The sequence below is a fragment of the Prionailurus bengalensis genome, chromosome C2 (assembly GCF_016509475.1).
Source record: "Prionailurus bengalensis isolate Pbe53 chromosome C2, Fcat_Pben_1.1_paternal_pri, whole genome shotgun sequence".
In the NCBI taxonomy this organism is placed as follows: Eukaryota; Metazoa; Chordata; class Mammalia; order Carnivora; family Felidae; genus Prionailurus; species Prionailurus bengalensis.
This window is the reverse complement of record NC_057350.1, coordinates 77,291,237-77,400,009: the sequence shown is the minus strand read 5'-3', so window position 1 is coordinate 77,400,009 and position 108,773 is coordinate 77,291,237. Positions and strand designations below refer to the sequence as shown.

The 108,773-nt window shown below is 37.7% G+C and overlaps 1 protein-coding gene across 2 annotated transcripts; it reads left to right on the top strand.

The window, feature by feature from the left end:
- The first annotated feature begins 25,417 nt into the window (after nucleotides 1-25,417).
- CCDC50 (coiled-coil domain containing 50) lies at nucleotides 25,418-98,010 on the top strand. Of its 2 annotated transcripts, XM_043594582.1 has the most exons (12): nucleotides 25,418-26,160; nucleotides 52,646-52,708; nucleotides 53,520-53,646; nucleotides 57,897-57,987; nucleotides 70,281-70,398; nucleotides 75,030-75,557; nucleotides 82,601-82,716; nucleotides 83,099-83,143; nucleotides 83,253-83,357; nucleotides 85,440-85,519; nucleotides 90,211-90,317; nucleotides 91,682-98,010. In XM_043594582.1, the coding sequence occupies exons 1-12, from the start codon at nucleotides 26,112-26,114 to the stop codon at nucleotides 91,699-91,701; spliced, it is 1,449 nt and encodes a 482-aa protein (XP_043450517.1). In that variant the 5' UTR covers nucleotides 25,418-26,111; the 3' UTR covers nucleotides 91,702-98,010. The 2 variants fall into 2 exon arrangements, with proteins under 2 accessions (XP_043450517.1, XP_043450518.1); XM_043594583.1 differs by lacking the exon at nucleotides 75,030-75,557.
- The last annotated feature ends 10,763 nt before the right edge of the window (nucleotides 98,011-108,773 follow it).

The window sequence follows — 108,773 nt, the reverse complement described above, 5'->3', positions numbered from 1 at the left end:
ATTAGTCTGTATTTCAGTTATAGCTTCTAAATAACATTTCAATTCTGTCAGTGAAGACATTGTCGAAATATATTATAATTTATAGATAACTCTAAGAATCATTTACATCTTAACTATTTCTCATAATGAGTGACAGGAAAAGCACAGATAATCAAGGTCCATATGGTGACTCAAACACATTTGAATAATTACTTTCTGACTCTATTAAACAATTGGGCTTTTTTTCCAGTAAGTAAAAAATTTAAGCAGTTTTATTTGGACTTCCCTCTGACCCTGTGATTTCTTAGTAGAATTTTTTTAATGTTTTCTTTTTTTTTTTTTAACTTTTATTTATTTTTGAGAAACAGAGAGAGACAGAGCTCAAACAAGGGAGGGGCAGAGAATGAGGGAGACACAGAATCTGAAGAAGGCTCCAGGCTCCGAGCTGTCAGCACAGAGACTGACACAGAACTCGAACCCATGAACTGTAGATCATGACCTGAGCCAAAGTCATATGCTTAACCGACTATGCCACCCAGGAGCCCCTCTTAGTAGAATTTTTAACACGAAGTTAAATGAGTGGAAAAAAAGCAGCAGACAAAAAGAAGGCAAAAGTAGAGGCTCTGGCATTCTGGCAAGAATGTGCATGGATATTTTTTTCATTTAAAAGAGTTCAGAAAGTCTTTATTTTTTCAGAATAAAGTAGAAATGTTTATTCAAATACCTTGGCAACTTTTAAAATTGGGTTGTCTTTTTATTACAATATTATTATTAACTTATTACCATTATTAATTTATTATTCTTATTATAATAAATTATTTAGGATTATATATTAAGAGTTCTTTATGTTGTGGATGTCAGTCCCTTATCCAATATATAATTTGCAAATATATTTCCTCTTTCTGTGGATTGTTTTTTCACATTCTTGATAATGTCCTTTGAAGCACAGTTTTTATTTGAATAAAGCCCAGTTTGTTTATTTTTTCTGTGTGTATGTGTGTGTGTGTGTGTGTGTGCGTGTGTGTGTATTTTTAGTATATTTAAGAAAATGTGGCCTAATCCAAAGTCATGAAGACTCATGCCCATGTTTTCTTTTAGAGTTTTATGGTTTTAGCTCTAAATGTAGGCCTTTGACCCCATTTTGCTTTAAATTTTGTATATGGTATGAGGTAGGGGTTCAACTTTATTCTTTTATATATAGATACCTAGTTGTCCCAGCACCATTTGTTGATATGTGGTTTTATTTATCGTCTCTCAATTCTATTCTATTGATCGGTTTTTCTAACCTTAAATCACCACCATACTATCTTTTTTTTTTTGGTTAGATTTTATTTTTAAATAATCTCTACACCCAACGTGGGGCTCAAACTTACAACCCTGAGATCAAGAGTTGCATGCTTTAACCAACTGAGTCAGCCAGGTGCCCCCACATATTAGCTTATTTAATGTAGCTTTGTAGTAAGTTTCAAAATGAAGAAGTGTGAGATTTCCAACTGTGTCCTTTTTCTGGATCTCTTTCATTTTCACATAAATTTTAGAATTAGCTTGCCAATTTCTGTAAAAAGGGCAATTGGGATTTTGATAAGAATTACATTGAATTGGTGGATCAATTTGAGAAATTTCACCATTTTTAAAATATTAAGTCTTCCATATGGTCTCTCTGACTGTTGAGGTCTTTCATGTCTTTCAAAGCTGTCCTGTAGTTTTCAGGGAACACGTCTTACACTAATTTTGTTCAATTTACTCCTAAATGTTTTCTCTTCTTGATGGTATAATAAATGGAATTGTTTTCTTAATTTAACTTTCACATTGTTCATTGCCAGGGTATGAAAATACAATTGATTTTTGTACGTTGATCTTGTTTCTTGAAACCTTCCTGACTTCATTTATTAGCTCTAACCTTTTGTTGGTTTTTGGTTTTTTTAAGATTCCTTAGCATTTTCTATATAGAAGATCATGTCATCCATAAACATAGTTTTATTCTCTCCTGTCCACTCTAGGTTTCTTTTATTTCTTTTCTGTGTCAATCGTTCTGGCTACAGCCTCCAGAGCAATGTTTAGTAGAAATGGTGAGAGTAGACCTACTTACCTTGTTCCTGATCTGAGGGAGGATGGATTTCAAACTTTTACCTTAAGTACAATATTATTTCTAGATGTTTTTTGCAGATGCCCTTTACAAGATTAAGGAAATTCCTTCAATTCCTAGCTTGTTGAATATTTTTATTATAAAAGGGTATTGGATTATGTCAATTTTTTTTCCTCCTTTATTGAGCTGATCATGTGATTTTGTCCTTTATGCATGATGTATTGCACGGATTGACTTATAAGTTAAATAAACCTTGTATTTCTGGGATAAATCCCATTTCGTGTATGACCCTTAGTAAATGTTACTAGATTCAGTTTGCTAGTATTTTGTTGAAAGCTTTTGCATCTGTATTTATAAGGGATATTGTTCTGTAATTTTCTTATTATTTCATTGTCTAGCTTTGGTATCAGGATAATACTGGCATCATAGAATGAACTGATTCTCTCCTCTTTTATTTTTTGAAGAGTTTGTAAGGATTGGTATTTATTCTCCTTTAAATGTTTTGTGGAATTTAACAGTGAAATCATTTGGTTTTTGCCTTTTATTTGTGGGAAGTTATTGAAGTACTAATTCAATCTTATTTGTATAGATCTATTCTACCTCTTGATTTTATTTTGGTAGTTTGTGTCTTCCTAGGAATTTGTCCATTTCATGTAGATAATCTAATTTTTGGCATATAATTGTTCATAGTATTCCTTTGTACACCTTTAAAAATTTTTTTTAATGTTTATTATTTATTTTTGAGAGAGATAGAGAGACAGAGTACAAGCAGGAGAGCGGCAGAGAGAGAGGGAGACACAGAATCTAAAGCAGGTTCCAGGCTCCGAGCTGCCAGCACAGAGCCCAACGTGGGGCTCAAACCCATGAGCCATGAGATCATGATCTGAGCCAAAGTCAGACGTCCAACTGACTGAACCCCTCAGGCGCCCCATATACACCATTTTATTTCCTTAGGTTTGCAGTAATATCCCCAAGCTGTTAAATGTGATTATTTATCTTTTAATATAGAAATAAAACATTGAGATTTTGTCACTTCTTTATTAAGAAGAACCATGAGATATAGAGACATCTCTGGCAGAATCCAGGGGAAAGTAATAGTAATAAAACATACACACTTAACATTGAACACCAGCAAGAAGTAACATCCATAAAGGGCTTTAAACCAATAGACAGGCAAGGCAGCAGAAATTTCCAGACATAGATACACTGTGATATGGGAGCTTACTGTTTTTAAGTAGCACTTTTGATAACTGTTGAAAAGCATGGAAGGTGTCTGAGTAGAAGTAAATAGGGGACTAGATTCTGGTCAGACTGAGGACTTAAAATCAAGGGTCAAATATATGGTTCTTTCCTTGTAGCACATGATGCAAAACAAAACATCATTCAAAAATGTAAGTGAGATAAATCACTGGGCAAGAAATCATATAAAACACAGTCTATGGAAATAGAAAGAGAAAAAAATGGATTAAAAAATCCAGTGTAAGAAAAAAGATTCTCTAAGCCTATAAATGAAAGCAGTAGGAAACCAGACTCTTAGAATTGAGACCAGAGGAAGCAACCGTCAAGAAAAGGGTTTGGGCCTCAGTTTAAAAGGTAGACTCCTTGGCCATCAGGGGTCCTGGGCTATGACAAATGTCTCTAACCTCACCTTCTTCCTTCAGCTACCATGGAGATGGTAGTTGTAAAGATGGTTTATCAGTTGTAAAGTGGTCCATTGGCCACTATCATTTAAACAAACCTTTCTCTCTCTTATCTTAACAACAAATAAACTTTACTAGACTATTCATAACTTCCAACTCCTTCCCTAGTAATCCCTAGTGTCTCTCTCCATCAAGGCCAAACTTCTGGAAATAATTTCCTTCCTCTGGTTCTTTCCCACATATTTACTTCAGCCTGTTTCAATCTTGCTTCTACCTTCCTGTTCCCAGCTCCACGAAATCGCCCTTTCCAAGAACGTCATTGCTGCCAAACCCAAGAGCCGTTTCTGGATCTCCTCTCCCTGTGTATCTTTTTCAGAATCTTCTTGGTTGACCACAGCCTTCTCATTGAAAAACTCCCTGGTTTTCTCCTACTTTGCTAGTCATTCCTTTTCAGTTTCTTTTAACATTTCCTCCTCCTGTGACTTTTGAAAGATGAACTTTGTCAGGGTTTTGTTCTAGATTCTCTTTCCTTATCATGCTTCAATCTCTTCTCTGAAATGCATAACTTTAATCACTACCTACATGCCCGTGACTCCAAAATGTATACCTCTCTCCTTACCTCTCTTTTGAGTACCATACCTGGATTTTTTACAAGGTTCTCAACCATGTCCAAAAGCAAACCCCTCATTTTCACTCCAATGTTTCATGTCTCTTCTAATGTTCACTAACTAAGCAGCATGGCGTTTACCCAGTTATTCATTCAAGAACCCCATTGCTCTCCCTTCCTCCCCATCTTTTTCAGCAAATTGCAAACTTCTGTCATTAAACCACTTAAGTATTTTTCATATCTTTCCATATCTGTCTTTGTTGGCACCTCCCTAGACTAGGAAGCTATCATCTCATTCCTACACTACTAAAATACCATTAATACTAAGTCTCCTTGTACACTCTTGCTCCCCTTTAATCCATTTCCCACAAAGCTTTTAATCTTTGGAAAATGCAAATACCAGTCTGTAATATTCATACTTAAAACCTTTCAACCCTTTTTTGTTACACTTAGGATAAAAATTGAATGTCATGACATAGTCTATAAAGTCCTGCATTATCTGCCTTTACTTACACCTTCAATTTGTCCAGACTCATCTTTCCCTTACCATAGTTCAGCCACTATGATCTTTTAGTTCTTCAGAAATGTCAAGCTACTTTTGCTACAAGGACTTTGTACCTTCAGGGAGGCACACTTCCTTCTCCCCACTTACATACACACACACACACACACACACACACACACACTCCATTTTAAGCCTCAGTTAAAATTGTCACTTCCTCAGAAAAATCTCTCTGATTTTTCCCCACTAGGTAGTTCTGCCTGTCATAGCCTTTCACTGTATGTTTCCTGACTAACCCATGTTTCAACTCTAAAAAAATTACTATGTATGTTTTTGTGCAGTCTGTCCTTATTGCCATGTTCGTATCCTCAGCAACCACAAGAGGTCTGGGTACATAAAAATCCCCAGAAAAATATCTAATGATTAAACAAATGAATAAGTAAGTAGAATAAGAGTCCGTTTGTAGTTCTGTTTGTGCTTGGGTGCCTCCCATTAGTTTGACTACTTCAAATCAGCCTACTAAAGGAAAGAAGGCTCCTGACTATTCTAGACACAGAATATTTCAAGGAAGATGGAAGGACAAAATGTTTCCAAAACAAGGCAGGGCTGAGATTTCCAAAATCAGAGTCTCAGTGCTCAGAGGAAAAGAGGGCAAAAGAGGGCAAAGACTGTCATACTTTTGTTGTTGTTGTTTTTCTCCCAAATAGAGGAAGTAGGTGGCATTGAGCAAGTGAGGTGAAGGGGAACCAAACATGACTTTGATTTAATAGGCAAGTTAACTCATATGTGAACACCTCAATGTTTGTATAGGTCATGGAATGAAGTAATGATGCTTGCTATGCTTGAGAAAGAAAGTCAATATCTATGAGAAAGAACAGTGTTGAAGCCAAGAGATGTCAGAAAAGGAAATTGTCAGGCATCCTGAAGATTCATTTAAGATCTGAATCAAGGCTCTTCCAGAGGAGGATGGGAGAAAAGAACATTTTTCTAGGAGAATCTCTTCAAATGTAACTTCTGTGCCTTTTCTCCTTGTGTGTGACTCTTGGATTTGAACTGCAGATTGAAGGTTTGTCCCTTAGTGGCATCTAACTCATAAAGGTATACATCTGTGTTTGGCCACGTTCCTGACTTTACTCTTGTTAGGAACTAATCTTGGGTTTCCTGTTCGCTCCTCGCTGTCCCTGATTTCAGCTTTCTCCTTTCTCACACTCTGAGAGCTGGTTAGAGCTTGCCTCACTATGTAGTGGAGATAGGAGAATACTTTCAAGAGACCATTCTTTTGTTCACACAATTCCCATTGTCTAGAAGATACTTATCCTTCATTATTCTACTTGGGAAACTCATTAAAAAAGAAAAAGTCTGAGGCCCAAGATTATATTTTCCAATTAAGAATTCCTCCATCTTCTTAGGGCAGAATTAATTGCTTCTTCTTCTGTATACTGAAAGCATAATATAACTTGCATTATGTCACTTATTGCATTCTGTTTGTTACTAAGTAGGTCTGTGTGTCTAGAGTCTCTCTCTAAATCTGAGTTGCTTGAGCACCTGGATAATAATTCCTTTATTGCTCCTTGTAACATATACCTTCTAGCTTGTGGTAGGGGTTAAATGAAAAAAATAGATGGAAATATTTAGCATGGGTCCTGGAACACAGTTTGCAATTGCAAATGCAAATGCATTGCAAATGCTGATTAAAAGGAATAGTAATTCCACCATTGATTATCCTAATTTAAATAGTCTCTACCAAGAAAACTAATTTTAAGAAAGCATTATCATAATAATGCACATAAGGAAACATTTACATTGACATCTAGCCAGGCAAAATGTTCTTTGGTCACCTAGTTAAAAAAAAAAAGTTGACACCTTCTGCCTCTCAATGTAACATTGGTACTTCCAAGTTCTGGGCTTCAGGCTCTCATGTAAAATGTTGAGGTTAATTACATCCGTGATCTCTTCCCCTTGAATATTCTGTGGCAATATTCTGCTGAACACTTCCTCATAACCTATAGTTCTCTATTTATAGCATGTATAACCATCATTATTTTTTTAAGAAAAAAGAAAGGTAATTCAAGATGATTTTTGTATATTTGCACACCCAACATAGTATCTAGCATGATAATAGATCTCACAAAAAATCCATTGATGAATTATGAAAAAAGTCACTGCTTTAACTCAGAATGACTACTCTTTTTCCTCAGTAAATCTATTTTTTGTGTGCATTCGAGTGTATCACTTCCTTTTCTTTCATTTATAGTAGTGACTTCCTGCTTACCCACAATATATAACCTTTCTCTCCTGGATTGAGCCATCTCCTCTTTTTTTAGGTGAATTCCAGCAAGTCATTTTGGGTGGCCAAACATATTTATGAATTTACATAAGCCTTAGTGAAACCAGCAGGAGAATTTGTCTCATTCTAGATGATGGCCTGAACATTTGAATGGAAAACAACAAAGTAATTCAAACATCCTTGGCTTTGCATAATCCATTTTGTTCAGTCCTGGATGATTCACAATGCTACCTTACCCTCCACAAATTTCCTTTCATTTCTCACCACAATATATTTCAAGATTTCACTCTGAGAAAACTTCAATGTTATTAATACATTAAATAATGAATGAAGATAGATATTGAACTATTCAGTTTTATTAACTAAATTCTTGGTGATATTAATACATTTACAGAACTTCAGTCCATAGAGCAGTGCTTTAGGGAGAAGATGCTATTATCATAATGAGATTTCTTCCTCTGACACAAACCATTAGGTGGAGTCAATATTTATGAAGCTTTTATCCTGACTTGTGTAATTTGTAACTCCTGCCTGGGTATGACTTTTCAGCTCAGTTGTTCTTAAGTCCATTAACTACTATAACAGGATGAGCTGAGATTTATTGCCACTACTAGGAGCTTTGCGAAGAGGTGTGGGTTGAGAGGAAAAAAGAGTCCTTGGAAATCAGAGGACACAGAAACAATCAATTTGTTGGCTGCTGAGATTCAGCTCCATAGATAGTTTTAGTATAAGATAACTCCACCAGGCACAACTTACATCCCTTCAACAGATATCCATTCCCTGGAATTTAAGAGGGAAGAATTTAAGACAAGAATTGGATAGTAGTATCTAGGAACACATTCCTTAAAAATAAACCAGCAAACAAACAAACCTCACAGTTAATAACCAAGTACCTGTTTATCCCAAATATTATTACTGTCAGTGAGCTAAGTGATATGAGGGATACAGTCATTCAAGAAGTTGTGTTCCATAATGGAAAGGGCCCATCAATAAGATTCATAATACCTAAATTCAATCTGTGATGCACTACTCATGAATGTCATGACAATTGGCGAGTCCCAATTTCTTTTTCTTTTTCCACATCCAGCATTCTTTTTAGTACTTCAGGCTGATGATACCTCTCAGTACTTCAGTGAGCAGTTGCCTATGGAGTATTATGTACATGACCTAGACTCACATCCAAGCCATTATAGTTCTAATTTTCACTGTAGCAAGACATAGACTAGGATGCACACACTTGTTTAGATGCAGGTTGGTACCAGATCCTTCACTGGAAAAGGATGTATTGAAGAAGAAAGACATGACTGATGGCTTTAAAAGGAAATCTAGGGGTGCCTGGGTGGCTCAGTTGGTTAAACATCCAACTTCAGCTCACATCATGATCTCACGGCTCATGGGTTTGAGCCCCATGTTGGGCTCTGTGCTGACAGTTCAGAACCTGGAGCCTGCTTTGGATTCTGTGTCTCCCTCTCTCTCTGCCCTTCTCCCATTATTATTCTCTAGTTGCCCACAGTGGTAACTTGTTTGATACCATACTGTTTTGGTTTTCTTTCTTTCCCAGCCTCACTGGGTATGGTATCCTCACCAGATATCTTCTGATAAATCTGCCCCAATAAACTACTTGCATTTGAAACCTTGTCTCAAGGTATACCTCAGCAGAAATAAAGTTAAGAAAACCACTGACACAATGTGAATATATTATTTCACACTTCATTTTAACCTCAATATAGAAATTTGCCAAACATAAGGTATGTTTATCTCATTTGTCTTTTCCCTCACTTACCTTGTAAGAAAAAGAACTACAATGCTTTCCAAACATAAAGAGTACAAGTTAACTTCAGAGATAAAATTAACCTACTCACTGATTTCACTGTTTGTAAATTAGACGTAATGATGATGGAACCCTAGCACATTTTACATTTTGCAAACCATCTATTTGTCATGTATTTTGTTAGTTTATATCTATTCTTGTTTTACCCCCCAAAAACTTAAGTCAGAAATATCAACAGCAACCAGTTTCCATATTAGCTTCAGAAATTGCCCAAAGCATCATAGAGATATTGATAATAATACAGAAGGTGTGCCTGGGGGTTCTTCAGCTGCTTGAGCACTGGTCTCCTCTGGTAAGGAGGGGAAATTTCCATGCTTGAGGTTGCTGCAGATTTCCTATTAACTAATTCCCTAAAGAAGCTCTGGTTCACCTCTGGAAGACCTTTCCTCCTCAGCACATGAGGGATGGGCTGCTGACAGGAAGCAGAGTGCACCCCACATAATTAAACGAAGGAGAGATTCCTAGGAATTACGTGACTAGAAAGAATCAGCTATCTCTGCTCCTCAGTTTAATTAGCTAATGAATGCCTGGACAGGCACTAAGTCACTTTACTGATGCAGAATTCTGTTCCTACCACTCTGTGTGAATACAGAATTAAATTCTTGGAACCTGAGCTTCCTTTGAATCCTTCGCTTGACTTTGAAGGTGCTCCATGGACTGGCCTCAACCTACTTCTACAGTCCCCTCACTGACTACAGTTCCATATGCCCTCCATGCTTTTTTTTTTAAGTTTATTTCTTTATTTGAAGAGAGAGTGAGTGAGCATGAGCAGGGGAGGGGCAGAGAGAGAGGGAGAGAGAGAATCACAACCAGGCTCCATGCTTAGCACAGAGCTGGATTCAGGCTTGATCTCATGAACTGTGAGATCATGACCTGAGCTGAGATCAAAGGTCAAACGCTCAAAAGACAAAGCCACCCAAGTACCACATGCCATCCATATTTCTAATACACTGTGTTTTAGCTCAAGTTTTCAAAAAGAAACCCTGAGACAAAATTACATGCTGATGCTTTACTGGAGGTTACTAAAGGGTGGCAGAATATGCCACTTCATGATATTCCATTTTGACATAAGGATTATTTAGAGCTAAAAGACACTTGAAAAACAACAGGTGCAAGAGGGATGCTGTGACTCTTCCTCCTACCTGAAAGCAGGAGATAAAATCCTGAATGGAAGATATCCTTTGGATATCAGGAAAAAACAAACATTCTTATCACTGAGATAAATCTATAAAAACAAACCTTGTTAAACTAACACTTATCTTTCTAATCACTTCTCTACCCAATTAACTACCCTAAGCCCAAACCCATCTGTGTTGTCATATTTTCACAATTTACCACTCTTTGCCCAATTCAGTGTAGATAAGCACTCAAATCTAACTGGTTCTTTGAGTCTTCATTTACTTATGAGGGCTGTCTGTCATGCAAAACTTATGTCAAATACATTTTTTGCTTTTCTCCTATTAATCTGTCTATGCTGATTACATCTCAGTCACAGTCAAAAACCCTGAGAGGGTTAGAGGTACCATTTTGCCTCCCCTACAGCACAAAGAATCACAAGATGAAAAAGAAAAGCAAGGCATGGAAAGAAGGAAACCAAACACAGGGTGATGTGTTTCTGTGCTTGCTATAGTTTCACCTGAAAACATGTGTTTAATTGCTGAGCCCTGCTGGATAAATCTAGACAGACATCGGGGAGTCACTGCACCTTAAAACAGTCTATAGTGAATTGGAAGGGCAAGGAGATTCTCTGTTGCCTCCATCTCATCTCTTGCATCTTTGGTCTACCCCATAGAGGGCTAACGCCCCTGCACTCACTCGCAGTTTCTGTTATTTCCCTCTCTGCCCCAAGGCATCCAGTCGGGATGCTAGAACCTCCTCAACTTCATTGCACCAATAAGCCATTGCACTAGTCTATCCTTGCCCATCAGTATATTATGTAGGTTCTTCTTTTGTTTGTGTTGTGGTTGGATGAACAGAAAGAGTTGGGGCCTCATCACCATGGTAATATCAAGAGCTATTGCTAAAATGTCTATGGCTTAGAAGGAAAGCAAGTGCTAGGCCAGGGATAGAAGCAGAGCTGAGCCACGTGGGTGTGTTCCAAGTGGCAGGGCAGCTGGCAATACAATACAGACCTAACCGTGGAACCCCCTCTTGTACAGGGCTACACTAAAAATGTGAAGCCTCTAAGTCACTTAATTAAAGGGTCTCAATAGTATTCCCAGTTGCTGTAAATGTTGGCTCTAAAATTTGGGGGGACCAACATGTACAATATTGTTTTCTCTTATGTAGAAGTTGCAAAGGGCAATATCAGATTTATTACTTTAAACCAGAGTTTCTCAATCTTGGTATTACTAAGATTTGGGGTTAGAGAATTCCCTGATTGTAAGGGGGCTTTCCTGTGCTTGGTAGGATGTTTAGTTGCTTCCTTTGCCTCTACCCATATCTGTTGTAACCCTGGCTTCAACCCTGGTTTATGGCCCATTTAATGCAACCCTCTCCCACCGATTTTTGAATACCAAAAAATGTCTCCAGACATTGCCAAATGTCTTTTGAAGGCAAAATCATTCCCAGTTAATACTCATTGCTTTTAGGCATGACTTAGTATGCCCCAGATCACCAGACCCTAAGAATATTACCCCTAAATGTTTGTGGGTTTTCTTTACATTCTCTGACATATATGTCTTACCAGAGTATTGAGCACACTCATCACCTCTTGCTTATCAAACCAATCAGAATGATGCCATCTATAGACTTGACCACCGGGATATTCTGCAGAATGTGAGAATGATCACCATGGTCAGGATACCTGAGAATTGAGGTACAGCCGAGGGCAATATTGCAAAAAAAAAGTAGGACAGTAAACATAGCCATGAAAAGGCAAGCTGTATTTGATCCTCTCTGGTAAATGGATCACTAATGTTTAATAACACACCAAATGTCAGAGGCTGGTTAATGTGCTTCAATAAAGATAATGCATCTGCTATTGAGAGTCAATTCTCAGTGGGCATCCCACATTTTTGCATATTGTGTGAGCAGAGGCACTGATTTTCTTCATTCTAGACTACCTTTCAAGGTATGTTTTATACCAAATAGCTTTGGAGGAGGAGGACAGAAAAAGCATCTCCTTTCAGAGCAAATGGTAGGTTCTAGAATAAGAAAAATAATATTTTCCATCAAGGTAAATAAAGGATAGTCTCACTTCCCACTATAAAAGATTCAAGATTACTAGGGTGCCTGGGTGGCTCAGTCTGTTAGGCGTCGGACTTCGGCTCAGGTCATGATCTCAGAGTTTGTGAGTTCAAGCCCTGCACTGGGCTCTGTGCTGGAAGCTTAGAGCCTGGAGCCTGCTTCAAATTCTATGTCTCCCTCTCTGCTCCTCCCCTGCTCATGCTCTCCTTCAAAAATAAGTAAAAACATTAATAAAAAAAATTTTTTTAAAAAAATAAAAGATTCAAGATCAGAAAGCTTGAGATTCCTCTCTTGTAACACACCCCACTGAGTGTGAAAAAACCACCCGGCCCTCTGTGCACCACCCTATGTGAGTTAGGGCCTAAGGAACTGATGTTAAGTGCTGATGTTCAGCCTACTGCTATTTCTGTGAGTAATAAACTTCATTTGTCTCCAACTCAGGAATCTCATGTTTTCTGCCACAATCCATGAAACTGTGGCAGGCTAACTTATTAGCTTGCTAGTGGAGTAAAATCTCAGACTTTTTCCCAGTTCTTGACATCCAATAAAAGTAGTGTTTGGAGTTATAGTTTGGTTAAGGTTACAGGAGTCTCCGTCATCCACTATGATCCAAGTGGGTTTTACAGAGGTTAGAGATAAACTGATGAGGAACATTCTGGTAACTAACTTTGTGGCTTAAGTCTTTGATGGTGGCTCCAATCCCTTCAATTACTTTTGAATGTTCTATTGCTTCTTATTTTCCATTTTGAGGTAGGGGGAGGGCAGTTGCAAACTGCTTCCAGTTGGCACCTCCAGTTGGCTCTTATTCCAAAGGTCAGAGAATCAATGTAAGGGTTCTGTCACCTGTGAAGTGTATCCATCCTTAGTATACATTTGTTGACTCTGGAAATAACCATAGGGTTAGCCTATAGACCCAGTTGGTCAGCTGAGAGACAGACTTGTATCAGAACTATACTTAAAATTAAATATGTTTAAGTAAAGTTAAAAAAACAAAAAGCTGCACTTAACACCTGTCCTCTAGAATATCCCTCTCTCATTAGGGGTCTAATATGGCATTTCAGGCTTCCTACCAGTCAGTTCAAATTGCATATATGTCTTTTAAAAATCACCCAGGACAAAGTGCCTGGGTGGCTCAGTCAGGGAAGCATCGGACCCTTGATTTCCATTCAGGTCATGATCTCATGGTTTGTGAGATCGAGCTCTGCATTGGGCTCTGTGCTGACAGTGTGGAGCTTGCTTGGAATTCTCTCTCTCCCTCTCTCTGCTTCTCTCTCTCTCTCTCTCTCTCTCTGTCTCTAAAAATAAATAAATAAACATTAAAAAAAATCACCCATGACAAGTTGTCTTGTCAAATAGCTGCAAGTCCCTATGGAGAAGATTGGAGGACATTTACCACGTATGGTTACAGGGTTCCAGCCTTCCACTCGATAGGACCTAGCTCTGTGAGTAGACTTAGATATGGAAACTGAAAGAAGGACTGTAATTTTCCAATGTGGCACTGGATGTCAGACATCCCCCACCCACTTTATATCTCTCCATTATGTATACAAAACAACTGTCCATCTTTGTTAACCCTAGGAAAACCATAAACTATTAGTCATCACCATCCTTCTTTGATGGTCCAGCTCCTCTTACCACCACTCCAGAATTTCTGCATATTTACTTTGCATTTGGCCATTCCAGAATCCCATTCTCTTCATGTGTATTTAATTAGACTAATTTCATAGCATCCTCTCCTACTGACAAAGGAAGTTACCACTGACCTTTTCAAAGATGCCAATACCTTTCTCAACTATACATTTAATATTACCTTAGCAAAGGTAGCATTCTTTGGGCTTTAGGTGGTAATTTTCAAGTGTTGTCATTCCAACATCTCCACTTCCCTGAGCTTTCTGAGAAATTCCTCAGTAATAAAGCATGGACGTTTTGGCATCTTGACTTCATTTAACATAGGCATTATCATTGGCAGGCTTCAAGAAACCACACCAGCAAACTCTCATGCTTTTACTTCCCTACTCAGGTTGTACTAAAGGCTGATTCTGGGTTTCATTCCTGGAGACCATGAGGAATGAATTCTGAGGACACCAGTGGTCATATTACCCAGTCACTGTTTTGCATAGTTTATTACATGGTCTTTAGGTAATGCTGTTTTCCTCTGGCAAGTAGAAAGGACTGATTCTGCTAGCCCTGAGAGATCAGAGAATTTAGGAGGTTCAGAGTCCCAAATATCCTAATTTCTGGCCTCAGGGATCCCCATTTCTTACATTTGTCTTAAGACACCTATCAAGTCTGCATTTACTTCTTTTTTGCAGCTCTTGCAACTTTATAATTAGAAATGCTTCTGTACCAATGAAGTGTAACAGCCACTTGACCTCTTAATGCCTTTTCTTATAACTACACTTCACTCCACTTAACCAAAGGTGAAAGCTTGAATAATTGTAATTCCATTGTAGGCCAGAAAGTTTTGCCACTCCACTTAACAATAGCAAGGGAATAAGTTGCTTTGGTTCCAGAACATGAGTTATCTGACCCCAAAATCTCATCTTGAGGATTGGCTTTTCTTTTATTGTTTGTTTGTTTGTTTATTTAGAAAGAGAAAGGGAGAGAGAGAATCCGAAGCAGGTTCAATGCTGTCATCATAGAGCCTGATGCCGGGCCTGATCTCAGGAACGGTGAGATCATGACCTGAGCTGAAATCAAGTCTGATGCTCAACTGACTGAGCCACTGAGGTATCCCAGAGGATTGGCTTTTGAAGGCCACTTTTTGTATCCATTATGTTTGCCTGGGGCCATTAGGAAACAGAACTTTTGACAAAACTTACTATACAACACTTTTTCAGGAAGTGTGAGGGCATCAAGAGTAAAGAGAAAAGGAAAATGAAGCAGAAATAAGATAAAACAAATACGAGGTGTTTTCTTTGCATGTCACATTTTAACAGAAAGTGAAGGGTCATAGGTTACCTGTGTATTTAACATTAAAAACTGTCAGTATTCTAAAATGCTTATAAAATTTCATACAGAGCTAATGTATGAGTTCCAGATCCTTCAGTTGTTGAGAAGACTGAACTATTTTTATAGAAAAATCAATTAATTGCATATACAGTATATATGTTTCTTCCTGTAGTCTCTATTCCATTGAATTATTTCCTTATGCCAATACTACACTGTCTTGATTACTGTAGTTTTATACTAAGAGTTTGAAAGTGTGAGTCCACAAATGTTGCTCAGTTTCAAAACTGTTTTGACTAGTGTAACCATTTTCATTTCTATAATGAGATTTAGGAACACAGCTTGTCAATTTCTACGAAAAAAATGTTGGGATTTCAGATAGAGTTTCATGACATCTGTACATCAATTTTGAGAAAAGTGGCCTCTTAATATATTAATTCTTCTAATCCATGAACACAGAACCATTCTCTACTATAGATCATCCTCAATTTCTATGAGCAATGGTTTCTGCTATTCAGACTGGAAGTCTCACATATAGTTGTTAAACTCATTTCTAAGAATTTTATATATCTTGATGCTATAGTAAATGGATTTTAAAAATTTGTATTCTCCAATTGTTGCTAATATATAGAAATGCAATAGATTTTTATGTATTGACCTTATACTCTGTACCTTTGTTAATTTTATAATTTCAAATAGTTGCTTTGAATATCTTAGGGTTTTCTATTTAGACAATCATATAACATATTAAATTACTTCTTTTCCAGCCTAAGTGTACTTTATTTTCTTTCCTTCTTATTGCCTTGTGGAATATTGCACAGTAAGATGTTGAATAAAAGTAAAGAGAGCTCATATCCTATCATTGTTCCCAATCTTGGAAGGAAACAGTACAATATTTCACCAATCTGCGTGTTTTTTGTGATACATTTTATGATATTGAGGAATATTCCTTCAATTTCTGGTCTTCTGAGAGTTTTTTTTATTATAAATCAATGCTGCATTTTGTCAAAACTCTTTTTGATATCTATTGAGATGATTAAGATGTTGAATCCATTGACTGATTGTTGAATGCTAAATTGATTTTGCATTCACAGTCCTAGGAATAACTTCAATTGGTGTTCATGTGTTATTCCTTTTGTATATTTCTGATTTTGATTTACTAATATCTTGTGGAGGATTTTTGCATCCATTTTCATAAGGGATGTTGGTCTATACTGTTCTTTTCATATCCCTGTCAGGTTTTGTATTTGGGGCTTTACTGTACACATAAATAAATTGGGTCATGTTCTTTCCTAATTTATCTGTGTCTTTCACACGTCAACTTTACAGCTATTTAATTTCATTTATCTACCCATTTGTACTTTTGTTGTCGTGAATTTTACTTCTGCATACTTTCTAAACACTAACTTACAATTTTATTTTTCTTTTTAAACAAATTATCTTTTAGGAAAATAAAGTAAAAAGATAAAAAGCTAGACATTTGAAAACTTATCCTTATATTTAGACTTTTCTGTCTTTAAGTCTGAAATTCCATTTGCTATCCTTTCCTTCAGCCTCTTGAACTTCCTTTCGTATTTCTCATAATTTAGGTTTGGTGGTTACAAATTTTCTGAGTGTTCATTTATTAGAAAATAACTTTGTTTTATTTTTATTTTTGAAGGACTATTTTGTTACATATTGAATACTGATTTGATTGATTATTCTCTCAAGTATTTCCTTCTCATTCTCCCTCTGCTGTATCTCTAAGTCCATGTATTATAAACAGAATGATATACCCAAAGTACCTGAAGATCTTCTTTTAAAAATCTATTTTTGGGGGGCACCTGGGTGGCTCAGTCAGTTGAGCGTCTGACTTTGGCTTATCATGATCTCACAGTTCACGGTTCATGAGTTCAAGCCCCTTGTTGGGCTCTGTGCTGACAGCTCAGAGCCTAGAGCCTGCTTCGGATTCTGTGTCTCCCTCTCTCTCTGCCCCCTCTCCATCTTGTACTCTGTCTCTGTCTCTGTCTCTCTCAAAAATAAATATTTAAAAACATTTTTTTAAAATAAAAATCTATGTTCTGGGGGCAATTAAGCATCATTAAAATTAAGCTCAATTAAGCATCCGACTCTTGATATCAGCTCAGGTCATGGTCTCATGAACTGTGAGGTGGAGCCCCGAATGGGTCTCTGCACTGACAGCATGGAGCTAGCTTGGAATTTTCTTTGTCCCTCTCTCTCTGCCCCTCCCCAGTTCGTGCTCTCTCTGGCTCTCAAAATAAATACATAAACTTGAAAAAAATCTATTTTCTGTTTTTTTTCTTCAGATTAAATCATTTTTATTGATCGGTCCTCAAGTTCAGAGTCTTTATTCTACCATCTTCATTCTATTAGTAAGCCTATCCAGTGTTTTCTTTTTCACTTCAGATATTATATATTTTACTTTTAGAATTTTGACTTATTTTCAGGTCTTACCTGCTAAATTTCTACATTTTTTCACTGATTTTTGTACAGTTTCTACTATCTCCTGAGATTCCTCAGCTATTCATTCCTTATGACCATACATTTTGCTTTAAATCCTTGAAAGCACTTATAATAATTGATACTAAGAGCCTCATTGTATCCTGGCCTATTCCAATATCTGGGCCATCTTGGTGTCTGTGACCACTGATGGCTTTTGTTCTTAATTACTCACCACATTTTCCTACTCTTTTTCAGGTCTAGTAATTTTAAAAATGTTTATTTTTTTAATGTTTATTTTTGAGAGACAGAGTGCAAGCGGGGAAGGAACAGAGAGAGAGGGAGACACAGAATCTGAAGCAGGCTCCAGGCTATGAGCTGTCAGCACAAAGCCCGACGTGGAGCTCGAACTCACCAACGGTGGGATCATGACCTGAGCCGAAGTCAGATGCTTAACTGACTGAGACACCCAGGTGCCCCTCAGGTCTAGTCATTTTTGGTAGATGATTTTATTTCTGGACACTTTTAAAGACACATTTTACACTTATTTATTTTTGAGAAACAGAGTGAGACAAAGCGTGACCAGGAGAGGGGCAGAGAGAGAAGGAGACACAGAATCCGAAGCAGTCTCCAGGCTCTGAGCTGTCAGCACAGAGCCCAACATGGGGCTTGAACCCACAAACCGTGAGATCATGACCTGAGCCAAAGTAGGATGCTCAACCAACTGAGCCACCAAGGTACCCCTAAAGACATATTTTAAATCTAATTTGGTTAGATTGCTTTTTTTTTTTTTCTATCAATTGTTAACTTTTGCCCTGGCAGACAGTTATTTACTAGAAACTCTGTTTCCTTCTGTCAAGGGTTGGTTTCAGACTTCGTTAGATAAGCTAAAGAGTAGCCTTTCCAAGTAGGCCATCCTTTTAATTTATGGCCTCTTCAGTATCTTATCTGAACAGTAAAGGTGTTAATGAGGTCTCAAGCTAAGTGGGTCTTTAATCAGACATTTCCAGGATCTAGTGACCTCTTGACTTGCCATTCCATTCTCTATTCTATGAATGCTGCTTTCTGTTAGGTCTCATAGAGTTTCATCTTGCATATGTGCAGGCTTTGGCCAAGAGCTTGGGACTCCTATGTGAAGCGACCTCTTCAGTACCCTCCCCCACACGTTTTAACTATGTCAGCAGCCCTGTGCTCAATTCCGTGCCTCCCCAGAGAGACTCTGCTTGGATTATACCTCCTTTATAAATGTTAGAAAATTGTACCAAAATACAGAGTTGACTAGAGACTGGGAGCCGCACTTCATGTGTCATCTTTCCTTAGGGATCATACTACCTACTGCCCAGTATTTGACAAGTTGCCACATATGTTTTCTTTAGCTGTATAGTTGTTTATGGAAGGAGATGTGTTTAGAACTGTTCATTCTATCCTAACCACAAATGCAACCCTAAATAGGTTTTTAAATTTTGAGTTATGAAATACATATTTCTTACATAAAGAAAAAAAGGGAGGAAATAAGAATACAGTCACCAATGTACCATACCCAGATCCAAGGTCAAAATTTTCCATATTTGTCTCAGATATATGGCCTTTTCTCAAAGTATTGAATCTTCACAGATATAGTTGAAGCACACTCTTTTGGCTATCTTTGAATACATAATATACCACACTATTGCTTATTAGCTTTAACCAAGAACATTCATTTTTTTTCATATCCTTTTTTTTTAATGTTTATTTTGAGGGATTGAGGCAGAGAATGAGTGGGGGATGGGCAGAGACAGAGAGAGCTAAGCTGTCAGCACAGAGCCCGACGCAGGACTCAAACTCCTGAACTGTGAGATCATGACCTGAGCCGAAGTCAGATACTTGACTGAGCCACCCAGCTGCCCCACATTTGTTTAATATTCTAAAACTGGGCAAGATCAGTGAGGACGTGGTCCACATGCCTTTAACTCAAATGTCTCAACTGGGTTTTGAAGAAGATGCTTGGCTATCATCTTGGTGTTGGCTGTCAGCTGGGAGCTCCACTTGAGATGTTGGCTGAGAGTCTCTGTTCCCTTTCACATAGTAACTACTGAGCTTCTCACAACATGGAGATATTAAGACAGTCAGATTTCTTACAAGTCTGCTGGCCTCTTTCAGAGAATAAAAGCAGAAGTTGCCTAGTCTATTTAGTGCCAGGGCTTACAAGTTCTCAGAATGTTACTTCTGTTGCATTTTATTGATCAATGTCATGACAAGTCCAGCCCAGATTCAATAGGAGGAGAATTAGACTCCACACTCTGATGGTGGATTACAATGTCATTTTTCAGGAAGGTGTATGGGTAGGAAAGGATGTTGTGGTCAGTCTTGCAGATATAACATATAGCACATTTTCCTGACATCCCCTAGTTCTTTCCCTCAGGGGTAGTCACGGTAATTGATATGTATTCTTCTCATTCATATTTTTATACTGTTTGTACAGCTCTCTGAAGCACTGAATGCCTTTCATACATCAAGCATTCTCCACATAGAGCCAAGCAAAATATTGAGGAATTTTCACAAATGTGTTATAGGCCAGGGATTCCCTAGATTTCTCTACCTAAGAATCTACTAAGGCCATCACATTGTCGACAGCTTGAGCTGGACAGATTCATTTTCTTTTTTTCCTTCTCCCAATTAGAATTTATGGTCCTGCCCTTCTGGTTACAGGTATCATAGGAAAAATCACATGTAGAAAAAGTTTCCTAAATTTTGGGTCTCCTACAGAAAAAATGACAGTATGGGTCATCCTATTAAGGTAGATTCCAGTTCTTTCCAGGTTGCAGCTCTCCTTTTAATTAAGACTTTTTTCCATACGTAATCTTTGTTGTTGTTGTTAACCTTTGGTTAAAAAAAAATACCCAGTCAAAAAAAGTTATATTAGTGATTACTTTGTTAACCTTAAAAATAAAATATCCAGTTATTTTATCAGCAAAATGGGTTTACTCAGGAATACAGAGAATTACAACTTAGGACACGCAAGCTATGGTAAAACCATAGGCAAATCCCACATACAAAAGAGGGACGTTGTTTTATCGAGAAGCAAGAAATTGGGAGGGGTTGTTTTAAATGAAAGCCTATTGCAAAAAAACAAAAGAGTTTGGGGTTATGATGGTTTCTCATTGGCTGAGTTGCAAGGGTAGTTAATTTCTTGTGGGAAATGCAATGCACAGCTTTCTCTGTCAGGCCTATAACCGATGATTCTTTCTTGTTGACTATGCTTCTGTTGGGGTCTGTAATTGACAATTCTTCCTATAATTGACATTTGAATGATGGGGCTCCCCTTTTTGTGTTCCCCCTTCTGACCTTCCCACTACATTTTAGTGAGGTTTCTCTTTATTAATTCTCACAATTTGTAAATGCATTTATACAACTGTACTTGTGTTCATTAAAAAACTAGAAATATACTTTATGAGACAGTTATAGTTTATGCAGTTTGTACTTAATTGATGATGTATATGAATTTGTACTTCAGTATACTAAGCCCAGAGGTTAGGTACCTTTTACCACAGCCCATACTACTGAATTTTGCTTTCTTGCTGTTGGCTCATGCTTCTCCTTATGCTATGCATTCATCAGTACTTGGGCCAATATGCTTAATATCCCTGCATGTGAAAACTGTCAACATCCTACCCTAGTCCCTGCCAAGTCTTCTGGGTGAGATTCTGTTGCCCTGGCTCCATATAGACTCACTGTCATCATTGTTGCTTGCCTGCACTCTCATGGAAGTCATGGAAACATCTCCTAAATGAGAGTCCATAGTTGTTTTTTTTTTCTTTTTTTTCCATCTTAGAAATATATTTATCTTTAATAAATAAATGACCTTTAAAAAATAGGCTTCAGGACATGATAGTATAAGCTAAAGCTTCCTCTTGGCAAAGCGAGATTAGTGCTGGTTGTTTCTCTAACAAATTTTTAATTATGTCTACAATGTATTAAGGTCTAGGTTTTTTCTTAAAGTTCATTTCTGAAAAACACATTTTTTCTTAAAAATTTTACTTTTTAAGGGGCGCCTGGGTGGCGCAGTCGGTTAAGCGTCCGATTTCAGCCAGGTCACGATCTCGCGGTCTGTGAGTTCGAGCCCCGTGTCAAGCTCTGGGCTGATGGCTCAGAGCCTGGAGCCTGTTTCCGATTCTGTGTCTCCCTCTCTCTCTGCCCCTCCCCCGTTCATGCTCTGTCTCTCTCTGTCCCCCCCCCCCCAAAAAAAAATAAATAAACGTTGAAAAAAAAATTTACTTTTTAAAAGATATTGCTTGATCAGCATAGTCATGATATGCATTAATAATTCTTTACCAAAAGAATTTTTTATCCAAAAGAATTCTCCAAAAGAATTACCAAAAGAATTCTTTATCCAAAAATTTATTCAATACACATTTTATGAGCAGACACTGTGTGCCAACACTGTTGTATGTACTAAGGATACAGTAATGATTTATATAGACAAAGTTCCAATTCTCTTGGTAGATTGGACTGACAAAATAAACAAACATTTAAACATATAATATCTGCAGAAATTACTGACTTGGAGAGAGAAAAAGAAAAGAGTGGGCAACATATGGAATGGCAGGGATTAGATGACTATTTTAGATAAAGTCAGGGAAGTCTCTCTGAGAAAATGGCACTTGAGCAGATACCTGGATAAAAATGGAGGAGCACATCATGCAGTTATTTGTCAGGGGGTGGGGCAAGGGTAGGGGGCTTTCCAGGAAAAGAGATCAGTTAAGTGAAAAGGCCCGTGGGAGATAATGAAATAAGCAAAAAACAAAAACGAAAAGAAAAACAAAACAAAACAAAAAAACAACGCCCAAAACAAAACAGAACAAAAACATTTCAAGAAAGAAGGTACAATCATATCTATTAAACAGTAACAACTGGTTTATTGTGAAGGGCTGAAAACTGAATTCAGGATTTGGCAACATGAATGTCATTGTTAATGTGATAATTTTTTTTTTTTTTGGAGTGACGGGCCTAAAAAGTATGGTTGGAATGGGTTCAAGAAAGTATGCGAAGCAGCAAGAGGAGATCATTGGAGTAGATAAGTATTTCAAAGAGGTTTGTTGTGAACAGGTAAGGGAAAACAGTATATAATAGATGGAATTTTAGGTCAAAGTGTATGGGGTTGTTTTGATAATGTCCATCTTTTGATAAATTCCATCTTTTAAAAAAAAATGTTATTTATTTTGAGAGAGAGAGTGTGTGTGTGAGCGAGGGAGGGGCAGAGAGAGAGAGAGAGAGAGAGAGAGAGAGAGAATCCTAAATAGGCTCTGCACTGTCAGCGCAGAGCCGGACATGGGGCTTGAACCCAGGAACTGTGAGATCACGACCTGAGCCAAAATCAAGAGTTGGACATATAACTGAGCCACCCAGGCACCCTTCCTTTAACTTAGGATTCTTATTGACAATACAATTGGATAACTATATTCATTATTTATTTAACAAATATCTATCGAGTGCCTCTTATGTTCCAGGCACTATTCTAGGCATTAGGGAAAGTAGTGAATAAAACAGGTGAAAAACCCCTGCTCTCGTAAAGTTCACCAACTAGTACCACTTGAGGTTGTCTTTTGAATGTTTTAGTTTTCTGACATGACCAAACTCTCCCCAGTCCAATCCACCTGTTCTGTTATTCCCAAATCAATGCTCTTCACATAGAAAATGTATCATATAACTCTCCATTTACGACAATCTACTCAATTTGTGGCTTGATACTATCTTATAAGTAAATCCTTATTTCTCCTTGCGGCATTTGAGTTGCAATTTAGCCCTGAATTGCTTGTTTGAGATATTCTTAAAATCAGGGATTTGTACCTCCTCTGGGAAGCCTATCTTTTGGTTCTTTTTACTGCAAAATTGACATTTCAGGACATTAAAATACATCAACTAGCTACACAAACTCACTATACATTCATTTCCTTTTAAATAGTTAAAAGATATTTAGACATTTCAGTCCTGTGTTGGAAGGTGCTGGTCCTGTAACCCTGAGCTCTAACTGCTCAGGTTGGGGGTAGATACAGAATAAGGGTGGAGCTGGGGAAGGATAGCCTAACTCTTGGGGGATTTGCAAGGTCATCCGGTCCAGCACCTAAAAGGGGTTTCTGGTCCATTTCTTTGTTGAAAAATCAGGCAGCTGATTTCCTAAACAATAGGCATGACTTTGTATATATGTATATGTTTTTCTCTATGGCAGAAATATGGATGTTTTCAAGGAAAACAAAGCAGTGACCCTTTGGCATATCTTACCATATTATATGGAGTTTAGGCAGAAAGCAGAAGCCCCACTCAAAATGGTTTAACTGAAAAGAATATAATGAAGGGACTATGACAGAGTTGTGGGTATGGTTAAGAGGACTACTAATATGGGAAGCCTTTACAACCCTAGGCAGTTGAAGAAAATGGTATTATTAGAGACCCATGAGAGCTGGAGCCATGGAAAAGAGGCTTTGAGACAGGCATTGTAGACAGAAGGCCAGGGTATGGCCAAAACTTTGGCCTAGTACAAGGGGGAGGGGTGTGTAATCCATACGCTGGTATTTTTCTCTTCCCTTCTTTTGATCTTCTGCCAGTGCTTCTCCCATTGGTCCAACTCAACAGGAAGCACAAGGCAAGGAGGTCCTGGTAATGTATTCAAAAATGTCAGCTCCCAGGGCAGAGCATATCAAAGAAGTAGAGACAATGGATTTGGAGAGGGAAACCAAAAATATCTACTATAAATATTTTCTATGACCACAAGAATTAAAAAAAGTCAGTAGATGGCAGGGAACTTAAAAATCACCATAAAAGTAACTTTCTAATATTATCTCCTTCCTATTCAAACATTTAACTTACTAAGTGTTCTTTCTGCCTAGTACCCCGATCAGCAAACGTTTTCTGGAAAGGGTCCAATAATAGTAAATATTTTAGACTTTGAGACCTAAGGGGCAAAATTTAAAGTATTACATTGTATTTATGTAACCACTTAAAATATGATCATTTACGGATCTAAAATGCAGTCATTAAAATCCAGTGGGCTGGATTTCGCTTGTAAGCCATAGTTTCCCACCCTCTGACCTAAAAAGTCTTCTAAATTTTTGCTAGCCTAAATCTGCCTATTTTTTAAATGTCGATTCCAAATAAAACCTCCATATGGCCTGTAATACTGGGACTCTTTGAGTTATGAATGACAGGAAGTCAATTTTTACAAGCTGAAGAGAGTAAAATTACTAGCTTAAATTTGAGAGGATGCTGGAGGTAGATCCCAGAATCCAGGAACTGCCTGAACCCCAGCTACTCCAGGGACCTGGTTTGCTATTGTAGTTATCAGAACAAGCCCTTTTTATCTCTCTTTTATCTTTGCTCAGTCTACAGTTTGGTTTCATTGTTTATTAGTGAGGGCAAGGCTTCCCCATAGGAAATGGAAAGTACCTGTCCCTCTTCAGGCAATAATCCCAGGCAAGTATTCTTGACCTGTATTGGTCACACACCCATCCTTAGAAGAACGTGTGTGGGTGGGTGGGGTGGGAAGGGTGGTGGTGGTAGAGAGGTTCCATGATTGCACAAGCTCAGGAGAGGAGCCCACTGCGGAGGAGGGTTTCCCAAAGGGAGGGAGAATTCTGTTGCCAGGAGATACAGATTTCTATTTTTGGGAGATAAAATGTCACAATTATAGTACAATATGTGACATGCCATAAGAGAGATAATGTTTGAAACACACTTCATCACCCCCAGTACCTAACATCACATTTGGTAGACATTCATGCGTTTTTGATGAATGGATGACTCAGTTCCCCCAGCTGGTTGTGAACGCCCTCGTCTCTAAACTGGCCTAGATATCAGCTGTTGTCTAGTTCTGTAGGTTGTATTAGAGGTTTTCCGTCTCCGTATGTTATTTTTCCTCTAATCCGGAGGCAAAGCATGCCTGAGACAGAGCCAGGCAACAGGAAATCTCAGCCCAGGAACCAGAGCACAGAATGCTGTATATGCCGGTGACAATACCGATTACGTTCTGGGTGACCCATGTGGCCTTTTTGTTGAGGCCTTCAGAAGGACACAAAGGCCCCACCGACAGACGCGACCCTCCGTGGGGAGGGAGGCAGGGCCCCGGGGGCGGGGGCACAGCGGGGGCCCCAGCCTCGGGGGCGTCACAAGGCACAAAGGAGACAGCAGGGAGGCGGCCGCGGGCGCCTATCTTCGCTCGCCAGCCACTAGCAGTTGCGGTTACAGACCTGCAGCTCCCCCTCCCCCACCCCCTCCCCACCCAGGCCCGCCCGCCTTTCTGTCTCCTCTCTCCCTCCGTACTGGACGGCCCGGGTCCATTTCCGGGCTCCGGATATTTGGTATTGATCGGGGCCGGGGGCGCGGGAGCAGGTGGCTGCGGCGGGGCAGCTGGGCCGCCAGCCTGGGGCGCCGGGACCGGTCTCCCGCCGCCTTTGTCGCCAGCCCTTCCGAGGCGGCCGCTCCTCCCCCAGGTCGGCGCGCGCTGCCGGCCGGACTTTGCGCCGCGTCGGGCGCTGCTGCTGCGCGCGGGGCCGCGCTCGGGGCCGGCGGCGGCGGCGGGGAAGCGGGCGGGGAAGCGGGCGGCGAGGGGCGGCCGGGACCCCGGCCCAACATGGCTGAAGTTGGCATCGACCAGTCCAAGCTGCCGGGAGTCAAGGAAGGTAGGGGCCGGGGTGCGAGTCGCGTGGGGCCCCTCCCCTCTCCCAGCCCCTCTCTCTCCGGGCGGGGACGTCGTCCTTTCGGTCCCCGCGGCCCTCGTCCCTCCTCCCACCGCGGTGCCCTGGCCCTGGTGTCCTGGTCGGGGACAGAATTGAGTTCAGGCTCTACTGTGGTACCTTGGGCAAGTCCTTACGTTCTGAGCCCTCTTTCTCTCTGCGAGACGGGGGGAAAGAGGATAGCACCACCCTCAGCAAGTGGTTGTGCAAATTGGTGAACGCTCAAGAGCTGGGTAAATCTGACTTATTTGTGTCCTTAAAAATCAAGGCCCAGCCTAACTGGCGTGAAGGCTAGGAAGTGGGGAGGGGTTGACATTCAGTTCCTTGTGGAGCCTTTGTTTTGAAACTTGAGTCTTTCCCTCCTTCTCTCTCTCCACTTTTCCTAGTCCAGCGTCTGGCTGGCTGACTTTCCCACCTCCTTCAAGGTTTGAAAGTTTAGTCTTGGCACTGCCCTGCGCGGGCGGACGGATCGGAAGGTCCTATAAGCATTTTCTTACAAAAAGCAGGGGACGAGGAGGAATAGGGGACCAACTGGTGACCTTGATTTTTAAAGGCTCTTTATACTGATGCCCTGAAAAATTATGGCTGATTAGTACTGGACTGGTTTGGTTAGCAGTAGGTAGCCCTTTGACTTCCCTTCCCTGCTCTTGATCGGCTGCTCCAAGATCTAGCATTTTTTGTTGAAATTTTGGGTGCTGGATCACCTTAACCTTTAGTTATCTTTGGCTATTCTTTGGCCCTAGGAAGCGTGGAAATCCCAGAGTGTTATCTGAGCTTGCAAAGTTTATCTTTGTTGTGAATGTCATCTCATCTGAGCATTGTGACTTGTGGTGTCTTGGGAATGTGGAATTGAAAATAAGAATTTTTGTTTTCTTGGAACTGCATGTTTCATTGACAACTTGATTTGACTCTGATGGTCTTGTGATTGCCCAGGCCCACCAAGTAAGCTTGACTGCTTTCTTTCCTGGAGAGTTCCAAACACAGAGAGAGTCGCTGGTTTTATAAAGAATTTTTAATGAGGCCTAGCCTGTCCTATTGTTCCTGAAGGGTATTAGAATTTAGGCTGGAGATTTTTCAACCTTTCAGTTTCCTGCAAAGCTTTGGTAAAGATTTAGGCATTCACATGTAAATGTAATTTTCACTGCACTGTCCCGACTGGTGCCTGAGTGATAGGAAAGGCAGAGCTATACTTTGAAAGTCCTAGTCTCTGAGATTGTCTGGTTGTCTTTGGTCTTTTGAGTATGAGTTTTGTGGGTGTGTATGTGTATATATGTCTGTGTGTTGGATGTTCCTAAAGAAAAAGTGACCCTGTGTAGTGTATAGTGCTTCCTTGGGGTGGGTGATGAGTAGAGTGATCATTGGAGTTCAAACACAACTCCATGTAAAGTGTTAATCCTACTGTGCTGTGATTTTACCCAGTCCCTTGTATATGTTGATGACCTGGGACAAACTTGAAACTCACTTTCTGTATATGCATTTGTATGACTCTTAGGTCTTCTGGTTTCTAACCAAGACATGAATGACTTATTTTAATACATTCTTTCTCAGGGGGTTCAACAAACACTTTCCATCTAAAAATGCAAGATGTTTCCATTCCTACCCCCTGGAATTTTAACACATTTGAATTGACTTTCATTTTGCATAGTGTGGTGTTTGACAATCCAGTTTACATTTCATGGGAAAGTGGTAAAGAAATTTGGTGTGGCTCTTTGATTAAGTTAGAATTAAATATTGATTGATTTTGAAGGTGGTTAGAAATTGTTGAGAAGATCATTGTCTTTGTAAGCATCTGACTTTTCTGGTTCCAAGATTCTCAAAGGAAATGATGTATTAGGAACGTCCTAAATAGTGCTGTACTTTTTGCTCTGGGAAGTATTCAAATATAATAAAGTATATCTTTCTCTAATGTAACTCTTCATTATGGCCTAATAACTCCTTAACAATGTCTTTGAACCCTAATTTAAAGAGAATAAAGCTGGTGCCCATGTTTTGGTAAAACACACATTGAGATTGTTCTTAGTACTGAAACTTCCAACTCAGTTTGAAAAGTAAATTCAGTGGTAAATTGTTTAATACTCTGCATTGGTTTTTAACCTTTGTTTTTAAAAACCTGTCTCTTCCACTTCTCATTCTAAATTCTGGTAGGTTTATATGCAATTACAATTTGGGTCATGGAGTTGATTTCCAATGTTGTGGGTGCCTGTTGCTTCCCACTGCCTTTTCTTTTGGAGGGGTTGGGGAACCCTGTGACCTTTGTCCTGAACATCTCAACAGAGGTCATGGGTAACAGCTGACATCAGGGAATATTTTAATATTAAAATTTTTTCTTTCCTAGGTTAAAATCCAATGCTTGCTAAAGATATCCATCATTGGACAGACCTTTAAAAAAATAAAAAATAAAAAAAAAACAAGACTACAGCAGTGTTTTTACCTTGGGAATCTCTTAAAATAGGGACAAAGGGACACATTTGAGTTCATATGTAGGGGAAAAGAATTAAGTCTAGCTAAATGTCAACACACATTATTTCTGGTTTAAAAGCATGTTTGTAACATATGTACCATTTTTTGTAATGGAAATACTGTTGCCAGTGTTTAGGAATAGTCCTTTATTTCTTCTGAAATATTTGAACTTCTACCCAACTATATTTGGAAATAATTCCCAGCCATTATTTTTTAAATCAGATGTGTAACTCAAATACATCATGCAATTTGTGGATATTAGACATAGGTTTAGTCAGGTTCCAACAGTATTTCGTAAGTCTCTTAGTTTAGATCACAGCTGGGAGTTTGTTTTTCTGAAAAGGAAAGTTGTTCATCAGTTGACAAACTTTGATTTTTGGTCAATTCTAGCTTCTTTGCTGAATTTTCTTTCTGAAACAACAGTCCAGACCCCTCACTTTCTTTTTGCTCTCTCCAGTTAGTTTCCCATACCACTACTTAATTGGAGTTGCTCATTTACCATCATAATCTTGTCCTTTCTCCTATCTAACAAACTTTTGACAAATAAAGTGTTGGTTTAAGAGCTAATATTCAAAACCATTTCTAGTCCCTTTTAAACTTTTACCAACTCCTTTGTAATTTTATAGCCTTTAGAGTTTTCCCATTTTTAGCCATTTAGCACTATACGCCAACTTCCCATCAATTCCCAGTGCCAACCTTCATTTTTCTTCTCTTACAGCAGTAAGAAATGTATTATGTGTTATGTGTTTGTACTAGTCTTCAGATGGAAATGGAAAGTTGTACCATCTCCAAAGTTGGTTAACTGTGTATGTGCGCACATCTGAAATCAGTGCACCTAGCGAATTACTCCTTGAAGTAAGGTAGCTGCCTATTCTGAGAGAAAGATCTTCTTTTGTGAAAGATAAAATTTAATACATTTTCAGAAATATGTCTGGAAAGCACTGATTCATTTTAGGTCCAGGACATCCCGGTGGTATAATGAGGTGAATTAGATAAATGGCACAAATCCAGAATTTTAAGGGGAAAAACACAAAATTAGGTCTGGTGCAATAAGTTAGCCAAATTTTCTCTGGGATCTAAAGCATATCACATGCACACTAGGCAATAACGTGAAGGCAGTGTCTGTGAGATGTACAGCATATGGCTTCAGGGCAAACTGATTTTCTCTTTTCTTCAAAATGCTACAGCACATTTTTTTGTTACTGTTTTTTTAATGAGACAATGGCTGGATCTCCTTGAGTTGGGAGGTTTGTGTGGTATTTATCTTTTTTTTCCCTTTTTTGGCTTCCAGTCTTTGGCATAGCCAGCAAATATGCAGCACATATTTGCATATGTGAGTGAATACGTGCATGTATTATTAAATGCTCCCTGTTGGTTCAGGAGTCATATCTCTGGCATAGTAATTCTTTCATATTCCTTCCCATAGTATAAGCACTGAAAGGGCAGGGATCATGCCTTTTAACAACGAGGATCACAGATTACAATGCCAGAATTAAATTTATAAACATTTTTAATCTTTTTTCTTTTTTTAATTTTTTTAACATTTATTCATTTTTGAGAGACAGACAGAGTGTGAGTGGGGGAGGGGCAGAGAGAGAGGGACATACACAATCCAAAGCAGGCTCCAGGCTCTGAGCAAGCAGTCAGCACAGAGCCTGACTCGGGGCTCGAATCCACAGACCATGAGATCATGACCTGGGCCGAAGTCAGATGCTCAACTGACTGAGCCACCCAGGTGCTCCTCTTTTTTAAGTTTATTTATTTTGAGAGAGACAGAGAGAGAGAGAGAGCGCGCGCGCGCACACACACACACACACACACACACACACACACACACGGGGTAGGGGCAGAGAGAGGGGGAGACTGAGAATCCCCAGCAGGCTCTTTGCTGTCAGCACAGAGCCCAATGAGGGGCTTGAACTCACCAATTACGAGACCGTGACCTAAGGTGAAATCAGGAGTTGAACACTTAATCTACTGAGCCACCCAGGTACCCCTAATCTTTATTTTTGTAATGTTTATTTTTTCATAGGTGCATCTTAAAAATAGAATCCATCCCCAAAAGATATGTGTAACCTAAAAAGAAGAAAAAAAAAAAAAGAAAAAAGGAATTCTGTGCTCTTCTATCCTTGGAGATAATCATTATTAAGAATAAAATTTCAGTGAAAACACCTCTAACAAATGCTCTTTTGTGGGTTTGATTTTTATTTGAGTAATAGTTTTAATTTTTTCCTTAAGTGCAAAGCAACATTTCACAATTTGTAAGCTGGAAAGAATCTTTGACACATATTTAAAAAAAATGTTTATCTACTGTGTACTACCTATTGTGCAAGGGTAGTTTCACAATAAAACATGCCCTGTAGTGATGCACGTGGTCTTCACTGTGGTGAACAAGCAGTTGTGTAGAGTTTAGGTGTTGTAAAGAACCCTCTAAATGCATATTGCACCCAAAATGCCTCTCACATAAAGGGAAAAAAAGAATCTTCCAGTTAGTTGCTGTATGCAAAAATGCAATCCTTTCTTAAATGAATGTTTTTTTTTTAAATGGATATAGCTGTCATTTGTAAAATAAAGAGTTTTTTCATAAGCAGTTTTTAAACACTAACTTTTTTTTTTTAAAGTATCGGTTCTTAAAGGACAACTTCTTCCATGTGTGACACTGTAAAGTTAATTGATATTTAATCAAAGGATCTCAGAGTAAAAGCATTAAAAACCACTAAGCCAGCCTTCTCATTTTCCAGATGAAAATCCGAGGGCCAGGACAGGGAAGTGAATTGTACCAAAGTGCTGAGGTTAGGTAAGAATTGGCACACTGGGGACTAGAATTTGAAACATTTAAAACTGAATATTTTCTCCTTTCCCACCCTCTCCTTCCTCTCCCACTTTCTCCCTGACTTTCTCTTTGTTTTCCCCTCCCCATTGTCATCTTTTTCTTTTATTCTGTAGATACATAAGATTATTTTCTAATGTGTTCCTTAACACTATCTTATATTTAAAACCGAATGAAAACAATGACAAAAATTTCAGAGATGTTTTGAAATTATTTTAGGGATAATGTTTGATATGAATGTTAATGAGTTAACATAGGCTTTATTTTTTTAATTAAAACTTTTTTTTTGTTTTATTTTTTATTTGTTTATTATTTATTTGTTTTATATTTTATTTTTATTTGAATTACTGAGGGAACTGTAGGAGGTCACAGTCCTGCCTCAATATTCTATCAAAAAATTGCATGTCTTCTCTGCTATCATCAGCCCAACAGGGCTATAACATTGAGAGGCTTGGACACTTTAAACTTATTAGGGAAATAAACTCAAAGAAAGCCATAGGCCATGTTGTTTCCACAGTCCTTGTCAGGGGTTCAGGAGTTTTTATTGAGATAAATGAATTTTCCTCTGTGACAAAAAGCTATGTGATATTCTGTTCATAAAGAAAGCATTTATAGATACCACAAAACCTTATTAACCTCTGTTTGAAATCCCAGTTTTCTAAGTACAGGAGCATATTTCTAAAATGAACCACTGTGACCTTTGGGGGGAAAAACAAACCTGTCACAGCTGTATTTGCAGTTTCAGAAGTAGCTAGTGGACGGTCAATTGAATTAATATTTTTAACTGATGACCGAGTTAAAGGTGTCCTGTGCTTCAAAATGTAAAATTAGGATACCCTAGATCTTGCATAAGACCTACAAAGGATAATTGGTTTTTATATTCAGGAGGACCTTGGGGGATTAGTTACACCATTTATTCCCAGATGTTTGAATTTAGAAACCAGTTGCATAAGGGTTCCCAGATATTATGTTTAGAAGACATGACGGATGGGTGCCTGGGTGGCTCAGTCGGTTAAGTGTCTGACTCTTGATTTCTGCTCAGGTCATGAGCTCACGGTTTGTGAGTTTGAGCCCCTCATCAGGCTCTGCACTAACGGTGTGGAGCCTGTTTGGAATTCTGTCTCCCTCTCTGTCCCTCCCCTGCTTGCACTCTCTCTCTCTCTCTCAAAATAAATAAGTAAACTTAAGAATAAAAAGAAAAAGGACAAATGCACACACACAAAAACAACCATTTTCCTATTATTTCATTTACAAAAAACCCCCACATACATTCATGTATGTATGTATACGTATGGTAGTTGGTAACCATACACTGATATAAAAACAGTGAAAAGTTTCTTATAAACCAGAACTAGGTGTAATCTGTTATTTATCAGTATCTTTTTCTTTTTAGTCAAATTCATTGAGGTATAATTTATATACAGTAAAAATTCATCCTTAATTTACAGTTCTGAGTTTTGACAAATATGGTCTTATAATTATTGGAACAATTAAGATTAGAACAGTTACATAACCCCCAAACTTCTCTACCCTTTTACCTGTCTCCCACTAGCCGTTGATTTATTTTCTGCCACTATGGTTTTGCCTTTTCAAAAATATTGTATAATTTAGATCATACAGTAAGTAGTCTTTTGAGTTTGGCTTCTTTCACTTGGCATAATATATCTGATACCATATTGTGTGTGTTAGTAATTCTGTTTCTTTTTATTGCTGAGTTGCAGTGTTTGGCTGTACCACCGCATGCTTATCCATTGACTTGTTGAACATTTGAGTTGTTAACCACTTTTGGTGGTTATAAATAAAGACACCATATATATTTGCATATAGGATTTCTTTGGGAAAGCACCTATGATGGGATTGCTGGGTCATATGGTGAGTGTATGTTTAGTTTTATAAGAAACTGCCAAACTATTCTTCGAAGTGGCTGTACCATTTTGCATTCTCACCAGCAGTGAATGTGAGCTCCAGTAACTCTGCACCTTTCCCCACAGTTTGTATTGTCAGGGTCTTTTTTTTTTTTTTAACTTTTAGCTATTTTAATAACTGTATAATACCACATGTGGTTTTTAGTTTGCCTTTTTCTAATGACTAATAATGTTAAGTCTCTTTAGTCTTATTTGCTATTCTTACATGTTTGTTGAAGTATGTGTTCTAAGCTTTTGCCCCTTTAGAAAAAATCAGACTGTTTTCTTGTAATTGAATTTTGAGAATTCTTTATATATTGTAGTTTCATGTCTTAATGTCAGATATTTTGCAAATGTCAATGGTTTTTAAACATTGGTGCAACATAAGATGTTCATGTTGGGAGTTTTACCATAAACACATTCCTGGTCCTCCTAGATATCAACTGAGTTTCTTGGAGACAGTTCCAGGAATCTGTAGTTCTTATACCCAGATTATATTATACTCTTGGACTTACATAATGGACATTTGTAATATACTGAGAATTCTCTGGCCACCCTAGTGAAGGAATCCTCCCTGCTCCAACCTCTCACATTTTTGTATTGGCGGCACATTTCTCTGTCAGTGTTCAAGAATGAGCATCATCTTTCCCCCCCTCTAGTAATTGAAATTTGTTTCTCTAAGGTAGGGATCTGCACACTGTGGCCCATGGGCCAAGCCAGCCTACCCACCACTTGATTTCATACAATAGGTAAGCTGAGAATAGGTTTTATATTTTTTAATGATTGAAAAAAAAAGAGGAAGAAAGATTGGTGAAATATGAAAATGATGTGAAGTTCATATTTCAGTTCCTACAGGTAAAGTTTTGTTGGAACAAAGCCGTATTCATTGTTTACATATTGTCTGTGGCTGCTTTCACACTTTAAAGGTGAGATGAGTAATCGTGGCAGAGACCATATTAACAGCAAAGCTTAAAATTTTTACTATCAGGTACTGTATAGGAAAAAATAGTGGTTTCTTTTGAACCATTTTTGATGAAAATTTAAAAAACTTCCTTATTTAACCTTTTCTTGATACTTCAGTTATCACCATGAGCATCAATTATAACTTTACTATGTTGGTGCTGTTGGGGACTGTGGCTGATGGAACTCTTAGGATAGTGTATTTTATATTTGTAGTGACTTTTTTTTTTTTTAATTTTTTTTTTCAACATTTATTTATTTTTGGGACAGAGAGAGACAGAGCATGAACGGGGGAGGGGCAGAGAGAGAGGGAGACACAGAATCGGAAACAGGCTCCAGGCTCTGAGCCATCAGCCCAGAGCCTGACGCGGGGCTCGAACTCACGGGCCGCGAGATTGTGACCTGGCTGAAGTCGGCCGCTTAACCGACTGCGCCACCCAGGCGCCCCTGTAGTGACTTTTAAAAACTTAGACTTATATCCTGATTTTTTCTTTATTCTTTTAGGAAGAAAAAAATTACACTCCATACATACTTCTGGGTATTTCAAAATTGATTGTATAGATAGAAGCCTTATGTAAAATAAGAGTATGTCATATGCCAGCTCTGAAGAAGGATCTGTGAGCTTTCACGAGTAGAGGGCATGAGTAAACAGATTGAACTTTTTAAAAAAGTTGGCTTATGATTTTTAGCTTTTTACTTATACTGGCTTTCTTCAAAATGTGTTAACTGACATTTGCATGAAGGAAGTGTTACTTTGTCTTCTTAGAAACTTGTATCAGAAGTACCTAGGTTGATTTACCACTAAGCTTTGAAGGCTTAATGTGTGATGAACATTTCTAGTCTCGATACTGCTTCTCAGTTACCAAATACTAGGGGAGTCTCCAGTGGACTTTTTTGGCTTTCATTTTTCTAATGAGTCATAAAGGCTGAGTCACTTTCCATTAACTTTACTCCAGGACTTTTAACTGTATATAGTAAAAGTGTGAGTGGTTTGTAAGGGTGTCTGTCTTTCCCTCCTCACTGCCTCCCCATCAATGACTTTTTTTTTTTTTTTTAAACTGGGCTGTATAGAGAAGTCCATGATTTACTTTATTACATTTGCCAGCATTTGAGTAGCACCTTTACATCAAATGCTTTAAAATGTTAGTTGTTTTTCTTTACATCTTTACAATATAGAATGCTAGGATTGGCAAATACTGTCAAAAAGTCCTTATTGTCTAGATGGGAGACCTGAAGTAGATAAAGAGAAGAAAGAGACTTGATTAAGGTTCTTTGTCCCCCCCATCTGCACTTGTTGAGTTTGCTCTAACATTTGGGCCAACAGCCATTTGAAAAGAACTGTTCATTCTCGGTGTTTGTATTTACAGATCACTTTCTGGCTTTGCCTACAAAAGTTCCATTTTCCTATCTTTGATTGCTGGATTCTAACTTGACATGATTGCTTCTGTTGTTTTCTCAGGTTTCCATGGTCCCACGTTATTATTTCAGATTGGGCTTTAGTGAACCCGCAGAGCATTTCTTCTTTTCTAAAATTTTTATAGTTACCCGATTAAAGCCTCACAGACCTTATCTTCCAAGGTCATTTTAGCTATGTGTATGTTGGAGGGGAGAAACTAGAGGTTTAGAAAATGGTTAGGGAGCTACGGATAGATGCCAGTTTACCATGCTTTTACTGTGGACACCCCTGAAGTTCCGGAACATGGTTTCAGTGGTTTCTCGAGCTCCCCAAACTAGGATAATTACTAAACTTAAAGACAGGCTAGCCAAATAATTTGTAGGCCTAACCCAGATACTTTGTGATTAAAAAGTGCAATTCTGTTAATTTTACGGAATAGATATATACTGGTGATCACATAACTAAAGGAGACATTGCTGAAATGCCCTGAGCAGTTGGATGTGATTACTGAGTGAGGTCCTTGTCACAAGACCTCTTCTGAGTGTGTGAAGTTTTCATTGGCACTTAAAACCTGAAGGGTACCTGTCTGTCATAGACTGTCTTACTCTTAATTTGTTTTCTGTTTTCTAATTGATTACTAAGTAAAACATGAAATCAGCTCTATAGATTATAGAATAGAAATCATGAGGGTGTCATTTAGCTGTTCATATTTGGGTTTATTGAAATTTTATTTTTATTTAGTTAGTTTTCTTTCTGTTCCCTGTTTATGGGTTCTGTCTGTATATTCCTCCCAAAATGTGGAACAGATATTGGAAAGATTTGTGCCAATTCAGAGGAGGTAAGAAATACAGACATTTGATTCCTTTTTACTTGGCAATATGTAATATACTTATCATTTTCTTCTTTCTTTTACATCTAGTGGGCAAGGTGACATTTTTACTCTATATACTTCTGCTATGCATCTTTTTAGTAGTTGAGCTCCTCCTAGAATTATTTTGTAGTATTTGGTCTAGTTTACTGATACATTAAATAATTCATCCCAATTGAAATCAGACTTGTAGTATACAGTTTAATTTAATCTTAATCAGACTGTCTTCTTTCTAAAGGAAAATACCTTGAACCTAGACTTGTAAGACCTGGTTTCACATCTCCTGTTTACCACCCATTAGGTGTAAGGACTCAGAGATAACATTGTGTCTCTAAGTTTTAGTTGCCTTATCTGTTTTTTGGAGAAAATATTTACTGGGTTTGTGATTACGGTTAACTGAAGAAATGGATATGAAAACATTCTGTGAAATGCAGTGATATACATTCAAGCTCTTGATAATATTATTGTTCAAGTTGCCCTGTAATACTTTTACTTTTAACCTTCTTCCAGACCGTTGTTCCTGTGAGTCCTTATCCCTCTGCCTAGAGTTTCCTTCTACACTATCCAAATATAGTGTGGTTTTTACACCCCCCACCCCCACCAGGCCTAGGTCAAGTACTCATTCTCTCTCGAGTCTACCCTACTTCATTTCTGTGATTTCTTCAACCCACTTTGAACTACTTATTTCCTTAAGCAAAATGTTTCATTCTTTGTGTTAATTTACTCATTTTCTCTCAGGAAAAGACTGGTGGCTGGCTGATCTCAGTATTTTGGGGGGATCCTTACACATAGGAGATACTCCAGAAAACTTGTCAGACTATCTGACAGCTTGTGCCCAGGGGGCAAACTGACCTGAGTTAACTGGACTAATGACACTAGAGTAAGAGCTATGATTATTTGCATTCATTCACTGAGGTAGGAATAGAGGACTAGGAATAAGTCAGTTTTACTTTTTGTTGTATGATTTTTTCCCCCATTTCTCAAATTTTTGTAGGTTGATTGGTGTTAAGGTTAAGTCAAGGCCTGAACATACAATAGTCTCCTTCGGAGGCAGAGATCTTACCTATTTATGAATTAATTTTAGTTATGTAAGACTATGCTAATGTGTGCACATTTTCCAGGAATGTTATATAGTGTCATTTTGTCACTGTTACTAGAAGTGTTGGGTTCTGTTCAGAATTTTTATGTTTACTATTTTCTCTCTAGATTTATTTTGATATAAAGGGAGCAAGGGTCTTACAAAGCTTTACCTAAACAGAGCAAACATAGAATGTATTTTTAAAGTTCTTGATTATAAGGGGAGATAATTGTGAAGAATCTGAAAGTTTTGAGTTGGAGACTAAGATGGATGTACAGATTGCAAACTTGAAATGGTTTATGATCAAAAGAGGGTGGAAAAGCATGAGCAAGAGTCAACTCAAGAGTGTTCTGCTTTGGGCATGGATATACTCTATTGTACTTATTTTGGAATTGTTTTCTAACTTAGGGCACACTGTTTAGTCTCTTTCAGTTTCATATGGTACATAGGAGTTAACACTGCTTTAAAAATAGGCAGTGCTGCAAAAAAAAAATTTATACTTGTAGGCAGCCATTTTTTCAAATGTTTAAAAAATCGCCCAAATAATTTCGACTTCTTAAAAACCCAGTGAGGCAAGTGAATCCTCTAGAATAGAAAGAATTTGGATAACTTGTTTTCCTGTTCACAGGTGCAGGCTGTCCCTGATTTTCTTTCAGTTCTCTGCAGGGTAATTGCATGTAGAAGGTCCTGAAGCTAGTTTCAGTAGCATTGCTGAGAGAAATCCAAGGCATTTAGGAACACATTCTAGTTGAACTTAAAACATTTGGTGATTAAAAAAAAAAAATTAATCTTGATTTATTTTTGAAAGAGAGAGAGAGCGAGAGAGCAAGTGGGGGAGCAACAGAGAGGGAGGGAGACACAGGATCCAAAGCAGGCCCCAGGCACTGAGCTGTTATACAGAGCCCAATGTGGGGCTCAAACTCACAATCTGTGAGTTCATGACCTGAGCCGAAGTTGGGTGCTTAACCGACTGAGCCACCCAGGTGCCCCTGAAACATTTGGTGATCTTTAAGAAGCCTTCTGAATATGGAGTGTGCTCACTTTTCCAGGCTGTACTGTGGTCATCTGGCCTCACTTAAGCCTTTTAGTAAATGACACAGTTCACATTTGTATTCATTGGACAGTAAGTGACTGATAACATGGTCTCATTTTACCCTGATACTAAAGGCTCTGAGAGAACTGCTAGTTAAAACAGGAAAAGACTACTTTTTTTTTTTTTTATAAGGCACCAGATTGAGTGGAAGGTTATTTTAAGTTTTCTTGGTGGTTGAAGCTACTATACAGATGAATAAAAGCAGATGTTTGCCATTTTGTATGGTAGAAATAGTTAAACAATCAACAACGTTGAAGAAAGCAGTATTTGGTGCAGGAGAGAACACAACAGTCATCCTATAGGGTAGTCTTTTTTACAGGCTGTGATTTTCACATTTTAGATGATGTGTTGGTGTCCAAGATACAAATGTATATGAGTTACCCTGAATCAACTATATTTTATGCAACCCTATGTCTTAAGTTGGATGAATTCTTAGAGATAATTTGTACTGTTACAAGGTCAGGACATTGAGGTTCTGATTTGGGAAGTGACTTGTCAGAGGTCACTTGTGAGTGGGTGACAGAACCAGAACTAAAATTCTGACAGGTATCTGGAATTAAGAACAGAGCTCTTTGTACTTTAATTTGTGTGTTCCTTATATGCTACAGTAAAGCCATATTTCTATAAATTGGGCAAGAAATATCCACATTTCTTATAGGAAAGATACCAACATGGCATGTGGATTTGGCAGAAAGCTTTCACTAGAGCAACTCAAAGAATAGAAATTAGGAAAATCTGTCTAGTTTTAGGTATTCACTGTTTTTAATCTACATGTGAAGGTGTTTATATTTTGACTGGCTATACTTCTATTCAGTGGTCTACCCTCCTATCATTCTTGATGTTGATTAAACTGTAATTACATGACTTTCTCATATAATTCTACTTTGCTTTCTAACTCTGGACATTCAGTTGAAAAGAAAAGTTTGAAGTGGTGGAGCTTATTAAACATTTTAGACATACTGATTTTCCTTTAACTTAGGTCCACAATATGTATAGGAAACATATTCTCCCTCAGTTGGACATAAGAGGTTAGAAAGAGCTATAGAAATGTAGTAACTGTTAACAAAAAAGAAATGTAGTAACTGTTGATTACATTTTAATTCTTTGGTAGAAGAAGAGGAAGTAGTGTTTGCATATTCTGTTATGGATTCTATACTAGACAAGTGACTAGATCTGTGTTAATCAGTGACTTAGTTAGGGGACCTGACTAGAAGAAATACTTAGTAGAAAATAACTAATTGTAATAATTCATTAATTCTGATGATGCCAATAATAATAGGTTCCACTTCTTGAATTTCCTTTTATTGAGTGACGGATGTATTCCTTGACCCTTCACTTGTCTAATTTATTTCTCAAGAAATCCATTCTCATTTTACAGGGAGGAACCTGAAGCTCAGAGATTAAATAACTTGCCCAAAGTCTTGTAGCTGTTAAGCAAGCAATATTTGAATCCTGATGTATATAGCTCCCGTTTGTTTTTTTCTCTTTCTGAAACACTTTTTAAATAGTAGGACAAATCCAAAGCCGGATAATGTTGTCACCTCATATACCCTGTTTATTTTTGTAATTATTGAAGACATCTCAGCTTCCTCCTTATTGGAATTTGCCTCCAAGCTTTGGTTTGTGCTTCTTTCGTCCTGCACCACTAGCTGAGTTTCCATCCAGAGTTCACATCTAACTTAAATACCACTAAAGTGAATAGAAATTTTTCTCAAAAAAAAAGAAAAAAATAGGGGCGTCTGGGTGGCTCAGTCAGTTAAGCGCCAGGCTCAGCTCAGGTCATGATCTCATGGTTCGTGGGTTCCAGCCCCATATTGGGCTCTGTGCTGACAGGTCAGAGCCTGGAGCCTGCTTCGGATTCTGTGTCTCCCCCCCTCTCTCTGCCCCTCACTCACTCGTGCTCTGTCTCTGTCTCTCTGTCTCTCTCTCTCTCTCAAAAACAAATAAACATTAAAAAAAGATTAAAATAATAACAAAAATAAAACAAAAAAAATAACCTGTATGATGAACTTCATAGAGAGCCAAAGTGGTTGACAGAGTCACTTCTTAAACTCCTTGCACAACTCCCTGCTGTCAACATAGGAGTTCTCCATGTGTGCTTTGAAATATAGGCTGACTTCTTCTAGTTTACTGGTGGATTGCTTCCTTCTTCTGTGTAGACTGTATTTCTAGGAAATCTGATTTTAATGTAAGCTTACTTATATTATAATTAGGAAGATAAATCTCCTCAACTTCTGGGGAGGCATTCTCCTAGATTCTAAGAAAGTACCCATGATCTCAAGATATCTTACAGAAAAACACATTTCTAGTGGGTAAACATGACCAATTATTGAGCATATGGCAGCATATCAGAGTAGAATTCCAAAAATCTCAAGGTTTACCCATTTGTTTTTTATTCATACTTTTAGATTTATATAATCCAAGCTTACTGGAAATGTTGTAGACTTCTGGCAGATGGTTATCAGAGTGAAAGTGTGAGTAGTACAATTTGCTTTAAGGGAGCAAGATTCTAAGAGAATCTTTTTACCATGTCTACTTAATCCCATGACCACTACTTGAAATAAAGTTTTGGGGGGCAATTTTGAGTATTACTCTTGATTTCTTGAAATTGAAATGTGTTTACTAATCCTAATAGGAAAAAAATGCTAAAGTATCTACTTGCAGAAGAGAAGTTGAAAGTGGAAATATCTGACTCAAGGGTAAACAGAATGTGCAGTAGCTAGTACTTAAGGAAACTCTTCTTGTCATATGAAGCCAATAAACCAAAATGGTTTTCTTTCCTTGGTGTAAACTTGTACTTAAGCTGGGTTGGATGTGATCTTTTGGGTTTTAATGGGCATGACTGGGTTTATCCTACAGGGGTTTAAGGAGATGGGTGGCTTTTCTTTCTAGGCTAAGGCAAACAGAGAAACCAACACCATTTGAGGGCTGCCAAACCATCTGAGGGCTTGTTTAAGTGCCAGGAAAAGTGCCATTCAAATATTGGAACAAGAGAAGGTCGGAGTTTCTTTAGGGATACGTGCAATCAAAATAAAAGCAATAAATTCTTACAGTCTGGATATTCTTACTGGAAACTGGCTTTGAAAAAAAAAAAACCCTGTCTGCTACTGTTTATCTAAGGGTATTTAAGTATTTTGGGTATTTTGAGGACTGTTTGTGGTTATCAAGGGTCTTTTGTTTTCTACATAGAAAGTCTGACTATCTCCATCAAAATAATTTGTGAATATGTATTTTTAAATATATACATTTCCTGCAGTACTCAAGTCCTTAACAGTGGTCGTTATCACTCTGTCATTTCAGGTGAGCAAACGTAAGTTATATTACTTTGTTCGGGATTATTCATCTAGTGAGTGTTAGAGCCAGGACTGTAATCAAAGTGAGAGTACTCTTGGTTATACCATACAGTATCCTTATGCAGTGAGTATTCACTGAGTACCAGTGTTCTGTGTAGTGTATTGGAGAAAACACTGTGTAAAGAGTTTCATCGTTTTCTAAGTGTAATTTTGCTAGTCTTTTTATGGTCAAATATGAAATTTTATAAATCCATTTAAAAAGTAAACTGAATCATTTTAAAGCAGGAGTTATTTCTTTTAAATCTTTTATGATATCAAAAGTAATTATTTATTTAGCTGCTGTGTAAATTCATATATTCCTGAATTGTTCTGAAGTGGAGCACCCATGTAAAATACAATTGTTCTTTAAGGAATTCACCAAAGATAGTAAACTTAGGAGATCATCTCCATTTTTGATCAGTTTTATTTTCAAGGTCATTTGAGATTCACAGGTACACATTGGCTAATCAGAATGCAGAGTTCTTCAGTAAGTGTTTGGTAAGTAAGTATTAGCGATCTGGTGGGTTTATTCAGTAGCAGGTGTATTTCCCAGAATTTAATTGCTTTAACTGTATTTAAAATCAGTTCACTTGCCTTTCTAAGTGGAGCTTTGCTCCTTTGTTTCTGTGACTATATGTGCACAGTTGCTGTAGAGCAACTTTTGATTCTTTCACTCTGGTGAAGTCAGCAAAACTACCATCGCTTTAGGACTAAAGAAAAAGAAACAGGTGAAATACCATACAGGAATTTTGAAGATAAATCAATGGTTAACACAAAACCAATAATATATTCAAAACCCTTTCTTGTCCATACTGGTAAAGTAAGTTACATCTGTTGGCCTAAAATACTATGTGTGTGCGCCTGTGTGTGCTCATACACACATACACAAATGATTGAAATGGCTTTAAATGCTACTGAGTAGTCTAATTGTCTAAATTATCAGTAACCTATCTATCACACTGTGATTATTGTTAGAGCAGTGCTGTCCAATAGAACTTGTCTGATGGTGGAAATGTTCTATATTCCACACTGTCCAAAATGGTAGGCATCAACCCCATATGGCTATTTAGCCCTGAAAATGTGGCTTGTGAGACTGAGGAACTGAATTTTCAAAATTTAATTTTAGTTAATTTGAAGAAATTGCTACATGTGAGTAATGGCTACCATTTATATTGTGGGGAAAAACAAATTGTGACCCTGGTGGATGGAATAATAATGATGAATCAATAGAACATACAAATTTGGTCTAGTTTAAGGCAATCTTTTCTAACATCTGTTCCAATATTGGATGTTGTAGATGTACATCATATGGGGTTTTGAAGGGTCTTACTCGTGGTCACTTGGTAGGACTGCAAGGACAGAAAGAACCCAAGCGCCAGTTTGTTGGGAACTCAGATGAAGTGACCTCTAGGTTGAGCTCATTTTGAGATTAAGGGATGCTTCTTGAGAAGAAAGGAAGCTCAGTTTCAGGGATTTGCATTGGTATCTAGATCTGCATTTTCTGAAAATAGATAAAGTCTGAGTTGTCACTTTTCTAGAGCAACTTTTTTTGTTATTGCCAACACAGAAAAGTTTGGCTTCAGAGTACCAATCCACAAAGTTGATGCCTGCAAACCCAGAAAGCCTGTGAGATTGTGTTTGCGGGGTTTTTATCCTTTATGGTAACTTGAGTCAGATACTTCCTTATGGAAAGCTTTATGTGACAGTTCTACCAGGATGAGTCAATACTGCCCTGTTTCCGCCCTGCCACCTCCCCTCTCCCCCCACCCATGTTTTCACTGTTCCTCTCACCCTCAATCTTTTGCTCTGTCAAATGGAAATTCCTGACTCAGCCATTTTCACTTTTCCAATAAGTTACCCAGTTACTCTGTGGTCTCTGATAATGATGTAGATGGTTTGTGATATTAAAGTAGTACTTCTGATTTGGTGACTTACATTATCTCAGCATTTTCAGAACCCACTTGCCTGCAATCTAGTGTGTCTGTGGTTAGCTATAATATACCTACTTGCCAAACTAGTGGTTTGGGTTACTGGGCTTTTCATTTAACTTCGAATTTGGGGGATTAGAAAAAAAAAATAACTCAGGAACCTATTTTAATAAATTGCATTAGAGTGAAATGTTGGAATTATATTAATTGTTTTGTTTTTTAAAATGTCTCCTTACTGTGCTCAGTCTTGTGCTTTTATTGAAGATGTGTGTGCGTGTAGGCACACGTTTAAAACTCATACTTGAACTATTGATGATATCCATTATGTAACTTAGTGCTTCCTATTTAAGTTGCAGCATGACAACAGTTTAGTTGCATATTTGCTGCTAGTAAAACATTTCTATCCAGTGACGAACTGGTGTTATTTCTTTTTTTAGGTCATGAAAACTGAGCAACTTTTCATATTTCCCTGCTTGCTTTGGTTCTCAGGAAGATCAGATACAAATTTGGGGACTTATATGGACTTTATTTTTGCTAGCATACTTTTTCCCTTAATAACGATAACAAAAAACTTTCATTCTCAAATGACTCAGGACACTAACTCCAAGATTCTGAAAATTCCTATCGGCACCTTAGCATACATTGCATTCTCTGCTTCAAAATGCCACATTCATCTTATGTATCCTGCTGGGTTGTTTAGCTTAACACGTATAACCTCATCTATGTTGTCATTTTTCATAGCCTTGGGGTCTCATCTTGGAAGTACCACTTCATTGACTATGTGATCCTTGGCATTGTTATTCCAACTCTCCAAGCCATCATTTCTTCAGAAATTGAGTGATAATGTTTAATTGTGGTGTAAAACGACCAACAGTTGACCACCTGCCTGAATGGACTACCTTTATAGATATTCTAGGATTCTTTCAGCTTCTATCCATTACTATACATATAATATATCCAAAATTTGGGGGATGGAAGCAGAAACCCTTTACTGTCATTTTAGGTAATGTCAGTAGACATGCAGCTCCTTAGCCTTTTTCAGGTGTGCTGGAAGGTGAGGATGGCTCACACCTGCAAATAATGCAATTTTTCACGGTATGTCATTTGTATTAATCACCATTTTTCTTAGGAGCCCTCATTTCCACATTTATTTGAAAATCATTATCTCAGGCACTGGGATAAATGTTGGAGAGAAAATGATCCATAATATTTTTCCTGCCTTTCAAGGATCTTGAATGTATGCTGGGGAAACAGATGGGTAAATTAATTATAATATGATTAGTGCTACCGTACTATATTTACTATATGCTGTGAAATCACTGGGGGAAATATAGCATAGGTAAATCTGCTGGGTGTGTGAGAGTCCATTGTGATGGTTTTGGTTTTATTCTATAAGATTGGATTAGTAGAGAAATGACATTAGAATGAGGGTTTGAAGACTGATTATGATTTTTTTAGATAGTGGAGAGGTGCCTCAGGTAGATAGAACAGGTTTGTGCCCTGCCCCCAGTGTGTGTAATGGTGACTAAGCTTCCTTCAACTTGCAGGATGCTCCCATTCTCTGTGTCCCATACCCACACCAACCAACTAAAACATAAACAAAACCCAGTAACCATAAAAATCCCCAAATAGTTGAAACATTGGTTAATGATACTTGACTCAATCACTTGTACAAAGTGTGGATGAAAGTGTTTGTCTTTCAAAAAGGAATTGTAGAAGCCTGTGTGCATTTTTCAGGTAGTTTAGTAAAGGGGGGGGGGGGTGTGGTAATAATTCTACTAAAGATAAATATTCCAGAAACGTGGATCTGGTTTAATGATATTACGCGTCTCTTATCAGAAGGATCCTCTATCTTCCAGACAGATGGAATAACCATAGTATATGGGATAGAACAGGGGATTTGGAGACTTGATCAGAATAATAGCCCTGCCATTGACTTCGTCTAGGAACAAAGTAAATGAGGATGGAAGGCCTGTGTCATTTACTAGTGTTTTGTCAGCCCAAATTAGGTGCCACTCTCCTTCTTCTGTCATACTGTACTTGGATTTTGTTAATTTCAACAGGATGAACATCTAGGACATTAAAAGTCAGAGAAGGAGCAAAAGTTTCAGTTACCCTTTATTCCCTAGTAAATTAATTGTTCAGACATTACTGAGATCTTATTCCCATCGTTTCAATTTCCTGCCTGAATGGGAAGTTTCAGTTGTCAGAGTGGTCAGTGATTCAAAGCTATGTATGCTATTTTAGGACCATAATTGGGGCAGATGGTTACGAGAGTGTCCATAGTCCATAACTGAGCATACCTAAGAAGCTCCCGAGCTGACGGTGGTAGTAATGGGGGGTGAGGGTTGGTTTTGGTGTTGTTATTAGTGATGGTGATATTGATATCCTCTTGGTCCCTATATACGTAAAATTTGTTGGGGATGAAAATGTCAAGGACTTGGCATTAGGATGATAGCTGTTCGTAGTTTTTCCTGCATTCTGTTCTCTTTTACTCAGGCAGTTTTATTAGAGCTTTAAATAAAGAAAAGAGACCCTTCTTTAATAAATTAGGGAGACATTCCTTTTGAGGGGCAACAAACAAAGGCATAGGGGTTTACACATGTTATTTCTTTGTACAAATTGTCTTTAACATCTCTTGGACACATTATTCTGAAATTTATTAATACTCTCTTTGCAAATGGAGAAAATCTCATTGATACTGGATGGAGAGTAGGGGAGATGGGGCAAGCTGGTTAGATCCCAAAGGGAAATTTTCCTTGGAATTTTCCACCATTGTCACACACAGCTTAGGGTTTTTCTTGCACATCACCCAGGAAACACTGTGAAATGAAAAGAACTTTTTATTGCCCTTGTCTTTCAGAATTGAATACAGGCTGACTGTGATTGCCAGAGACTTATTCTTGGGAGACAGTGAGACAAAATAAACAATATCCCCCATTTTATTGCTCTATTTGGGGCCCTGGAACCCACCTTCTGAGCACATGTGCCATCCTTACCTAAATTCTGTTGTATCCACAATTTCAAACAACCTAATGCATATTTGTTTTATTTTATTTACTATTTAATAATATCAACTCTTTTCTTACGTAGTGAAATATAGACTCATTACTTCTTCCAGGTTTGGTTTCCAATTCATTTGTTCATTTGTTGGGCAATCTTGGTCAAGTCACTTTATTTCTCTGAGCCTTAGTTTTCTTATAAATAAAATGAGAATATTGGTAAAACCTTTACCTTCAGGTAATTAGGAGGAATGTATATGAAAGTGCATTGTAATCAATAAAGTGCTGTATCAATGTCAACTGTAGCTGCCTGTCATTACCAAACTTTTCAACATAGAATATGTGTCTGGAACATCATCCTCATTCATAGAGGCTGTTTTCATGTGTACAGAACAAAGGAAAACAAGTATCATCCCTGTTCTCAAATCAATGAGTATGTATTCCATCTGTTGCTAATAGCATTCACACAAAAATAGGATAATTCACAAATTATACCAGGACATAAAAGGCAGTACAGACACAGTTGAAAGAAATAGTTGCTAGTGAATGTATTATTAATTCAGGCATTTGTATGTGGGTGGAAGCTTGTAAAGACTGAGTCATAGGAATTGTATTTTCAGAAAGTTTGGGGTGTGAGTACAAGAAGGACAGAAGGGGAATGACTTCTTCACTCTTCTGGTTTGTGAGAGTTAATTGCCTCCCCATCTAGAATGCCCATTCCCTCTGCCCATAGGAATTTTAACCTTTTGAAATTCATTCTGTATGTTAGCTACTTTAAGGTTTCTTGATATCTCTGAGTCACTGCTATTACTTACAACTACCTCCAGTTCATAGCAAGCACATTTCCTCCATTATTTATGCCTTCAAAGAGTTTTCTGTAGCTCTTTATAGCATTTATCAAATTATATTATGTTTATGTACCTTTCTGTCATCTCTACTTTCGTGATGGCTTGGAAATGACTTATTTATCGCAAGAGAGCTCAGCAAATGTTTGTTTACTAGGTACATACTATGTCATTTGTGTATTTAGGGGGATCCACAAATGAATGAAAATCACCTTTTTCTTCAAGGAAAATGGATGGGGGGAGAATGTGTGTGTGTGTGTGTGTGTGTGTGTGTGTGTGTACACACACACATATATATATTTTTCAAATATATATCCTACTTCCTATTTCTGAAATTTGCTTGGTTTAATGTAAACTAAATCATTGTATACTTATATGTATATATATGGATTAAAAAACACAAACTATTTCATTTAGTGGGAATGGAGAAGGTTTCTAGTTTTTATTTAAATGATATCTGAAAGTTTTACAAGTCTCTGTAATGCTGTTGTAACAACAGAGCTTAATTCTATTTATAAAATTGTTTTCTTCTTTTGGCTATGGAAGTTTCACTGTTTTTTGACTTTATTGGCCAGTGTTTCTTCATTTCTTTTTCAATTAATGAATATCTATTGAAGTCTCATTACATGCTACATCCAGTGCATATAGAATTGTGTGGAAGGTACAGAGATTAGTCCCACAAGGCCCCTGCCCTGAAGAGTTTGCAACTGGTCACGGAGACAGCTGTCTATTTACGTTGAAGGATAAAATGTGTTTCTTTCTGTTGATGCTCTTCAAAAGCAAGGAGGTAGAGTTACATGATTAGTTTTCAAAACAGACTTAGCTACCACACCTTAATTTTGGGGAAAATGTTTGGGGTCAGAGGGAGGAGGCTTACAGGACCATTGAAGTTTGGATGGGAATGGAGAGGAATGATGGAATGGCTCTAATGGCAAGATCAGCTTGAAATTTGAGGGAGTGAAAGTGAACATGGGAGGGACAAAGTCTGAGAAGTGGGAGGGTAGGCATTCAGGGTCCAATGATACAGCTTAAGTGTGCCTGCAGGGAAAGGTGGTGAGATGAATTGATGCTGTTTATCCTTCTATACTGCTTATACTGTTTACTTCAAAGTAGAGCAGATTAGGGAAGGAGCAAAGATCCAGGCTCTGAATTTGGCCTGGCTGTGAAATGTTTTCTGTAATTCCCAGTCTGGTTACTGATTTACAAAGGTGGCTGGATGTGTGGTTGTTTTCCAGCTTGTGTTAAGAGTCATGATTCAGAGTGTACAGAGGCACATCTAGAAAGGAACTAGAGTGGATGCAGAAGAAACTGGAGTGAACATGTAATACTTGGCATAAATGAGATCATGCATTTGGAAGTTCTCAGTAAACTCTGAAATGCTAACTCGGTGTATTGACAATACAATTCTGTGTATGAGTGTGTGCACTTGCTTTAGTCATTGAAGATCTTCTAGATTCTCTTCTCACTCAAACCCTAACCCATATGCGCTGTAAGAAGATTTAGGATCAAATAACAATGATACTTCATTCTTGCTGGTTAAATACTAAGAAGTCATTGAGAAGAGTCATTGTTATGGTAACCGGTAATTCATAAACTCCTTGCACCTGCTATGTTACGGCAACTATGTCTTTATGTTTATGGTTTAGCAGCATATGCTATTGATGGAATTAAAGATGTGGATTTAAAAAGAAAAGGTTTGTGTTGTAGAATTTTAAAATGCAGTGTGTAAAAAATTACAAAAAACAAAAGAAATACAGAAAACCCAGGGTGCCTGGGTGGCTCAGTCAGTTGAGCGTCTGACTTTGGCTCAGGTCATGATCTCACTGCTCCTGATTTCGAGCCCTGCATCGGGCTCTGTGCTGACAGCTCAGAGCCTGGAGCCTGCTTCGGATTCTGTGTCTCCCTCTCTCTGCCCCTCTCCTGCTCATGCTCTGTCTCTTTCTGTCTCAAAAATAAATAAACATTAAAAAAATGTAAAAAAAAAAAAATACATAAACCCATGATCCTGCCACCCAAATTTAATAGATGTTAATATTTGCCTTATTTGCTTTAGTCTTCTCTGTTTTGTTTGTAAGTCAATAGAACGTCTGATATAGCGAAGGCACTCCTGCTCTTTGACTCTCTTTGTAGATGAGCACGATTCAATTCTAAATTCAGTTTGTGTCAGTGCTGTATATTAAAAACATATTTTTATTACAGGTGTATGCATCCATAAACATTATGTTTTAATGTTGCACTGACTAAAACAAAAATATAAAATTATTGCAGTTCTTCACATGGTTATCCACATGGAAACCTGCAATGATTTTATAATCTTTTATTCAGTATGACCTTAAACATGTATAAAATATATTGTTTGGCATAACTTTCTGCCTTGGTAACATAAATTGAAGTGGCTTTTAAGTTTTTTTGACCATAATCTGCAGGGTGTTGTATGTTTTACAGTGTAACCTAATACATATATACAGCTGTGTGTGTGTGTGTGTGTGTGTGTGTGTGTACACGTATGTGTGAGTTTTGTGTGAGTAAAACTGAAAAAGTTTCTCCATTCCATGGTTTCGACTGTGTGTTTTACTCTGTTTCCTAGCCTATTCATTTCTAGACTTAGTAAATTGATTTTATGACCTAATAATAGGTTGACATCCATGATTTGAAAAATATTAATCTCAACAATTAATCTAATCTTATCTAAAATTAATACGGGACATTAGTATACAGACATAAGCCTTTGCAGTATAATAAAAGTGCTTCAAATAATAAAGCAACCTAATAAAATAGCATTCTTCTGCACAAGATTTGATTACATTCATTTTGTCTAATTCATTCTGAATATTTGTTTTCTGTGAACTAAATCCATACATGTCTTAGCCATTTGATCAATTACTATTAATTCACTAGGCATGTTAGGGAGTGCATGTTAGTCAGTATAGAATATCTCCTTTCAGTCTGTTGTGACCTCTTGGTTTGCCTGGAATCCCAGAGGGCTGTCATGGTGTCAGGAAAGGAAAGAGCTCTTGCTGGCTCAGATACTGACTTCTAACCTTGTCACCAACAAACTGTATATAGTCTTGATAACTCTTTTCTTCCGTCTGGCCCTCATTTTCCTCACCAATTAATCGAATGAGTTAATTAGCTCATCTTGAAAGAACTTTCATTCTGTGAAACATAGGGTAGCTAGGACCTGGGCCACAAAGTTGTTAGAATTTGCTGAGAATATATCAGATGTAAAAGAACAGGACTTTCTCCTGGAATTACAAGTTTTGCAGTTGCAAGAAGTAAGCAGGCCATATGTTGTTTAAATGGTTCTTGGGCAGAAATGATTCCCCAATTGTAAAACCATTTCAGAGTAAGCTTAATGTCTCTAGGATCTACCTACTTTTTTATTGTTATTTCTCAGGGACAGGGCTGGCTATGTCAATGTATATGTATGTGAGCATATATAAGTGCTAAGAATGGCAAAGGATTGTTTCTTTATTCCATTTCAGTTAAATGTCTTCATAGGCAAATTCAAAGCTGCAGAAAGAAATCTATAAACTCTGGTAACTTTACGGGACAGTTTCATGAGTCCTACATGTTGTAGTAGTTTGTGGCTTTAGGGAATTTTCCTTTTTCATGTGAGTTACATGTTTGAAATAGAGTAAGAACATATCACCTAAATTACATGTCCTTCATACAAACAAAAGGCACATTTCATGATAAGAGTTCTTTATGAGTATTGTTTTGTGTATGTTTGTTTTAAGAAACAGGAGTTTAAATTGCAGTTTGGGGTGGACCTTGGAGACCATCTCTTCCCATTTGCTCCTAAAAAGATAGACCAGAGAATGTTCTTGCCTCAATCTCCCAATCGAGGTGACAGTAGGGGCAGGTTCCTGTATCCTCTAAGCTTCCCATATCCTTTTTGTATGCAGATTCTTTTTAGGAAGCTCTACATTTACCGAGACCTAGGGGAGCTAGTTCTAACTCCTGTCTGAAGGTGTGGTCCCATTAAAGAAGTGATTATCCTGAAATAGAAATCTGTTCCTACCCGAGGGACTAATAAAGGTGTGTTTTTCCTTAGGGGCAGCAGGATAGATGTAAGTCTCTGGGAGAGGATTCCCTCAACCCTAGATGGTTGAGGCAAAGGCTAGATTTCTTTTAACTCCTTTGACTATGCAAGAACTCAGCTTTCTCTTAGCTAACAGTATGCAGAAAGTTCTTGTCTCTTGTATTATGGCCACAATACTTGCCCTCTCTTTTTAGATGTGGATTAGAATTTCTGGACCTATGGGGCACCTGGGTGGCTCAGTTGTTTGAATGTCTGACTTTGGCTCAGGTCATGATCTTGTGGTTCATGAGTTCGAACCCCACATTGGGCTTGATGCCGTCAGCCTGTCAGCACAGAGCCTGCTTTGAATCCTCTGCCTCCCCTCCCCTGCTTGCACTCTCCCATAAATAAATAAATTAAAAAAAATTTCTGGACTTATGGGTTCTGATTCTGTGGTTAATATCCTTAGGTCAGAGACCAGAGCTAACCATTACTTTGTGATGCCCTGTGCTTGGCACTGAGCAGGTACTGTGGATGTTTGTGAATGAAGACTTTGTATTAACTAGTCACTATTTTGCACTGCATGTTATAAAGCTGATAATCCTAAAATAGTAGAATTGATTTTTGAAGTAAACAAAATTCTTTTTTTTAACATATTAAAATACTACCATTGAACCTTCTTGTCTGCTTTTCCTCCTTCATCCTCTGCAGTGTGCCGAGATTTTGCTGTCTTAGAGGACCACACCCTGGCCCACAGCCTGCAAGAACAAGAGAGTGAGTAATGGCCCTCATTATGTTCCTTCTGTTTTCTCTTTCAGTAGTAGCTCCAGGCAGGTTTCTTTGGGTGAGGCAGGGAGAGAGAACAGAGTCACCAGGCCTACTTTCCATCAGTCCTGAGGGATTTATCTAGGCAAGTGCCACCTGGGTGGAAAATGAAGTTCTGGGTATTTTAAGATGTAACAGCTGCCAGGGATTAGGAGACTTTGGGTATATGGGAGGAAAAGCGGCGCGTGAACCTTTCCCTTGCCTTAGTATTGTTAGGAGGGAGATACTATCTGGCATCTGTTCTTCCCCTAGAAGAGGGGCCTGAACATCTTTGCAGACATTGGAAGTATCTAGGTTGTGGCCTTTTCTCAATATTTATGTAGGTAATTATGGAAACTAAACCTAAGTTATGTGTGTTACACAGAAGTACGTATTTGCAAATATGTAATTTGGGAATCATTAATTCCTGTGTCAATACAAAAAGTAAGTATTGAAAATGTTTATAAATAGAGTGACAGCTTGTGGAGCAGAAGGAGCCCTGGCCTTGGTTTTAGAGTATTGGTGTGGAAATCCTGTCACTGCTGCTGTTTTGCCATGTGACCAGGGGCAAGTTACTTAACCTTTTTGATACTCATTTTACTTAATGGAAAGAGAAGAGGAATAATTCCTTTGCTGCCTGTTATATAGCATTATTGAAAGCATAAAATGAAGTCATGGATGTGAAGCTCTTTTTAATGGAAAAACCCTTCTTAAGTTATCCTGAGACGTATTATTAACCAGACGAAACATTGTGATTCCTCTCTTCAATCTCTCCGTCCAGTTGAACATCATTTGGCCTCGAATATTCAGCGGAACCGTTTGGTCCAGCATGATCTCCAGGTGGCTAAGCAGCTTCAGGAGGAAGATCTGAAAGCTCAGGCTCAGCTCCAGAAGCGCTACAAAGACCTGTGAGGATTTGGGGGTGGGCGGGAGGCATGCTGGGACTGGTTTTCCCTGTGGAGCCAGGGAAGGGAAGAAGAGTGTGTCTGTCCCTCTCATGCCTGTCACTGTTAGATTACAAATCCTATAGTGGCTAGCCCACAGTTTTCTTTGGTCTGAAATTTTTGTTGTTGTTGGAATACTTCATAGGTTTGGGGACAAGTGGATTCTGGTATGACTCTCAGCACGTTTAACTGTTGGACTTTGAGCATTTCGATCCACCTCTCTGAGTCTGTATTCCTTCCCTATAGCATGTGGAAAATAATCTCTGTTCCCTTTGCCTCATAGGTTGGTTGGGGGATCCAGTGAAATACTGGATATCAAAGAACTTTATGAGTTGTATTGGATTCCTTTACTCTTGCGTGGTTGATGTTTGCTGCTCTTATTTTCCTTGAACCTCTTTTGCTTTTCAGGGAGAGGCAGGATCTTCTGGAAAGCTCTGAAATACACACTCATTCTCTTTATAACTTCAGCATCTGACAGACATTCTTTCCTCAGTCTCCTCCTGTAATAGTTCGGTAAATGAAAAGATCATATCCAAGGTCTCTTCCAGCACAATGACTTACTTTTTTCCACTGTTTTAAAAGCTCAGAGGGTGCATTTCTTATTTGAGAGTGACCCCTGTATCTAAATCTCTGTGTAATCCCCTATATCTAAATGGTGGATTTAACCACAAGGTATTGTTTTGAGGGGAAAGGGTAGAGGGAGAAGTAAAGGGCCCCCACAGTTTACTGTAGTTCATGTTCAAATAAACAGGAAAGCCTATCATTTTTACTGTCTTTGAGGAAGGGTTTGCCTTTCTGGTTTATTATTTGTAGAAAGAACTTTAGTCATCCTTTTGTTCAGCTTCCTTATTTTGTAAATAAACACTCTTACTGACTCTTGCTATACCTGTCACCATGAAAGGCGCTGGAGACCACAGATAGGAACAAAATATAGCTGTTGCCTTTAAGAGCCTCAGAATAAAACTCTGAGGCTTTTGAAATCTACAGAGACTGGTGTAAGCCACAGAGAATTAAATAATACATTTAATGCCAGTGAAGAAAGGAGAGACTGGGAAAACCATTCTAACACAGGTGATGTATTTAATCTGAGCCTTGATGGTTAAATTAGAAGTTCATAGTGCTAGCTGAAGGAAACCATTCTAGCCAGAGGGAGTAATAGGGAAGGGAAGAGGTTAAAGAACCTGGAATCTCATGGTAGCTACAAGATGTTCAGTATTGCTGGAGTGTAGTGTGTGATTAAGGGCATGGGTTAGGGCATGAGGCCAGAAAAGTAGTCAAAAACTGGACCAAAAGTTATGCTTTTAGGAATTTAGATTTTGTAGATGTTATATTATAAACAGAGAACCATTGAAAGAGTTTTAGATTTTCATTTTGGGATCTACTCTGGGGGATGGGTAGATAAAGGATTGTAGGGGACAAGACTGAAGACAGCTTTGAAGTGGTCAAATTAAGAGATGACAAGGCTTGATTGGAGGGTAATGCTCATGGAATAAGAAGAGAGAGATTTGAGAGGTGTGGAGGTTTGGGGTCATAACCAGAGTTAAGATGAGAGCCAGAGGGGTGCCTGGGTGGCTCAACCCTCCAGCTCTTGATTTCATTTCAGGTAGGTCATGATCTCACAGGTTTGTAAATTCGAGCCCCACATCAGCCTCTACACTGACAGTGTGGAGCCTGCTTAGGATTCTCTCTTTCCCCCCCTCTCTCTGTCCCTCCTCTGTTCTCTCTGTCTCTCTCAAAATAAATAAACAAAACAAAACACCCCCAGAAAACAAAACAAAAAGATAAGAGCCAGAGCTAGAGTATTCTAGAGTTCTAAACCATTGCCTTTTACATTATTCACAGTGCTTTGCTATCAAGGGCAGTTCTGAGGCTGGTGCAGAAGTTTAAGACCCTGAATTAGGGTAATGATAGTATAATGAGATTATTCAGAGATTATTGAGATAAAACTCTAAATATAAATGAGGATTCAGAGAGTAATGGATTATAGGTCTTAAATTAGAGGAGAGCCAGATATTCTATTTCTGCCTGGGACTTCAGGCTTTTGGAGATACTCCTAGCTGAAATAAGTGGTTAGAAAGGAAGTTGTTCTGATTGTCACACGCTAGCAGTTTTGACAGTTGCACCTCACTGGCTGGATGAAATGCTGTGAATATTAATGAACTGGAAGCTCTTACTCACTCTGCATCCTGGGGCCCCCGTCCACTATCAGGCTTGCCTATTGTTGACAACCCCTTTCTCACGTGATTTTGCTTCCTCGGGATTTTGTGTAATTGTCTGCGTGAACTCGATCTTGTCCTTCGTGGAAATATGATTGGAAGTGATTATCCTCAGCTTAAACCTCACTTCTTTATTTTCTGTACTAGGGAGGACATCTGTGTCACTTGTAACCTTTAACATTTCATTTAGATTTGCCTTCTCTGCTGGGCTTCTTCTTTTTCCCATCTGTTATTATCTTGCATGTAATTAATATTTGCTAACTCCTGTACAGATTTTACCTGAGTTTGAGAGATCCAACTAGAGAAGTCTTTGAAAACTAGGAACATGATTTTGTGTATGATTCTTAATTATTAGAAGTAAGTGAATGAAAAGAGGATATATAAATAAAAATTGTTTTGAGTAGATTTTGTTTCTTTTCAATTCTTTGGTTTGAGTGGTTAAGAGTTCTAAAATATTAGACCTATAAGATTAAGTCATTAAGTCCAAATACTTTTATAGCTGATAAATTGACAAGAGAGGGCATGGCTCATTGACTCTCCGTGGCAGGACCAGAAATCAGGTCTGCAGCTACCTTGTCCAGTGTTTTTCCTACTGATTCTAGGAGAGTCTTGCCATCCCTTACCTGTGCTCTCTTACTTCCTCTTCCTTCCTTTCTGTTTTGTATCAGCATAACACGTGCGTACACGGCCACGTCTCTGTCCACCTGTACCTGCCTGTCTCCAAGCATGTTGGAAGTGACCGTTTCTGTATACAAATGAGGATAATTTCTGCCTCTCAGTTTTGTTGGAAGAGAGAGTATGGGCTTTAATTCCTTAATCACAGTTCAGATTATTGCCCTCCCCAACACTTTCCAGTTTACAAAATGCTGTTTGTTAAACATGGAATAGCCAACCAAGAATGAGATTCATTGAGAGTTTTAAGTTCACTCGGTAGAGAGAGAATGAGAGGGAGAATGAGAATGTTTGTTTAGCAAGAAAACTCCCTCTGTAAGTCACAACTGTAATTTCATTCCAACCTCTTCTTAAGTCGTAAACCCTAAGCATGTTTATGGTCATCCTTCCTAGCTAACAGTTGTGTGTGAAGTTTGGCTTTCCAGAGGTATCAGGTTCTGGAGTTTGAAGCTGCCTATTGACTTTTCTTGACCTGAATCTAGAAGACATGCACTTGTACCCATCTCTGAGATATCCAGTTCTTCTTTTTTGTTTGCATTGCTGTTTTAGAGGTGATCTATTTTGCCCACCAAAATCATCATCTTGGTTCTTCTTCCAAAAAGGATTGTGAGCCTTGACTGCAAAGTGAAGATTTACTCATGTTTGTATCCTCAGTGTCTGAGCATGGTGTCTGTACTATGGCAGGTGTTAAATTTAAGTCCCTGTTCAGTACATGAATGCCAAAACAAGGCAAACTATGGTAGCAGCAGTATTGCAGCATTCGCGTTTCTCGGGGATCTGAGTTTTAAGAAAACTGGCACCAGCCAGAGGGGTGTCTACTGGGAACTGAAGCTGCACGGTATTTTAAGTATTAGTGAAACTGAAAAATACATCTAATTTAAACACTTATAAAAATCATTTTAAAGTCATACCATCACTTCTAGGAGACCAGAGTGACATCTAGTGATTTGTATATCTGTGGACATTAATCTGATAGTTTACGTTTCCTTTGTAAGATCTTGAGAAAGCATGCCTGTCTGTGGAGTGGCCCCAGTATGGTGAGGTGATAAGAGAATTTAGAAAAGGCCTGGGACTTTCCATTGTAGTGTCTGGGGATCAGATTCTGGTTCTGCCACTTGTGTTCTCTGTGCTCTTAGGGAAATGCTGTCACTACTCTGGACCCCAGCTTTTTTATCTGTAACGTGTGACAATATCCACCTCTTTGCATCATTATTGTGAGGATTAAGTGAGATAAAGATTTGCACGGGTTCATAGTATTCAGTAAATTGTATTTTTAAGAAAATTTATTTATTATTTATTCATACTATTTACACCTGTGTTTTTTAGTGAACAACAAGACTGTGAAATTGCTCAGGAAATCCAGGAGAAGCTGGCTATTGAGGCCGAGAGACGACGCATTCAGGAGAAGAAAGACGAGGTACAACTAAGATAATGCCCCTCCACCCCAGCCCTGAGGAAGGGCTGCCTTCTGTATTCATGGACTCAATGCAGGGTTTCCGGATGGGCAGCAGAACTCTCCTCTTTGGTGGTGCACAGTCCAAGTGTTGCCCTCCATGGACCACTGTTTATTGCCCCTCGATAACTTAAGTGAACTCTTCTTAAAGATGATGCTAATTCAACGTAAGAGGTGAATTAGTTTTCTTGGGCTGCTTTAACAATTACCAAAGACTTGAAGTGGTTAAAACAGCAGAAATAGAGTCTCTCACAGTTCTGGAGGCCAGGAATCCAAAATCAAGGTTTTGGTGGGTCCCTGCTGCCTATTGGGAAAGATGCTTCTTTGCCTCTCCCTAGCTTCTGCTGGCTCCTGACAATCATTGGCATTTCTTAGAGTGTCACTGGATCACTTCAGTCTCTGACTCTGTGGTCGGATGGCCTTCTTCCTGTGTCTTTGTGTCCTCTTGTTTTCTTAAAAGGAAACCAGTCATTGGATTGGGGGCCCACCCTCATCTAGTATGATTTTCTCTTAACTAATTACATCTGTAAAGACCCTATTTTTGAATAAGGTCATATTCTGAGGTTCTTAGTAGAAATTACTTTTTGGGGGGCACTATTCAAACCATACAGGGTGTTTGTTTGTGGGTTATTTGTGCAGTCTTTTTTTTTTTTAATTTTTTTTTTTAATTTTTTTTTTCAACGTTTATTTATTTTTGGTACAGAGAGAGACAGAGCATGAACGGGCGAGGGGCAGAGAGAGAGGGAGACACAGAATCGGAAACAGGCTCCAGGCTCTGAGCCATCAGCCCAGAGCCCGACGCAGGGCTCGAACTCACGGAACGCGAGATTGTGACCTGGCTGAAGTCGGACGCTTAACCGACTGCGCCACCCAGGCACACCTATTTGTGCAGTCTTGAGAGAGGGAGAGCAGACCTGTGTGTAGTCTGAACACAAGTCAGGGCGTGTCAATCGTGAGAGGCCAGGGGCCACCAGTGCTCTCACTCTTTGCTGTTCATGGCTTCATTCTCCTGTGATGCGCTGCCTCAAGGAAGTAATCAGTTTAATTCTGTATATATTTTTAAATTGTATTGTTTTTAAAGTTGAAAATGACTACAAGTAGCAGCAGTGTTTTTTGGTAAGGAGACTTGAATTTGCATTTAACTATTTCCTTTATTTTACACTTTTAGCCTTTCTTACAAACAATTCCTTTTCAGCATGTATTGATTCTTTTCTTTCTTTTTTTTTTTTTTCTGAAATTTATTGACAAATTGGTTTCCATACAATACCCAGTGATCATCCCAAAAGGTGCCCTCCTCAATACCCATCACCCACCCTCTCCTCCCTCCCACCCCCCATCAACCCTCAGTTTGTTCTCAGTTTTTAACAGTCTCTTATGCTTTGGCTCTCTCCCATTCTAACCTCTTTTTTGTTTTTTTTCCTTCCCCTCCCCCATGGGTTCCTGTTAAGTTTCTCAGGATCCACATAAGAGTGAAACCATATGGTATCTGTCTTTCTCTGTATGGCTTATTTCACTTAGCATCACACTCTCCAGTTCCATCCACGTTGCTACAAAAGGCCATATTTCATTTTTTCTCATTGCCATGTAATATTCCATTGTGTATATAAACCACAATTTCTTTATCCATTCATCAGTTGATGGACATTTAGGCTCTTTCCATAATTTGGCTATTGTTGAGAGTGCTGCTATGAACATTGGGGTACAAGTGGCCCTATGCATCAGTGCTCCTGTATCCCTTGGATAAATTCCTAGCAGTGCTATTTCTGGGTCATAGGGTAGGTCTATTTTTAATTTTCTGAGGAACCTCCACACTGCTTTCCAGAGCGGCTGCACCAATTTGCATTCCCACCAACAGTGCAAGAGGGTTCCCGTTTCTCCACATCCTCTCCAGCATCTATAGTCTCCTGATTTGTTCATTTTGGCCACTCTGACTGGCGTGAGGTGATACCTGAGTGTGGTTTTGATTTGTATTTCCCTGATAAGGAGCGACGCTGAACATCTTTTCATGTGCCTGTTGGCCATCCGGATGTCTTCTTTAGAGAAGTGTCTATTCATGTTTTCTGCCCATTTCTTCACTGGGTTATTTGTTTTTCGGGTGTGGAGTTTGGTGAGCTCTTTATAGATTTTGGATACTAGCCCTTTGTCCGATATGTCATTTGCGAATATCTTTTCCCATTCCGTTGGTTGCCTTTTAGTTTTGTTGGTTGTTTCCTTTGCTGTGCAGAAGCTTTTTATCTTCATAAGGTCCCAGTAATTCACTTTTGCTTTTAATTCCCTTGCCTTTGGGGATGTGTCGAGGAAGAGATTGCTACGGCTGAGGTCAGAGAGGTCTTTTCCTGCTTTCTCCTCTAAGGTTTTGATGGTTTCCTGTCTCACATTTAGGTCCTTTATCCATTTTGAGTTTATTTTTGTGAATGGTGTGAGAAAGTGGTCTAGTTTCAACCTTCTGCATGTTGCTGTCCAGTTCTCCCAGCACCATTTGTTAAAGAGGCTGTCTTTTTTCCATTGGATGTTCTTTCCTGCTTTGTCAAAGATGAGTTGGCCATACGTTTGTGGGTCTAGTTCTGGGGTTTCTATTCTATTCCATTGGTCTATGTGTCTGTTTTTGTGCCAATACCATGCTGTCTTGATGATGACAGCTTTGTAGTAGAGGCTAAAGTCTGGGATTGTGATGCCTCCTGCTTTGGTCTTCTTCTTCAAAATTCCTTTGGCTATTCGGGGCCTTTTGTGGTTCCATATGAATTTTAGGATTGCTTGTTCTAGTTTCAAGAAGAATGCTGGTGCAATTTTGATTGGGATTGCATTGAATGTGTAGATAGCTTTGGGTTGTATTGACATTTTGACAATATTTATTTTTCCAATCCATGAGCAGGAATGTCTTTCCATTTCTTTAAATCTTCTTCAATTTCCTTCAGAAGCTTTCTATAGTTTTCAGCATACAGATCCTTTACATCTTTGGTTAGATTTATTCCTAGGTATTTTATGCTTCTTGGTGCAATTGTGAATGGGATCAGTTTCTTTATTTGTCTTTCTGTTGCTTCATTGTTAGTGTATAAGAATGCAACTGATTTCTGTACATTGATTTTGTATCCTGCAACTTTGCTGAATTCCTGTATCAGTTCTAGCAGACTTTTGGTGGAGTCTCTCGGATTTTCCATGTATAATATCATGTCATCTGCAAAAAGCGAAAGCTTGACTTCATCTTTGCCAATTTTGATGCCTTTGATTTCCTTTTGTTGTCTGATTGCTGATGCTAGAACTTCCAGCACTATGTTAAACAGCAGCGGTGAGAGTGGGCATCCTTGTCGTGTTCCTGATCTCAGGGAAAAAGCTTTCAGTTTTTCCCCGTTGAGGATGATGTTAGCTGTGGGCTTTTCATAAATGGCTTTTATGATCTTTAAGTATGTTCCTTCTATCCCGACTTTCTCAAGGGTTTTTATTAAGAAAGGGTGCTGGATTTTGTCGAAGGCCTTTTCTGCATCGATTGACAGGATCATATGGTTCTTCTCTCTTTTTTTGTTAATGTGATGTATCACGTTGATTGATTTGCGAATGTTGAACCAGCCCTGCATCCCAGGAATGAATCCCACTTGATCATGGTGAATAATTCTTTTTATATGCCGTTGAATTCGATTTGCTAGTATCTTATTGAGAATTTTTGCATCCATATTCATCAGGGATATTGGCCTGTAGTTCTCTTTTTTTACTGGGTCTCTGTCTGGTTTAGGAATCAAAGTAATACTGGCTTCATAGAATGAGTCTGGAAGTTTTCCTTCCCTTTCTATTTCTTGGAATAGCTTGAGAAGGATAGGTATTATCTCTGCTTTAAACGTCTGGTAGAACACCCCTGGGAAGCCATCTGGTCCTGGACTCTTATTTGTTGGGAGATTTTTGATAACCGATTCAATTTCTTCGCTGGTTATGGGTCTGTTCAAGCTTTCTCTTTCCTCCTGATTGAGTTTTGGAAGAGTGTGGGTGTTCAGGAATTTGTCCATTTCTTCCAGGTTGTCCAATTTGTTGGCATATAATTTTTCATAGTATTCCCTGATAATTGTTTGTATCTCTGAGGGATTGGTTGTAAAATTCCATTTTCATTCATGATTTTATCTATTTGGGTCTTCTCCCTCTTCTTTTTGAGAAGCCTGGCTAGAGGTTTGTCAATTTTGTTTATTTTTTCAAAAAACCAACTCTTGGTTTCGTTGATCTGCTCTACAGTTTTTTTAGTTTCTATATTGTATATTTCTGCTCTGATCTTTATTATTTCTCTTCTTCTGCTGGGCTTAGGCTGCCTTTGCTGTTCTGCTTCTAGTTCCTTTAGGTGTGCTGTTAGATTTTGTATTTGGGATTTTTCTTGTTTCTTTAATTTTTTTTTTTTTCAACATTTATTTATTTTTTGGTACAGAGAGAGACAGAGCATGAACGGGGGAGGGGCAGAGAGAGAGGGAGACACAGAATCGGAAGAAGGTTCCAGGCTCTGAGCCATCAGCCCAGAGCCCGACGTGGGGCTCGAACTCACGGACCGCGAGATCGTGACCTGGCTGAAGTCGGACGCTTAACCGACTGCGCCACCCAGGCGCCCCATGGATTTTTCTTGTTTCTTGAGATAGGCCTGGATTGCAATGTATTTTCCTCTCAGGACTGCCTTTGCTGCGTCCCAAAGCATTTGGATTGTTGTATTTTCATTTTCGTTTGTTTCCATATATTTTTTAATTTCTTCTCTAATTGCCTGGTTGACCCACTCATTCGTTAGTAGGGTGTTCTTTAACCTCCATGCTTTTGGAGGTTTTCCAGACTTTTTTCTGTGGTTGATTTCAAGCTTCATAGCATTGTGGTCTGAAAGTAAGCATGGTATAATTTCAATTCTTGTAAACTTATGAAGGGCTGTTTTGTGACCCAGTATATGATCTATCTTGGAGAATGTTCCATGTGCACTCGAGAAGAAAGTATATTCTGTTGCTTTGGGATGCAGAGTTCCAAATATATCTGTCAAGTCCATCTGATCCAATGTCTCATTCAGGGCCCTTGTTTCTTTATTGACCGTGTGTCTAGATGATCTATCCATTTCTGTAAGTGGTGTATTAAAGTCCCCTGCAATTACCACATTCTTATCAATAAGGTTGCTTATGTTTATGAGTAATTGTTTTATATATTTGGGGGCTCCTGTATTTGGTGCATAGACATTTATAATTGTTAGCTCTTCCTGATGGATAGACCCTGTAACTATTATATAATGTCCTTCTTCATCTCTTGTTACAGCCTTTAATTTAAAGTCTAGTTTGTCTGATATAAGTATGGCTACTCCAGCTTTCTTTTGGCTTCCAGTCGCATGATAAATAGTTCTCCATCCCCTCACTCTCAATCTAAAGGTGTCCTCAGGTCTAAGTCTCTTGTAGACAGCAAATAGATGGGTCTTGTTTTTTTATCCATTCTGATACCCTATGTCTTTTGGTTGGCGCATTTGATCCATTTACATTCAGTGTTATTATAGAAAGATACGGGTTTAGAGTCATTGTGATGTCTGTATGTTTTATGCTTATAGTGATGTCTCTGGGACTTTGTCTCACAGGGTCCCCCTTAGGATCTCTTGTAGGGCTGGTTTAGTGGTGACAAATTCCTTCAGTTTTTGTTTGTTTGGGAAGACCTTTATCTCTCCTTCTATTCTAAATGACAGACTTGCTGGATAAAGGATTCTTGGCTGCATATTTTTTCTGTCTAGCACCCTGAAAATCTCGTGCCAATTCTTTCTGGCCTGCCAAGTTTCAAAAGAGAGATCAGTCACGAGTCTTATAGGTCTCCCTTTATATGTGAGGGCACGTTTACCCCTTGCTGCTTTCAGAATTTTCTCTTTATCCTTGTATTTTGCCAGTTTCACTATGATATGTCTTGCAGAAGGTCGATTCAAGTTACGTCTGAAGGGAGTTCTCTGTGCCTCTTGGATTTCAATGCCTTTTTCCTTCCCCAGTTCAGGGAAGTTCTCAGCTATGATTTCTTCAAGTACCCCTTCAGCACCTTTCCCTCTCTCTTCCTCCTCTGGGATACCAATTATGCGTATATTATTTCTTTTTAGTGTATCACTTAATTCTCTAATTTTCCCCTCATGCTCCTGGATTTTTTTATCTCTCTTTTTCTCAGCTTCCTCTTTTTCCATAACTTTATCTTCTAGTTCACCTATTCTCTCCTCTGCCTCTTCAAGGCGAGCTGTGGTGGTTTCCATTTTGTTATGCATTTCGTTTAAAGCGTTTTTCAGCTCCTTGTGACTGTTCCTTAGTCCCTTGATCTCTGTAGCAAGAGATTCTCTGCTGTCCTGTATACTGTTTTCAAGCCCAGCGATTAATTTTATGACTATTATTCTAAATTCACTTTCTGTTATATTATTTAAGTCCTTTTTGATCAGCTCATTAGCTGTTGTTATTTCCTGGAGATTCTTCTGAGGGGAATTCTTCCGCTTGGTCATTTTGGATAGTCCCTGGCGTGGTGAGCACCTGCAGGGCACTTCCCCTGTGCTGTGGTGTATAACTGGAGTTGGTGGGTGGGGCCGCAGTCAGACCTGATGTCTGCCCCCAGCCCACCGCTGGGGCCACAGTCAGACTGGTGTGTGCCTTCTCTTCCCCTCTCCTAGGGGCGGGATTCACTGTGGGGTGGTGTGGCTCCTCTGGGCTACTTGCACCCTGCCAGGCTTGTGATGCTGGGGATCTGGTGTATTAGCTGGGGTGGGTAGGCAAGGTGCACAGGGGCAGGAGGGGCAGGCTTAGATCGCTTCTCCTTAGGTGATCCACTTCAGGAGGGGCCCGTGGCAGCGGGAGGGAGTCAGATCCGCTGCCGGAGGTTTGGCTCCGCCGAAGCGCAGAGTTGGGTGTTTGCGTGGAGCGAGCAAGTTCCCTGGCAGGAACCAGTTCCCTTTGGGATTTCGGCTGGGGGTTGGGCGGGGGAGATGGCGCTGGGGAGCGCCTTTGTTCCCCACCAAACTGAGCTCTGTTGTCAGGGGGCTCAGCAGCTCTCCCTCCCTTTGTCCTCCATCCTTCCCGCTTTCCGAGCAGAGCTGTTAACTTATGACCTCCCAGACGCTAAGACGCGCTTGTTGTGGGAACACAGTCCGTCAGGCCCCTCCGCTTTTGCAAGCCAGACTCGGGGTTTCTGCTTGGCCAGCGAGCTGCCCCTCCGCCCCGGCTCCCCCCCGCCAGTCCGTGGAGCGCGCACCACCTCGCCGCCCTTCCTACCCTCTTCCGTGGGCCTCTCGTCTGCGTTTGGCTCCTGCGACTCCGTTCTGCTAATCCTCTGGCGGTTTTCTGGGTTATTTAGGCAGGTGTAGATGGAATCTAAGTGATCAGCAGGACGTGCGGTGAGCCCAGCGTCCTCCTAAGCCGCCATCTTGCCGCCTGATTCTTTTCTTCTTTCAAACCAGCTGTGCTGTTCTTGGCCACAGACTGAAGAAAATGATTTAGAGTTTTAATAGGATGGCCATATGATTTATTGTATGTATACTCACATATTCTTCTAGGTTCAAGGGGGGACTATTAATAATTACATAAGCTGGGCCTGCCTTGGGTAAACCAGCACACGGAATCACCCTGTTAAATAGATGGGATGAGGACCATCAGTCAAGCAGCCTGCATATACTGCTGCTCCCACTGAGCCATCCTTGTCCCTCTAAGACTCCTTGTTCAGTGCCAGGTGAGCGGGAGACATCTGCTATGTGTGTATTTAGCTGTTTCTTTAAGAAACAAACCATGATCATGTGATAATCAGAACTGCAAGTAAGCATTAGGATTTGCTTTTTATCCTTCCTGTTATCAACACAGGAACTCTTTCTTCCTGCAGGATGTGTTACTCTGTGTAGTCAAGACTTAGCTTTGGGGATGAAATTGGGAACTGAAAGAAGTGATTATATTTTCTGAACAGGAAAGCTTCTATTTTAAAAAATAACAGAGTAATGAAGTTGGCTTCTTATAAATGCTACTGGTGTCCTGTGATTCCCCCCCCCCCCCGCCATTCAAGAAAAACAGGATAGAAAGAGAAACCAAAGCACTTAATTTAGGCGTGTAGAATCTAAACAGCAATCACAATAAATAGTCTCGTGGTAATACTGTATAAAGTAAGCAGTGTAGTGATTGACTCTGTTCTTCAGATGAAGAAATTAAGACTTGAGGAAGTCAGTGACTGGTCTCCAGCTATAATAAGATGACCGAGAAATATCTGTACAGTTCAGGTTCCCTGACTGACTGCTTCTGACACGGATGTCCTGTGACACAACAGAAAACATGGAGATTTTCAAGTTAGGCTGCTCTGAGTTTGAATCTTAGCTCTTTAATGTCTAGCTGTGGCTTTCAGCATTTTACTTACCCAGGTAGAACCTTAGGTTCCGAAATGGAGAAGTCATGATAATTGCACATACACTAGAGGGCTGTTGTGAGGTTTAATGCCTTTGGTGCATATTAACTTAGCTTCTTACATACTAAGTCAATTTCTTTTCTTTTTGCTTTCTTGCCTAGTGTTTCCCCACCATTCTGCCCCTTATAACAGCTCTGATTTCTATACAGAAAGAGATGTGTGCTAAATTAGAAAGGGGGAAAAATAAACAGGCTCAAGTGTATTCCAGTCTGGTGTGATCTGAGCCAAGAGTTTTCTTGCTTTTACACATCTCCCAGCTACCTTGCCCTCCTCTGTTGTTTGACCTACAGAAATGGTCCCATTCCCCAGTGCTGTCAGAGACTGAATGAGAAGTGCAGCTGTGGAGATTTAGTGAGACTAGCCTTAAAAGCTCCATTCAGACTCTTTGATGTTTCAGCTGATGCTTTAGATCAGAATATGCCTACCGTGTGGAGGTGTTTTCTTATCTGAAGATAGGGCTCTCAGCTGACTGGTATGGTATTAATATTAAATGCACAAAATTTGCATTAGTAAAGTTTGTCATTGAAGAATGTATGATAATACATATTTGTTTATTTTAGTCCACGGTGCCTCACAGAGGACACTGAGATGAGATAATAGTGGGAATTTTTCTGGCCAACTTTTTTTTTTTTTTTTAATTTTTTTTTTCAACGTTTATTTATTTTTAAGACAGAGAGAGACAGAGCATGAACGGGGGAGGGGCAGAGAGAGAGGGAGACACAGAATCGGAAACAGGCTCCAGGCTCTGAGCCATCATCCCAGAGCCTGACGCGGGGCTCGAACTCACGGACCGTGAGATCGTGACCTGGCTGAAGTCGGACGATTAACCGACTGCGCCACCCAGGCGCCCCATTTCTGGTCAACTTTTGAAAAAAACATCATTGCCTGTTACTCGTGAACTGACCTAATTCTTTTTTTTTTTTTTTTTCCCTTCTCTTCTCTCTCTCTGTGCTCTTCTATTTTCTTATGGAGTCTGCTTAGCTAGTATGTTCTTATTGGACAGCAGGGCTGTGGAAAATTCCTCTCTGGATTTTCACCCAAATCTCTTTAAGAGATTTTTGGGGTCAGATCTTTGGTTGTTTCTGACTCCCCAAACAACCAGATATAGAATCCAGGGCCTCTTTCCTATTGGGACAGAGTATTTTTCCTGAACATTGTACATGAAGAGTAGAGTTACACAACTCTGTGTGGGTTAATTAGCATTTCTGACTTTGTTATGGTATAATTTTATTGTGCTTTTTAACAGAGCACAGATGTAAGGAAAGTAGCATTTCCATTCAGGGAGACAGATGTAGAAAAGTTAAACCAACAACAAAAAAAAGTTTACAGAAGGAGAGAGATAGTCTTACCAGCATTGTAGCTTTCCCCTTCCTCCTCTCCCCAGTCCTCTTCCCTCCCTTCCTCTTTCTCTTTCTCTTTTTTCTTTTATTCTTCTGTCCTCCCTCCTCCTTCCCTCCCTCCATTCCTTTCTTCCTTTTTTTTAAAAAAAAACTTGTTTTACATAGTGTGACTATATAGTAGTTGTATTTCTCTCTAAGCCTCTGTTGAAGAAAGGGTTGTAGCCTTTGGGAATACTGGACTGTGTGAGTTTGTAAGTAATTAAAGTGGACTAATTCCATTGGGATCATTTTCTTTAGTCATAGCATAAACATTTGTCAGTGTTATTTAATAAGGCTAAGGAATGTGTGTTTAGTTGGTTTAACTTATTTTTAAATGAAATTCTTAAGCGTGTGTGTATGTGTATGTGTGTGAATATCTATAGGTATATGTGTGTCTCTGAACTTAGGTCCAAATATATGTGAATGTGCAACTATTTTAGGGCAAACCTTTTTTTTTGTTTGTTTTTTTTTTTTGTTTTTTTTTGCTTAAGTAAACATTAGCATGACCATTTTATGAAAAGTCTGTGGCACTAATCCAACAGTTTGAAGCCATTTATAATATGAACTGTTCAGGGATAAACTTAGTAACCAGTTTACATTAAAAATTAATTTAATGTGAAAGTGATTAGAATTTCATGTTCTAAAAAAGTATTTATATAAGTTGGTAATATTTAGAGCATAGCTCAAATAGCAGTACATTTTAGCTACTAAAAAAATTTCCTATGTTTTGGCACTTTAAAAATAAGATTATACATGTATGGCCAGAAAGGGGGAGGGAGTGGAAGGTGCCTGGTTGAGAAAATTCTTCTTTCTTCTTATCTTAGTTATATTGATGTTTTTTGCATCCATAGAACTGGTATGTTGTTTTCTGATCTTATACCCCTCTGGAGATGATACCTCTTGAGAGTTCCCTACTGAATTAGATGTTAATTACTGGTTGATAAAGAAGTGTAGCAATCTAATGGAATGTCTTTCCTTCTTTTTTTTTTTCCTTTCTGATAGTCGTTTGACAGTCACATTTTTAGATTTCCTTGATTTTGTGCTGAAGATTTCCTCATTTTGAAATTTCCTCATTTCCCACCATTGAGGAATAGAAGTGGAAACTTTCAGGGAGAAGTAACCCTGATATAAAATCATATAAATCAAAAAAATAGCATAAGGAATTCAACACAATAGTTTAGTAATTTGTCATGTGCTTGGGGAAGATGTGCTAGGCTCCTTTGGGCCCCATTGCACCTGGTTTGTGATAATGCCTCTCTTAGAGCACTCCCCTTTCAAAGGGTCTTAAATCGTGCTAATGGTTTTGCTTCTAAAACTTAATAGGTAAGGCTTTGAAGATATTGATCATATATCCTGTTTTTCTACAGAGGACTCTAGGAGAATGTTTGGTTCCTTGAAGGCAATCAGTAAATACATGTTTTTATTAAAATTACTTTTTTCTAGCATAGAGATCTTTAACTGTGTTCTGTCTTATGCTCATTGTTTCAAATTTTCAAGAGGTGGGTGAGCTTGAATGACAGAAAAGGGAAAGATGAAATATAATGGTGAATTTTCATTCAAATGTATGTATTTACCAGAAGGTCTTCTAATTATGGAGGGGTTTTTTTTGTTTTTGTTTTTTGTTGTTTTTTTTTTTTTTACACATTAACCCGAAGTAAGCCTACTTGATTAATATGATTAATTAAAAAATAATTGAAAATGACTTCAGAAGGGCTTATGAGTTCTTTTAGGTTTGTTTTCTCAAATTATGTTTTATGAAACAGTAATTCCAAATGCAAAGACTTGTACTAATTCATGTAAGCAGAAATAAGATTTGCCTCTTTTATACTCACATTGACATTTTTACTCTTTTATTGAGGCATTCATGATTTAATTGTATTTTAGTTATTTGCATATACCTTTGCCATCATAGGCTGGGGGGGCAGGGTCAGAATGTTATTCATCACTCAGTAACTGTAAAAACTTGCCTGGCGAAGAAGCAAGGGGGAGATAGGAGGAAGACCATTTTGTCTTTTTCAGTGGTGCTCTAATGCAAAGCTAAATCAGCCAAATAATTTTTTTCAAAGTTTCAAAATTAAATTGTATATACAATTTTAATGTTTTATAGATTACTGCACTCTTTTCCATCCAGGCTTAGTGAATCATCGTCTTGGAAAAAGGGCCCACAAATAAGAATTTTAAAAATTCTGTTGTTTAATCAGCTTTAGGAATACTAGGTTTGTATGTCCCAGATTGAGTTAGGTTTAAATTTCAATTAACCAAGAAGTCTTGCTCTTTCTTGTTCATCTGGATCATGTGCTACTCCACTGAGTATTTGAATAGCATGAGCTTAATGCCATGAAGTCTGGAAAGCTATGGATGGAGTCCATAAGAGATTGGCAGTGGAGTGTCAAACCGTTGACTTTAGGGCCACTGGATGGAGTTTGTTTCATTGTAAAAGGTTTGTTTGTTCTCTGGTAATATTTATTAGCATTCTCTCTTTATTTGCAGGACATAGCTCGCCTTTTGCAAGAAAAGGAGTTACAGGAAGAGAAAAAGCGAAAGAAACACTTTCCAGAGTCCTCTGGATCCAGTGTTTATGGAGATAATTACTACTATGAAAATGGAGGTAACAATGACTACATTATGACTTACTCTGTCCTTAGACTCAACCATAGGACACTCCTTTAAATTTGTCTGTAAAGTGACCTCAGGGTCCATATGGATTTATGGCCAAATTCTATGTGAATCTGAATTCGTCTGTTCTTCAGTTGGATGACCAGAGGCATTTTCATGGCTGTTAAAACAACTGGCATTTTGTAAGATTTGGCATGCATTCTTTCGTGCTGCAGCCACTTAGAGCTTCTACTCTACAGCTTAGAATGCTGTACTGCATTCTAAGCACATAAATTGGGGTGTGGAAAATGGGGGTGAGGCTCTGGGCTTGATCTTTCTCAAGGAAGTCTGGGCACAGTGTCCGAGGCAGCAGAGTGCCATGAATAATGAAGATGGTACACAACACATCAGTTGGGTAACAAAGCTCTTGTGTTTTAAACATAGGCCACTGAGTATGTATGTTGATGACAAAATTAAAATTTAAGATTCCATGTTCATTATTTGTCCTTGCTATTTTGCTTTCTTGCTGTTTGATTACCATAAAGAAAAAAATCCTGAGGGTGAAAAGCCCCTTCAGAATTTCTCTTCTCTAGTGCCTGCTTTTGCAGTGTGGTGCTCGTGCTTTGTGGTGGCAGTTGTGGTGCTGGTGATTCTTTCTCTTACTAGTGTGTTGGGAAATGAGTATTTGCAAGTATTGTCCCATCCTTTTTAAAGATCTGTCAAAGGAAAGACATTTCCTCTAATTCTAGCATCCGTATTGATTGCAGTTCAGCTGGGAGACCACACTTAGGATAACAAGTAAGGAAAACCTAAAGCAGATTCTAGAAAGTAAAGACATTAAGGTCCATGTTACTAAAGTCTCTTGTGAACTAATTATCAATTACTTCTCTGTGATTTCATTGTAAAAGGTAAGTAGGTGTTTGTGTTTGATGAGTGGAATGAAAGGAATGCATATGCAGATGTTAGGATTATTACCGTTGAGTACAATCTTGCCCAGCCACATTGTTCTACATTTGTTACCAGTAGAGCTCAGCTCTGTGGCATAGTTCGTAGGCAGGTTGATTCTCTCTCTATTGCTTGATGTGCTCTCCTTCCATAAGTAAAGTGCTCAGCTCTTTCTTGATAACCATTTTCATTGTGCTTGTTTTTCTAATGAAATCATGTATCACATAATTAAAAAACAAACAAACAGTATTGCCTTATAGTTTTGTGCTGGAAACCAGAATGTGAAGAGTTTATTCTTCATATTCAGTTATAACCTTAGAAATGTGCTCTTGTGGTTTTTATTTGTTTTTATTTTTAATTCTGCTCTGGAATCATGTTCACTGCAAATAAAAGTCACTATTTAAAATAAAACTATTAAAGTCTAGAAAAGCATTAGGATGGCAAGTAATTAAGTATACTAAAGTATTAATTTTAGCCTCCCTCTGTTAAAACTTTACACTAATTTGAATTGGGACTCAAATCTGGTTGTTTTTATCAGAGTGCTATCATTCTTGAGGGCAGGGGACTACCTATGTTAAGAATTCAGTGGTTTTTCAGGAACATTTACTAAAATCATGAAGTCTTGACCTCCTGAGCATATGTATGTGAATATTGGAATTCCTTTTCAGTTGTGTTGTTGAGAGTTTATATGTTGCTGAACATGTGTTATCTTCATTCATTTGCCTTTGAGTTAGACCGAGTTGAGTTCCACAGAAACCCCATCATAATTCGGCTCATATGCTCAAAGTAATTCTTAGGTTCTTTGCAGTTGTCTTTTCCCAACACATAGGGATATTCTTTAATTGTACTTCTCTATCTTTATGTGTACTTTGATTTTTGCCATACTTATATAATAATTATAATAGATCATTATGGAAGTGGTCCTCTTTTCAGCTTTTATTTTGCTTCAGTGTAAATCTTAAAAATGATCACTTATAGATTTTCTACAAATCTGAAATTATCTAAAATATCTGTCAGATTTATATCAACTAAAATGGCATGTCTTATTCATTTGTGAATCCATGTTTTTCTTTCAAAGCCACTGACCTGTATTACAGGCATATTAGTCTCTTTTAAGTCATGGTCTTTGGAGTCATAAGACCTTGGTTCAAGTTTCATTCCTTCCTTAGAGCATTTGTAATGTTGAGAAGTTATCTACTATAATCACATTAAGCCTTTCTCTCATCTGTAAGATGGAGAGTTTAAAAATACATCCTTCACATGGGTGTTGAGAAGATCAAATAATGTAATTTTGGTGAGGACTTAAACTCCAAAGTACTGTTGTTCATACATGTATCAGTGTTATGTGTGTATGACAGTATCTTCCATTTCTAAACAAAAATCATCTTATTTTGAAAGACAAACATGGAAGCACACAAATAAAGTGTGTGTGTATATACATATACATATGTATGTGTATATATAAATGCATATGTGTTGGCTCTAAGGAACTTAGTTATATTTGCCAAATAACTTGGTCACAAGAAAAATACAAGTCCCAGTCCCCACCCCAGTCTTTTTTCTTTCCCAGGTTTGAAGATAACACAAGTGAAGTAGACAATAGATATTTTTTCCTATCAACTCTGTGAAAATATAGTGACAGCTCTGTTCTAACTCTTGAAACACATTCAACTAAAGTAAAACTGATTATCAGTTAACTTTTCAGAAAGGATTAAAACCACCACCAAAAGAACAATCATAGCCTCACATATCCATGTCAAAAACAGAACCCTTGTTTTTTGGGAGCTAGAAGGCAGACTTCATTCATGCAGCCCTTTGTGGGAACATTGGTATTAACACTGAACCATTGTTCCCTGGATATGGTTATCATTTAAGTAGCTAGTCAATTTATATTAATAATTCATAGCAGTAGTCAATTGATTCTCAGTTGTCAAGACACACTTAAAATGATAGTTTGCTAAAATTATAGATACTTTTTTACCATAGAGAGTAATTGTTCTGTTTCAGTTTTGCTTTTATGCAAAAAATAAATTTAATCAAAAATTCTTCAGATGATTTTAGAAGACTGATTTTAATTTGGATATCGTCTTTGAAGCAAATTTCCTTTTTCTTCTGGAAAGCTCAAGAGGAAACAATTTGAAGGTTTTGAGAAGCGTTACAGCGTCAGTGATACATTTAGCACAAATTTCCCCTTTCTCAGTTCCTTTATTAGATTAACAATAACAAAGCTAAGACAACAAAAAATGAAAGAAAAACCCTAAAAACTAAGAAAATGTATAGTCCTTTATTTCTTCTACATCCCATCAAATTGGGGTAGCTGTTTCAGATGCAATTCAAGAAGTGAGTAATTTCAGCAGGGAACAAATCTTAGATAATTTAGTAGTTTTCTTGGAACTAGGGTTTCTTTTCTTCTGTTTTTTTTTTTTTTAAGTTCATTTATTTTGAGAGAGAGAGAAAGTGCACAGAGTGGGGGAGAGAGAGAGAGAGCAAGCCCAAGAGGGAGAGGGGGGAGGCAGGGAGGGAGGGAGGGAGGGAGGGAGGGAGAGAGAGAGAGAGAGAGAGAGAGAGAGAGAGAATATCCCAAGCAGTCTCCGCACTGTCAGTGCAGAGCTCAGTGCAGGGCTCGAACTCACAAACTGTGAGATTGTGACCTGAGCAGAAATCAAGAGTTTGGATGCTTTAATCAACTAAGCCACCCAGGTGCCCGGTGATTTATTTTTATTACAACATGTACTAAGGGTCTTAGACAATGTTAAATATGCCCTGCAAAGTGCATAGTAATTCCCTTCCTTCATTTTCACAATGGGCTTGTGCCCGAATGAGACTGGACAAAAGCACACCTCTATGTGCTGTTACTGAAATTTGTTACTGAAATCCCTGTGTTACATCAGGGATTTGTATATTTAGCACATATTGTCTTTTTATAGAAAGAATTCAATATCATATTTTTGAAGTGAATGTAGGGATGGAAGGGACTCCTTTTCCTGTATTCTATTATGGCATCCATTTTTAATTTTTTCCTCTGTAAAATTTAAGTTAAGTTTGGGAGCAGAATTACCCAAAGATAACAGGGTCATTTACTCACTTAAAATTCTCTACCCCATCTTCTTCCACATTGAACTGCATGGCTGGGAATACTTGTTTTGGCCACCTAAGAAGAGAGAGTAGGGGAATACTAAAAACTGGGTCATTTCTCAGACTCTAATGGAAACTAGCAACATTCTGATAGAGATTTATTATCATTTCCAATAAGAATATTTGAAAGCCTCTTCCTGGAAACCTTAATTATCACAAAGCTTGGTTGTTTTCTGTTTTATGAGACTCCCTCAACCCCTACTTTCCCCCCATAATACTTCCAAATTGGTTTTATAAATAGAATTTAACATTTAATGGCCATGGCTTTTGTTATTGGCAAATATTAAAGTACTGTATTAAGTCTCCATAATCATAATCAAGCTCTTCTTTCAGATTTAAGTTATTTCACATAATTTTAGTCTTTTAAATTTTTGACCGTGTACCCAGAATCCTTCATCTATGCCTGGGCCAATCCAATAAATGCCCATCCCCTCTTTGCAGTTTGTTGAAAAACTAGTCTTCTCCATTTTAAAATATGGGCCCTGTCTTTCCTGTGTGGTGAGTTCATATGCTCATTAAGTTAACCTACATTTCTATTTTTCACATCCCTCCACTTCCACTCAGACCAGCCACAGTCAAGGAGGGCAAGGGAATTGGGTTCTGGAGTCTCAAGGTCTTGTAGACTCCAAAGTGATGGAAACACTGTGAAGCAAAGGAAAGAGAAACCCAAACGTCCAATGGAGAACTTGGAAGAGCTAGAAGATTACTGTTCATCAGGGAAACTTCTGTCATCCTGTAGCTCAAGCAAAGTGAGGGGCAGTCCCCAAATTGACTCTGAGCAGCGTGAAAGGAAGCGGTCTGATCATGAGAGACTTCGGAGACCTCCACTTCCCAAGATCAGTGGTGAGGTGTTTTTGAGTACTGGATTTGATGACTGGGAGGCTAACAGTAGCCATCGAACTCAGAATTGGGAAAAAAAGTCCAGACACCAAGACCGACTTTCACCCAAGTCTTCACAGAAATCGGGGCTTCATTACAAGGAAGCTGTGTATGGGAGGGACCGTGGGCAAGGTGAGCACAGAGAAAGGAAACACAGGCCCAGGACTCCTCCCTTCTCAGAGAGTGAGAAATGGCTCCAACTCCATGACACAGGTAATAAAGGACAGTCATGTTGAAAATCCTGGTACCATGTATATACATACAAGCAAGTGTATTTAATAAGCATCTTCAGCAACGTATTCTTTCTCTGTAGTTTTTGTACTCATGGCTTTGAAATAAATCCTGGAGCCAAATATTATAAAAGGTATATACTTAATACCAAGTATATAGGAAGAAGAAACATATTTGTACATTTCTACTACTACCTTCCAAAAGAAAATTCACCAGTTCCTTACAAAGTTCTTCCAGCCCCAGATTGCAGTGGACGTGCCCATCCCAGACACAGTTCTTCATTTGTCAAGACCATATACCAGAGAATCAGATATCAAATCATAGCTCCTGAATTTCTGGGTATAAGTCAGATCTTGTGACACTGTCTTCGTATTATTTGCCTAACTAGAAAATCAAGGCTGGAATTACTAGCTTCTCTTGGTCTCATCTTTGCCATGTGTAAAGTGAGAGATCAGATAGGCATTCTCTTATAACAGCATATTTCAAATTGTGGGCCTTGGTCTATTTTTGTCAGAATCAGCTGGGCTGCTTCCTAAAGAAGCAGCTTTCTGGATCTCACACGTATTATAATTTCTGTAGTTTCTCCTGGCAGTTTGGACTCATTTTAGACCTGAGGTAATTTTTCTGCACTTAAAGTTTGAAGATCATTTCCTTAAGTTACTTTCTAGGCTCTAACCATCAACGACTCTAATGCTACAGTTGGTGTTCTGAAATGCTGGTATCCGGTAAGTTCTTGGCATTTGTTTAGGAATAAGGTGAATGTCCTGGCATGTCTGAAGTTTACCTCTGAAGTCCTTCATTGACCCAGTAATGGTTCTCTCTCTTCTTATCTGGAAACTACTGTGTGGTGATGTTTTCCTTGTGGTTCTACCACTGTAAGTCATAATTAGACCATAGTCCTCTCCCTGGTTCTATTGTACTCTTATTGAAGTTTTGCAGCAATGCAAGGGTTATTGGAGAGTACCAACGAGGCATCTCTACTTATTTTCTTCCTAACTGTTGCCCAGCCAACCTCTACTTTTGGGTCTGGAAACTGGTTAGGTTGCAGATTCAGGTTGATTTAGTTTGTTTCTCCTATTGTGTTATCTCTTCCTATCATGTTAGTCATTTAAGTTATTAAAAGACTTGGTCATAAAGAAAATGAAAATTCAGTTCAGCAACCATATTAAGTACCTACTGGAAATATTCTCGCCTCAGGCTTTATGTTTGGGGATATATGCTTGGATCTGAGCCTCAGAGGGTTTTAATAAGTCAAGCCAAAAAGATGGAGTGAAAGTAAACAGTCATAAATTAGGTATATTTTGAACAAAGAGCTCTGGAGGAGTAGAGGAGAACTGATATCATCTGTCTATAGTAAGTTATACTATATCCAGATGTAGAAAGACTTGGAGTCCTAATATGGGAGAGAGCTGCCCCCACCTCTGCATTTCTGATTCTGTGATTCTGATCTTTTAAGAGTGCTCTGAGGACCGGTTAATCTTTACGGCTTTTAGTTATTCTTGAGGTTTTCTTAAAAAGGCTTAGGAAGGGTAAAACTAATATGAAATGAAATACTAACTCACAACTGTATTACTGGAATTGCGGGTAAACTCGCCCAAGGACCCAACACAATGGTTTAAAAAAAAAGGTGGCTAGGCAGGTACTCAAATGGCTACAACAGAGCTGCTGGTCTTGATATTCAATGTTAGAAATTCTATCTTCCTAGCTACTGCAGGCATTTGATTTTGTGACCCCACGAATAGAAGGTTACATTAAAATGCAATTACTAAATACTGGTGTCTATTCTTGTTTTTGTAAAAGCATAGTTCTTAATGTTGTTGGCATAGGCCAAAATTTTATTTAACTTATTAAGAAACTAGCAGAGTGACAAAGAGCTAATGAGAGAATTTGAGGGCAGGCTTTTTTATAGTTAGTTGAAAAAGGAATGCAAAATACAATTGTTAAAATTAAATATAAGATTGGTTAACTTTCTAAAGGACAGTAAAACTGTAACATCTTTGAGGGTAACTTCTCTAATGAGCTATTAAATCATAACAGCATATTAATTTTTCTACAGTTTAAAAGCAAACTTTTAACAGTTTTATTCTGTGAGAATTTAAAGGTAAGCTGTATTTGTGTTTGTTGGCGGAGGTCCTTGTGTCCTTAAACTGGAGAATGATGAACAGGAGACAAGGATTAGATTAATAATTGAATGTGAAACTGTTAAGTATGGCTCACCTGATCTTTTGAAAGCTGGTGTTTGGATTCTTGAGGCTACCAAGATGAGAGCAGCCATTCCTTCAATTTCTTTCAACTAACTGCATTTAAAAAATTTTTTAAGGCATCTCTGTTTTCTATAATGAAATGTACAGCCTTACATTGTAGTATCTGAAATTCCTTCTTACATACTCACATAAGCTCTTTTTACCTCTGGTACACAGCATACTACTATTTAGGGGCAGTCCTGCCAGTGCAGAAATCTAGTATTTTATGATGGAGATTTTCTGCTTATGAGACATGTGAATTACAGTGATATATCAGTAGTTCAAATAAACTCTTTACCCACTAGATATTTGGGACTTAGAGAGATATTATTTCAGATACTTATTAGTTAACCATTTATTCATTCATTCGTTTATATTGAGATATAGTTAATGTATAACATTATATTAGTTGAAGGTGTACAACGTAATGATTCCATATTTGTGTATATTACAAAATGTTCACAATAAGTCTAGTTAACGTTCATCACCATATATAGGCACAAGGTTTTTTTTTTTCTTATGATGAGAACTTTTAAGATGTACTCTCTTAGCAACTTTCAGATATGTAATACAATATTACTAACTGTAGTCATCAGGCTTATTTATTTTGTAACTGAAGTGTGTACCTTTTGATCCCTTTCACCCATTTTACTCACTCCTTACCCTCTGCCTCTGGCAACTCCCAGTCAGTTCTCTGTATCTGTGAGCGCTTTTTTTTTTTTTTTTTTTGTTTTTTTTAGTGATTCTCTATATAATTGAGATCATATGGTATTTGTCTTTCTCTGACTCATTTCACTTAGCATAATGCCATCAAGGTCTGTCCATGTTGTTGCAGATGGCATGATGTCCTTATTTTTTATGGCTGGATAATATTAATTGTATATACAGCACAGTTTTCTCTATCCATTCATATGTTGAATGACACTTAGGTCGTTTCCATGTCTTAGCTTCTGTAAATAATGCTGCAGTGAACCTGGGGATGCAGATATCTTCTTGAGTTAGTGCTTTTTGCTTCTTTCAGATAAATACCCAAAAGTGGAATTGCTGGGTCACATGGTAGTCTTATTTTTTTATTTTTTGAGGAACCTCCATACTGTTTTCATAGTGGCTGTTTCCAGTTTATGTTCTCACTAACAGTGCATGAGGGTTCATTCCCTTTTCTCCACATCCTCACCAACAGTTATGATTTCTTGCCTTTTTGATAATAGTCATTCTAACAGGTGTGAAGTGATATTTTGTTGTGGTTTTGATTTGCATTTTTCTCATGATTAGTGATGTTGAACACCTTTTCAGGTACCTGTTAGCCATTTGTATGTCTTCTTTAGAAAAATGTGTATTCAGTTCCTCTGCCCATTTTTTTAAAGTTTATTTATTTTTGAGAGATAGGGAGAGAATGAGAGAATGAGTGGCGGAGGGGCAGAGAAATGGGGGAAGGAGGATCCAAAGTGGGCTCTGTGCTGAGAGCAGTGAGCCCGATGCGGGTCTCGAACTCACAAACCATGAGATATGACCTGAACCAAAGTCAGACGTTTAACTAACTGAGCCACCCAGGCACTCTGCCCATTTTTATTTTTTTTTTTATTTAAAAAAATTTTTTTTTAGCATTTATTTGTTTTTTGAGAGGCAGAGAGAGACAGTATGAGCAGGAAAAGGACAGAGGGAGAGGGAGACACAGAATCCGAAGCAGGCTCCAGGCTCTGAACTGTCAGCACAGAGCCTGATGCGGGCTCAAACTCACGAACAGTGAGATCATGACCTGAGCCGAAGTCAGACACTTAACCGACTGAGCCACCCAGGTGCCCCACTCGGCCCATTTTTAAATCAGATTGTATTTTGCTGTTGTGTTGTATGAGTTTTTTATGTATTTTGGGTAGTCACCTCATATCAGATTTGCAAATATTTTCTCCCATTCCGTAGGTTACTTTTTCATTTTGTTAATGGTTTCCTTTGCTGTGCAGAAGCATTTTAGTTTGATGTAGTCCCACTTGTTTTTGCTTCTGTCACCTTTACTTTTATGTCAAATCAAAAAAAAAACAACAACAACATTTCTAAGAGCTTATGTTTTCTTCTAGGAGTTTTATGGTTTCAGGTCTTATGTTCAAGTCTATAATCCATTTGAGTTAATTTTCGTATATGGTATATGAAAATGGTTTAGTTTCTTTCTTTTGCATGTAGCTGTCTAGTTTTCCAATACCATTTCTGAAGAGACTATCTTTTCCCCACTATATATTCTTGGCTTCTTTGTCATAGATTAATTGAATATATATGCACAGATTTATTCCTGGGCTCTATTTTATTCCATTGATCTATGTGTTATTCTCTTAAAAATTTTTTTTTAATGTTTTTGTTTATTTTTGAGACAGAGACAGAGCATGAGCAGGGGAGGGGCAGAGAGAGAGGGAGACACAGAATCTGAAGCAGGCTCCAGGCTCTGAGCTGTCAGCACAGAGCCCGACGTGGGGCTCGAACTCATGGACTGTGAGCTCATGACCTGAGCTGAAGTCGGACGCTTAACTGACTGAGCCACCCAGGTGCCCCTGTGTCATTCTCTTTTAAACTGACTGGAGGTGACAGTCTTATCACTCTGTCAAATCAAATAAGTCTGTTTATTTGACTATTTCATTTGAATGTCCTCCAAATGTCTTTGATATATATTAAAATATTTTCTCAGTGAATTTGGTGCACAGGCGGAGGCATAAGAAGGGAGAAGGTTTAGTGTGTTCAAATCTGAACACATCCCACTCTGTTGTTTCTTTCACTGGTGGCAAAATGGAAGGAGTAAGGCATAAGTGTGATTGATCTTCCCTGTCAGACTCAACAAGGCGTTGAGCATTTGTTGAAGTGTCCTTTTTCTGTAGGTAGGAGTATAGTATCACAACCTCTTTTCCACCAACTTTGTCCAATGTCAGCTTCCCTAATTTCATGTCTTTTCCCTGAAATACTGTTTTCTAGTTGTGAACAAACTAATCATAACTTAGGTTTATATTTCATTTAAATATGATCCACTCTTATGAGTATCCCTCTGTTTCCTGACTGTCACAAACCACTCAGAAATCTGACTAAAGCTAGCCCTGCCCAGCCCAGCAATATAAGATTCAGTAGTTCTAGAGATGATGGGAAGTTGAAGTGGATTTGGTATTCTAGGTACACAGACGCTAAAGGCCTGAAGCTAAGAGAGCCAGGTTTAATAGTCTATGTTTGTGGGAAAGAGAGATGAGTCCATGGCTTTTGGATTTACCACAGAGCTAAGTTCAAAGCTCTACAGAGGCTTCACCAGATAATTTAAATTTCTTCATGTGCCCATAATTTAGTTGTATTCTTTTTCTTTTTTGTTTAAAGCAAGTGAATCAAGTGTATTGAAGTATTTTGATAAAAATTATTTTAATGTATGGTTATTTTGATGGACATAATACAGTAAACTAATAGCTTCAATGCCATTTTCAAGTAAGAATCAACTGTTAAGATTTAAAACAATCAACCCGAACTACCAAAGGCCAGATCTCATTCAGGTTATTTAAATTAGTCCTTCAGGTTTAAGTCAAAGATTTGTATGTTTATGTAAAGCACCTCAAGTGGTTTTAATATATAAGTAGGGCTGAGAATCACTGATGCAAAGAAATAGGTAATTAGGAGTAAATTTTCTTTTTACCTTCAATAATCCATTTACTGAAAGTCACTATTCCAGATGGTCACTCTTGTTTGTGGCATTAAAAATATTACTTCTCACTATAATACATTCACATTGTTGAATAATTATAATTTATTTATTTTTAATGTTTATTTATTTTTGAGAGAGAGACAGACAGAGCATGAGCAGAGGAGGGCAGAGAGAGACAGAGACACAGAATCCTAAGCAGGCTCCAGTCTCTGAGCTGTCAGCACAGAGCCAACACGGGGCTTGAACTCATGAGCCGTGAGATCATGACCTGAGCTGAAGTCGGATGCTTAACTGACTGAGCCACCCAGGTGCCCCAATAATTATAATTTATAAAGGATACACAGAGGGGAATATCTGCAGTGTTGAAATAAACATCAGCAATTACCACTTGACTAAAAGTTATAAAAAGAATATATGCTGCTTATAAAACTTCAAAGTAGGGGAAAAATTCCCCACCCATACCCCATGTTCCTTTTTTCTCAGAGGAGTAGACATCTAAGGTCATTATGTTCTCTGGTATTTCCCTTATGTTACATCTTCCCTAAAATTTAGCAACAGCATTGAGCTGATGGAAACTACAGGAAAGATCCAGAGCAGGTGGGTTTGTTCACCGTCAGAGCAGAAGCCACAGTAGGGCCACTGGTTGGCTAACAGGGACTGTCATGTAACTCTGAGGTGATGCTGTTTCTGAAGTAAAGTACACAAGGCTGAGTTAAATAGAAGGAAGACTCTTACTTCCTCCAGTCTTGACAGCCTCTTTATAACTCTGACTCTGTAACTTTCTTGATTTTTTTTTTATTTTAGTATCTTAACCTTTTTTTTTTTTTTCACTTGCTATTTTGCAAAAGCCTCACTTACAATTCACTGTATGATTTCCTGCTGTTGAAGAAAGTATGTGAAAGGGGAGTTTTTCCTGGGCACTTTTGGGTGGGTAACTGTTTAAATGTGTGGATAATCTGCACTACGACTTCTGTGCCTCTGGGAAAAAATTATTTCTGGTGCACTCTACTCTGAATTCTGTAGTAGTGCCAATATTGTCAATATTAGATACAAAAAATAACTTCTTAAACTTTGCAACTTTTCAGAAAGCAAATGCAGTCGCCTTATTATATTGAGTTTTCTAGGAATGAAGCCAAGAGGAATGAAAGAGGCTGTCTCTACCCCGTCACGAGTGGCTCACAGGGATCAGGAGTGGTATGATGCTGAAATTGCCAGAAAACTGCAAGAAGAAGAAATTTTGGTGAGCAAATTTTCATGCAAAAGTTTAGGTGATAATCACTAAGTTTTCTTGAATAAAATTTGAGATTATGTGATAGGCATTGTGATCCTCTGAGTTGAGTATGGGTGGAAAAGCAAGATAACGGGAATAGAGTGTCCAGTTTTACTTACTGAGTAAGCATTACCATCATAATTCCATATCCCTATCTGCTGTGGAACATGATTAAACAGTCCTGCTCTGGCTGGTGGCTGGTGCAAGTATACCAGTTAAACTTCAAGGATGTTACTTACAGCTGGTTTGAAATACTCGTGTATTTCTATGTAAGATTTTTAAAAATGGACAACACAGATTCTAATTAAATTACCTTTTTTTTTTTTTTTTTTGGTATTTTTTTGTACCATAGGCTACCCAGGTAGACATGAGAGCAGCTCAAGTAGCCCAGGATGAGGTGAGTTCTTATTAGTTAATAAGTTTTTGAACTAATACTCGTCAGAAGTAGCCCAGTAATTTTCTGCCCATAACTCTGCAATCAGTGGTACTGACTGGATTTTGTTTAGGAAATTGCTAGACTCCTCATGGCTGAAGAAAAGAAAGCTTACAAGAAAGCCAAGGAGAGGGAGAAATCATCTTTGGACAAAAGAAAGCATGACCCTGATTGGAAGGTAAGTTCTGTTTATTGTTTTTATCTTATCTTATTTTATTAATTAATTAATTATAAAGGGGACTCTGCTTTTAGGGTAAGTTCTACCAGTGTATTTGGCATACACAAATTACTTGTATTGCATATGCAAATCTGACTCGTAAATGTTATTTCATTACAAAAAATCATAATTCTGGGGCGCCTGGGTGGCTCAGTCGGTTAAGCGTCCGACTTCAGCTCAGGTCACGATCTCACAGTCTGTGAGTTCGAGCCCCGCGTCTGGCTCTGGGCTGATGGCTCAGAGCCTGGAGCCTGCTTCCAATTCTGTGTCTCCCTCTCTCTCTGACCCTCCCCCGTTCATGCTCTGTCTCTCTCTGTCTCAAAAATAAATAAACGTTAAAAAAAAAAAATTAAAAAAACAAAAAACAAAACAAACAAACAAACAAACAAAAAATCATAATTCTTCAAAGTAACCATGAGAAAGTAACCGCTAAGATTGAAAAACTCATTCCATTCATTTTAATACCAATTAAGTTGCACATGCCACTGGTCATGAGTAATCTAAGTTTTACATATTAGTAAAATAGGTAAATATTACCTTACAGGAGAATGTAGTATTTTCACATGCTTTCATGTTTCCCCAGTGGCCTTTTATCTCTCTCTCTACTTTCTCTCTGTCTATCCGTGATCATGTACCCACTGTTTCTCTTTCCTCTGACATAACTAGATCCGTGGCAGGCTGACACATACCACCAGCAGCCATCTCCTGTCAGAGTATAGGAACTGCCTAGCATGAGCTGGGACTGTTGTCTTCCGCTCATTAATCAGGAACACTAGACAAAATGGTTACTGACCACAGTTTATTCTTCTATAGTCTAATTTTTGTACGAGGTGGGTGTAAGTTCAGTTTAACAGACTGCACTCATTAGTTACTGTGTGCATTGCACCACTGTGGACTTGCAGGGAAAGAAAAAGATACATTTTCCTCATAATAATATATAACGTAGGAGGAAGACAAACTAGACAGGTAAAAATACAGGGTTGAATTGGCTGAAGAAAGCATAGTAGAAGAACAGAGGAGTTGCTGGGGTCAAGAATTCCTATAGTAGAGGCTTTTCAGAGGGAGTTTGTACTAGGCCTGGGAGGTCGCAGCTAGGGTGTGTACCCACGCATAGTTGATGTTTAGCGCTGTTCTCTCTTTCTCTTCTCTCTCAAACAAATTTCTGCCTTGGATCACTGGTTCGGTCTGAGTCTCAGCGTTGATTAGGAGGAAAAAGACATAGAAACCATGATAATCGTATTGCTCTGCTATTTCCTATTGCTCAGTTATTCAGTTGTCGGTCGAAAAACAAATGAAAGTATTTCTTCCATGTTAATTATTTATAGGTATCTCCTTCTTTCACCCTCCTAGTAATTCAGGATTTTTCCTGATGTATTTTATTTTAAAAGAAGGGCTCCCAAATGCTTCTACTTATACAAATTTAAGCTACAAATAATTGCCCAGAAGTTACTCAGATTCTTTGTTAACCCAGCTATGAAGGAGTAGGTATTTTTGAGGATTGCACATCAGGCAGGTAAAAGGGGAAAGGTCGCATGTCTAGCAAGTGTTCTAGCAAATTAGAGTCTGATTTCTAGATTCTATAATTGGTGCTGGTAGAGTTCTTCTCTTAGAAAGGTTGGACTGAATGTTCCTTAGTTTCCTAGCTTGAAAATCACCATCCCCAAGTCAGATTTTCAGAAATAGGTTTAAGGGCACAGACCAACATTCCACAGACTGGAAGTTCTGGTCAGCTGCTGTGCAGCTATTATGTTAATAATGGGTGTCCAGGTGTATTCCTGTGGGGGAGCATGTTCATGTGTATGTCGCCCATTCATCTGGCTGCATTGACAGCTTCCAGCATACTTTTGTGACTGTAATTTTTTTTAAATCTCTGAGTGGCCATATGTAAAAATATTTCATGTTGTTCGACTGAATGTAAGTAACTTGAAATTACTAGAGTTTGGCATGATTTAGATATTTTCTAAACCTAATAATCTTACTTTTGTTTTCTATATGTGTGCTTTTCTTTTCTTTCATTTTTTTTCCTTCTTTTTCTGTCCATAGCCAAAAACAACTAAATCGGCACACTCAAAGTCAAAAGAAAGTGATGACCCTCACCGTTTTAAGAATGACAGGCCAGCAAGGTAAGATGACACTTGAAGAGGGGAGTGAGGAACTTGACTTTGGGGTGAGTAAGGAGTTGTGGATTTTCTGAGAAGAGTATTCTCTGGAGAGGAGATCCAGAAATCGGCAGCTGTGAGATGGTATCAAGTCTTGTGGGAGTATTCTCAAATTTTGTTTGCATTCTTTTTTTTTCTTTTCAATTTTATTTTTTATTTGTTAAAATTTACATCCAAATTAGTTAGTATATAGTGCAACAATGATTTCAGGAGTAGATTCCTTAGTGCCCCTTACCCATTTAGCCCATCCCCCCCCACAACCTCTCCAGTAACCCTCAGTTTGTTCTTAAATTGGGTTGAACAAGTCAAATCAGGAAAATGATCATTTTACTGGAAACTAGGGTTTCCAGAATGATATGTTTTTTGGTAGGACCAGTTCCTGTCTTTGGATTCACTGAACTGATGCCCTTGGCTAAGAAGGGATGAGATTGATGTTTTTCCCAGTAAAATCCCAGGTTTTAAAGTTTTACTAAGTTTTATGGTCACATTGGTATGTGCATGATATTTACACATGCTTAAATTCATTTCTGCATGAGTCTCAAAGCCTTGGCAAACACTTAGTTTGAGTCATGGCAGTGTATTCTAAATCCCACTAGATCAAGTAGCTGTGGCTGTGGTGTATGTATTTTCTGACTTCTCTCAAACAGCCTTGGGTTTCAGTTAATGGACCAGTTGCTATCTTTCTACCTAAGTGTAGACAACATTTAAGTCTCTGGGGAAGCAGAAAGCAACCTTTTTTTTTTTTTTTTTTTTTTGGTCCTTTATTGATTTTTGTTGCTTTTCAAAACAAAACAACATAATTGGACTAGAAAGAGAGAATATTATATACAAAAAGACAAAAGTAACACTGAGTCTAACACTTTGAAAACTCTGTTAAAACCTTGAATTTTCATCCTAATTATTAATATCTGTTTTAATTCTAAAACATAAATTTTATCACACTGAAAAACATATAATGTTGTTGCCACTCATTGCCCACACTTAAGCTGCTAGACTTGTTTTCTTAAAGTGAATATATTTAGTGTCTTTAAAAAGCCATAGTCTATTTTTAAACTCACGGGCTTTCAGAAAGTAAATATCCTTCGGAAAACTACATCAGGTTTGTAAAGCTCTTAGGGCAACACTAGTATATTCTGTCAATTGTATAAACTTGGTTCTTCTTGTATCTTTTAGTTAAGCACATGCCAGAGGTTTCTTTATGGCATACTTTATAATTACGTACTTTTATTTTCATCCCTGCAATATCCAAGTTAAAAAAGGAGTAACTCATCTGTTCTCAGTAGGTTAATAGGTGTGGTTTATTATGCTTTCTTTAGTCAGCTGAATTAAAATCTTTAGGCTTACTCTGCAATCTTCAAAACTTGTGGGCTCTTTAGAACACTAATAATTTTCATATCAGATATGATAGAACAATCTGTAATGGCTATTTAAAAAGATGTATTAAAGTTGAAAACAAGTTTTTGAAATATAATACGTACTTTTAAAAATATTTGGCATATTAAAAGAATGAATAATCAAATGATCCTGTATTAAAAATGGCTATTATAAATGAATGAAAGTCACCTATGACTGGTAGAACTGACTGGAGAGAAACATTTGTCTTTAAGTATCGGTTACAGAAAGATTTTTTGTGTAGATACAGATATAGATACAGGTAACAAAAAAATTAGAATTTTACGAAATCTCTATTTTCATAGTTAGAAATTAAGCCTAGTATTATAGTTGCCTTATACAACTAATACTGGAATATATGCTTTCTGATTAGAGTCTATGGTTTCCTCTTTCACATTTTTCCCCCTTTTTTTTTCTCCTTCACATTTAATTATAGTAGATTTAGTTAGCTATTTGTACAGAAAGAGATGGTTTCAGGGATTGAAAAACATGGAGCTTCCTAGGTCTAGAAGTTTACTTCAGTGTAGTGATAATAGTAGTAGAGGGAAGACAAGTTATTGGGAGGAGCTTATAACATTCATCGTCAAGAATCAGTTTCTTTGTCCATTACTCTATCTAAGGAAATGGAGTATCAGCTGGCAATCTGAATTAACTTCAACTCTTTGTAACTGGAAAAAGTTTCAACCAAGTTCCAAAATCTTTTAAGTATAGTATTTTATACTGATACTACTACCTGGTGTTTTATTTACATTTTTCTCTTAGAAAAGAGAAAACTTTATCTTAGAGTAAGCAGCAGTTACCAAGAAAGAACTGCTTCCTGTTCTCATGAAATTTATAATCTAAGCAACTATACAAATAACCATTATGTTGAATGCTTTGGTTGAAAAGTGCATGGTATTATAAGAAAAGAAGGAGACAGCCTAGTCTGGGTATCTAGGAGGGCCTCTTCAATGACTTCTGAGTAAATTCTGAAAGGTATTTTGCCTGTATTGCTAACTTAAACATGTAAGTCATTTCATGAGAACAACAGGAAACAGGTATTCCCAATACATCCAAAACTATAAAACAAACTGTTGGTTAACAGGATTTTTCTAATTTTGGATGTGAATACCCTTCACTTTAAAACAACTATCTCCAGTGCAGTGAATCTGTTTGATAGGGATCACTGAACGCCATAAGCCAAGATTTGTCCTCTGTATAATCAGAAACTAAGGAGAACAGTATGCAAAGAGAACTGAGGGCATTCTAGATTGACTTGTTTTACCCTAGTGGATGTGTGGGAGTTCTGTGCAGTGTTGCACATGTTGACATCCTTTTCTTTGATGAGGAATTGATTGTGAGGTAGTAATATTGTTTGTTTGTTTATTTTTAGGAGTCCCATTTGGCTTTTGTTTTTCTGGGTTTTGATCATTTGATATAAGAGTTTGCAAAAATGTAGAGATGAGGCTCTGCTCCCTGATTCCCAATCCCTTTTTCTTGGGTCTAAGTTACTTCTTTAACCACCTGTTTTTTGAAGTTGAGTTTCTTAATTCTAGTTCAGATGGTTTGTCTCAACTCTTCCTGCCAACTCGTAACACTGCTTTTTAAGGTAAATGTTATGTCAGTCGATAACAAAAGAAAAACACTAATATTTAATATTTGTTAAACACATAGTTCAAAGTGAAAAATAAGAAAAATGAAAAATACCATATCATTTGTTATGCTTACATTAATTATGTGTATAACAAATGCATGAAAGTATTAAAATGTAAGCCAAATACCATTTAAAAGTATAATATACAGACTATATATATATGTATATATACATATGTATGTGTGTATATGTGTACATATATGTGCATCTGTGTATATGTATACGTGTATATATGTACATAAATGTATATACACACGTATATGTGCATATATATACATATATACATATATGTGTGTATATATATGGATATATATATATATCCACACACACATGTACACACATATGCATATGTGAGTATAGTCTTGGATGCAGATACTACTGCTGATAAAAATACACATCTATGTAGCAGACCATAGCATATTAAACAGCACAAATTTTGAAGTCCAGGTGAGTTTGAGTCCCAGCCCTGCCACTTAACAACGGTGTGTGCTTGGACAGATAACTTACTTCATCTCACCTAATTTAACTCTAAAATATGTGTATGACAGTTACCATGTAGCTTGTCCTGAAAGTTAATTGACATCATCTGAGTAGAACCCATACCACAGTCCTCAGTATATACACAAGTTTGTATCCTGTGGTGACCTGTTGCAGACACTGAATACCGAAGGAGAGACCTATTGCTTAGGGACAGAGTGAGAAATTTGAAATCACGTGTCTATATTCTTCTATGAAAGAGACTTTTGTACCAAGGTTACCATAACTTTCTGAATTGCATTATACTTATGCCTTCCAGGTACAAAAAGCATCATACAACATGGTTAGATACTTGACACATTATGTTACCTATCTGGTTCCATGCTTTAACATAACATTTAAGTGTACCTTTGAGAAGCAACAACCACAAAAAGGAGAGATTTTGTTCTTCATCTTCATCAATGTCAAATTTTTGCAAAAAATCTATGTAACATAGTTTCAGAATAATAAAAATTTTAGAGTAGGAAAAATTTCCCAATGTTTGTTTTTTTATATTTTGTCTTCTTTTGACATGAAAAATTGCCAATGTGTGACTGTCCTTTCCTTTTGTAAGCTCTGCTTTGCCACCTAGTGGAATTAGGAACTTTGCTCTAAATTTTATATGCTGACCCTTGTCCTCTCCTTGCCCACTCCTACTTCCCTCTCCTCCCTCCTTACGTGACACCTGTCCTCCCTTTTTTTTTTCTTTCCTTAACTTTATTACTTCCCTTCTGTTCTTTCCTTTCGTCCTCTTTTTCTTCATAAAGCTTGCCAAAACAAAGTAAATTTCTCATTAACAGCAGCAGTCACACATCTCAATAATCTTTGCTTCCCTAGCCCTTAGCACAGTGCCCCACACATATTAGGTGTTCAGTAAATATTTGTTTTTATTGAGTTATGTGCATCAAAGCAAAGGTTACAGTAAGCTAAAATAATTTACTCCCAAGGTTATGCAACAGGCCAGGAACTAAGATGAGAATTCTGCTACCCTGTGGCTTTGCATTTCTACCAAAAAAAAAAAAAAAAAAAAAGTTTTTATCCTGCAGTCCATTGGGAGGTGGCTCTGTAGTCATCACAACTTAGACTGTCTCTTTAAATTCTGATTTCCTTTCAGGCCACCACCGCCTACCATGACAGAAGCTGAGGATTTGGATTACACTCATGTTACAAACCAGCATAATTCCACACGTCATTTCTCAAAATCAGAATCCTCTCATAAAGGTACAAAAAATAGATGTGGTCAAGGTTAGGATTTTTTTTTTTTTATAATGCTTATGCTATGGTGGAAAAATCAAATTGTGTCTTATATGTCACTGGAGTGGTAAAATAAATTATCCTTCCTTTTTCGAAGCTCATTATAGTATTCTTCATTTGTTAAAAAACCAAAAAGGTAAAACAGAAAACATAACACCTTAAAGTGAGTACAAGATTGTCAATGTATGTGCATTTTCCTCCAGAGAGAATTTATAGCTTTCATCATGTTGTTAAAGGGTACCTGTAAACAAAACAAATGAGCAAGGGCAAAAGAAAAGAGAGCGAGAAACAGACAGACAAGCCAAGAAAACAGACTGGTAACTATAGAGAATGCACTGATGGTTACCAGAAGGGAGATGACGGGGGTGGGTTAAATAGATGATGGCGATTAAGGAGTGCACTTGTGATGAGCCCTGGAGATGTAGGGAAATGTTGAATCACTGTATTGTATACCTGAAGCTAATATTATACTGTATGTTAACTAACTGGAATTAAAATAAAAACTTAAAAAAGAAATAAAATTTAAAAAATAAAGTACACACATATACATCACAGAAAACTTCTGTCACACAAAAGAAAATGGAGACAAAGGAAGAAAGAATATAAGGTCTAAGTTAGACCAAATCTTTATTTTATTTTTTTTTTTTGGACCAAATCTTTAATTTTTTAAAAAGTTTTGTTATTTTTTAAACAGCTCTCCTTACCCCATCCCTTTCCACTCTGGCATCCAGAGTTGATAGTAACACAAAAGACAGTATTTAAAAGATGGAATTGGGGGCACCTGGGTGGCTCAGTCATTTAAGCATCTGACTCTTGGTTTCAGGTCAGGTCACGATTTCACGGTTTGTGAGATCAAGCTCAGTGTCAGGCTTTGCACTGACAGCGGGGAGCCTGCTTGGGATTCTCTCCCTCTTCCTCTCTCTCTGCCCCTCCTTGCTTGTACTTTCTCTCTCAAGATAAATAAATAAGCACTTTTTTTAAAAAGATGGAATTGTTTGGATGTTATCAAAACAACCCTGTACACTACAATTTCTATCAGTTGTTGGCTTTTTTATCATCACTGGATTAACTGAAAGTAGCTCATGATTTTTTTTCTCAGTTTATATACATGCATTACTTCTTAGGGGATGCCTTCCTGTCTTTGACATACATTTGATACATAATTGAAAATAACACATTGATTCTGTATATATTTTATAATCAGGAACAAAGAAAACATGAACCATTTGAAATGTATAGAGATAAAGATAAATTATTTTGCCCGAGCAGGGAGAAAACAGTTTTAAAGGTTTTTTCTTAATGGTGTTTCTTCTCTTTTTCTTCTTTCCAAGGTTTCCATTATAAGCAGTAAAAACCTAGGAATCTGCCTTGAAAACGGACTCACTGTAGCAAATGTTACTGGATGATACAGAATGCATTCCACGCTCATTTTTTTCTTCCTTCCTCTGTTTGTATTCCTGGGATTTACCTTCAAGTGTTTTTCAGACCATAAATAATCTTAATTCATTCAGAATGTTTTGGTTATTCCTGATCACTTGGGCAGTATAAGAAAATCTAGCTTCTGAATGTTGGCCACCTCTATGCTGCAAATGCTTCATGGGATATAGTATCTAAAAGCTCTGTAAAATGCCATTTTTGTTAGGTATGGAGTACTGGTATCTAGAGACTAGGCTTTATTTAGCTAGCAATTGGAATTTTGTGGAGATAATGATCAGAGTAAAACACAATGTTTGGGTGCAATGCAGAATAAAAGAATATAACAAATAGCTTTTTTCGTGCATTAGTGTATGGTATATTGAAGAAAGAATCTTTTGGTTTTTGTATTCTCCAGGGAAATATTAAAAATCAGAACCATAAAGTGTTAAAAAAAAAATCTGGAACAGTTGAAACATGTTATTTTGGCCACCAGGACTCTAGCGGTTTTCCATATCCTTCTAAGCCCTCTTGGGAGAATTGGCTCAGATGGCATTCCCAGACACTCTCTCTGCTGTTGCTTTCTATAGCAAGGCTTTCTGAGGCCTCGGGGTATTGGGCTATTTATTAGTATTTATTGGCAAAAGTTTAATTCTATGAAATTTTAACTCAGGGCTATGCAAAGTCCATTGAACATGAAAAAGTGAAAAACTTTTGTATCCCTTCTCTTGTTTTACATTGTACGTAGAGAGCCAAGGGCAGTGGCTGGAGTTGGTAAGATGTTCATTCATATGAGCGATGATGCCATCTTTCTCTCTGGACACAGATTGAAGTTTTCCTCCTGCTTAAAAAACAGCAGGTTTTGTTGGCAGCCACTCAAAAAATATTTTGTGTATCTGTCAATAGTCAGATTAATTCGACATGAAGTTGAAGTAGATAAAATGGTTCTTTATTCAGGTATTTGGTTCGATGCATTTGTCAGTGATACATGGCATCAGATTCCATTGTACAGGACCTTTAAAGCCCTCTTTGAGAAATCTAGTCTCTGTCTAGCTTCTAACCTTGTGGAAGTGCTTATTTTCCCATTCTAGTTAGTTCACATAAATGGCAATCATGTGACATATATAAATAATTTCCTTTCAGCTTGACTTTGTGTTATTTTTCATTGTATGAATCTGACGTTTTGACATTCAAGTATGGTGTTTGCTTAGGAAAGAGATACCTAGGTCACTAGAGGAAAGGCTGTTAATCCATTCTTTTCCCACTTGGAACTGCCTTTTTTGCCTTATCTTTCCAGATAGTCTTTCAAGTCAGGCAGAATTTAGGAAGCTGTTTAGGATAGTTTCTCAGAGTGGATTTGGGTCCTTCTGTTTTGAGAAAGATCTTTATTAGTTCATAAAGTTTTTGATTGTAGAAACTTGGGTAAAAGAGCCAACTTTTAGGAAAATGATGATCTAGGAAGAAACAAACCCTAAGAGATGTAGTCATTTTCGAGAAATGGGGAAAGAGAAAAAAACAGGACTTTGAATGACCATGATGAAATTAATGAGGCAGAATCTTCATTGACATAGGCAAGGGCAGACAAAATGGAGGACTGAGCCTTAGCCAAATTCTAGAGGGCGGTTTCAGTATCCAAAGCTGAGGCCTTGTTGGCTTAAAGTAATGCTGTATTTTTCTTTGTCTGCCCTGTGATTTTGCTTCATGTTTTAAAGTTTTCTCTGGTAACTTTAAAGAAAAAAAAACACAATGTATTTTTATTTGATAGTTAAACAAATTATTTTTATTTCATAAATGTTTATTTTTCTATCTCATACAATGACCAATTTTACTTTAAAAATTCTGCATTTATCTTACCTCTCATGTACTTTATCCAATCATATTTATTATTGTAAAATGCTGTCTGGAGACATTTTCATTCAAAAAATGTCAGGCCATTTAACCCCTGGATATTAGTGTTTTAGCTGTCTTAGTGAGTGGCCAGAGGTCATAGATCCCTGTGACACACAATTCAACATCTGTATTGAAAATGTGTTCCTTTTTTTCTAGGTTTTTAAAAATTAAGAATTTTAAAATATTTTAATTTTATTTTTTTTTGTAAAGCAAACACTTTTTAAAGAGTATCAGAGTAATTCCGTTCCTTTTATTGGTTTAATTCTCTGTCATTCAAAGATGATAATTATTATTTTTAAGACTATAGAAGTTAACTAACAACTCTATTTAAAGGAACTGCCAAACATTCCTCACTGTGTTCTCTGCTTTTCACGTTGTTATTTTTATAAAAATGTGGAAACATTTCTTTTGTTCCTCTTTCTACTGCTGGAAGACAGACAATTGAATTTTTAGGCCCACAATGTATTATGCTCTAATGTTACGATGTAAACTAATGCTCTGGCCTTGGAAAATCTTTGTTTCTATACCTTTCTCTGGAGGCGCCATTAACACTAGTACTGCTGAATGAGCACAGTATGGAGCCTTATCATAAGGCTACTGAATGTGTATACCTTCTGCCCCCCAACTAGCTTTTTGTAACTCATTGCCTGGAAGCAAGGTCAGGTAAGGGTCAGATTAAATGTTCAGAGCTGAAAAAGTTTGTAGTGTGAAACCATTGTTAGACATGATTACTTTATGGGGGACTGGACAGTTGCTACATATGCTTTAAAAGAACATTGAGATTTTTAGAAAGAGACTTTGCATAACTTTGAGCTACTTTTTCTCAAGTGACTTTACAACAAGCAGCAACAGACTAATAGACGACCAAAAAGACTTACAGGTTTTGATCATAGAGAAACATCTAAATTAGAAAAGAATGATATGGATAGATGTTTCCCAGGAGGAAAACCTTTTCAGATTTTCAATGGCCACTTGGATGTAGATCAGCATATGCCAAGGTGTGTGACCTTGGGCCTTGTGGTCCACTGAACTCTAGAAAATTGTGAACCGGACTCATTTTCCCCTCTTATTCTCTTCTGTGGTCTGCAGCTGAACTGGATGATGAATAAATTCATTGCTAACCTTGTCCACACTTTTCCATCCACATCAGGACTTTTCAGTATAAAAATAATTAACTTTTAACGGAGAATTATTTTTCTTCAATACTGTCAAAATATTCTCTAGTTTTTGTCTTGTGCCAAATTGTTCTTTGGGAACACCTGCTATATAATATGGTGCATTCAGTTTACCACATCAGTGGTTAACGTTTTAGGGCCTTGATTTTTAACGAGTGTTGCCTTGTATAAAAATCACTTTGGGGATTATCAAGATTATTCATTTATTCAGTGATGATTTTCTTGAAAGATAATTATGGTGACTGGCTGTAAGATCTTCCCTGTAAATAAAGGAATGAGACCCTTGTGTGATCAGCTTTCTGAGGGACTGAGAACAGAATAGAACTTGCACTGAAAGACTTTTTTTCCCTCTTGGGAAAACAGTGTTTGTGTAGGGAATGTTAATGTGAAAGGGAACACGATTCAGTTAGATTTCACTGGATATATTGTGCCATATTCTTAGAACACCGGCTTTTTAGAAACAATCATAAAATAACCAAAACATGTTTTTTCAGCCAAAAGGGAAAAACAGATTTTCAAAGTACTTTGTCCTTTACTTACTGCTCATAGTCCGAGAAGCGACTAGATAAAGTGGTCCCTCCCATTTTCTCCTCCTATCTGGTGGTGCCGGTGCCTCTTAAAGCCATAGCTGCTTATCTTACCGTTGATAGAATCCTGTTTTTCTCCTTAGCTTATAACAGGTAATATGATCAGCCAGGAACAAACTGGAGACTGTTCTGATAGTGCTGTATGGGGCAAGGTGTCATCCAAATTCCTCTTCAGAGAATCTCCTTTGTCCCTGATGACACTTAGGATTATGAAAGGGAAGAGTCCAGGCTGTTGTTGCTCCTGCCCTTTAATTGTGGTCAGAAATGCTGAAATTTAATTCCAGAGAAGTCAAAAAGGAAGGGGCAAACTGGCAGATTTCAGGTCTTACAGAGTCACTTTTCTGATGAGACTTGCACTTTTTGCCAGCAATGTCTTGGGGAGCTGCATTGCCTTAAATTAGTTTGATTCTGACTGAGGTCAGTGTACTGTATTTCCTGTATGTGAATGACTATCAACTCTCCACTGAGATATAAAATTCACAGGTGATCCCAAAACATCCTTGCTGTCAGAAACTTTGGACTTCCTCTCACTGAGCTATGGCTGATGTATTCACTGATAGATCTATCACTTCATTGAGTTGCCTCTCAATCTGTGAATGAGCAGTGGCATGACCAAAAAGGCTGGTGGAAGGAGAGTGAGAATTTCTTGACCAGATTCTTCAGGTTATCACTTCCTGAGTAACTGAGAGTTGACTATCTTTTCTATAGTGACTACGTAGAAGATATTTCCAAAGGTTGTATTATGTAGTCAAGTCACTTATTATTGTTTTGTGAAAATTAAACCCAACACTCTTGTGTTTTTAATACCATTGACAAAAAAAAGGGAGAAAACCAAACAAAACAGAGACATTTAGTTGAAATGAGAGAACTGTTGATGTGAAGAGTGTTTCTATTTTATTACTTTTAGGAGAAAATTAACCAGGAAAACTTTTACTATGGTAAGGAAGACACCAGAGTGTTTTTATAAAGTTGTATTTGATGCCATAGACTAACAGAATCATCTAAGCAATCATGTTGATTTGTGGAAATATCTAGTCCTGAAAACCATCTTCTTTTCTTATATATTTGTGAATACTGCCTAGGAACATATTCCTAATACATTTAATATGCTGTGGTGTGTTCTCAGCAAGCTAGAAAATATTTTTTTCTTTTTGAATAACTTCATAGCCTAGTGAGCCAGCACTGTGCTGGTTTCCACATTTCAGATAAGGACGGAATTAATTGTGCATCTTAGTTAGTGCTCCATTGTTCATTGTTGAGGTTCACATACAAAGAATAGAATTGAAAGACAGGGTTTTTGAGTGACATGTCCTTTACCAAAAAGCAAGGATTAAGAGCAGTAAAAAGACAGTTAAGAAATATACTATTACACATTGCATACTTAGGGTATGTTTTTGTTGCACTAAATTTCAGATCTTATTTGGTAAAATAGTTTCTAGCTATTAAATTTAGAGGGTTTTTTATGTCAGAATTTTAAAAAAAATTTCTGATTGAATTAGCCCTTGAAATCACCGTAGGCTATAACTTGAGCTCTTGCTGTAAACCGAAAGCCAAATGCCCTTTTTTCAGAAATAACTATATTTTTCACCTGCCTCTTAAAGGCAGCCCACTATTTATTTCATGAAGTGTTATAAATAATGAGGAGATAGAGTGGGAAGATAGCATATAAAAATGGTGTTCCACAATGAGAATTCTCTGTAATGGGGTTTCCCTTAAAAAGAATCCATCCCAGCACAATATTATATTTTGAAAAGGTGCTGAATTATAAAGTACAAGAGTATGCTCATATAAATCAAGTTGCTCAGGAAATTAGAGGTGGTGCTGTCATTTGTCATATAATTTGGAAAAGTGCTTTCCCGAGGGAGATACTGCACAATGCCCAGACAGTCTCAGAGTTTTTGGTAAGCCCTTTGGCATCTGGAATGTAGATGTGTTTAAAAACTGAGTGAGATCTTAACCCAAGTGCTTACCAATTTGTAGCCACGCCCAGAAGGAAAGGCAGTTTTGAAATAGCTACTTCATGGAAATGAGCAGAACCTTAATGGAAAATAGTTGTCTGAGGACAGAAAGCAAAGAGGCCACCTCAAACCACATGCCTGTTTAGAGATTAAATGAAACTGTGAGGGACACTCTGTGGATGCCTTAAAGGTGACTGGTGTTGAGTACTGGGTGGGTATGTACATACCCATCTGGACTAGGCTGATGGAAACAGTCTATTTCAGTTCACCTTCATACAGCACAAGTTGCTCCTGCTCATGACCTCATTGAGGACAATGAGAAACATGGTGCTGGTGACTTTGAAGTGTCTTGGGAGGTTGAGGTGGTAATGTCATTCAGCACTCTCCAGTGCTCAGGCCTCCCTTAAATGCCAGTTGTACATCTTCATTAATTCATCTATGCAAGCTTGTGTTTTTATGGTTTATTTTCTATACTTCTGTCCCATTTGATTCTTTAAATATCAGGTTTAACATTAATATTATGAATAATTTTTAAACCAAAGTATGTATATGTCTGTGTGCTTGTTTTCCTGGATGTTTGAGGCAAACACCAATCTTGTCTTCCTCTCTTAATAAAATCATCCATTTGTTAAGTCAATGGTCTCATGTTTTCTTTACTGCAATCAAGGACTTGGGAAGTTTTGGGGTAAGGAGTATTATTTTTTTTTTCTTTACGAAGTAACCCTAATATATCTTTGTTTAAGAACAGGGTCTTCCGTTATTCCAGTTCCATCCACTATAGCCCTGAATAGCACTGATGATGATATACAGTACATCAAAACTGTCAACAAATGCTCCCAAGTCTCATACTGATACGTAGTACATTGAAGGCCTCAACAAATACTCCCACATCTAAATTTGGTTAGAGAAGTGGCTTTGTTCTGTGTGTGGTGGTTGGTGGCTTAGTTTGATGTCTCTGGGAGAAAAACAGGTAAGTGGGTGTTCACATAATAATCTGAATGCTACAAGACTCCATGAATGCAACAGCTCTTGTCTGCACTATACCTGGTATTCCATGGATTTTGAGAAAACAGATTTAGTAACAACTACCATTTAACATTTTATCTTTATAAGGTTTGTTTCTTCTTTGGTTTGATAGAGTAAACCATGCCATGGAATATACATGCCATGGAAACCGATGCTGCAGAAATTAGGAGGTAACTTGAAAATAAGATACTATTTTTCATGACTACTAAAGGATTTGTAAAGAGGTATCTAGCTTCCCTGAAATGCATTCCCTAGGCCTTAGTTTCTTCTTTGGCAAATACAGGAAATCTACATGCTCTCTGTAATATATCTGTGCTGCATATCACTACCATATGCATAAGGAACACCAGTGATGTGCAGGTGTTGTTAAAGAAAGTTGGTTGATTTCAGCCTTCCTTTTCTGAAGAATTAATCAAAGTTGACAGTGAAAAAAGTTGACATATCTAGAGGCCAATTAAAAAAAATTAAATATGTGATTAAAGTAGCCCCCTTTAATTTGTGGTAGGAGGTACCTGGTATGATTGGGTGGATTTTGTGTACTGTGGCTGAGTGAGTGTTAAGCTGTGGCCACGTAGTGTGGTAGGGTGCAGCACACTACAAAGCCCTTTAAAGGCAGCCAGGAGAACGTTCACCTCCTACACCTTGGAAATTGGGTGAAACCTTTAAGAAAGCTTTGGATTACTACAAGTCACAGGGCAGGGGCAGGGGTTTGAAAACTTTATTAGCTCCCCATTATATTTGGGTTACGTGCTTAAACAAAACCTCCAACATAGTGTACAATAAATCAACAGGAAAAAGAGACCTGGGTGCTAGTCCTGGCTTTGAACTTGCTTCAGGGCCTTGGGTCACCACGTAGTCTCTGTAACTCTGTTCTGTTACATACACTAATAAGCACATTACAATGAGAGTTGGTGATCTCTAATTGCTCCTTTGGGTCTAGCATTCTGGAATTCCTGCTGTCAGTGGCTGCTAGGTTCCTTTAAGATGCCCCAGAAAACGAGTAGCCTCATAGTACTGGGGGCCTGGAAAGTCACAAAGACTTCTAGACACTCAGCTGAAAGGCCTTATTCCTGATCATGTGTTCTTTTTAAATTTTTTTGTTTATTTTTGACAAAATTTGTAGGGTGAACAATGTGATGTTTTGATATGTATACCTTGTGAAATGATTACCACAATGAAACACAGCTGTCATCTCCCACAGTTAGCTTTTGTATGTGTGTGTATGTGTGTGTGTGTGTGTGTGTGTGTGTGTGTGTGTGTGAGAGAGAGAGAGAGAGAGAGAGAGAGAGAGAGAGAGAATGCTTGAGAATGCTCAGCAAATTGCAAATATACAGTATATTATTATTAATCATAGTCATCATGCTGTATATTAGATCCCCAAAACTTGCAATTGAAAGTTTATGCCCTTTTGCTGATCATGTGTTCTTGGTTGTACTCTCCTACTGGTAACCAAAATCTGTCTATCTCTATTTTTTACTCCCAAGCTTCATGAGCCTCCTTTACCAAATAGTCTTTGGATGTTCTTGTGAGCTTTTGTACATCCCATTGTCATAACTTGCTTTTCATACTCTCAAAACACACTTTTGTTACCAATTCCTGAACTTAACTACACAGATTTGGTTTTGGTCATGTTAATCATGACATACCCTTAATTACACCTGCCACACTTAATTATCTGGTGTCATTACTGACCTAATCTGGGCCCTCATGAGCAGTGCAGTCACTGCCTGCCTGACCTCAGGAAGCCTCTTCAACTCACCTGCCAACCTCTGCCCTCATACCCTTCACCTGGCCTCGGGCTCTCACACAGAACTAGAGGCATGTGTTTGTATGTGAGTATGTGTGTCTGCAGGTATAGCTGACAGTAGCTCTAAACAGCATAAATGACAATGAACTTCTCTGGTCTGAAGAGGTGAGTACCAAGTGGTGTATATAAATTTTTCCTTTTATGGATCATGCTTTGGGGTCATGTCTTTACAACTCTTTGTCTCATTCTCAAGATTTTCTGATGTGTGTGTGTGTGTGTGTGTGTGTGTGTGTATGCATATGTATGTATATTTCTGTTTCATAGTTTTAAGTTTTACATTAGAGTCCTTTACTCATTTTTGAGTTAGTTTTTTTAAATGTTTTATTTATATTTTGAGAGACAGTGCACAAGTGGGGAAAGGGCAGAGAGAGAGGGGGGCAGAGGATCCAAAGAGGGTTCTGTGTTGACAGGCTGACAGCAGCGAGCCTGATGTGGGGCTCGAACTCACGAGCTAGATCATGACCAGTGCTAGATTCGGATGCTCAACCAACTTGAGCCACCCAGGTGACCCTTTAGTTACTTTTTACATAAAGTGTGAAGTTTAGGTCAAGGTTTATTACTTTTTTGTGTGTAGATATCCAACTGCTCCAGCACCGTTTGCTGGAGGCCATCTATCCTTCATTGAGTTGCTTTTACAATTTTTTTCAATAATCAGTTGAGTATATTTTGTGTATGTCTATTTTGGAGTTCTCTATTCTGTTCATTGATCTGTGCCCCTCCCTTTGCTAGTATTCCAAGTGTTGATAACTGTAGCTACACAGTAAGCCTTGAAATTGGGTAGACTGATTTTTTGCACCCTATTTTTCCAAATTCTTTTAGCTATTCTAGTTCTTTTGCCTTAGCATATAAATTTTAGAATAGTCTTGTTTATATCTATGAGAAATATTGCTGGGATTTTGAAAGGAATTGCATGAAACTTCTGGGGAGAAATGACATCTTTACTGTGTTGAGTCTTTCAAAAAAAGACTACAAGTATGTCTCTCCAGTTATTTAAATCTTTGATTTCTTTAACCAGAATTTCACCATATGTGCTGTGTGTATGTTTTGTTAGATTTACTCCAAAGTATTTATTTTTGTGCAATTATTGATATTTTTGTTTCTACATATTCCTTGCTAGTATATGGAAATACATTGATTTGTATAATCCTTTTCGTATATTGATGAATTGCTAATATTTTTAAAGGAGTTTTGCCTTTATTGTGAGGAATATTGATCTGTAACTATACTGTCTTTGATCGGATTTTATATTAGTGCTTTGCTAAACATACAGGTTTTTTTCTTTTCTGTTTTCTCAATAAGATTGTATAGAGTTGCTACTCTTTTTAATAAAAGTTTTATAAAAAATTCTCCAGTAGAAAAAACCATGTGTGCCTGGATGTATCCTTTTTGAGAGGCAATTTTAAATTAAAAATTCAGTTCCATTAATAGTTACAGGCCTATTCAAATTATGCATTTCCTATTGAGTTAGTGTTTTTTAAGGAATTGGCCATTTTATCCAAGATACTGAAATTCATGTGTGTAGAATTTTTGTTGTATTCCCTTATCTCATTGATGACTGCTGGGTTTGTAGCTCTATTTCATTCCTAAAAAAAAGTATTCCTAAGTAAAACATTTAGTGATATAAATTCTATTTTGTTAAATTGCGTTGTTTTAGCTCTGCCACAAATTATTATATGTTGTGTTTTCACTTTGTTTTGTTCAATGTATTTTAAAAAAATCTCCCTGGAGACTTGTTCCTTGATGCATGCATTATTTAGAAATGTTATTTCTGATTTTTGTCCATGTTTTTGGAGATTTTCCTTGTATACTTGTTTCATTTCTAGTTTGGTTCTCTTGTGGTTAGAGGACACACAGTGCGTGATTTCATTTCTCTTAAATTTGTTGAGGTTTGTTTTAGGTCCCTGGATATTTTCTGAGTATATGTTCCATGAAAAGAATGTGTATTTTGATTTTGAGTGGAGACTTCTATAAATGTTGATTAGACATGTAGAAATGTTATAGACATGTAGAAATGTTAAGTTCTACATCTAGACTGATTTTCTGTCTAGTTGTTTTACCATTTGTCAAAAGAGGGGTGTAATGTCTCCAACTATAATTGTAATTTGTCTGTTTTTCATTTCAGTTCTATTAATATTGTTGCTTCGTGTGTTTTGCGGTCTTGTTTGATGCATACACATTTAGGATTGCTGTGTCTTCTTCATGGAGTGACCATTTTATCATTATATAATGCCCCTCTCTGTCTCTGGTAATTTTCTTTGCTTTGAAATATACTTTCTCTGATGTTGATATAGCCACTTGTGCCTCTTTGATAAATGTTTACACAATATGTCTTTTTTAGGTTTTTTAAATTTCAACCTACCTATTCCATTACATTTGAAGTGAATCTCCTGTAGAAAGTATATAGTTGGATATTTTTAAATTCATTCTGCTATATCTATCTTCTAATTGGTGTATTTAGGTCAATTAAGACAGAGGCTTGGTGGGGGGGGCAGATTTTTTTTTTTTTTTGCTGGTGTATAGAAACACAGTTGATTTTCATGTGTTGATCTGCAATTTTTCTGACTTCATTTTTATTTTATTTTTTATTTTTTTATTTTTTTTTGCAACATTTATTTATTTTTGGGACAGAGAGAGACAGAGCATGAATGGGGGAGGGGCAGAGAGAGAGAGGGAGTCACAGAATCGGAAACAGGCTCCAGGCTCTGAGCCATCAGCCCAGAGCCCGACGCGGGGCTCGAACTCACGGACCGCGAGATCGTGACCTGGCTGAAGTCGGACGCTTAACCGACTGTGCCACCCAGGCGCCCCGACTTCATTTTTAAACTCTAGTAGTTGTCTTGTGGATTCTCTGGGATTTTTGATACATAGGATCATGTCATAAGAAAACAAAGATAGTTTTACTTTGTTCCAACTTAGGTTCTTTTTATTTCTTTTCATGTCTAATTGCTCTGGCTAGAACTAATAGCACAATGTTGAATGACAGCAGTGAAAGTGGGAATTCTTGTTTTATTTTTATCTTAGGTGAAAAGCTTTCAGTCTTTTACCATTGAGTATATGTTTGCTATTGGATTTTTATAAATACCTTTTATCCTGTCATGGAAATTCTTTTATATTCCTACAGTTTTTAGTGTTTATCATAAAAGGGTATTGGACTTTGTCAGATACCTTTTGTCAGTTGAGATGATTGTGTGCGGGTGTAGGTGGGTATCTGCTTATGTGTGTTTCCTTTATTAATGTGGCATATAACACTGATTGATTTTCTTAAGTTGAACTATCCTTACATTCCTGGGATAAGTTCCATTTGGTTATGGTACAATCCTTATAACATGCTGCTGGGTTCTTTTTTCTTTTTTTCTTTCTTTTGGTGGTGGGGGGGGGGTTCTTTTTTCTAGCATTTTGTTGATTGATGACTTTTACATCTATATTCATAAGGAATATTGGTCTGTAATTTTATTTTCTTGTGATATCTTTATCTAGCTTTGGTATCAGAGTAAACTGGCTTCATATAAGGAGTTAGAAATTGTTACCTCCTCTTTTGTTTTTTGGAAAAGTTGAGAACAATTAGTGTTCATTCTTTAAATATTTGGTAGAATTTAATAGTGATGCCATCTGGTCCTGGGCTTTTCTTTTTGGGGAGTCTATTTACTGAGTCAGCCTTTACTTATAGGTCTGTTGAGATGATCAATTTCTTCTTGATTAGGTAATTTGCGTGTTTCCAAGAATTTGTTCTTTTCATTTAGGCTACCTAATTTTTTCATGTAGTTCATGGTATTCTATAATGCTCCTTTTTATTTCTATAAGGTTGGTAGTAATGTTCACACTCATTTTAATGTTTTTATTTATTTTTGAGAGAGAGAGACAGAGTGTGAGCAAGGGAGGGACAGAGAGAGAGGGAGACACAGAATCCAAAACAGGCTTCAGGTTCTGAGCTGTCAGCACAGAGCCTGATGTGGGGCTTGAACTGGTGAACCTCAAGATCATGACCTGGGCTGAAGTCGGACGCTCAACCGACTGAGCCACCTAGGCACCCCTCCACACTTTTATTTCTGATTTTAGTTATTTGCTTCTTTACTTTATTTCTTTGCCAGTCTTTTGTCAATTTTGTTGATCTTTTCCAAAAACCAATTTTGGTTTTGTTGATTCTATTGTCTTTCTATTCTCTGGTTCATTTATCATCATTCTAATCTTTATTATTTTATTTTCTTCTTTCTAATAATTTTCAGTGTAGTGTCTTCTTTTTTTTTTTCTAGCTCCATAAGATGTAAAGTTAGGTTATTGATTTGAGATCTTTTTAATAGTGCAAGTACAGTTAGGAATTTCCCTCTGAGTATCACCTTTGTTGCATATCATAAGTTTTGATATGTTGTGTTTTTGCTGTTTTTTTATTTTCTAAGTATATTCTAATTTCTTTTTTGATTTTTGTTTTTTGACCTATTGATTATTGGTTATCTAAAAATGTGTTTAGTTTTCACATATTTGTAAACATTTTCACTTCTCTTGATTTTCAGCTTTATTACATTGTGATCAGAGAAAATACTTTGTATGATTTCAATCTTTTAAAATTTATTTTGACTGTGATGGTCTAACATATAGTCTCTTGGACAACATTCCATATATACTTGAGAAGAACATGTATTTGGTTGTTGTTGGATTGAGTACTCTATATGTTTGTTAGGTCTGATTGGTTTACAGCATTGTGCAAGTGTACTATTTCCTTATTGATCTCCCATCTAGGTGTTGTATTCATCATTAAAAGTGGTGAATTTAAGTTTCCCAACTACAATTGTACAACTGTTTCTCTTTCAATTCTCTTAATGTTTCTGTATTTATTCTGAGGCACTGTTTGGTGCACGTGTTTATAACTGTAATGTTTTCTTGATGAAATTGACCCTCTTATATAATGTCCTTTTTGTCTCTTGTAACAGTTTTGACTTAAAGTATTTTTTTTCTGGTATTAGTGTAGCCACTCAGCTCACTTTTCCCCATACTTTCACTTTTACCTATTTATGCCATTATATTTGCATCTAGTTTCCTGTAGATAGCATATAGTTTCTTTGTTTGTCTTATGAAAACTGGACATTTGAATTTTATAACATGATAGCCCTGGGTATCAAGTTCTTCCTTTTCCCCAGGGTTTTTGCTTTTATTCTTCATTTTGATTGGTGAAGGTTGCAGTAGTTAATTTGTCTAGTGACTTTTCCAAATTGTTTTTTTTTGCAGAGATTGTATTCCTTTCATTTGTGATCTCTACAGTGTCTGTTTCTTAGCTTTTGTTTATCTTATATTTGATGTAGATTTTCTTGAACTCTAGAGGTAAGAAAAAAAGAAAAATCTCTTTTAAAAGTGTTTACAGATTGGCTCTGTCCTGAAGCTTTCCTTTCACACTTAGCTGGATTTTCACTGAGCCTAAGTTCCCTCTGAGTTCAAAACTTCAGGTCTTCTGAGGTCTTTTCTGAGCATTCATTTTGCTGTGGACATGAGTATGGCTTTCTAAATTCCCCCATAAATAAGGGTGACTGCTCCCATTTCACAAAGAAACTTTCTCCAGCATTTCCTCCTAAGGCTTAAGCTGTCTGTTGTATATCTCAACTGTAAACTCTTACCTCGGGTGTCTGCAAACAGTCCATCTACTTTTGTAATATTTTCAAATAATACTCCCTGCCTTTCTGGCCTCAGTGAATTGTTAGGGAAAACAGAGATGAGCACTTTGCACCACTCCTTCAGCTAGCCCAGTCAGATTAGAACAGACATACCCAATAATTGGGAATAGAGTCTTCCATCTGGGAATGCAGGCTGCTGTCTTCAAGACTGTTGCCTTCAAGGATGCCAGAGTAGAACACTTTTCTCCTGTTTGTAAGTTAAATTTTCTTGAATCTATGTTCACTTGGTTACTATAAACCTTTGACTAATTTCCAGAGTTCTGGCAATGTTGCTTCTGAAAGTTTCTGCTTGTTTGTGAGATTTCTATGGGGGTATGGGAGGTTGGAGCTGTCTACTTGGTTACCTTGCTGATGTCACTCTTGGCAAATTTCTTAAAAAACAAACTGAGTCATTTTATTGATTAGTGTTCAAAAGTTTATCTCATTTTACTTTTCCTAAGTACTAGGGACTAGTGAACTATGCAGTACTAGTTAGCTGTCAAAAGGAATAAGGGAAATCTCAGCCATATATATATCTATAATATAGATAGATCTATCTATCTATATATAATACAGATATAATGTTTACTTATCTTTGAGAGAGAGACAAAGCACAAGCAACAGAGGGACAGAGAGAAAGGGAGATACAGAATCTGAAGCAGGCTCCAGGGCTCAAACCCACGAACTGCAAGATCATGACCTGAACTGAAGTTGGACACTTAACCGACTGAACCACCCAGGCACCCTCCAGGATATATTTTTATTTATTTAAAAATTTTTTTTAAATACAGTGCATTTTTTATTTGCCTTTTAAGAACTCAGCAAAATCTCATGAACATATTTCTACATCATGAATACACTATGAATATTTTTCTACATCATGAATATACTTCTCCAAGATCATTCATTTTATAATTTTTTTCAACATTTATTTATTTTTGAGAGACAGAAACAGAGCACAAGCAGGGGAGGGACAGAAAGAGAAAGACACAGAATCCGAAGCAGGCTCCAGGTTCTGAGCAGTCAGCACAGAGCCCGAGGTGGGGCCTGAACCCATGAACTGTGAGATCATTGGCTGAGCAGAAGTCAGATGCTTAACTAACTGAGCCACCCAGGTGCCCCATATTTTTAAATGAGAAAAGCAGAGCAGAGAAAGTATTAAGGTTTTCTACCACTTATCTGGAAAAGGGGGTGGGGTGGGGGAAATGCTAATATGTATGCATTTTTATAATAACCATAAAAATGGAGTGGCAACATTTCTTGAAGTTAGCTCTAGAGAGGGAGGAGAAATACATGTGTTGGGGAGATGTAGAAGCTAGACATAATGGTATATACTTAATTTCGTAGATCTGATGTTAGAATTAGATAACTTATTTTAAATAATTTTGAAACAAAATTTTGTAAATGGAAGCTTTAAAAGTCAGAATAAAATGAAGCAATGGACTTAACTAACCATACCCAGTTGGTACATAATCACACAGAAGGGAACTATTTTCAATGATTTTATCTATATATGAATTTATCTTCCCCCCACTTTTCCATACACACCAACATATTTTTAGAAGTATTTTCCACCATTTTTGTTGACTGAAAAGACCTAGAAACTATGGGCAAGAAGCAACATTTTTCATACTCAAATTGTGGTCTTTGAAATAATATTTCCTACCCAAAGAAAACAGACTTACATAGAGATATGGTTATTTTTAGGTATGGTTTAAATTTACAATATAAACCTGGAACGTCTTTATATTACTAGATAGCAAACAAGCTATCAAAGACTACCGGAGTTATGTCAACTGCTTCCAACCAACCAGAGATAGGAGGCTGTGCATCAATAAAAATAGTAATGGAAATAAATAGAAACACATCAAATATGTTTAAATCCACATCTTTATAAGCATCTTTATCCTCTTAAAGTAACCCTTACTGCTTACCTATGGCAGATGCTATGGGCCAACCCATGGTCTTTGAAAACTGGTGAATAAGGGGAATAATTGAGCATTTATCCTGCCTGTTATTTTAATAAGATCTATACCTTATTGGTGAATAAATGAATAGTGGATGAGAATACATTTCCCTTTACAGAACATGTTAACTGGTAGTCAAATAAAAAAATGATAGAATGAGATTTCGATCATTTTGCAACCCTCAAAGAATTAACAGATCTAGGTAATGATCACCAACATTTGGTACCATAAAAGGAGGAAGAATTTGATATATGCCTTTAAATGGAAGAAACAATACAACAAAATTACGAAGTTTCTGGATTTATCTACTAATCTGTAGGAAGCATAGGGCACTAAGGAACATTTTAAATATCAAATAAGGTTGAAATCTACAAAAGCAGACTGTGAGAAACTTTATAAAACAAAAAAAAATTCTTCAAAATGAAATATATTTGTGAGGAAACTGGACAGAGGGAGGGATATAAGACGCAAATGACATTTTAACTAGTTGCAAATAGACTGAAAACACAATTCATAAGGTGATGGGGAGAGATGAAGACTGGCTAGACATGTGATGACATTGAGTATTTGGTGTTGATCATCACCTGATGATGCTGGGATCAGGTTGTAAACAAAAAGAGTCCCTATGCTTCAGAGATAAACACTGATGAAACGATCTGATGTCAGGGAGTAGAAAGTGAATAAGGTATAAGAAAGGAAAGATTAGCCATATATCAATAATTGGCAATGGGTAAATCAGGTTTATTACACTGTTCTCTCTACTCACATATGTTTGAAAATGTCCATAATAAAGGTTTTTTTAAATGATTGGGAAATAAACCTTCAAACTAAAAGTATGGATAGTCACAGTCTAAAGTAAATATGTATGTGTGCTTTCGGCCAAAGAAAAATGATCTTGGATGAAAGGTCAGAAATACAAAAAAGAATGAATATAAATGAAAAGTATGGGGGTACTTGGGTG

What these genes read in the sequence shown, in the direction of transcription:
- CCDC50 (XM_043594582.1), top strand. Translation starts at nt 26,112, where the DNA reads ATGGCTGAAGTTGGCATCGACCAGTCCAAGCTGCCGGGAGTCAAGGAA. An exon ending in CTCAAGTAGCCCAGGATGAG is followed by an intron (nt 83,144 to 83,252) that starts GTGAGTTCTTAT and finishes GATTTTGTTTAG; the next exon opens with GAAATTGCTAGACTCCTCAT. An exon ending in ATCAGAATCCTCTCATAAAG is followed by an intron (nt 90,318 to 91,681) that starts GTACAAAAAATA and finishes CTTCTTTCCAAG; the next exon opens with GTTTCCATTATAAGCAGTAA.